This window comes from Muscardinus avellanarius, assembly GCF_963383645.1.
Source record: "Muscardinus avellanarius genome assembly, chromosome: 2".
Lineage (NCBI taxonomy): Eukaryota > Metazoa > Chordata > Mammalia > Rodentia > Gliridae > Muscardinus > Muscardinus avellanarius.
Genome location: NC_137787.1, coordinates 64,321,619 through 64,463,576, shown reverse-complemented (window position 1 = coordinate 64,463,576; position 141,958 = coordinate 64,321,619). Strand labels below are relative to the sequence as shown.

At 39.4% G+C, this 141,958-nt stretch overlaps 1 protein-coding gene across 1 annotated transcript; it reads left to right on the top strand.

Annotated features, from left to right (window-relative positions):
• Positions 1-76,001: 76,001 nt before the first annotated feature.
• Positions 76,002-141,162, top strand: DYNC1I2 (dynein cytoplasmic 1 intermediate chain 2; the record flags this gene model as incomplete). The annotated part of the gene is made up of 18 exons (XM_080690172.1): positions 76,002-76,101; positions 79,388-79,504; positions 83,522-83,639; positions 95,226-95,243; positions 95,933-96,023; positions 101,476-101,535; positions 103,842-103,957; positions 115,895-115,990; positions 116,413-116,575; positions 116,680-116,779; positions 117,287-117,412; positions 118,235-118,381; positions 118,755-118,868; positions 119,174-119,307; positions 120,138-120,282; positions 135,300-135,440; positions 139,207-139,332; positions 141,049-141,162. Exons 2-18 carry the CDS (start codon positions 79,397-79,399, stop codon positions 141,160-141,162), a joined length of 1,917 nt encoding a protein of 638 aa, XP_080546298.1. The 5' UTR covers positions 76,002-76,101; positions 79,388-79,396.
• Positions 141,163-141,958: the final 796 nt, after the last annotated feature.

Below are 141,958 nucleotides of genomic sequence, written 5' to 3'. Positions count from 1 at the left end.
CAACAGCAAGTGTCCTTTTAAGAAAAGAAGACAGAGCCAGACATGGTGACACATGCTTATAGCCCCAGAATTTGGAAGCTGAGACTGGAGGATTGGAGGTTGGAGGTCAGCCTCAGTAATTTAATGAGGCCCTCAGCAACTTAGTGAGACTATGTTTCAAAATAAAAAAAGGGGCTGGAGATGTAGATCAGAGGTAGAATGCCACTGGATTCAATCCTTCAATCCCTAGTGTATATCACATGTACACACACACACACACACACACACACACACACACACGAGATAAAAAGAATTTTAAAAATGGGAGGAAGGAAGACACAGCAGGTAGGATGACGGGTGAAGAAGGCATCAGCGATGGGAGCGACGTCACCCTGACCCAGGATATGTCTGGTGTGGTAAGGGGCTGGACCAGAGCCGGCTCTCCCAGAACCTGGAGGGGTGCACAGCTCCCCGGTCCCTTGACCTGGACTTCTGGCTCACTAGATTGGTAACAGGGTACATTTCATGTGTTTTCAGCCACCCACTTTGTGGTAATTTGTTACAGGCAGCCTCACCAGATGCATACGATGAAATCTCGTAATTATAACAAGGAATGAAAAAAAAAAGTCAAGTTACTGAAAACCAGATATCATTTAAATAAAGATTTGAAAACACAAAGCCGGTATTTACCCTGGGTGTAGATACATAAATATCAGTAAAAGTAAAAAGAAGCAACTGAGAGTGATAAATACCTATGTAGGCGAGTGGGCGGTGAAGAGCCAGGAAGGAGGGGTGGGGGAGGGATGGAGGCCTCACCGCGCAGGTCACGCTGTGTCCCCAACATCAGCAAAAGCGTGAGGTGCAGGGCTGCGGACACCATACTTTGATACCCATTACTCATGTGTTCAACTTGACTCTTTCATAATAATCAAGTTTAAAGTCACATTTAAAAGGAAAACTGAACGAGACAAGAAGGGAGGTAAAGCGCAGCTTGAAGGTGAGGGGTTTCCTCTCTTGGGTAATGTGACCTTTCAAATGTCACTCAGAATGGGATAATTTGGTGCCTATGTATCTCCTGGCACTTAACGCGCAGATGAAAATCACTTGGTTAACATTCAGCGTCCTGATGCCGTTTATAAATAATTCCAATAGTAACCTTTTTCATTGGCAAACACCTGTACAGTGCCGACTCTGATTACTCCCCGTGGGTGTTGCTTAGCTCAAAATTAATATATCATACTTTCTAGAATGACAGACTGTGGGCTGGAATAAGAGAAAACAGTAATTTATAAGATGGAGTAATTACTGGAGGATCCAGGTACTATTTACTGACTTTCATCTTTTTTCTCAAGCCAACCAAATTATCAAGTCCACATTCCCAGAGTCCTTTATTAACCTTAATCTTAGGTTGTCTATCAAAAACAATACCGTGGTGGATTAATAAACACCACAAACCCATAATAAACGGCACGGGCCCTTCGTCTTCCCAGGTAATAAGCAAGCTCAGCTGAAGCATTATCAAAGTGACTGACTAGAGGCTGCTCCACGCGGGCTCCCGCGGCGTGGCCGAAGCGGCCTCCCTGGCTGCACTTTCTGCAATATCCACCAGGTGGCAGCAACTCCACGGCTGCGGACCGGCGGCCTCCGAGGGCGCCCAGGCTGCCATCGCCTTCCTCAGCGCCTGCGGGAGGGTTCTGGCGTCAACCCCTTCAAAATCAGGCTTCTTTGAGAGCTGGGATTTGGAAAAGCATTGTGATTATTTCCATTAAGAATTACCCATGCTAATCACAACGAATATACAACAGTATTGGGATGGCTAGTAAAAGCAACCTTCTTTTTTTTTTTCTCTCTCTCTTTATATTGCGCGTCTGATGGTGAAATACTTTATTTTAAAAACATGCCCAGGCAAAATTAGGGAGCTTGTAAAAATATCAGTAGTTGCCAGGTTTGGAGGGTATGAGAGATGATGGGATGGCGCTCAGAAGATCTGTAGGGCGATGAAAAGACACTGTATGATACGTTAGGTGTTCAAACCCACAAAACCTATGCCCACAAGAGGAAACCCTACGCTGAGCTGTGGGCTTTGGGTGAGAACGGCATGTTCATGCAGGCTCGTCAATTGTTACAATGTACTCTGGTTCCACACGTGGACCTGGGGAGGCTGTGGAGGTGGGAGGCAGGCAGAGGCAATATGGGAGCTCTTGGTACCTTCCACCCTATTTTACTATTACCCTAGAGCCTATCTAAAAATAGAAAGTTTAAAGTAATACCCATTTCCAGCAGGGCATAATCCTAGTACTTGGGAAGCCGAGGCAGGAGGACGGCAGGTTCAAGACCAGCCTCAGTGACTCAGCGAGACTCTCGGCAACCTAAGGAGACTTTCAAAAGTTAAGAAAAGGACTGGGGCACAACTCAGAAGTAAAATGCCCCTGGGTTCAATAACCGACACACACACACACACACACACTTCAAAAATGTACTAGGCATGTGAACAATTAAGAATAATAAATGCAGACTGGGTGCGGTGGTGTGCAACTGTAATCCCAGTCAGTTCTCGAAAGGCTGAGGAAAGAGGATCAGAAGATCAATGCCCGCTCAGCAACTAAGCAAGAACCTGTTTTGTAATATATAAAAGAGGGGCTGCAGTGTACCTCCGTAGCTGAAGGCCCCTGGGTTTGATCTCAAGCCCCAAACAAAAAGCCCAAACAAATAAGCAAATGATACATTCTTAGATTTGATGGAGGATGTGTGGTGGGGTTGGGCTGGGCTGCGTGACGGGCTGAGGGCCACCCCGCAGGGCCTGCCTGCCCCGCTCCTCCCGGCCTCTCTGGGCTCTGGGTGGCATTCCTTGCTTGGGTTGCATTGCAGGACTCCTGGGTGGAGGGCCCTACAATGCTATCAGACAAGGTGGGGAAGAGAGTTTCTTGCTGGCCAGTGCTTACACAAGAGGGCAGGGGAATGTAAGGGCAACACTGCTGGGCTTATGGCTAGCTTTGGTGGAAGGAGGGGACATGGGAGAAAGAAGGGCAGGAAGAGGTCAGAAAGATCTGGCTTCTGAACCCTTCACTTCAGAGCATTCAACATGCCAAGGTTACAGCGCTTTGGGGTGTTGTGTTCTGGACTTCAACATAACCGAGTGAGACAGAGGGTAACTGGGAACCTGCGGCTTGGGCTTGTATTAGCATCTCTGAAGTGAGAGGGGCAGTTTTCATTCTGTGGGGTCTATGCTGATTATTTACTTCGGTACGGTGTTTGAACCCAGGGGTGTTCTACCTCTGAACTATACCCCCAGCCCTATTTTAATTTTTATTTTGAAACAGGGTCACACTAAGTTACCACACACCGGCCTGAAACCTGTGGTCTTCCTGTCTCAGCCTCTCAAGTACTGGAATTACAGGTGTGTGCCACCATGCCCAGCTCGTGTGAACTCTTTATAGTTAGTAACGGAATTGAATTAAATTATGGGACACTCAGTTGGTGCCGGAGAGTTGGGAAATGTAGTACTGTGAGGAAATCTCCCCTCCTCTTTGGTGTCAGGAGTTTTGTGAATAGAGAATTATTTTTATATTAGTAACTAAAGCAGATATTGTAGTCATGATTTCTAAAACTAAACTGCGAAGAGCCCTGGGTGTAGCTCAGTGGCAGACTTCTCGCCTAGCAGGCCTGTGGTCCTGGATTCAAATCTCAGTCCTGCAAAAGACAAAGCAACAACAAAAAAGTGATGATCTTTCCGTGCATACTGAGCTGTGGTTTTCAATTCCAGGAAGCTTTTAAAAAATTATTTATTTATTTATTTATTTATTTATTTATTTATTTATGGTGGTACTGGAGGTGGAACTCAGGGGCTTTTCTACCTCCGGGCTATACTCCCAGACCCATTTTATACTTTATTTGGAAACAGGGTCTCACTAAGTTGCTGAGAGCCTCACTAAGTAGCTGAGGCTGGCTTTGAACCTGTGCAATCCTCCTGTCTTAGCCTTCCAAGGGGGGGGAATTATAAGCGTGTGCCACTACTAAAAGGAAGCTTTTTAAACATCCCGGTGCCCAGGTGTTCTTGTGGGAGGCAGCCAGTGTTTGGGGCGTTTGGTTGGCTGAAGCTCCTCTGGTAACAGTGACACGCAGCCAGGACTGAGAGCCACCGCTAGAATGCAAAAGCGAGTGCCCTTATTGAATATTCCCTGTAATTGAATCCGAGCAAGTAGAGATGAATTCCTGGTCGAAAAAAACATGTCTCCCATTTAGAGCTAGAAATGCAGGACTATGTCTTGTTCACTTTTCTTTATTATGACTTCTCCTCTTCTTGTACAAAAGAAATACATGCTTAACGCAGAGATGTGAAAAGTACAATCAAAACAAAAATCACTTCACATCTTTAACCACAATTAATACGCTGTAGCACTTCCTTGCAGTTTCTTTTCCTTGCTCATATGTGTGTATTTTTAAATTAAAAATGAAATCAGCCATGTCTCACGGTCAGCTCTGTTCGCTTGGGAACACAGTAGGGACAGTTCTCCACGTGGACACTTTCTTCTGTGACATGGTTTAATAATTTCTTCAGTTCCTTATTGTTTAACATTAAGTTGTTTTTAATTTACTATATTTTATTATAAAAATACCACCCGTTCTTTAAACATAGTGTTTTCCGCACATGGCCCTCCTGATTTCTTTGAATAATTACCATACCTTTTCTGTTTCTCCTGCCCAGTTTGGACAGGCTTTCAGACGGATCAGGGGACGAATCAGGGAACGTGAAGTTGCGCCCTTGAAAGTGATCACCGGCTCCCCGTTCCTCCAGGACAGCTGCACCTCTTACCCATCTTGCCAGGTAGGATAGTTCCAAATTAGTCCAATATCTGCTAAATCAGGGTTCTCGAAGCCTGATGGACCTACAGATCACCAGGAGGTCTTATCAAATGCAGATTCATACAGCAGATGAGGGTGGGGCTGCACATTAACAAATTCCTGGGTGATGCTGAGATGCTACTCGCAGGCCACACCTGAGCAGCAGAGACCACTGTTGGACCCAGGAGTACACCTGTCTCATCTTTGGGCTTTCTGGCTGTATAAAACACTGAGACCACGAATAAAAGGGCGAGGTTGACTATCTCCTCTCAAGGATGCTTATTTCAAGCCACATCACTTGGACTATGCTTTTTTTTTTTTTTTTGTGGTGGTACTGGGGTTCCTGGAAACCCTTCTACATCTCCGGGCTACACTCCCAGACCTATTTTTTATATTCTTTTTATCTGAAAACAGGGTCTCTTAAACCAGCGAGGCTGGCTTCGAACCTGCGCGAGCCTCCTGTCTCCGCCTCCCAAGCGCGGGGATTACAAGCGTGCGCCGCCAGGCTCGGCGTTGGACTACGCTTTTGAAAGAAAAAATGTTTTCTCTTTATTTTTCATATACTCTCTAGTTTCCAGATGACCATAGGCAGCTTTTATTTCAATATTAGCATTTATATAAATGAGAAAATCCAAGGTTTTAGAGTCAAAACCAGTATTATATCACAAATCCCAAAGGTGGAAAAAAGCAGAAATACCCTTTCATCCACTCACCGTGGGAGGCTTAGCACTTTCATATGTGGCTTAACTCATATTTGAAAATTTTACATTAATAAATGAAAATTATATTTATCAAGTACAGTTTATTTTGAAATAGGTATTCATTGTAGGATGACAAAGTCAACAAATGCATTACTTCTCTATCTTTCCCTGTTGTGAGAGCGCTTGAGATCAACTGTCTTAGCAGTCTTCCAGGAATGCGCGCATTGGTTTGGCTGTGCCCACCATGCTGTGCAGCGGAGCTCTCGAGCTTAATCCTCTAACTGAAATTTTGAATCCTTTGACCAACGTCGCCCAAAGGCCCTCAGGGCCCCATCCGCCTCTGGGAATCCACCATCGGCTCTTCCCTACTGAGTTCAGCTCCTTTAGAGTCTATGTGGAAGTGAGGTCACGTGATGTTTGTCTTTCTGTGCCTGCCTTATGTCACTTAATGTGATGTCCTCCAGGTGATGGGATTTCAGTAGTGACAACATTCAAAGTCTATTCGTTATGGAAAATATGGACATTTTAGAAAGTAGAAAATAAAAATTACTTCTAAATCTTCTAAGAGAGTTCAGCAATGGCCATTGTTAACTAATCTATTGTAAACAACCCAGAGTATTCAGCAAATTAGGAAAATTCTCATTTCCTCTCTGATTCATAAAATCCTCTACCTTAATTTTAGACACAAACCTTGACCATCTTTTCTGCTCTCTTCCTAGGCAGGCGGCATGGTATTTTGGAGACATGCTTAACAGTTGTTTCTTCTTCACCTCTTTTTGTCAGTCATATTAAGTGTTACTTGGGAAGATTATTAAATTCTCTGAAATTCTGTATTTATTTTTATAGTGACCTGACACCACTTGTTCTACAAGTGGGAATTTAATTCTTAAATGGTTTCTAGGTCCCCTCCCAACATCAGTTTAACAGCCCTTCATTAGGGACCCTGTGGCCCAGGGTGCGACAAGCTAATTTGCTACATTAACCCCTGCAGGGCAACTCACAAACTGTGTTCAGTCAGTTAAAATACTATAGGGTACTCCAGAACAATTAACATACTATAGGGTACTCCAGAACAATTAACATACTATAGGGTACTCCAGAACAATTACCATACTATAGGGTACTCCAGAACAATTACCATACTATAGGGTACTCCAGAACAATTACCATACTATAGGGTACTCCAGAACAATTAACATACTATAGGGTACTCCAGAACAATTACTAGAGCGAAGATTTGCTCAGTGTTTCAGACTTCACCATGTGTCCATATGCGGACATCTAATGTGCACTTTATTATGCCATTACCATAGCAACTCTGTGAATATTAGTTTCATCTCTGTTTTATAAGTGGGAAAACCGAGGTTCAAAGATGTTAAGTGATTTGCTAAAAATCTCATGTGCAGAGAGTGGGAGAACAGATAAATTGGCCCATTTAAAGAATTTTCTACTATTGACCAATTTTTATTTCTGATTTCCTATTAAAATGTTCAGAATAAAAAGCCTCCACTTAAAAATAGAAGATATGTATGAGAACTTTCTGCTCTATCTTTCCAATTTTTCTCTAACTCTAATTTTTTCCAAAATAAAAAGTTTATTTAAATGTTATAAAAGAGATACTATCTTACAGAAGTATATACACGGTGTGTAAATATCTTTTACATAAATAGCTTTTTTTCTAAAGACCATTTCTGTCTTCACCACGTATGAGATCCTGTGATGTCTGAGCTGGGTGTGGTGGTGCATGCCTGTAATCCCACTATTTGGGAAATTGAGATAGAAGGATTGCAGGTTTGAGGCCGTTCTCAGCAATTTAGCAGAGCCTTCAGTAACTTATTGAAACCTTGTGTCAAAATAAAAAATAAAAAGGGCTGAGGGAGCTGGGCGTGGTGGCTCACACTTGTAATCCCAGTACATGAGAGGCTAAGACAGGAGGATCTGGGTTTGTGGACAGCCTAAGCTATTTCATGAGGCCCTCCTCAACTTACTGAGACCCTGTTTCAAAATAAAGAATAAAAAATCGGACTGGGAGTGTAGCTCGGAGGTAGAATACCCCTAGGTTCAATCTCCAGCACCACAAAAATAAAATAATATAAAAAATAAAATAAAATAAAATAAAATGGGCTAGGAGTATAGCTCAGAGATAGAACGTGCTTGGATTCAATCCCCAGGATAAAAAAAATTCAATGATATCTAGATCCTTCTGATATTAAAGACTAGATTGCTGAGTTCTTCTAGCCAAGAGACCACATCCCAAATAATGCAGAGTCCTTGGGTATGATGAACAGCTCTTCCATGGTGACCCAAGACATACTTTTCTGCTCAGTTTCTAATTTTGTCAGCTCCAGAAAAGTGGGGCCCCTAAATTGAGTTTCACCCATTAGAAGATGAGCATGCCTAGGGCCAATGGCCTTAGAGGGCTGGATTCTCCAGGGCCTACTTCAAGCACGTGCCTCTTACGAGCCAGGAGCCCCCAGTATTACTTCTGGAACTTCTGTGGAATTTCACAACGGTAACTAGCTGGCTACTCTGTGGGTAGATGTGGGGCCTCAGCATGAAAATTATGTCACTCTGCTCACCCGATGGCATTAAATTTCTTTTTGTTTTTTGGGGAAATTAAGTTTAAGCTGTGATGACTCTTTGCTGAAAGTGTCTCACTAAGTTGCTGAGGTTGGCCTCAAACCTGCATTCTTCCTAGCTCAGCCTCCCAAGTACTGCGATGACAGATGCATGCCACTGAGCCCAGCTCAGCTCTGGCTTTTACCAGAGCACATGACCTCCCAGAAGTTCCAGCTTCCTTTGCAAATAGGCGTGGTCATAGCACAGTCTTATGAGTAAGCTTTGGCCAATGGAATGTGAGCTAAAATAACGTGCAACTTCTGGGTTATGCTGCTCTGAGGAAAGGATGTGATTTTCGTCCCCCCTCTTTCTGCAAGCAGGAAAATGGAGGCAATGGGGAATAGGCCACCCAGGTCCTGAAGATGAAAGCAACACTCACCAGGTGACACAGCTACAAGAGGAAGAAACCCGAGCCCTTGGCAATGCTGTCAAAAAAAAAATCATCGTAGCCAGGCGCGGTGGCGCACACTTGTAATCCCAGCATTCCGAAGGCTGAGACTGGAGGATGTGGGTTCGCAGACAGCCTCAGATACTTAGTGAGACCCTTTGCAACTCTGTGAGACCCCTGTTTCCCAATAAAGAATAAAAAATAGGCTGGGGGTGTAGCTTGGAGGTAGATAAAATGCCCCTGGGTCCCATCCCCAGTATGGCAAAAAAAAAAGTCATCCTGCTTTCAAATCGGGGGGGGGGGGGAGAGAATGAATCTTCTAGCCTGTTAAACCATTGGGTACCACAACCTACCTGCCTGCGTGGATTTCTTCTCAATTTCAATATCTGCGTCAGTTCCCTGGAGAACCCTCCAGGCCCTAGCCCTCCCAGCATCCTGGAGGCCAGCTTCAAGGTACAATCTGTTCTGTACCTTCTTTCGCACCCCTCTCCCCCACTGTGGTTCTTAGGTGTGTTGTCTGTAAAAAGCATTACACAGTGTTCTTTCCCTTTTTCTGTTCTCTGCTCTGAGCTTTCAGGCAGTCAATCAGTCAACCCCTCTCTAAGCTGTTATTAGGCTCAGTACCTTCGTGCTGCTGGCATCTCTACAGGCTGCAATTGTGTGGTTCTGTGGCTTGTTTTTAGGCTTGTTGCACAGAAGAATGGGACAATTGATTCCCTTCAGAAAACTCTGCTTAACATAGGAAAAGGACAGGCTCTATTCCATAAAACCACTGGGAAAGTTGCTTCCTAAGGAAAGCAAACATTCTCACCATCCTATCTCATGACAAAAACATCCTTGGAAAAAGCTGGGTGGCAACAGGAGGGCTCCAAAGATGGACACCAGCCCCACTCCATCCCTGCATGAAAGTGAGGTACCAGGGCTGGAAGGTCAGTCACTTGGGCCTAAGTGCAAGACAAGACAATGCTCAGCCATGCAGAGAAGCCACTGGCAGCAGAAAGATGCTGGGATGATTACAGAAGCATCTTCCCAGGAGGCCAAAGTTTGGCGATGGAAACTCTAGGAGCGAGCTTTGGAAAGCTCGGCTTCAGGTGGCATTGAGGAGGTCTGTCAGTAGAGAGCAGGACTCCAGGTATCGGGCTGAAGTTGAAGGCAGGACTTCAGGCCCTAGCGTAGTGACTCTTCACTCTTAACTGGAGGTGATTTTGTCTCGCTAGGGGCTATGTGGCAATGCCTGGAGACATTTTCAGTTAGCATAATTGGGGAATGCTACTGGCATCTAATGAGTACAGGACAGAGATGCTGCTGCTACCTATCCTACAATGTGCAGGACAGTCCCTACACACAGATACAAACACACAATAAAAAGTATCATGGCCGGGCGTGGTGGCGCATGCTTGTAATACCCATGCTTGGGAGGCAGAGATAGGAGGATCACTCAGGTTCAAAGCCAGCCGCGCGCACTGGCTTAGGAGACCCTGTTTCCAAATAAAAATGTAAAAATAGGTCTGGGAGTGTAGCCCGGAGGTAGACGGGCTTCCAGGAACCCCAGTACCACCAAAAAATAAAAATAAAATAAAAATAAAAATAAATAAAAAGTATCGTCACAAAATGCCCATAATGTTCAGGCTGAAAAACCCTGCTTTAGGTAAATTAACATTAACAGGGCAGGGCCCTGATCCCAAAGGATGCCAAAGGTCCTGAGCAGCCTGCCCAAGGCAGAGGTTCAAGAACAGGTAAGTAAGAGCTAGCCCTGATGTCCAGAGCTGGGCCTTGGGTCAGAGGAGAGGTCTGAATCCCGTGGATTAGCACTGGGGACAAGGTCACAACCAGACCAAGAGCAAAAGAGAATTGCCCAAATCCCCAAGCTAGAACAGCTGAAACCCCTCTGGGAAACAAGGAGGATTATTCTGCAGCAAGATTCTAAGCTTTTTTGGTGAAGAGTCTACTTTTTTTGGTACTGGGGATTAAATTCAGGGTATTGTGCATGCAAGAAAAGTGCTTTACCACTGAGTTACAATCCAGCCCTACAGCAGGATGCTTAACCTGGTCATAAACCTTTTGAAAGCAGGGGAAAGACCCATGCACCAAGATAAAGGGAAATGTGGCCTTCCTAAAAATATCTACGAAGTTAGGTATTTTGGGATTTTCCCTGGGTTTCTTAATATATTTGGGCTGCTACAGAAAAAGACCATAGACTGGGCAGTTTGTGGACAATAAAAAACTCTTTTGCCAGGCGTGGTGGCGCACACTTATAATCCCCGCGCTTGGGAGGCGGAAACAGGAGTATCATGCAGGTTCGAAGCCAGCCGCGCTGGTTTAAGAGACACTGTTTCCAAATAAAAAATATAAAATAAGTCTGGGGTGGAAGGGCTTCCAGGAACCCCAGTACCACCAAAAGAAAAACAAAACAAAACAACCACTGCTGGTAACCCAGGAGCTTTACCCTGCAAGAGGGAGCTGCAAGGACCTAACTGAAGGGAGAGGAGGGCTGTGGAGATACAGGTAGCTGCTGATGGTCACTGAGCGCTTACTGTGCACCAGGTACTGTTCTAGCAGCCTTCCTTGTTCTAATTCATTTGATTTTCATAACAAGGCTCTGGAGCAGGTACTTTTTCAATCTCGTCTAATAGCTGAAGAAACTATGGCTAGACTTTCTCTAAAGCAATGCTTTCCAACTTTCTTCACACACCCTATGCACAAGAAAGCTATTGCAGAGGAAAAACGGTTCAAATTAGTAAGAGATAAATTTGCCACAAATGCGATCAATACACAATGTATAACTGGACATGGTGCTGCAGGCCTGTCATCTCAGTACTTAGGAGGCTGAGACAGAAGGATTGCAGGTCTGAGGACAACCTCAGCAGCGTAGCGAGACTCTCAGAAAACCTAGCAAGACCCTGTTTCAAAACAAAAAATAAAAATGGGCTGTGGGGGTTTGGAAATAAAATGTCCCTGGGTTAAATCACCACACACAAACGCAAACAAACAAAGCACAAAAACAAAAAAATTACATATCTGAACTTTAGCAACAAGTATTTAGAAAATACAATTTAAAGGAAGATGCCAAATACACTAACCAAAAAAAAAAAAAAAAACCCAAGTCATCTTGGAAAGAAATACAACAAAACATGCACAGGACTTTTATGAGAAATCATAAGATTTTAGTGAAATACATCAAAGGCACAGTGGGATAAAGAGATGAGAATGCTCCTGGGCAGCCCCATGCCCACGTCTCACCCATCTGCTTTGGCCAAATGGGCTGAGGGTTTGAAGCCTCTGGAGCCCATTTGTAAGTCACAGTGCGCTACACATGGTGCCCTAGAGAGCGAGCTCTGCCATTGCTACTGAGGACAGTTAGTAGTTAGAATTCTTGCTACAAAGCAGACATTAGACCTAGTTAGTCCTAATGATGAAACATTCAAAAGATGATTGCAACCATACCCAAAGTCTTGCAGAACCTAACAGAAAACGACTTAGTGTCCAGCTCAGATGCTAGTGCAACCTGGAAGCTAAAGCTACTGGGACTGGGGGGAGAATTTCAAATCAGTGTAATTTTTTTTTTTTTTTTTGGTGGTGGTACTGGGGTTCCTGGAAGCCCTTCTACCTCCGGGCTACACTCCCAGACCTATTTTTACATTTTTATTTGGAAACAGGGTCTCCTAAGCCAGCGCACGCAGCTGGCTCCGAACCTGCGCGATCCTCCTGTCTCTGCCTCCCAAGCGCGGGGATTACAAGCGTGCGCCACCATGCCCGGCTTAAACGAAATTTAACAAGCCAAATCAGCAATGTATTAAAAAGATAAATTTATCATGGTCAAGATACATTTATTTCTGTAATAAAAGACTAATTTGCCATTAAAAATGCATTGCAGTCATTTGCTACATTATCAGATTAAAAATATCTCAACAGATGCAAAAATAGAAATTGAATAAACCAAATCATCATTATTTATTTATTTATTTATTTATTTATTTATTTTGGTGGTACTGGGGGTGGAACCCAGGGGCTTTTCTACCCCCGGGCTACACTCCCAGACCTATTTTATATTTTATTTGGAAACAGGGTCTCATTAAGTAGCTGAGAGCCTCACTAAGTAGCTGAGGCTGGCTTTGAACCTGTGTGATCCTCCTGTCTCAGCCTCCCAAGCGCGGGGATTACAAGCGTGCGCCACCACGCCTGGCTATTTATTTATTTATATTTATTTATTTATGTGGTGCTGGGGATTGAACCCAGAAGCATCTTACCTCTGACCTGAACCCCAGCCCTCTTTTATTTTTATTTTTTTGTTTTATATTTCTTTTTTGGTTTGGTAATTGAACCCAGAAGCATTCTATCTTCGAGCTACACTCCCAGCCAAATTTTATTTCTTATTTGGAAACAGGGTCTTGCAAAGTTGAGAGACTCGCTGCTTGCTGAGGCTGCCCTCGAACCTGCGGTCCTCCTGACTCAGCCTCCCAAGTACTGGGATGACAGGCATGCGCCACCACTCCCAGCTTTATTTTTATTTTGAAACAGGGTCTCAGAAGGTTGCTGAGAGGCTCATCACTTGCTGAGGCTCTCCTCCAACCTGTGATCCTCCTGTCTCAGCCTCCCAAGTACTGGGATCACAAGTGTGTGCCATCACACTTGGCTTATCATCTATAAATTTAAAACTTCTTAGAAAATTAGGGCACAAAGGGAATATCTAACCTGATAAGAAAAAATCAAAAAAATCTAATGGCAAACATCATAGGCAATAGTGAGACCTTAAAACTATTTCCTTTAAAATTAGGAACAAGCCAGGTGTGGTGGTTCACATTTGTAATCCCAGTACTTGGGAGCCTGAGACAGGAGGATCGCAGGTTCATGGTCAGCCTCAGCCACTTAAAGAGGCCTCTGCAACTCAGTGAGACCCTGTTTCAAAATAAAGAATTGGGCAGGGGGTGTAGCTTGGAGGTCAAATGCCTCTGGGTTCCATTCCCAGGCCTGCAAAAAGAAAGAAAGAAAAAAAGAAGGAAGGAAGGAAGGAAGGAAGGAAGGAAGGAAGGAAGGAAGGAAGGAAGGAAGGAAATAGGGCTGGGGTGTAGCTTGGAGATAGAATGCCCCTGGGTTCCATCCCCAGTCTTGCAATAAATAAATAAATAACAAGAAAAGGATGCCTGCTCTCTCTACTTTCCCAACATGGTAGAGAGGATCCAGCCTGTTCTTAAAGTAGGAAAAAGGAATAAAAGGAGTGAGGCCTGGAAAGAAACAAACTTCTTACGTGTGAATGTGACTCTATGCAATTCCAAGGAATTTATTGAAAAGCAATTAAATTTAGCATGAGTTTAGCAGGTCTGTCATAGACAAGATCAATACACAAAATGCAAAAGTAAATCTATACTTCAGCACAAATATTTAGAAAGTATAAAAGAAAGATGCCAGTTACCATGGCAACAAGAACAACAAGAAAAAATAATGTACCTGAGAACAGATCTAACAAAAGATTCTTATGGAGAAAATAATAAAACATCAGTAAAAGATAATAAATATGATACAAATGTTTCTCTAAAGTGAGCTAGACATTTAATGATATTTTATTTCTAGAACTTGACGAGCTAATTCTAAAACTTAAATAGGAAGGTAATAGACCTAGAATAACTAAGCAAAAGAAGAAGAAAGAGAAGAATGAGAAGAGGAGGAGGAGGAAATTATACTATTACTAGATATTAAAATTTGTGGGGAAGTGTAGCGACACATGCCTGTAATCGCAGTACTTTAGATAAAAATTTTACTATTTCTCAAAAGATATCAAAAAATAATCAAAAAACACAAGTCAAACCCTGGAGGAAGATACTCACCAGTTATCAGGGTTGGATTTTAGACTGTGAGAGCGCCTTTGGGTCATAAGAAAAAAGATAACAATAACAGAAAAAAAATGGAAACGCAGTATTAACGGCATTTTGTAGACGAATGAATCTATATGGTCAACATTTGAAAATATGTTCAACCTCATTAGTTACTGGAGAAATACAATCATGTTTTCATCTTATACCCAACCCATGTTGGCAAAAATGAAGTCAGACTGAGAATTATAAGATTGGTGATAATTTGTAATAATGGTGTCTCTCATACTTTAGTAAATACTAATCTGGAACTGTAGTAGGTTGATCATGTGCATTAACCCAGCCACCAGCAATTTCTCTTCTGGTGTGGTGACCAGACTAAAAAAAAAAAAACTCCATGATCCCCACCCCCTGGTATCCACATAGCTCCCTCCTCTTAAGTGTGATAGTGCCTGGTGACTGGCTTCTAATGAATAATATGTAGCAGAAGCGGTGGCATCCAGTTTCTTCTCCTCCTCCTCCTCCTCTTCCTCTCCTCCTCTTTCTCTTATTTATTTATTTATTTATTTATTTATTTATTATTTTTTGTTCTGGGGATTGAACCCAGGGACATTCTACTTCAAGCCACACCTCTCGCCCTATTTAAGTTTTGTTTTTTTTTTTAAAGAGGGTCTTGCTAAATGGGGCACCCAGTCTCTGCAGACTGTCTTTCCCTAGCTCTTACTCTGTTCCTCCTTGATACTTTTGAGAAGCAAATTACTGAAGCCAGCTGTACTCTGGAGAGACCCACATCACAAAGAACTGAGGGTGGCCTCCCACCAGCCACTAGCAAGGAAATGAGACCTGAGCCCAAGAGCCAACACTTGCCCACAGCCGCGTGAGTGAGCTTGGAAGTGGATTCTTTTCCAGAAGAACATAGCTGCACCAGTGACATCCGACAGCAGCCATGCGAGAGGCCTAGTGACCTGGCCGAACCTGGATTCCTGACCCACAGAAACTGAGAATAACCAAAACTTATTTTTTTGTTTTGTTGTTGTTGTTTGTCTTTTGCAGTAATGGGGATGGAACCCAGGGGCATTCTACCTGAGCTACACCCCCAGCCTTAATTTTTTATTCTTTATTTAGAAACAGGGTCTCACTGAGTTTCAAAGGGCCTCACTAAGTAGCTGAGGCTGGCCGCAAACCTATGATCCTCCTGTCTCAGCCTCCCAAATGCTGGGATTACAAGTGTGCACCACCACACCTGGCTCAAAATGTGTTTTTTTTATTTTTGGTGGTGGTACTGGGGTTCCTGGAAGCCCTTCTACCTCCGGGCTACACTCCCAGACCTATGTTTACATTTTTATTTGGAAACAGGGTCTCCTAAGCCAGCGCGCGTGGCTGGCTTCGAACCTGCGCGATTCTCCTGTCTCTGCCTCCCAAGTGCGGGGATTACAAGCGTGCGCCACCACGCCGGCTCAAAATGTGTTTTTTTAATCTGCTAATTTTTAGTGTAGTTGTTTTTACTGCAATGGATAACTGAGTAGAAATCCTACCACAGAGCTCCCTAGCAGCTGAGCCGGGGACATTCAAACGTGGAGTACAGAAGACAGGTGATCCCAAGATACTGAGCCTACAACCATTGGGGGTGCCAAGGACAGATGCCTCGGGGTGGGCTTGGGGTCAAGGGCAGTTCCCTCAGCCAAGAGCAAGCAGCCCAGCGTGCAGCGGAGGACTGTTGCTTTTTATGGCCATAATGTGAAAGGGTAGAAAGCAAAGCACTTCTGTTTCCTCTGGAAATATGTATGTTTGATAATTCACGTTATCTGGGCAGCGGTTCTCAATGTTTCTTTACCTGGAACATCTTGCTAAAAATGAGAATTCTCAGGCTCTATCTCAGACCTAGGATCACATCCTTGAGGAGCAGGGTTGGAGCACCTGTTTTAAAATCTCTCCAGAAGGCCGGGTGTGGTGGCGCACACTTGTAATCTCCGCGCTTGGCGGAGACAGGAGGATCGTGCTGGTTCGGAGCCAGCCTCGCTCCGAATGAGACCCTGTTTCCAAATAGAAAATATATAAAATAAGTCTGGGAGTGTAGCCCGGAGATAGAAGGGCTACCAGGAACCCCAGTACCGCCAAAAATAATAAATAAATAAATAAACAAATAAATAAATAAAATTTCTCCAGAGCCAGCCTGGTGGCGCACACTTGTAATCCCATACCTGGGAGGCTGAAACAGGAGGATCGCAGGTTCGTGGCCTGCTTCAGCTACTTAGTGAGGGCCTCTGCAACTTAGTGAGACCCTGTTTCAAACTAAAAAGAATAAAAAAAAAATAGGGCTGGGGATGTTGCTCAACAGTAGAATGCTCCTGAGTTCAATCCCCAGTACCAGAAAAATAAAATAAACAAAACTTTTCCAGGTGATTCTGATTCACACTAAAGTTTAAGAAACATTCAGGAATCTGCATTCAATTTTCTGAGTCTATTGCCAAATTTACATGACTACGGATATGATTTCCAAAGCCCGTAAACACACGTGATAATAAAAGTATTTCCCCACTTTGACTATCATATCATAAACACTGATATTTTTAAATTCTTAAATTTAAGGTTTATTTGGGTTTTCTTATTTTAATATCGGGATTTAAGCCATAAGTTTCCCTCTTGATACCACTCTATGCCAAAATAATGACCCAGATGAATTTTGCTGAGTACTCAGCAAGACTAGGTACAAAGTGCACAATGCACTTACACACTGCTTCATTAATCATGACAAAATCTGAGTGTGTGTACTACTGTTATTATCCTTATTATTCTTATTACTATTATTCTTGTCACTATTATTCTTGTTATTCTTATTACTCTCATTCTTATTTTATCAATAAGGATATTGCAATGACGGAAAAGGAAGTGATTTCCTAGGACCACAGACAGGAGCACGCTGGGAAGTTGGAATCCCCAACTCAGGTCTGGTTGAGTTAAAAATGAGGTTCCGCTATTTTAAAATATACATTGTTAAATGACATGTATGTTTTTGTAACACTGAGTCTCCTATGATGTATAATTGCAGTGCACTAATAATTTAAAAATAAATAAGTTCTGTGATGCCAGTACTTAAAGGGGGCTGAGACAGGAGGATTGCAAGATTAAGGACAGCTTCAGCAACATAGTGAGACTTGTAGCAACCTAGCCAGACCCTGTTTCCAAATAAAAAATAAAAAGGGATGGGGCTAGAGCTCAGAGGTAGAATGTCCCTGGGCTCAATTACCAGTGACACCATGAATAAATAGATAAATAAAAAATAAGTGCTATACATACACACGTATACGTTGTTGTTAACTATATTCACCCTATTGTACAATAGAAAACCAGCGCTTGCTCCTCTTAGGTAACTGTAGTCTAGTACTCATTGACTGACCTCTCCCTTTCTCCTCCCTCCCTCCCCAGCTTCTGGTAACTACTATTCTCTTTTATTTGTTTTTAATTGACAGATGGTAATTGTTCCACATTCTACTTCAATGTATATGTGTATTGAAACAACACACTGTACCCTATAAATATGTATAACCATTATGTGTCAATTAAAAAATGAATTTCTTGAGCCTGGCATGGTGACCCATGCTTGCAATCCCAGTACTTGGGAGGCTGAGACAGGAGGATGTCTGGTTCCCTACCAGCCTCAGCAACGTTGGGAGACTCTCTGCACCTTAGTGAAACCCTGTTTAAAAAAAAAAATGGGCTGGGGGTATAGGTCAGAGGAAGTACAGCCCTGGGTTCAATCCTCAGTACCACAAAAGAGAGAGACAGAGACAGAGACAGAGACAGAGACAGAGACAGAATTTGTTTTAATATAAAGTCTTGTTACTATTTTTTTGTGTATTTTTTTGAGGTACCAGGGATGGAATCCAGGGGCATACTACCTCTGAGCTGCACTCTCAGCCCTATTTTTTATTCTTTATTTTTAAACAGGGTCTCACTGAGTTGCAGAGGGCCTCACTAAGTAGCTGAGGCTGTCCTTGAACCATGATCTTCCTGTCTCAGCCTCCCGAATGCTGGGATTACAAGAGTTCACCAACATACCCGGTCTGTTACAATTTTTATGAAAAGAAAAGATATTTCAGATTAGAATGAAAAGGAAAAAAAGCAACAGCATTTGTTTTAGGGTGTTAAAGTTACCTCATAAATTGAACTAAGAGAGAGAAAAGGATAGAGGCTACTAAGGGGTTAATAACGGTAGAGCCAAGGCCAGAGAGGCAGCAAAGCAGTGCCAGGTGCACTGACACCCTCAGTGCTCCTAGCAGAGACTCCTCTACTAACTTATGCCTTCCTGGAAATATCAATTTACAAAAAAAACACACAGTTTTAACCCATATGGCCATATTTTTGGTATCTAGAACCATCACTAACAAACACATTTTTTAGCTCTAAATAAAATATAGTCTTCAATCAATATCCATAGGAAACTGGTTCCAGGACCCCCCACAGATACTAAACTCTAGGGATGCTCACATCTCTTATAGCCTGCCTGCATCCCCCTGTATACGCTTCATCTCTAGATGACTTATAATACCTAATACAATGTAAGTGTTATATAAATAGCCATCACACGGTATTGTTTAGGGAGTGATTACCGTTACAGATGCAATTTTTTTTAACAGTTTTAATCTGTGATGGTTGAATCCGTGGATGCAGAACTCGCGGATACTAAGCGCCAACTAAAGTCTCTTCGTTAATCCCAGACCTTGGCTTGAGGCCAACTAGCTTCTCGCTTTTATTATTTGCAACAAAATTCAAGATTCAGAGTGAATAAAAGAGCTGAACAGGAATATAACTCCCGATAATACTGTCTCTGTGCCTTGTGCACTTATCCTTTCTGTCTCTCCCCAGGGGAAAAGCAGTCACTCTTACTTATGCTAAATCCAGTTGTTCCCCATGGTGGTCATGTAAATCCTGGCACCAATCACAGGGCAGAATAAAGTCGAGGCAGTGGGAGGCGTTCACAGGGGAGCAACAGGCGGCCCCAAAGCCTCAAACTGTTCCAGCCATTTTCTCCTAAAAATACAAGGTTCTATTCATCAAAAACTTTTCTATATTCTTGTGATTTTCCTTATAAAAAAAAAAAGCCAACATGATATGCAGGCAAAGAATAACAATCCTTGGTTCACAAACCATGCCATCTTTTTATTTTCCACAGTAAGCAAATAATCCAGGGAGAGGGCAAGCGGGAGAGGCTGGGCGATGACTGCATTCAGCAGACAAAGACCGTCTTCGGCAAAGAGGAGGCTGACCTCCCAGTAGACATCTGAATGGTTCCATTGGAGGGAAACCCTCCACTTCCTACAGGCCCGTGTAGCACAATGCATCACCCAAAGGCCAAAGGTGGGGGAATTCATAGCTTTGTTTTAATATGATTTCTAAATATCACATTTCTTGTCATTACTCCTCAGCAAAAGGGAACAATTTAGAACTGACCAAGATTCGAAGATTATTTACTCTGATCTTCCATTATCCCTCCTGTTTCTTCTCAGTCTTTAAAAACAATCTTTCAGCTGAGCTTGGTGGCTCACGCTTGTAATCCTCGCGCTTAGGAGGCAGAGACAGGAGGATCGCGCTGGTTCGGAGCCAGCCGCACACGCTGGCTTAAGAGACCCTGTTTCCAAATAAAAATGTAAAAATAGGTCTGGGAGCGTAGCCCGGAGGTAGATGGGCTTCCAGGAACCCCAGTACCACCAAAAAAAAAAAAAAAAAAAATCTTTCCATTATAAATATACACTATTATATCTTTAGAATGTTTGCTTATTAACACGATCAGATGAACTAAAATTTAAAGTTAAAAAAAATCACAATTTGTTCCCATGAAACATCAGCTGGTTACCGTTTCCAAGGCTCTCTTTCTGTTCTGAATTTACATGCAGTCATTCCACATACTTGTAATCCTCGTGTATACTGGGCTTTAAAAATCTCTCACGTTGCCGGGCGTGGTGGCTCAGGCTTGTAATCCCTGAGCTTTTGAGGCGGAGACAGGAGGATCCGGCAGGTTCAAAGCCAGCCTCGCTGGTTTAAGAGACCCTGTTTCTAAATAAAATATAAAATTGGTCTGGGAGTGTAGCCCGGAGGTAGAAGGGCTTCCAGGAACCCCAGTACCACCAAAGAAAAAAACAAAACAAAACTCTCTCACGTTTGCTGGGTCACACTGTTGTAATCCCAGTACTTGGAAGGCTGAGACAGGATAGCAGGTTTATGGCCAGCCTCAGCTACTTAGTGAGGCCCCCCTTAACTTAGTGAAACCCTGTTTCAAAATAAAGAATAAAAAAAAGAGCTGGGAATGTAGCTCAGAGATTGAACATCCCTGGGTTCAATCCCCAGTAACACACACACACACACACACACACACACACACACACACACCCTCCAACATTTGATCATGTCTAACATTTTATCTGTCTTCTACTTCTATCTTCTGAACCAGTGGTTTAAGTATTTTACTAGATAGAATTGTTCATGTCTTTGCTTGTGCTACTTAGCAAAATGCCTGAGACCAGGGAATTTATAAAGAGCAGACATTTCTTTCTCATAGTTCTGGAGAGTGTGAAGTTCTAAATCAAGGCACAGCAGCTTTGGTGTCTGGCAAGCTCCAGTCATCACAGATGGTGCTAAGTGTCCTCAGATGGCAGAAGAGACAGAAGACCAAAGGTGGCAAAGAGCTCCCGCACACCCCTTTAGAAGGTCATTCATTCCATTCCCGAGGGCTCCGCCTCCTGACTCAATCACCTCTTAAAGGCCCCAAGTCTTAATACTCTCACACTGGTGATTATATTTCAACATATGAATTCCAAAGGGGATATAAATATTCACACCATAGCAGTGACCATAAAACAAATATATTTGGACAGATGTTGAGGATGCTGGTAAAAATGAGGTGGTAGATGCTATGGTTTGAATACAGTTTCTCCTCTGGAACTCATGTAGGAGTGTAATTTCCAAAGTCATATGTTAATTGCAATAGGAGTTTGGAAACTTAATCCAACTATGGTGTTTAAAATTGGGACCTATGAGCCGAGCGTGGTGGCACATGCTTGTAATCCTGGAATTTGGGAGGCTGAGACAGGAGGATCATGGTTCGTGGCCAGTCTCAGCTACTAAGTGAAGCACTTTGCAACTCACTGAGACCCTGTTTCAAAATAAATAATAAGAAATAGTACTGGAGGTGTAGCTTGTAGGTAGAATGGCCCTGGGATTTTGAGTTAATATTTGTATATGGGATTAGGTAAGGGTTCAATTTTATTCTTTTTCACGTAATTATTATTTTTCAACAATATTTAGTTAAAAGATTAGTATTTCCCCCACCAAATGTTCGTGGAAACCTTGTCAAAAATAACTTGACAATATATAGAAGAATTTAGCTCTAGGCTTTTATTTAACTCCAATGGTTTATATATCTGCCTTTATAACAGTACTATACTGTTTCAATTATTGTAGCTTTATATGGTTTGAAATCAGAAAATATATATCTTCTAGCTTTGTTCTTTTTCGAGATCGTTTTGGGTATCTAGAGTCCATATTCCATATTAGGATAGATTTTTTTTCTGAAAAATAAATATATAAATATATGATAGTTTCACCTAAAAAAAAAAAGAAAAAAATATTCTCTGGTAAGAAAGAAAGCAAAAAGAAATATTGAAATGTTATCTTAAGTTATCAAAGCTTGGTATCAGACAAATGAAACTGTTATGTGAGATTGTCATTTTTTTTTTTTTTTTTTTTTTTGGTGGTACTGGGGTTCCTGGGAGCCCATCTACCTCCGGGCTACACTCCCAGACCTATTTTTTTTTTTTATATTTTGAAACAGGGTCTCGTAAGCCAGCGCGGCTGGCTTTGAACCAGCGCGATCCTCCTGTCTCTGCCTCCCAAGCGCGGGGATTACAAGCGTGCGCCACCACGCCTGGCTGTGAGATTGTCATTTTTGATTTTGGATAAATTGCTATAATACTAGATGTCAACCACTAAGCCAAGCATGGGAAGGAGGGATGGGGAGGGAATGGGATGGGGATCGGGTGGGGGCTGACTGGGCGATGTGTGCATGTATGTCTACAAAAGTTTTTTGTATCCCACTATGATGTATGAATACAGTGCACCAATAAAAAATTAAAAAAAAAGAATGGCCCTGGGTTCCATCCCCCCTCCAAAATATTGGGGCCTATGGGAAGTGGTTATCGTTAGATAATATCATTGGGGTAGAGCCCCCGATTCAGTCTTGATAGGGAGGGAGGAAAAGTGGACATACATATATGCACAAATGCTATCTCTTGCCAAGTGATTTTTTTTTTTTTTTTTGTAATACTGGAGATGAAACCCAGAGGCATACCATGTGATGTTCTGAATCACCTTAGGAATCTCGCAACAAGAAGGTCATCTCCCTAGGCCATGCCCTCCAGAAAAAATGAGCCAGAATGTACCTCGTTTCTTTATAAGTTAACCTGATCCAGGTATTTCATGATAGTAACAAAAAGTTGACTAGCCCGATAGGTTATCAGTGAATTTCACTTAATCTTACATGTTAAAAGGCAAGAAATGGCTATGTAGAGAAATCTAAGCCAGGTTTGCTGGTGTACCCTTGTGATCCCAGCATTCTAAAGGCTGAGACAGGAGGATTGTGGTTTGTGGCCATCCTGAGCTACTTAGTGAGGTCCTTTGAGACTCAGTGAGACCCTGTTTCAAAATAAAGAATAAAAAAATAGGACTGGGGGTGTAGCTCGGAGGGAGAATGCCCCTGGGTTCCATCCCCAGACCAAAAAAGGAAAGAAATAAAAATCTAGTAATAGAACTGTTTCCAGGGGTAATGGCACTGTGAAGTGGATCGTGTTTCTAGGCACTGTGATGTCATGCACCTCTTTTATTTTTTTTGTGGGTCTGGAACCCAGGGACATTCGACTTCCGAGCTACACCCCCTGGCCTATTTTTTATTCTTTATTTTGAAATCGGGTCTCACTAAGTTGCAGAGGGCCTCACTAAGTAGCTGAGGCTGTCCGCAAACCATGATCCTCTGGTTTCAGCCTCCCAAATGCTGGGATTACAAGCATGCGCCACCACGCCCGGCCCCAGCCCTCTTTTTCCTTCTTTCTTTCTTTCTTTCTTTCTTTCTTTCTTTCTTTTCTTTCTTTCTTTCTTTCTTTCTTTGTTTATTGGTGGTACTGGGGTTCCTGGAAACCCTTCTACCTCCGGGATACACTCCCAGACCTATTTTATATTTTATTTGGAAACAGGGTCTCTTAAGCCAGCGCGGCTGGCTTTGAACCTGCACGATCCTCCTGTCTCCGCCTCCCAAGCATGGGGATTACACGCGTGTGCCACCATGCCCGGCTTATTCTTTATTTTGAAACAGGGTCTCACTGAGTTGCAAAGAGTCTCACTAAGAAGCTGAGGCTGTTTGTGAACCACGATCCCCCAGTCTCAGCCTCCCAAAAGTGAAACTACACTTCTTTTGGGTCAGTCTTACCTCCACTACATGATTACAACCCCCACCAAACCCCACACAGAGAGAGGGAGAGAGGGAGAGTGAGAACCAGCTCAAACCGAGAGAGCAAACCTGGGGAATGGCATTCCCAATTTGTGCTGTTGAATACGGAAGAAAATATCCATTGTACAAGTCACTGGAACCCCGACTTTCCTGTCCGTGGATATGAGCTTGAGTGGGGTAGTGTGTGGGAGTGCTTCATGAGAGCTCAGCATCAGCTGGCATCACCAACAGTCCTGTCACAACACATGGCCTCGTTATTGTGTGTGTGTGTGTGTGTGTGTGTGTGTGTGTGTGTATGGTACTGGGGGTGGAACCCAGAGGCTTTTCTACCTCTGGGCTATACTCCCAGACCTATTTTTATATTTTATTTGGAAACAGAGTCTCACTAAGTTGCTGAGAGCCTCACTAAGTAGCTGAGGCTGGCTTCGAACCTGTGCGATCCTCCCATCTCAGTCTCCCAAGCGTGGGGATTACAAGCGTGCACCACCACGCCCGGCTCCACGTAGCCTTGTTTTTGTTTTTTGGTTTTTTTTTTTGGTTCGGTTTTGGTGGTGGTGGTTCAGGGGAATCCAGGAACATTCTGCCTCTGAGCTCCAGCTCCAGCCCTTATTTTTGATTTTCAAACAGGATCTCAGTAAATTAGAGCACGCTGGCCTCGAAACTCAGACTGTCCTGTCTCAGCCCCCCAGGATTACAGTTGTGTGCCACCACACTCCTCTCTGCTTTTCTTTTCTTTATTTCTTTATATTTATTGAGTTTGGGGTACTGGGGGTTGAACTCAGGGGCATTCTACTTCTGAGCTATACCGACAGCCCTTTTTATTTTGTTTTTTTATGATCTTGCCGAGTTGTTGAGGCTGGCTTTTTTTTTTTTAAGTCTTCCTCAAGATTTCTCTCATCATTCTCTATAATTATTCTATCCACGTAAATCCACCTCTCTAACAAGACCAGAGAATTCTTTAGTGGTTTTCCCTATTTTTCTTTTTCCAGACTCGGGGACTGTTAACCACATAGAAAACTTTTAAATGACAGAATGTTTTCAGTTATTCATCTGTTTTGTTAGGCATTATTAAATTGGATTGGAAGTGATAGATATGGTGGCACACGACTGTAATCCCAATGACTTGAGAAGGCGGAGGCAAAAAGATGGCAAGCTCAAGGCCAGCTTGGGCGATTTAGCCAGATTCTGCTTCAAAATAAAAAAATAAAAGGGCCAGGGGTGCAGTGCAGTTGTAGGGTGCCCTGGGTTTAATCCCTGGTGCCTGGCTTCAATACGTCTCAGTCCACTGCAGCCAGTACTCATCTTAGTGCTTGAATTGTTCCGTAGTTGGCTGTGGGAGCCTCTTCAAATAGGTTTCTCTGAATCCTTTTGCTGTGACCCTACTGACTTTCACAGCTTCCTTGCTTTCTAATATGACAAGGTATTCTAGGCTTGGCATAATCATTTCCTGTCCAAGTTAATTAGCCATTTCCCCAAGAATCTCTGGTTTCTTGTGGTGGATAATTTATTTGTAAAGACCACATTTTGGGTGCTGGGATAGATTACTGATCCTGGACTCATCATCATTCCTAGACTCTCCGATAGCTACAGCTAAGGAATGCTTCTCAATAGAATAGGCATCATGATTTTATGTTCCAAATTCAAATTTAGTATTACATATTTTATACTTCTGATTTTATATTTGTAATTTTTGTTGAAAGTCATGGCATCTAATGAATTTGTTATTTGTTTTATCAAATTACACTCATACTAGTTTAGAATAACTATACTAATGTTTTTGCTAACAATAAAACTGCTGGAAAAAATGAGAGTTTGTTTGTTTGTTGTTTTTATAGTTCTTTATATCTTTGGTTAGACCCCAATCAAATTATGATGTTTTGAAATGCCTCAAAGTAGCTTTTTTCTGTGTGGTTAAGCCACCCATTCAGTCCACAACTGGTCCATTCATGTCACTTTTATTTTCATAGTTATTTTATTTTAATCATATGAGACTCTTTTTTTATTATGAAGTCAAATCTCTAAATAAGGTAATTTCAGGGATTTGGATCTCTTCTCACGATTCCCTCTGCCTTTTGTCTCTCACACCTCTCTGAAAAGATTTGTAAGGCTTAGGCTTTGATCTTTCTGCCATTTAAACCAGTAAACCTGGAACTTTAAAAAAATGAGAAAGCATCTTGAGCCACACACATCCCTCTCTGCCTTCAGGACTTGTCTTGTCCCTCCCTCTCTTCATCTGATTTGTCCAAAGTGAGGATAATGTCAGTGGTAGTCCCAGTAACCATTTTGTATAAGTGTAGCTCTGGTGGGCAGGTGAAAGTACCAAGTGGTTTCACAGTCCTTTTTATGCTTGTTAGGGTCACACAGTAGACACGACGCCATTTCACATTTTTTGCTGATGTGTCCTTTGCTCTTGAAGAATCAAAGTGGTCTCAGCAATGAAATTGCAGCATCAAAACTTATGCATCCTCAGGGAGAAATTTGGGACCATGCACTTACAGAATCCTAGAAAAAGAAATCTTTGCGAGAAATAATATAGTCCATTACCCTGCTCAGGCCTGCGATGAATGATTTTAGGGAACTATTATCATGATCAACATAAAAAACATGCCTGTAATAAAGCTTCATGTGTGGTGGCCACAAAAATGTGCCTTGCGGGCCTGCAACTACAGGGAGTGAGGCTGTAGGGGCCGAGGGATTGAGGCACTCTGAAATCAACTGTGATATTTAAAAACTCTTAATGAGATATAATTTACATATCATAAAATTCAACTTTTAAAAATGTACAAGCCAGTGGTTTTTAGTACATACACAAAGTCGTGTAACCATCACTACTATCCTATTACAGAACATTTTAATCATCCAAAGAGAAACTCTACCTATCAGCTGTCACTCCTCATTGCCCACTCCCTACTTCCTCCTGCTGTGGCAACCACTAACCTACTGTTGTCTCTATGGATTTGCTTATTCGTGACATTTTTTGTGAATGGAATTGTTCATTATGTGTTCTTTTGCTTACAGTGTCTTTAGGGTTCATCCCCATTGTAATATATATATATATATATATATATATATATATATATATGTGTGTGTGTGTGTGTGTGTGTGTGTGTGTGTGTGTGTGCACGTGTTGATATATATGTATATATGTGTGTGTGTATATATATACATATATATGTCATATATATACATATATATATATATATATGGTCAGTACCTTGTTCCTTTTCTTCTCTTTAACCATTTATTGAATTGTGACGATGAATATAACAAAACTTGCCACCTCACTCTTCCTAAGTGTGCACTGCAGTACACAGCTCACCCCCCCACAGGAATATTTCTTTAGAATTTGCTGGTGTTGTTGAAAATACAGATTCTATACCCATTCCAGGTATAGCCTGAGTTCCTGGGTTTATGGCTATGAATCTGCTTATTCAACAGGCTCATAAATATTACTCATCCTAAAGCTTAGAACCCTTGATATTTTCCAGTGGTTTTATTTTTAAAATAAGAGAAGACTGAAGTCTTCTGATCCTCACTATGTCTTCCAAAGTGTTTTTGAAATTGTGGAATATTAGAAGTCACCCCAAAGTGTATGTCTGGCATTTTTCCAGATATCTCTTTAGACTGTCTCTGAAATGCTGTCCTTTTGTGGGGGAGATTTGTTTCTGTAGAGGAAATCTAAATTAGTGTAGTAAACATCAAATACACACATCTGAGATCCTCTTGTGTACCCTACCTGGAAATATGAAAGATCTCTCTCCCTCCTTCCCTCCCTCCCTCCCCACCCCTCTCACCCTCAGAGAGTGCCACAGGATGCCATATTTTCTTTTGTGGGCTATTAATTTGTCTGTACAATGAGAGATCAAACCTTTGTTGCTCAGAATTTTCTCCTCTCACCCTTCCACAACCTGTTGCCACCTTCCCCCACCCCAAACTCTAAGCCTCTTTTTCTTTCTGTGGTTCAGAATGCTACTTAAACACCAACCATCTGGCCCTTCTTGGAGAGTCTTATTTGTACCCACACATGTAATTCCCTTATATGCCTTTTCTTCTAGTAATCTGCTCAAATATCAAACCTTCAGGGAGAAAGTATGGACTTAGCCACAAAGTCCTAACTCCTGGTACCTGTGAATGTGACCTTATTTAAAAACAGTCTTTGCAGAAGTAATTTAGTTAAAATGGTGTTTTATTGGATTAGAGCGGGTTCTAAATTAAATGACTGGTGTCCTTATAAGTAGAGAGATATGAAGACAGACACACAAAACGGAAAGACCATATAAAGAAGTAGGGAGAGATTGGAGTCCATGTTGTCACAAGCCAAAGAAGACCAAGGACTGCCAGAGACCAGCAGGAACCACAAGAGGCCAGACACGATCATCCCTGGAGCCTCGTAAGGGAGCCTGTCCCTGTTGACACCTCGATTTCAAACTTCTAGCCTCCAGAACTGTGGGAGAGCGAGTTTCCATTATTTAAGCCACCTTCATATTTTATAGCTGTCCTAAGAGACTAATTCCCCTCATGTCTCACTTTAAGAAACACTGCTATTAATAGCAAACACAAATATGCGAAGTGAGCGCCTGGCGTGGTGGTGCACACTTGTAATCCGCACGCTTGTAATCCCCGCGCTTGGGAGGCGGAGACAGGAGGGTCGCGCAGGTTCGAAGCCAGCCTTGCTGGCTTACGAGACCCTGTTTCCAAATAAAAGTATAAAATAGGTCTGGAAGTGTAGCCCGGAGGTAGAAGGGTTTCCAAAAACCCCAGTACCACCACCATTAATAATAATAATAATATGCAAAGTGAATATTAGTACCATGTGCTTGCTGGAATGTGGGTAGAAATGCCCTGATGTGCACCACACCAGGCCTGGCTGCCCCACAGCGACGTCTCCACGCCGGCTCTTCTTCTGCCAGCTGGAGGCAGAGGACTCCGAAGGCCTAGAGAGGGGTTGGAAACCTTCTGTAAAGGGCCAGACAGGGGCTGCTTTAGGCCTTGTGCTACCCAGCCCTCACCGAAGCCCAAGTGCACTGCCACAGGGCGATGGGCATGGCTGCGGGCAGTCACATTTCATTTCCTCAAGCAGGCAATGGGGGCCTGGGCTGGGTTCACCGGAGGCCAGCCTTCTAGTGCTGCCCCTGTGGCATGGCCTCAGCCACAGAATGGAACCTGTCTGAGTCTCAGTTTCTTCCTCTGTGAAATGAAGTTGGACTTGATCTCCACAACTGCAGGCCATTACTATAATTTCCACACAACTATTGCATGTGTGTTTGAGTGTGTGCATTTTAAAATGTAACCTTCTTACTTGAAAACATCTTATAAAAATTGGTTCTAAAATACAAAACAACCTTGCCGGGCGTGGTGGTGCACGCTTGTAATCCCCGTGCTTGGGAGGCGGAGACAGGAGGATCGTGCTGGTTCGGAGCCAGCCTCGCTGGCTTAAGAGACCCTGTTTCCACATAAAAAAAAAAAGTTAAAAAAAAATAGGTCTGGGAGTGTAGCCCATGGGAGTGTAGCCCGGAGGTAGAAGGGCTTCCAGGAACCCCAGTACCACCAAAAAATAAAATAAAATACAAAACAACCTTTTTTCCAAGTTTGAAGAACAGTAGAGGAGAAAAATATCAAGGGAAGAAGAAAAGCATCAGGTATTTGTACAGTTTAAGGGACTTAACAGATTAAATACTGAAGGCATGTGAGTGGATGAGTCCAAGCGCACATTTCATTGAATCAGACCACAGGGCGTTGGCGCGTGATCACAGCAATTGCAGCGGAGGAAAATTGGAAGTCTTTCTTTGGGAACTTCACAGCATCATTATTAAATAAGCACCCTGGGAGCTAAAGAATTGTTTAGCTCAACAGTAGCAAGACGCATTGAGAAGAGGAATGACAACATGAGTCCTTCCACAACTGGGCGCTTTGCTCAGCAGAAGGAGGTTGATGTGTTAAAGAGAAATATCAGCGGCTGTGGTCATAACAATAGCTGAGATCTATATTTGTGTTTAGGTAGCAACCTACCTTCGAGGAGCCCTAAGCACACAAATCTTCTCCAGCTCACATTGCTGAGATGCTTGCTAGCAAATACCATACTGTTCTCCATTAAACAGAAGAAAATCCTATAAAGGCATTTATTCATGTCCTATTATGTCTGTCCAAATTTCAATATACCCAGTGTTAACTTCAGGGGCCAACAATTTATGAACATTGTGGAGAAGATATTCTATGCTGAAAACAGTAGTAGCAACCATTTCTCCAGGACTAATAATATAGGAACAATAAAACCCATATTTCAAACATAAGATTTAGCCTCTCCCAGTGAAGCCTCTGGCCTAGGACTCCCAGTAACAAGATTAATACTCAATAATCCAATGAAGTCTAGAAGTTTATGTGCCTTTCTTGTTGGAGAGAAAGAAAGAGGGTCTGTAGGCAATTGCAGAGGAAGAAAAGCAGAGTTTTAGGGAAAATCACTGGACCTGAAGCTGGGGACAAAGTTCACGTGGGTTCTGAGTGGGCTGTTTGGTGGCAGTCCTCTTTTCTATGAACTGATCTTCCCTGACTAAGGAGGATTCAGGGAAGAGGCCCACAGCAATGACATTCTGTCTTGTGGAACTTCCTTGTACTTCAGAAGAAAAAGCCTGGGGGTAACTTTGCATCCTTTGACCTACATCTCTTCATCCCTCTGCCCTCTGGTAATCTTCTATCCCCCCTTGTATGTGGTACTGGGGACTGAACCCAAGGCCATTCTACTTCTAACACATACCCCAGCCCTTGTTATTTTTTGTTTTGAAACAGAGTTTTACTAGGTTGCTGAGTCTCTCTAAGTTGCTGAGGCTGTCCTCAAACCAGAAATCCCTATGTCTCAGCCTCCTAAATACTGGGATTACAGGTGTGCATACTACCACATCCAGTTAATGGCCCTATATTTATAAAAACATATCCATGGGGGAAAAAGTTAAAGTAATATATTGATAGTGTGCTAGTATTATGGGCATGGCTTTCTCTCCTCCTCCTTCCCTGTCTCTTTCTTTCTCATATGCTAACATCTGTATTCTCTTATTTTACCATGATGAAAATATTTTATCTGGATAACATGACCATTATTTTAAAATCTAAGGCTATTAATCACTGATATGCAATGAAATAAATGAGAACACCCCTGACTTATGTCAAAGATAAACAAAATTAGACATTAGTTAAAGCAGTGAGAATAGATTTTGTTAAGCAACGACAATAGCGGGGGCAGAGCTGAGCTGCCTTATGCTGCATGTGATCCTTGACATTGGAGCAACTTGTGTTTCCAAAGGGAAGATGAGAGAGCAGGGAGGAGGAGCAAAGTCAGGGAGTGAATACAATCAAGAGTGGGTCCATGTAAATATGATTAGGCCGTATGTGTCTGCTAATGGGTCTATGAAAACTAGGTCCCTGCCCTCCTGCAGATTGGGAGATTGGGAGACAGAGGCCCCATCCTTCCTAATAATTATGTTTCAAAGGAAAGCCTTCAGGTCCCTGAGAAAGACACTCCCAGGTTGTAGGAGCTACAACACTTCTCAGAGGAATAGGAAGGATTTTTTTACAACTATAATTGTAATTTTAATTGTAAAAAAATGTAATTATAATTGTAAAAAGCCTAGTACATGCTATAAGAAAGGGAGGCAGGACCTAGACCAGGAGCTGGCTGAAACAAGTGGTCAATTTTTTTTTTTTTTTTAGCATCCCTGAGCTCCCTGACAGGAGCTCAAGGGGTGGGATGGGAGGAGGGGGTGCTATGTGGTTCCAGGGACTTGGCTTTAGGCTGCCGGAAGCCCTATTACAGCATGGTCAAGTTTGTACAGTTACCACAGGGCCAATGCCACTGCGCAGCTTCCTACGCTTCCCCCTGGACTGGAAACACACATCTGTTGCTTGTGCTCTGACTGAGCTCTTTCAGTCTTTCGGTGGACTTTGGCTGCTAGACTTTGGAGTCTCTCCATGAACTCTTGAGGCTGCTCTCTGTCCCCAGCACTCATCTCTGCTCTGGATATCACAGGTCAAACCTTTCTCCAGACTGCGAGTGACTCAAGGTCTCGCTCACCTAGGGCCTGGTTCATTGTCCATCCCAACATCATTGGGAGAGTGACAGAGAATGAAATAAAATCTGAAACCAAAGGTTCGTTTTCTAGAGAAGCAATAGTGTTTCAGAAAGTGTCGGTTACAAAGTAAGGCCTGACATCAATCTTTGTCTCCAGGTTGATCCTTAAATAACCTGGGACTCAACTCTCCCTTCAAATAACTGTAGAGAATGGTAATCCTGTCCCCAGAGAATTTCCATTTGAATGTAATTTCTAACATTTTCATTTAAATGTAGTTTCTAACATTTCTCTCTCAGAAAAGAGAATGATGTTATGTTTCTTTTCTTTTCTTTCTTTTTTTTTTTTTTTTTGGTGGTACTTTTATTTGGAAACAGGGTCTCACTAAGTTGCTGAGAGCCTCACTAAGTAGTTGAGGCTGGCTTTGAACCTGTGCGATCCTCTTATCTCAGCCTCCCAAGCGCGGGGATTACAAGCGTGCGCCACCATGCCCGGCTGTTATGTTCTTTTTTAAATTATGCTTGTGAGCCCAGCACCATGGTGGCACACTCCTATAATCCCAGAGATTTAGGAGGTTGAAGCAAGAGGATGGCAAGTTCAAGGCCAGCCTGGGCAACTTAGCAAGACCTCATCTCAAAATAAAAAGGCCTTAGGATATAACTCAGTGATAGGCACTCTTGAGGTCAATCCCAAGTTCAAAAAACAAAGGCTTTTGAAATTGCATCTTTTGATCCTGTCTCTGGGTAGAGTTTACTGACTAAAATGATCTATTACCAATTACAGCAATGATGAATTAAAAATCTGAAGGGAGCAGAGGATATAATAATTTCTCTGCTATTGCAATGCAGTGTCTCTTTGTTATGAATATCCTTATTTTTAACATTAGTTGCCAGGGTACTAAACCAATTAAATTGAGGCTACCCTTAAATGTTACCTTAAGGCCTATTTTATTTTATTTTATTTTGGTGTTACTGGGGTTGGAACCCAGAGGCTTTCTACCTCTGAACTATATGCCCAGATGTATTTTATATTTTATTTGGAAACAGGGTCTCACTAAGTTGCCGAGAGACTCACTAAGTAGCTGAGGCTGGCTTCGAACCTGTGCGATCCTCCTGCTTCAGCCTCCTAAGCACGGGGATTACAAGTGTGTACCACCACGCCTGGCAAGGCCTATTTTAAAACATAAAGTGAGCTGGGCATGGTGGCGCACGCTTGTAATCCCCGCGCTTGGGAGGCAGAGACAGGAGGATCGCACAGGTTTGAAGCCAGCCGCGCTGGCTTAGGAGACTGTGTTTCCAAATAAAAAAGTATAAAAATAGGTCTGGGAGTGTAGCCCGGAGGTACAAGGGCTTCCAGGAATCCCAGTACCACCAATAAATAAATAAATAAATAAAACATAAAGTGAAGCTTGACTTAAAATTAACCTTTCTAAAATACATAGTTTTGATATTTTGCTGGGTAATACAACAGCTAGATATTGTCAAACAAATGCATTTCTCACAAAATGAGTAACTTTAATTCTTTAAAATCTGAATAGAGAAGAAGATAAAGAAAATTTGGTTTTAAAACAATACTCTTGATATTTAAGGTGGCTTCGGATTGTATTTCTAAGGGAAATTTGATATTTTCATCATCTGCACCTTGGATGTCTTTATTTCTTCTATGTCAAATCTTTGTTGACTTTCTGTACGTAAATTTAAAATTGAACTACATGAGCCCAGGTGTGACCAGATCTTCAAAGCCTGCCTGACCTAGTTTGTACATTTTAAAACCATTGAACTTGCTTTTACCATTTAAAAATGACTTTACTAACCACCAAAAAAAAAAAGCCTTTACTAATTATATAACACCATGAATGAAAATAATATATCCTTTAAAATGATATTGCAAGACAGAGACACACGAGGGCACTATAACCAACCCCAGTAATCTGAGAGTTATTTGAATAACAACCTTTTCTGGGGGAGATAAAAGGGGGGGTGGGCAGAGGGTGAAGAGGGTGGGCCTTTCAATGAATGGTATAGATAAATTCTGACTTCAAACCTCATCCAGGCCTTGTATTAATGACAATTTAATGTTGTCGATTTTTAAAAAAATACTGCTTAGTGCTAGTTCCTCTCTTAAATGTAGCCATATCCTTTGAGAAAGTAAAAGGAAATAGTGATTATCTATAATACAAAGCAGATAACTGTGATTGTGAATAGTTATGTTATGTAAATATGCTATTTTTACATATTTGGGAAATAATTATTTGGAACAAAAGTGAACACTTGATATACCAGAGGGGACCTGAAGAACCAATAAGAATCTCCTCTCACCTGAATTCGTAGTTCTGTGAGGTGTCTGCATTGGTGCTAGAAAACTCGTGTGGGGGTTGAGGGGGGAGTAGAAACAGAAAATAGAGCCCTGGCCCAGGTGGTCCTTGGCTCATTATGGGCTGTGCTGGTGGTGGCACTGGATCAGCAGGCCCTTCAGAGCACGCCTACTGTCCTGATTATAGACCTTCGTGTTGGAGAGCTTCCAGGCTGCCCGGGGATTTGCCTGCTCCAGTGCAGTCCCCTTCTTTATGTCTTGTTCTTCATTTCCCTCCTGTTCGCTCCAGCTATTGTGGCCAATGCCACAGGAAATGATGTTGGCTACCACCACGGAGGGCCCTGTCACTGACCCATACTTTGTGATAACTGCACAAGTTATTCAAAAGTGGCCCAAGAGCGGGGCATGATGGCACATGCCTATAATTACAGTACTTAGGAGGCTAAGACAGGAGGAGCACAGGTTTAAGACCAGCCTCAGAAACTTAGTGAGATCCGTAGCAACTTAGCAAGAACTTGCTTCAAAATAAAAAATAAATAGGGCTGGGCTTGTAGCTCAGAGGAAGACTGTCTCTGGGTTCAATCCCCAGTATTTAAAAAGAAGAAGTGGCCCAGGCTTCTGCTAATTGGACAGACATGTCTTTTACCTTTAGGGTTAGTCATTGGAATAGGACATTACTAAAACGACAGTTTCACAGAATTCTTTTTCCTTTAAGTTATTGGTGCGTAGTAACCACACATCATGTTGAAGGTCAGGGTGATGGAGGCACATGTGCACTCAGTACCCAGTGAGCCGCCCTGCCCCTCCTTCCCAGGCTCAATCAAAGCGTGATTGGCTTTGATGAGTTGTGTGTGTGCATCATGACCGTTGAGATGTTTCCCTCTTCCCTCCTCCTAGCTCTTCCAGTTCGGTCGCATTCTTTACTCATCTAAGGTTTCTTCTCCTTTGTCAGGAGTTCTCCTATGTCCCAATTTCTCCCTAGCTTCTGCATATGAGGGAGAACATCTGACCTTTCACCTTTTGTGACTGACTAACCTCACTTAGCATAATGTTCTCCAGTTCCACTCATTTCCCTACAAATGACATCATCTTTGTCCTTCTTTATGCTTTAGTAGAATTCCATTGTGTATCTATCCCATAGTTTTGTAATTCATTCATTTGTTGATGGACATCCTGGCTGGTTCTAAAGTTTGGCAATTGTGAACTGTGCAGCTGTAAACAGAGATATGCATGCATTACTATGGTAGTCTGGTTTCAGTTCTTTTGGGTAGATACCCAGGACTGGTATAGCTGGATCACATGGTAGGTTCCTTCCCATTCTTCTGAGGATCCTCCACACTATTTTCCAAAGTGGTTGCACTAATTCGCAATCCCACCAACAGTGTATCAGAGTTCCTACGTCTCCATAACCTTGTTAGCCCTTGTTATTGTTTGCGTTTATAATGACTGCCACTCTAATTGGAGTTAGATGAAATCTCAAGGTAGTTTTGATTTGCATCTCTGATTGCTAATGATATTGAACATTTTTTCATACATTTATTGGCCATTTGTATTTCTTCTCTTATGAAGTGTTTCTTTAATTCACTTGCCCATTTTTCTTATTGGGTTACTTGGGGGTTTTTGGCAATAGATTTTTTGAGTTCTCTATAGATTCTAAACATTAGATCTTCATCAGAAGAGTGGCTGGCAAAAATCTGTTTTGTTGGTTCTCTCTTGAGGTTCTTGATAGTTTCCTTTGCTGCACAGAAGCTCTTCAGTTTGATGCAATCCCAAATATTGATCTTTCTTTTAATTTCTTGTGCCTTTGGGGTCTTGTTTTGGGTAAATATTTATCTTTGCTAAAGTGTACATAAGCTTTTTAAATTCTTATTTTAAAAGTGTGGGAGTAGGGTACTGGAATTGAACCTAAAGGTGCTCTACCTCTGACCTACATCCCTAGCCCTTATTTATTTATTTATTTATTTATTTATTTATTTATTTATTGTGGTACTGGGGTAGAATCCAGGGACACTCTACCTCCAAGCTACATCCCCAGCTCTATTTTTTATTCTTTATTTTGAAACAGGGTCTCACTAAGTTGCAGGGAGCCTCACTAAGTAGCTGAGGCTGGGAGTGAACTGCGATCCTCTTGTCTCAGCCTCCCAAATGCTGGGATTACAAGTTTGTGCCACTATGCCCAGCTTATTTTTTTATTTTGAAACAGAGTTTCACTAAATTGCTGAGGCTGTCCTTGAACCTATGATATTCCTGTCTCAGCTGCCCAAGTACTGGGATTACAAGTATGTGCCACCAGGTCCAGCACATTTAACCTTTAGATAATTTTATTGGACCTGGTTTATTTATTTATTTATTTTTGGTGGTACTAGGGGTGAAACCCAGAGGCTTTCTACATCCGGGCTATACTCCCAGACCTTTTTTTTTTATATTTTATTTGGAAACATGGTCTTGCTAAGTTGCCGAAAGCCTCACTAAGTAGCCGAGGCTGGCTTCGAACCCATGCGATCCTCCTGTCTCAGCCTCCCAAGCGTGGGGATTATAAGCGTGCCTCACCACACCCGGCTGGACCTGGTTTAAAAAAAAAAAAAAAAACTTGCAGCTGGGCATGGTTCTATACACACACACACACACACACACACACACACACACACAGACTTGCACGAATTATCCTTTTATATTTTTTGCATTAATTATTTATATCTGATTTTCCAAGCTTTTATTTCTGTGCTCAAACCCAGGGCCTTCTGTATGCCAGGCAAGCATTCTACCACTTAGCTACACCTTCAGCCCAGATTTTTTTTTTTTTTTTTTTTCAGTACTGGGCATGGAACCCAGGGGCATTCTACTTCCAAGCTACACCCCCAGTCCTTTTTTTTTTTTTTTTTTTTTTTCTTTGGTGGTACTGGGGTTTCTGGAAGCCCTTCTACCTCAGGGCTACACTCCCAGACCTATTTTTACATTTTCATTTTGGAAACAGGGTCTCCTAAGCCAGCGCGCGGCTGGCTTCGAACCTGCGCAATCCTCCTGTCTCCGCCTCCCAAGCGCGGGGATTACAAGCGTGCGCCACCACGCCCAGCGAATTTTTTTATTCTTTATTTTGAAACAGGGTCTCACTGCGTTGCAAAGGGCCTCACTAAGTAGTAGCTGAGGCTCTTTTCAAACTGCAATTCTCCTGTCTCAGCCTCCCAAATGCTGGGATTACAAGCGTGCACCACCATGCCTGGCTCAGTCCCAGAATTTATTTTTACCTCCTCTGAGGGCCAGAGTTCCTGGAAAAATTAGAAAAACAGCCCAAAGTGATTTTATAAAATTTATTCTAAGAGAACTCATTGAAAAACAATTTCTTTTCTCTTGTAGTATTTTAAATGATGTGTATGGCTGAGCATGGTGACACACACCTATATAATCTCAGTACTTGGGAGGCTGAGACAGGAGAATCACAGGTTTAAAGCTAGCCTCAGAAATTTAGTGAGACGCTTAACCCCTGGGTTCAATCCCCACTATCATACATGTGGTATGTGTATGAATGTCATGTAGCCACATGGAAACCCAGATGCCACTTTCTCCCCCATATCCAAGTAGATTTTTATGCTTTGCCTATATAAAATAAAGAATATTTTCTCTATTGTTGTTTTGTGGCTGGGTCAGTTGCTGGTAATTTAATGAAGTGGTTCAGAAAGAAAACACTCCAGACCACTTTAGGACTGGTCCATACGGTATAGTATAGATGTTCAAACTGGTCGGTTTGCAGAAAGTTGGATTCCCATTGCAAGCCAGAGCCACACAGACAATTGTCAATACCTTTTGGTATGAAATGACATAACAATACTGCCGATGTTCATTGTTTTACAGATAGGTCAGGTCAGTCCGAATTTAAAATTCTTAGATTCCAAGCCTACCTTTGATATCCACTGAGTTAGAATCTCTAACTGCATTTTCAAAACAGTTTTCAGGGGCTACAGCTGTAGCTCAGGGGTAGAGCACTTGTCTAACACCAAGTGCAAGGCTCTGGGCTCAATCCTCAGCACTGCAAAAACAAAACAAGAGAACACCCTTCTGGTAATTCTTATGCGCAGTAAATTCTTAGGAGCACTATTCTAGGAACTATATCATCAGTTAATCTCGATTAATTATAGCAACCATATATCTACTTTACAAATCCATCATGGTTTCAAACATTCTACTTTCTAAGTTAACTGAAAGTTTCTAAATCATGAGCCCAATATTAGGTTCAGAAAATATACAGGTAATCAGTTGGAATAATGAAATTTTTCTAAGCCTATACTCCCTAATTAATATCCTATGACTGAATACGTTTTTGGTTTCTACATTTGTTTTGTTCCCTTTATAAAGCATTGCTTTTGGTATCATGCCGATTAGTAATGTACCTTACAGACGCGTGTGATTGCTTATGTCCCTCCAAATCCATGTACTGAAGCCTGATCTGCAGTGTGATAGTATCAACAGGTAGGGCCTTTGAGGCGACTGAGTCTGCAGGGCAGTGCCTTGATGAATGAAATTAGTTCTCTTATAAAAGAGGCAGAGAGCTCACTGGGCCTTTCTACCATGTGAGGAAGCCTCTAGAAGGTGCCATCCCCAGAAGCCAAGGCGGCTGGTGGCTTGAGCTTGGACTTCCCAGCCTCTGGAACCGGGAGAAATGCATTTCGGTTGCATACAAGCCACCAGTCAGAGGTGTTTTGTTACAGCATTCCAAATGGACAAGTAGGTAAGTTCCTTAGATCATAAAGCGTGAAAACCAGCATGGACTGGCTTAAGTAACAGAATGAATCTCATAGGTATTCTCCAAAGAAATTTCTGGATTTCAAGGAAGAGCTAATGAAACCTGGGAAAGGTGGGCTGCAGGGGAACTCCAGGGATTTCCAGAGAAACGGCTTGTAGACATTGTCTTCAGAGTGCTGGCGGCAAAGCACTTCTGCCCTGACAGCTCTCAGAAGGAGGTTCTCCCAATTCCAGATTCTGTGGTGTGGCAGACACTGTCTCCTAACCACGCCTCCCTCCCAATACAATGGCAGACACTTGTTTTGTTTGGCTGTTCCCTACCCCCAGCCTGGCTCAAGAGCAAGTCTCGATTAGTGCACAACACACTGGTTGTGAGAATGCCGTATCCTTTGACAATGGCTGGTTTGGAGTAGGAATATGACAGAGCAGAAGAAACAATGGTTTATTTTCTTATGCTAGTTTGGATGTCAGGTCCGCATGTGATGCCTAGAGTTCTATCAGCCATTTGGTGCAAAATGAAGAAAGCTATCCGGGGTCAAAATTAACATGATCATGTATGAGCTAAAAAATGGGAAGGTAGCTCAGTTCTTGATCTCATTATGGGATATCTCTGTTGCCTTAGTGTAATTGAGCAGCTACTCTACCTTTGAATATCTTGTTACATAAGACAACAATCTGTGTGTGTGTGTGTGTGTGTGTGTGTGTGTGTGTGTGTATGTGTGTGTGTGTATGTGGTATCTGGGGTAGAATTCAGGGATGTTCTACCACTGAGCTATACCCCCAGCCCTATTTTTTTTGAGGGTCTGGGAATGGAACCCAGAGGCATTTGACCTCCGAGCTACACACCCTGCCCAATTTTTTATTCTTTATTTTGAAACAGGGTCTCACTGAATTACAGAGGGCCTAAGTAGCTGAAGCTGTCCATGAACTGCGATCCTCCGGTCTCAGCCTCCCAAATGCTGGGATTACAAGCATGAGCCACCACGCCCAGCTCCCAGCCCTATTTTTTTATTCTTTATTTTGAAATAGGGTCTCACTGAGTTACAAACGGCTTCACTAAGTAGTAGCTGAGACTGTCCATGAACTGTGATCTTCCTGTCTCAGCCTCCCAAATATTGGGATTACAAGCGTGTGCCACCATGCCCAGGTCCCTTTGTATTTTTTTTTTGTTGTTGTTGTTTGGTTTGGTTTGATTTGGTGGTACTGGGGGTGGAACTCAGAGGCTTTCTACCTCCGGGCTATATTCCCAGACCTTTTTTTTTTTTTTTTTTTGTGGTACTGGAGGTGGAACCCAGAGGCTTTCTACCTCTGGGCTACACTCCCAGACCTATTTTATATTTTATTTGGAAACAGGGTCTCACTAAGTTGCTGAGAGCCTCACTAAGTAGCTGAGGCTGGCTTTGAACCTGTGCAATCCTCCTGTCTCAGCCTCCCAAGTGCAGGGATTACAAGCGTGTGCCACCACGCCTGGCTACCCTTTGTGTTTTAAATAGTAGAGTTTTCATTTTCTGTTACTTGTATCCCAAAGCTTCTTAATTAATACTCAAGTAGAGAGAGCTTGATTAACCCAGCTGGGTTTAATTTTCACCACTGACTACATCTATTATCAAGATAAAGGAGAGTTGTGGAGTACAATCAAAACCCTTATGGCCTTCTACATATTAGACCTATTAGAAAAGAAGGAATTTGGAAGAGTTGAGCAACCTTCAAAGAAGAGACAACTACATTCATAATAGAAATTCAGTGGTGACAGAATCAACGATGGAGAACCTAAATATTCCCAGACATATCTAATATATGACAGTGTTAATACTTTGTGCATATTCCTCCATAATTCTTTGTTACATGGAGACAAAAATATACAAAGTTATTTCGCAAAATCCAACAGACTGTCGGGAATCCGGCCCGACAGCTGGCGGGGCTTGGCGAGATGATGAGTACCGGACGACTCGAACACAAACCCACGAGCCGGGAGTCAAGTCAAGCAGGATCTCCCTTATTTCTCTCCAAGCAGTTCTTTATATAGTACCAAGCCACGAGGGGAATTTCCATGAGGAATAGCCTAGCCTATCCGGGATAAAGATCACTAGCACGTAGTTTACAGCCAATCCCAGGCCAGTACATGAGCCATTCATGTGTACGGAAAGCTCCTTTAAAGGTAGAAAGGGAAAAACCGCTCAGTCTCCCCACCCATAGTGAATGGGGAAACCACGCCTTCCTAGCTTCCTCCAGGCGCCATCTTGACCGTTTTTTGCTGCATCACTTTACTTAAAGTTTTGCCTTAGGCCGTAGGCCGCTCAGGCCGAATCTTCTTAGGCGCTGTATAGACACACCCCATCAACAGACCACATAGATCATTGATCAGGAAGTCTTATGTTCATGAGAATAAGGCAGCAGCACACTATGGCACATGACTGTGTCCAGGTCCTCTTGACGAGCCCTGTGGGGCCTGGCCCTGGATATCTTGACTATGGTTCCTTCCTGATGCCATAGTCTTGCTATCACATGGGACTTCTCCTCCAGAAGTTACCCTGCATTTTAAAACGATCACTTTCTTTTCCATCCCCCACAAACAATTCTCATTTCCTCTGTACCCTGTTCATGTCTGTACTTAAAGCAAAAAAGAATCTGAACAACTCATCCTCACCAAAATGTCAATTGCAGGTTTTTCTCTTACCATGCTAATCTTTAGCAGATAAAACAGTGACAGAAATAAAAGATGGAGAACTTGAAAATTCCTCGGATATAAACAATGTATGACAATGTTAGTGCCTTATGCATATTCCTCCATAATTCATTACTACTATGCACATTATGCCAAAAAAAAAAAAACCACAAAATTTGCTGGAAAGGGCAAGGCCTTAATCCAACCAATTACAGACATGCTTGGCTTAATAACAAGGATATATTCTGAGACATGCACCATTAGGTGATTTTGTCATTGTGCAAACATCATAAAGTATACTTACACAAATTAAGATGGCTACTGCCTCAGTAGGGAGATAATCTTATGGAACCACCCTCATATATATGGTCTGTCTTTTGTGGACTTGAATGTCTTTTTACAACAAATGATAGTAAATATCTAGTAGGTTTTGTCTGCCAAAGGACCAGAGCGGGGCAGACCAGGAACGACAGTGGTGAAGTGTTGGCAAGGAGCTAGATGGTTTCCACTTGGGGGTTGATATTTGTGCTAGTTTCTCCTTGGAGGAGAATCAGCGTAAGTTGCCACTGTGTCCCTGTCATTAAGCTTGATGCCATTTTTTTTTTTTTTTTTTTTTTTTACTTATCCTCTCAAATTCTGTGTCAAAGCCAGATTTGGGCTGCCAATATTTTATCCATCTTCACAAGAAAAACTGCCCTGTACATTTCCTTCCTTATTGTTCTTGTTTGTTTTGGTACCAAGATTATACTAGCTTCATAAAAATTAGTTAAGTAGTGTTTCCTTTCTTTGTAAAAGTTTAAGAATGGCTGGACTCTGTTTAAATAGAAGAGTCTCTGTTTCTCAATTGTCTGTCTATTGGTGTTTTTTATTTTGATTCCCCTCTGCTCATCTCCCCAGTCTTCCATTTCTACATCTTTTCTTCCTTCCTCTAGTCATCCCTTCATCCCTTCTCTATTCATTTTCTTTTTCCTTTTCTATACCATGAAGTGTAAGAGTAAGAGTTCTTTTTGAGTTAAAAGCATACGAAAAAGAGTTGGGCTAAAACCTAGGTATCAGGATATTTATATTAATATTTTTTTCCAACATTCCCAAATATAATATTCCTTTGTGTTTGATATGACCAATTAGTACTGCCTAAATGTGAGGGAGTGGGTGATCATGCAGTCATTTAAAATAATACTGATTGTTAAACGAGGATTTCAATCCTCTGTTCCTAACTACCTATTTTGAAATATTTTTGAAACCAATTCAGTCACATTCATAACATGGTAATTCTAGACCTCTCTGCCTGTGACACTCGACAATGAAGAGAAACAATTTAAATCTGTAAAGAACACATCAAAATTTCATGGGAGCAAGAGCCTTTTCACAAATAATCTATGATGATTTTCCAAGATCTTCTATAAACCTTTAGTTCCAAGCTTTATATTTCATAGATATCCTCTCTTCTCCTTTCAAATAGCACAAATGTAATTTTCTTGATGGAGCATTATTTCTGAATAGTAAAGATTACTTTAATTCTCTGTAAGAAACACCTAAAACCTTTTTTCCTTTATTTTAGCTAAAATGTAAATATTTTTAAATCCTCCATATCAATACGGTTTCTTTTCTTGTACTGACTAAATACCTCATGGTTTACAAAATGCAAATCTTTTATTCAAAATATAATTAAATTATAGCATACACAGTTTATAAGCAATTATAGCCACATAATGTGTATAATTTGGAACTTATTTTTTTAAAATCAGTAGATAAACAGCTACTACATTAGAACTATGAAATGGTTCTTTTTCAAAATATGGTATACTACAACAAAAATACCATTTTTAGGCAAAACGTATAGTAAGTAGGGTAAGTCTCTCTGAAAGAACACCAATTAAGCCTGCCTCGATGGGAATTCTGTATGGGTCCTGTCAGCTAAGTAGGTCATTTTACAATGATAATAGATACCAGCCACAGAGTCCACACTAACACCCTGATTAAGATTACTAGTGTCCATTTGTGTCACTTCTTGTGACTTGGGGCTGGAGTGTAGCTCAGTGGTTTAGTGCTTGACTAGCCTGTGACAACTCCTCGGTTCAGTCCCTATTGTTTATTTCATAATTCAGGAGGCCGGAAGTCTGAATTTAAATTGTCCTTCAGTATATTCGAGAAGTTGGTTCTAGGACCACCTTCCTCCCTGGGATACCAGCTGCTCAAGTGCCTTCTGTAAAAGGGCACAGTATTTGCATATAACCTATGCACATCCTTCTATATATTTTAAATAATCTCTAGATTACTAATAATATCTAGTACAATACTAATACAATCCTCAGGCCCCCCCCTTTTTTTATTTTGAGACAGGGTCTTGCTAAGTTGCCAAGATTGGCCTCGAACTTGTGATTATCTTGTCTGAGCCTCCTGAGTACTGAGGATTATAGGTGTGCATCACCCAGCCTGCCCTTCTTTTATCTCTTGTAAAGACACTTGTCAATGGGTTTGAAGGCCATTTGGAGAATCCAAGATGTTCTCACCTCAAGATCATTAAGTTAATATATCTGCCAAGATCACGTTTCCAAATTAGAACATATTCACCGATCACTTGAATAAGAATATATTTCAATATATTAAAAAAATAATGATCTGGGAATGGTGGCACACACTTGTAATCCCGGTATTTGGGAGGCTGAGACAGGAGGATCGTAGCCTCACTACTTAGTGAGGTCCTTTGCAACTCAGTGAGACCCTGTCTCAAAATAAAGAATAAAAAAATAGGGCTGGGGGTGTAGCTCATAGGTAGAATGCTGAATGCCCCTGGGACCCATTTCCAGTATCGGGAAAAAAAAAAAAAAAGAAAGAAAAGAAAAGAAAGAAAGAAAAAAAAGCTCCCCAAGTGCTAGGTGCATGTAGGTCACTACCACTATGAATTGAATTATTATGTGAGACTATTATGCACCAATAAAAGTATTTAAAAAATAATCTGGGTGTGGTGGTGCATACCTATAATCCTAGTACTTAGGAGACTAAGAGGAAGATTGCAGGTTCACAGCCAGCCTCAGCAACTTAGTGAGGCCTTCCAGAACTTAGTGAGAGTCTGTTTCAGCTTAAGAATAAAATAAGGCTGGAGGTGTAACTCAGAGGTAGAATGCCCCTGGGTCCAAACCCCCCTCTGTACCCTCCCCCCCACACAGAAGTCATGGTGGTGCATGTCTATAATCCCAGTAACTGGGAGACTGAAACTGGAGGATTGTAGGTTCTAGGCAAGCCTCATCAATTTAGTGAGGCTGTCAGCAACTTAGTGAGACTCTGTTTCAAAATAAAAATTAAAAAAAAAAAAGAGCAGGGGGTGGAGCTCAGAGGTAGAATGTCCCTGGGTTCAATTCCCAGTAAAACACACACACACACACACACACACACACACACACACACACACCAGGTCTGGAAAAAAAATGTAGAAAATATAATAAATTTCAGGGTAATAGGGCAAGTCCAAATATATTTTTAGTGGTAGGCCTGAAATTTGACTTCAAGTATTATAATTAATTAACAATAATCATTTTTATATAAGGCAACAGACTGATACAAATTCCCTAGTCATTCCAATGTATTTCACCCCAGATTATTTATCTAAGCCAATCACAGCAATCCTACTTCTGTCAGTAAATGGTTTAATAATGTGTATATGACTAAATTCTGGTAATTCAGTTCTGAATTCCTCCTATAGACATAGAAGAAAGTTCATGAGTTTCCAGAAAGGGCTCTTCACTCTTAAAAGACAGACAAGACAAAGAATTGTCTTTTTTTTTTTTTTGCCTAGATGCTGTTGTGTGTGAATATCATTCTTGGAACTGATGAGCGGTCTTGCTATCCTTCAGAGTGAAGAGGAGGAATGAAAGCTGGGTGTAGTGGCGCACACTTGTAGTCCCAGTACTTGGAAGGCTGAGACAGAAGGATCATGGGTTCAAAGCTAGCATCAGCTATGCAGTGAGACTCTGTTTCAAAATAAAGAATAAAAAATAGGAGCCAGGTGTGGTGGTGCACATTTATAATCCCAGTACTTGGGCGGCTTAGACAGGAGGACTGTACAGGTTCAAAGCCAGCCTCAGTTATTTAGTGAGGCTCTCAGCAACTTAGTGAGACCATTTCCAAATAAAATATAAAATTGGTCTGGGAGTGTAGCCCAGAGGTAGAAGGCCCCTAGGTTCCATCCCCAGGACCACAAAAAATAAATAAATAAAATAGGGCTGGGGGTGTAGCTCGGAGGTAGAATGCCCTGGGTTCAATCAATCCCCAGTTCAAAAAAAAAAAAAAAAAAAAAAAAAGGAGGAAGAGGCAGAGCCAATGGAATTTTTACAGAAAGGAGCACATAACCTCTATAGCATGAGTTATGCCATTTTCCTTGTTCAAGGCAATTTGAATTGGGATTTTCTGTTACTTGCATCCAAAAGCATCTAAATGATTTACTGGCAGCATTTAAGAATGGAGCTTTGAAATAAACAGACCTGGTTCTATCATTTTTCTATGTAAAATTGAGAAAGAATTAAAATCTTTAAACATTAATTATTTCATCTAAAAATTGGGGTAGGTAATGCCTACTCTAAAAATTTAGAGGAGAAAAAAAGTATGTAAAATGTCTGGCACAGAACCTGATGCACAGTAACTAATAAAGAGAAGATTTTTAACACTGAGGAGAATTCATACACAGTTGACTGGCACTTTGAAATGGCTGATTGAACTTTCTTGGGTTATAATTCAAGCTCTCAACCTGTCTGTAAGTGGGTGGAAGACAACTACTTCCAACATGTAAAAGACTATTTTACATGTAAAATAGTCATTATTGGGACTTTGGTACCAAAGGCCCCTGGCATCAGGAGCATACACCTGACCTCAAACAGAGCACATCTGCAGAGAAAAGGGGAGAGGAGCGCAGGAGGACACGGGAAAGACCATCCTGGTGACTGTGCAACTTGGACACTATGGTGACCCTTGAGCCATTATTAGGGTCTCATTTGTTAATCTCAACTCTAGTAAATATCTAAAACCAAAACTATAAAATAATCAAACTTTGTTCAATTGATTTGTTCTTGGATTGCTTCAGTGGAAGGGACACAGCACGATGTGGACAGGGCTCAAGGGTCACCATAAAGTGTCCAAGTGAACAGTCACCAGGATGGTCTTTTCCCATGTCCTCCTGTGCTCCTCTCCCCTTCTCTCTGCAGATGTGCTCTGTTTGAGGTCAGGTGTATGCTCCTGATGCCAGTGGCCTTTGGTACCAAAGTCCCTATTTCCTTTATATAACCAAACCCTTTAGAGCCAATCCCTGAAGAAACTAGGAATCTTGGTTTGTCACTAGACCATCTCCATCTAGCCCAGTGATCTCCCAGCATTAGGCCTGGACCAGTCAGCCAGAATAGAGACTCAATCAAGGGCTGAAGGTCAGGCATCAAGGTGAGGTGGTCTGGCTGTGGAGGAGGTAGGACTGCAGGGAAATGGGGCTGGCTGTTCCGAACAAGTCTCTCTTTATGGACTTGCTTTTTACCTTTCTACAGGAAGCAGCAAAAAAAAAAAAAAAAAAAAAAAAAAAAAAAAAAAAGCCAATTTAGTTATGTTTCTTGGAAACAGGATTGTGTCTCCTTTGGTACTACTCACTGCCTAAAACTATTGAGAATAGTTAGTTGTTCTTGTTCTTCTAAATTTAAAATAAAACCTAAATGTCAGTATCATTATTTTTATTTATTTATTTATTTATTTATTTATTTATTTTGCGGGTCTGGGGATGGAACCCAGGGGCATTAGACCTCCAAGCTACAGCCCCTGCCCTATTTTTTATTCTTTATTTTGAAACCGGGTCTCACTGAGTTGCAGAGGGCCTCACTAAGTAGTTGAGGCTGTCTGCGAACCACGATCCTCTGGTCTCAGCCTCCTGAATGCTGGGATCACAAGCATGCGCCACCACACCCGGCTTTAAATGTCAATATCTTTACATTAAGTATATACTGCGTATACCATTGTTTAAACTGAGCTGGTGTGTGTGTGTGTGTGTGTGTGTGTGTGTGTGTGTGTGTGTGTGTGTATTAGGGATTGAACTCAGAGCCTCACACATATTAGACATGCACTCTACCACTAGGCTATATACCCAACCCTCTTTGTGTGAGTGAGTATGTATGTATATGTGTGTATGTGGTACTGGGCATTGAACCCAGTCCTCTTAACTATACCACCCAGCCCTACTTTATTATTTTTATTTTGAAACAAGGTCTCCTTAAGTTAAGGCATGCTGGCTTCAACCCTATGATCCTCCTGTCTCAGCCTCCCAAGTACTGGGATTACAGGTATGTACCACCAACACTATTTTTAAAAATCTTTATTTTCACACAGGTTCTCACTAAATTGCCCAGGCTGGCCTTGAACTTGTTATTCACCTGTCTCAGTTTTCTGAGTAGCTGAGATCACCAGCATATACCGATATACCGACTTTGGGCTTTTTTTTTTTACACAGTATAACATTCCAAATATATTTTCATATCTCGATAAATAATTCCTTCAATTGTACATCTATAGCATCATTTTAGTAGCTACATAATATTCTACTATATAAATCTATTATGGTTTATATTATAAGTAATGTGCACAACCAAATCAGTAGTATTGAATTCTTAGATTTTTCCAGTATTTTTGTTGTCATAATTAAAAGTGCTATGAAAATTGAAACTAAATTCCTTTAAATTCCTAATTTCTTTAGTTGAATTGTGGTTCAAAGTAGTTATTTGATTTTATGTTTTAAATATATATTGCCAATTTAGTAAGCACAGTGAAATATTTCTATAAATTATATATTTTCTACTTAGAGAAAATTCTATTGATATTTTAAATAATCATATCAAAACCTTTTCTCGCCGGGCGTGGTGGCGCACGCTTGTAATCCCCGCACTTGGGAGGCAGAGACAGGAGGATCACGCAGGTTCAAAGCCAGCCATGTGCGCTGGCTTAGGAGACCCTGTTTCCAAATAAAAATGTAAAAATAGGTCTGGGAGTGTAGCCCGGAGGTAGAAGGGCTTCCAGGAACCCCAGTACCAAAAAAAAAAAAAAAAAAAAAAAAAAAAAGAAAAACCTTTCCTTTTCTTTCTATATGTTTTGGTTTATAAATAAGTCCCATTATAGTGATAGTGACTACTCTAAAATGGTAATGGGTTATATTTTTACTCAGAGTTAAAATTCTTTCATCATTTACTAGCTGAGCACTTTCTTGAATTTCTTCCACACTTAGAATCATAATTATTGGGTTTATAGCTCAATTTTTTGGTCTATTAATATAGGTAAATCTCTCTAGTAGATTTACTCATTTTTTAATTCTATTCATTTTTTATTAAATCGACCATATTGCATAGAACGGTAAGCTGCTACTATTTAAGTGAATTCAAAGTAGACTCTGCTAGGTCTTTTTGATTTGCAAATTTACATGTAAAAGCTACATCCATATAGCAGTTAATGCTCAGTCTTTTGATATTGGCACAGCATGAAAAGCAACAGTTTTTTATATTTGGTAGCATGCATTTACTTTAAAAACATGCATATATGTATATATATATGCATATATATACACATATATTTCCTACTATGATATGCTTTATTGCTTGCAGATATAAAATAAACTGTTGAACTAGCAGGCCAATATTTGCAAATGTGTTTGGTTATTGTTTCTTATCTGTTCGAGATCAATGGCCAGATGCTCTCTTTTTTGCCATCTTAACCTTAGCAAATGGGTATATGACTTAACACTTTGGTGATTAGCTATGTTCAAAGGCTCAGAAAAAGCTGATGGCTAAGCAAGGAAGAAAACAGTTTCAATTTTAGCCTAAGTTTACAGCATGGACGACTTCACACAAAACTCAGAAGGTTGTACCTATCGATCTTTTTATAGACAACTGAAATAAACTTATGACATGCAGGAGTCTCCTTAAAATCATCATATGAGTATGCAAGGTGTATTAAGAGTCAATAGATCAACTCAATATACTGGGGAGGCACTGTAGACATGGGAATTGGCAGAGTTTCTCCTTACATAGAAAAATCTTATATTTAGAAACACAACCAACTGGACCGTGGTCGGTCTTATGACTTCAGTCATCTGCATGAAACAGTGAGCTAATTATCTGTAATGATTCGCTGCTCTACTTTTTCAACACCTTTGGGGATCAATTCCTCTCAAAAGTGAAGGAAGCCAGTACCACATGTTCTGCTCTCAAGCAGTGACCTCTGATTCAAATGCAAAACGCTATTTCAGATGAAATTCGCTGGGACAAAATGTTCAATAGGAAGATTACATTTCCAGTGGGGCAGAAAGATATTTGCCAGCATCTCATTAAGGCTTCCATACAAAGTCTTGGATTTCAATCAGCACTGAGATAGAATGGCAATAATCCAGTGGCAAGAATGTAGCTGGGGCTTTGTTTCCCATAGCATTATGCATTTTTTCCATCTACAATGAAATCTTGAAAAAATACCCAAGAGAATGGATATGGAAAGAAATAACCTTGGAGTGATTTTAATGTCAGCCACACAACGCGTTCCGCGGAGCCTCTGCGGCCTGATGACTTCGCCTCTCACTCGGGGAGGAGAAGGAGACATCATTTACATTTAGCCCAACATGGGAAAAAGGCTGAAATTCTTTGCACCGTAAATGTAGCATCAATTCTTCCACCTCTGCAGTCCCACCTCCCATCATTAATACAGTCCAGCCATTTTACCGCCAGCATTTTATCCTCTTCCCCTAGAAGTAATTTACTGACTTAATGGAAATGTGAGAGATTTGCTTTAACAGATTTTATGAATTTAAGCAAAAGGTCCTGCTGAACATTTCCCTCTGGAGAGAGGTTATTCTTCGGCCAGAAGGCATTTGTAATAGTTCAGTAATCAAAAAAGATTTGCTTCGGACTTGCTAATTTGCTCAGTCTCTTAAGTAACAAAAGGGTCTAAACTCTGCCTCTCCATTTAAAGTGAGCCCCATAAAAGCTTCCAGCTTAGCAAGAAATCCAAGAATCCACCGCCTGAGCTTTTAACCCCATTTCAATTTGTGCAAGCGTAATATCATTAGGGACTGATTTCTACCACAGGGTAGTTGTGGCTTTTCATGGAATTTAGTTCTTTTTCTGAGAGGTGGCTGATGGGAGAACATGGAGACAGGGCAAACTGCCGCAGGAGAAAAAAGCTTGTTTCTCCTGAAGGATCAGAATATCTGAGCACAGTGCAAATTTCATCAGAAAGGGTCTTTCCTATGAAACTTTTGGTCAAATGCTACCAAATAAGATCTCTGGATTGGATTTTGATTAGGGGGTGGAAAATTCAACTGTACTCTTCTGCGTTTGCATGGTTGCATCTTTAGTTAGGCAGATCTGTGTCGCTGTATCCACAGCTGTGTTCCCAGCATCTAGAACGGTGCCGGGCACTAGGATGCCCAATAAACATTGGCTGAATGAATAAACTGCAGCCGAACAGAGCCGTTGTCATTGTCCAGTCATGGAGAAAAACTGTCGCTTTGCCTCAGGTTGTGCTGACAGCCGGCCATCGTTTGGGCTGGCTGTGCCTGCTCCTCCTGCTTCCAGACACCTTTCCCTGGAACCAGCAAATCAAACTGTGCAACTTCATGGGGAACTGAATAAATGAGCACCAGGATCTTGTAACCCAGAAAACAAGTAGAAGAAAAAGTAACCTGAAAATCTATAACCTTGTCCAACAACCTTGACACTTTAAGAGAGATCTTAAATATTTTCTGGAATCCCTGGAACTGTTCTGATTTCAAATATCTTATCTCGCTGCCTCTTATGTCATTGCCTAACTGTGCGTTCATTGTAGTCAGATTGGAGAGATAGGGAGGGAGCAAGAAGAAGGGAAGAGGCTCTGCCCAAGCTTAATAGAACCAAATTGTCTTCTCTGGATATACCATTAAAAAAACCACTGTGCACAATCAGCCTCCCTCAAACAAGGTAAAAAAGTAATACCAGAAGTGGTAGGGATAATTATAGCTGTTTTATAAAGTATACAAAGAACAAAAACTAAGAAAGAAAAACACTTTTGGGGGACTGGGAATGCACCAGACTGATATAAATATAAGCGAGATTGTTTCTTACTCGATATTATCTTCATTTCTGTTAATATTCTTCCTGAAACGCCTTGCCACTCCTAGTACAGTTTTTCATGATCCCCATGTACAGACATCATCCAAGGGCCTCTACCTGAATGTCTCATTGCAGATGGATATGTTATTAATAGGTTAAAAACACTGAAGTCTTTCAGTTTTTAGGACCAAACAACAACAACAACAAAATTTTAAATCACTTTGGTTAGAATAAAGGTTTCTGTAAACTACTACATGTCGGGGGGGGGGGATAGAGAAAGAAAAAGAAAAAAGAAAGAACACTTATAAAGATATATTTATTTTCAAAATGAATGTAGGTGAATTTTTTTTCTTAACTGTTATTTTTGCCTAAATAATGTGCATTCATAGCTTAAACAAAGAATAATACAAGAACCCTATTCCTAACTTCCCCACCAGCAATACCTGTACTTTTAACTGTATCTTCTATTACTGGTCTCCTTACTTCTAAATAATACTCTTAGGCTACTATTGATTATTTTACAGTTTAAGATTTTTCCTAACTTCTTGTTATAGCACATGAGAATTTTATTCTTACCCATGTATACATTTTTTCATTCTCCTATGTAATTGAAGAATGATTTCATCCAACCAATTTTCAATATTTATACGGTCATCATTTTGTTAACATTACTCATAGCTCGGCTATATCATATACTAGACACACTTTTTTTGTGTTTGGTACAACGTCCTCCTCCTGACCCAGAAATTATTGTCTTGTGTTTTTATTTGCATAATTGTGATTCACCACCAAAGTCTCTGAAAGAAGTGCAAATATCTTTCCAATACATGCAGACACACAAGTGACCTAGCAGTTTCATTTGGTCTCAGCTGCATCCCTACTGCTTTCTCGGGCTCCCATCTAGCTTGGTTGCATCGGGGCTCCTGTATGCTAAGAATTCCCTCCTTTTTTGGCCTGTGCTATCTTCTCAGACCCCATGTCTTCTTTCTTAGCTTACTCTCTTTTAATTGTTCAATGCCATTAAAATTTATCTTATTTTTTTATCTTATTTTCTTTCTTGCTGTGTGTGTGTGTGTGGGGGGGGTAACTGGGAATTGAGTCCAGGAGTACTCTATCTCTGAACTGCACCCCTAACCTTTTTTTTTTTTTTTGGTGGTACTGGGGTTCCTGGAAGCCCTTCTACGTCCGGGCTACACTCCCAGACCTATTTTTTTTTATTTGGAAACAGGGTCTCTTAAGCCAGCACCTGGCTCCGAACCAGCGCGATCCTCCTGTCTCAGCCTCCCAAGCGCGGGGATTACAAGCCTGCGCCACCACGCCTGGCAAAACATTAAATTTAAAAGGCTAGGGGTGCAGCCGGGCGTGGTGGCGCACGCTTGTAATCCCCGCGCTTGGGAGGCGGAGACAGGAGGATCACGCAGGTTCGAAGCCGGAGACAGGAGGATCACGCAGGTTCGAAGCCAGCCGTGCGCTGGCTTAGGAGACCCTGTTTCCAAAATGAAAATGTAAAAATAGGTCTGGGAGTGTAGCCCCGAGGTAGAAGGGCTTCCAGGAACCCCAGTACCACCAAAAAAAAAATAAATAAATAAATAAAATAAAATTTAATGTTTTGTTTTGTTTGTTTGTTTGTTTGAGACAGGGTCTTACTAAATAGCCCCAGCTTGCCTTAAACTTGGGATCCTCCTACTTCAACCTTCTGAGTAGCTGGGATTACAGATGTTAACCACTGCACCTGGCCACTAACTTGACCTGCTGACTGGGGATTGAACCCAGAGGCGTTCTACCTCAGAGCTATACCCTTAGCCCTTTTTAAGTTTGAACTGGATCTTGCTAGGTTGCTGGGAGTCTCTCTAAATTGCTGAAGCTGGCTTCAAACCTAGAGTCCTCCTTCCCTCCTCCCAAGTACTGAAATTACAGCTGGGCATCACCATACTCAGCACTGATTTGATTGTGTGTGTGTGTGTGTGTGTGTGTGTGTGTGTGTGTGTGTGTTACTGGGGATTGAACTCAGAAGCATTCTACTTCCAAACTATACCCCCAGACCGATTTTATTTTATTTTTTAATTTAGAAACACATTCTCACTAAGTTGTAGAGAGCCTTGCTAAATTGTTGAGGCTGGTTTTCAAATCTGCAATTCTCCTGTCTCTGCCTCCCAAGTACTGGAATTACAGGCATGCTCCACTGTGCTCACCTCTAACTTAAATTTTAAAGCAACTTGAATGAAACCTGAAAGTCAAAGACTACCAGAACATCTCAGGCTATCCTTTAAGGACTTTTATTTTGTTGCTCAAGAATCAACACATAGTTTAATCTACTCTTGTTGCTCTGAGGAATACGGAGAAAAATAGAAGACATACATGGAGTTTACAGTATGTAAGATTGTTATTGCTGTTTTTTGGTAATAGAGAATGATCCCAGACGGAGGATCAACCTCTGAGCTACACCCCAGCTCTGTTTTACTTTTTATTTCAAAACAGGGTCTCACTAAGTTGTGGAGGTTGGCTGTGAACCTGTGATCCTCCTGTCTCAGCCTCCCAAGTACTGGGATTACAGATGTGCACCACCACACCTGGCTGTATGTAAGAGCCTGATGATAATGATGATGACAATGATAAAGGTGGGCTCAATGAAATCCCAGGGTTCTGAAATGTGGAAGAGGGGGCTGAAGTCAGAGTGTCAGAGCAGTACCTTGTAAAAAAGACTTACTTTGAGGTTGGAAGGTGGTCATGAACCAGGAATGGAGGCAGTTTCTAGAATCTGAGAAAAGCAAGAAAACAAATTCTCCCCTACAGCCTTCAGAGGGGAGCACAGCCCTGACAACACCTTGATTTTAACATGGCGAGACTCATTTCAAAAATCTGAACTGTCAAACTGTAAGATAATATCTGTAGTGCTGTAAGCCACCAACTGTGTGGCATTTGGTTACCATATCAATAAGAAACTACTTTAAGGAGAAAAGGTAAACACATACACATAATTAGCAATTTCATCTAACAAAATGATATAATTATTATATGCTGAAAACTGTAATTTAGATCAAAAAGGAAATCCAGAAAATTTAAAAGACTAACGGAAGCCAGGCCCTATTACAAAAAATAAAATGAAATTGGTCTGGGGGTGGAGCTCAGAAGTAGAATGCCACTGGGTTCAATCCCCAGCACCACCCCACCCCCACACCTCACACAAGCTAAAAGAAATCCAGAGAAAGGAAAAGATAGTAACTACCATTTATTGGACATGTACAACAGACCAGGCACCATGCAAGATGCCTTAAATTTGACATGTCATTGAGTTAATGACAATGCTCTGATAATTGAATAGGGAAAGTGGAAAATAGAGACATTTGCCTCTTCATAAGAGGTTTACATACTTATTAGGTGTGAACTTAAAACAGCAATCATTTTTAAAAGCATGGCATATATATATATTTTTTTGCAATCAACCTCCACCTTTTTTTTTTGTACTGAGGATTGAATTGAAGTACATTCCAAATATTATTCCAAACTATATCCCCAGTTCTTTTTAATTTTTTATTATGAAACAAAGTCTCACTAAGCTGTTGAGTCTGGCCTCAAATCTGAGATCCTCCTGTCTAAGTTTCATAGACATGAGCCACTGCACCCAGGGGACCTTCAACTTTTGAATTGAAGCAAATGACTTAGTTTTATCAATTTCTCTTAATCACTAAACACACAGAGACACAAGACAAACACAGAGAAACACAGGCCTGCACTGAACTAGCCAACCTACCTTCTAGGGAGAAGTTTGTGTTCTGAATCTAGCACAATCAACACATATTACCCTGATGGAGTTTTAAGTATGTGAACAAATATGTTGAACACTCTCAATGCTGACATGTCTTCTTAGCAACTGATGCATTCCACCTAAAACCTGTAGTTAAAAAAGGACAGAAGCCGGGAATGGTGGCGCACGCTTGTAATCCCGGCACTTGGGAGGCGGAGACAGGAGGATCACGCAGGTTCGAAGCCAGCCGTGCTGGCTTAAGAGACCCTGTTTCCAATTTAAATATTTAAAAAATGGGTCTGGGAGTGTAGCCTGGAGGTAGAAGGGTTTCCAGGAACCCCAGTACCACCAAAAAAGAAAAGAAAAGAAAAAAAAGAAAAAGGACTGGGAGTGCAGCTTAGAGGTAGAATAACCCTGAGTTCAATCCCTAGGACCACACACACACACACACACACACACACACACACAATATCATTAAAACTTAAGTAAACTAAGATGTTCCTTGTTTGGACCCTCACTGATCATAAACTCTGTGGTATGTAGAAAGTAATTAGAGGAAGAAAGAAAACCGAGTCTTTCTTCTTGTCTTCTTTGTCTCCTTTAACAGTTGAAGTGGAACATCATTGTTTACACTGCAAGCATTATTTCTTTGCACATCCTTGGACATGAAAAAAATAATTACAACCAAGTCCAAAAAACAGAGCATCATGGTAAGGAGGAGAGAAAAGAGTTCCAGAAGACACTTAGTTCATTAGACTAGATTAAGTTGCTCAAGCAAGGAGCCTGGGAGGATCTAGGACTTCCGTCACAGTATGTTTTAGAATGTTTAACTTCTCAGTAGCCGACTTACCTATTTGGCTGGTTAATGACACTTGTAGAGGGCATATGGGATTTCATGATCTTAAGGTGGAAGACACTGAAGTTACTGCGTAGGGAAACATCTGGGTTAAGACAGTTGGAACTTGAGTCATTCTCAAGGTAATAAAATCTACTTTCTATTTTTAAACCTGATATTTTAATTATACCCTAGATTATTTCTCTGGGGATGTTTGAAGTAAAATATGTTGACTTTTTATTGGTAACTTTTCTGGAATGAATTAAGTGGCAACACCTGACTTTTGTTCTTGTTTTTGTGCCTGTGTGTATGTGGTCCTAGGAATTGAACCCAGGGATATTTTGGCATTCTACCTACAACTACACCCCCAGTTCTATTTATTTTTTTGTTTGGAAACAAGGTCTTGCTAGGTTGCTGAGAGTCTTCCTACATTGCTGAGGTTGTCCTCAAATCTGCGACCTTTCTGTATTAGCCTCCCAGTTCCTGGGAGTATAGGTGTGTGCCACCATATCCAGCTAGCAAAAGCACTTTTGGGGATTTTTTTTTTTAAGAAGAAGGAAATTCTCATGATCAAACTCTGAACTAAGAAAGCCATGAAAACTATATTATTTTAAATTAACACTTTACAATAAAGTAAACACAAAAGCAAGAAAATTTATATTGTTTTCCTAGCAGAAGGTTCTATTCAATTCAGTTAAATACTACAAAAGACGTAACTAACACTCACAGCGTGCCTGCCATATTGTGGACACTAAATTATAATTTACAGTGTATACAATCCTCAATATAGCTATGAAACATAGATACCATTATACTCATTTTCAAGTGAGGGAAATGAGGTTTAGGGAGATAAAGCAATTTGTCTGAGATCACAAAATTTGTAATTGACAGGCTAACTCCCCATAAATAGATCATTTTACCACCGGGCGTGGTGGCGCACGCTTGTAATCCCCGCGCTTGGGAGGCAGAGACAGGAGGATCGCGCAGGCTCGAAGCCAGCCGCGCGTGCTGGCTGGCTTAAGAGACCCTGTTTCCAAATAAAAATGTAAAAATAGGTCTGGGAGTGTAGCCCGGAGGTAGAAGGGCTTCCAGGAACCCTAGTACCACCAAAATAAATAAATAAATAAATAAATAAATAAATAAACAAAAATAGATCATATTACCTTGGTACTCTGCTCTCAGAACATTAGCTATCTAGTGAGGGATGTGACTACTTGAAAAGTGTCATGTTATTAATGTCTCTAGAAATATATAGACTATACCTTTTGCTTCAAAGGAGAGCTCTCTCATTGGGCTAGAAATGACAAGCTCAAGATTTGGCCTCTGAGTTAATATTTGTTGAACAACTAAATAAATACATAAGCAGCCAGAAGGCAGAGAATCTCTCTGCTTTAAATTTTTTTAGATCAAATGTAGCTTTCCCCTAAAAATGGATTTTCCACAAATTATACTTGGAATGAATTGGGTTACTTTATACCATTAGCCAGTCTTATTAATCACATATGATCATGCGTAGTTTTGAAATTTTCATTTTTTTTTTAAGTTTAGTGGGAAGCCAGGCATGATGGTGCATTCTTGTAATCTCAGTACTTGGGAGGCTGACACAGAGGGTTTCAGGTTTGAGGCCAGTCTCAGCTACTTAGTGAGGCCCTTTGCAACTTAGTGAGACCCTGTTTCGAAATAAATAATAAAAACTAGGGTAGGGGGTGTAGCTCAGAGGTAGAATGCACTTGTGTTCAATCTCCAGTACCTCAAAAATAAATGGATAACTAACTAACTAAATAAAATTTAACAGATAATACTTCTCTAATTGGCATTCAATCAGCTATGGTTTTCACTCAGCATTTTTATTTTATTTATTTATTTATTTATTTTAGGTGGTACTGGGGTTCCTGGAAGCCCTTCTACCTCCGGGCTATACTCCCAGATCTATTTTTATACTTTTTTATTTGGAAACAGGGTCCCTTAAGCCAGCACGACTGGCTTTGAACCTGCGTGATCCTCCTGTCTCCGCCTCCCAAGCACAGGGATTACAAGCGTGTGCCACCACGCCTGGATATTTTATGTTTTATTTTTATGGCACTGGGGATTAAACCTGGGGGCATTCTACTTCCAAGCTACACCCCCAGCCCTATTTTATTTTTTTATTTTGAAACAGTCTCACGAGATTGCTGAGAGTCTTACTACTTGCTGAGACTGTCCTTGAACCTGCTCTCCTCTTGTCTCCGCCTCCCAGGTACTGAGATTACACGCATGTGCCACCACGCCTGGCTTCACTCAGCTTTTTCTCTCATAATTGGCCACTCGTTTTCCCTGAAAGCGTAAAGGGGGGAAAAAAGAAGAAATAAAAATAAACGCCTTTCAAAAGGTTCATGTTGCTCATTGTTACAAACCAGATATTATAATCCTTTTTGTAATTGTGGTCCAGAAGTGGCATTCGTGACTGGTTTTCCACTCTGTGTCAGAATCTGAGATAATGACGTTGTTAGTGAACGTCTTCCCACCACCACCCTCAGCCCTTTAATGTCGCCTGACTGGCACATCCGTCACTTGCAGCACTTCAGCAAATATGGTTTTAATTTGCCATCAAGTTCATCGTAAAGTTGCATCTGGCCAGTCTCTATTCTCAGCCAACTGGCTCCCCCCACTGCACTTCTGGATTTTTAATATAACTCTGATCTAGTACTTTTGTACCACAAAAGTCTAAGACTCTGACATCTAGACCTCTATCTTATATCTCTTTGAATTTTCCATAATATTCGATATAGGCCTGGATATGCTACTTTAAAGTCTCTTTTAAACATGTATGTGTCCTATTTCCACAATTAGCACAGCACTCTTATTAGACAGTAGCTGCAGCTGAATGGCTGACTGATTGGTGTCACTCACTATCTCGCCCTATCTGACCACCCTAGAAAGTCTAAAACTTATACTAAAAAGAGGCTCAAAGGACCCTTAACCTACTTTCAAAATTGTGTGCAATATTTTGTGTATAGGTGCATTTTTTCCAAAAAGAAATCATAATCTATTATATATTATTACATATATTTCTCAAAAAGAAATAACAATTTATTATATAAAATGTATTATATGTATTATTATATAGCCAATTTATTGTTAGAAAAGTTTAAAAATCACTGTTCCAAAGTCTTCTGAATCCGTTGTCTATTAAAAGTATAGGTGGAGAACTTCTGCCTCTGTCCACATTTCCTTTATCTTGGTATTCCCTAGAGAAGTAAAGTAGTAACAGTCATAATAATGAACACTAATTGGAAATTTACTGTGTGCTAGTCATGATTATAAATGTATTACATGGGTTTTCTTTCCTTCTTTTGTTTTTTCTTATTTAATACTAAAACTCTCTGGGATAAATAAGTCAATCAAAGAATAATTTTGTGATACACACATGGAGATGTATTTTGGCATGGATTCTTCCTGTTTTAGGTCTTGGTTTCAGGTTTTTGTATGGTGATGATGATCTATTTATTCTTTTTTTCTTTTCTTTTTTTTCTTATTTGTGTGTGTGTGTGTGTGTGTGTGTGTGTGTGTGTGTTTGGTGTTACTAGGGATTGAATCCAGAGGCATTCTACCTACAAACTATGCCCCCAGCCCTATTTTATTTTTTTTATTTTGAAACAGGGTCTTGATAAATTGCTGAAAGCCTCACTAAGTAGCTGAGGCTGACTTTGAACCTGTGGTTTTCTTGTCTCAGCCTCCCAAGTACTAGGATTACAAACATGTGCCATCACGATGCCTGACTTGTTTATTCTTTATATATATTTTTATTTGATTTTTCCTCTTTAAAATAAACCCAATGAATTGTCACGTTATGATTTGAAACAAATGTACCTTACTAAATCAGTCTGGTTAAGATATTGGATGTTCTAAATAACTTATCTTTTCAATTAATTGATGGTTTACCAAATAGTGAGTTAAACTTACCTAAATAAAAAAATAGACACAAGTAAGATGTAGAGACATTGACCTTTGGATCTTTTCTGAAGATCACAGTTACCAATGCCCGAGCCACAAATCTGAGCGACTTCCTGCCGCCCACTAGCCTACTCAAAGACTGCTGGAGGCTCTAGACTCTAGGAAGGGCTAGAAAATTAATGCAAAACATCTTTCCAACTTTGGGCTAAATCCCAGGTCCTTCTAAGTTCCATATTCAGACTTTATAAACATGTATAGTAAAGATGTAAGCCAGGTGCTGTGCTGCACACCTGTGATCCCAGGACTTTGTATTCTGAGACGGGAGGATCACAGGTTTGAGGCCACCTGCAGTGACTTAACAAGACCCTCCTTCAAAATAAAAAATAAAATAAAATAGGCTGGGGTTGTAACTCAGAAGTAGAAGCCCTCGGGGTTCAATTATTCATAACACACACACACACACACACACACACACACACACACACCCCTACTGATTTTAATTGTGCTAAGAAACTTTCTTACCCAAATGCCTTTACCAGCGTTAGCGAATCCCAAGAGTCCTTGCAGCCCTCTTAAAACTAAGGTAGTCTTGGTTAAGTTACAACAAAGCAGTCTAAAACTAAGTCTCCACTTTTCTTCTATTTACCTTTTTCCATTATCTTTACAAACACCTATTTGTTTGTTTGTTTGGTTTTTGGTTTTTGTGCGGTGCTGGGGTTGGAACCCAGGACCATTCTACTTCTGAGCTATACCCCCAGACATTTTTTTTTTTTAATTTTTAATTTTGAAACAGGATCTTACTGAGTTGCTAAGTAGCTGAGGCTGATCATGAACCACGATCTTCCTGTCTCAGCCTCCCAAATGCTGAGATTAAGCCCAGCTTCTGCTTGTTCTCCAATGCTGGTGTTCCCCTGTTCCCCAGTGCTCCATGCTCTCTCTCTCTCTCTCTCTCTCTCTCTCTCTCTCTCTCTCTCTCTCTCTCTCTCTCTCTCTCTCTCTCGGCGGGTTTGGGGATGGAACCCAGAGGCATTTGACCTCTGAGCTACTCCCCGGGCCCAATTTTTTATTCTTTATTTTGAAACAGGGCCTCACTAAGTAGCTGAGGCTGTCTACGGACCATGATCCTCCTCCAGTCTCAGCCCCTTTTTTTCTCTTTTTATGTAAATCAAACCCAAAGCACTGCTATGTATATCAGTCTTCCACTATCATTTGTCGGTATGCATATGATTCTCAAATCTACATCTCCAGTCCAACATTCCTCCTGATCTGCAGATCCTATATGCACTTGCCTATTGTGTAGCCCTCAAGTCAAACATTTCCCAAATGAACTCTCCATCTCCCAGCCCCTCTCTATTCCCTAGTAACAATTCTGGTTAGCCAAGACAGTCTTCTATTGGAGGAGCTCTTTCTTTTTTCTCACCTGTTTCCCTGTGGTGAGATCTCTTCCAGTGTAACACCCCGCCTCTTCACTCCACCCCCCACTCCTCCCTCCAGGATTAGGGAAGATTTTTCTGTCAGTAAATTGGGGACAGGGTGGAAGGATCTAGGTTTATGCAGATTCCTCCTTCCTCTCTACGTTTTTCTTTTCTCTGTGCCTGAAGAGAGCACACATTCCTGTGTTCCCCTTTCTAGAAGCAGAAACTCTAAGGAAACCTATCTGACTTCTCTCTCTCTGATAATTTAAATTTAGATGGAGAAAAAGCAGTGCTATGTATCTATCCCATAAAGACAGTTTATTTAAAGAGTTTTCCAGTCCTTCATCTCTACCTCATTCCCCTTTATTCAAGCAGTTCATAAGAAAAGGTGGTGTTAGGCCGTTGCTTAGGATGCCCAGTAAGGAAGCCCAATATTATTACAGTTAATGAGAATCATGGTACCAGTTAACTCAGGCTTTCATAGGCAACATCTTATACAAGTGGCAACATGTACATTGGTCTCATTTCTTTTCTTTTTCTTTCTTTTTTTTTTTTTTTTTTTTTTTGGTGGTACTGGGGTTCCTGGAAGCCCTTCTACCTCCGGGGTCCACTCCCAGACCTATTTTATATTTTTGAAACAGGGTCTTTTACACCAGCGCGGCTGGCTTCGAACCTGCATGATCCTCCTGTCTCTGCCTCCCAAGCGCGGGGATTACAAGCGCGCGCCACCACGCCCGGCCATCGGTCTCATTTCTGAAGAGAATTGCTCTTGAATAGTAAAACAAAAATAAACACCCACCCCCCTCTCTATCTCTCTCTTTGCAGGCATTGCTCTAATCTCTGTTGAATGTTTTATGGCATGCAGCGAACCTGAGATATTATTTACTCGAAGCCAGTAGTGTAGTCAGCTGAAATCCAAATTGTAGTAACGCCTGATTGTCTACCAGAAACAAGCCCTTTATTCTAGTCTCAGAATCAAACCCCTTTAGCGTGTTATCTGATCCCTTCTCTTCACCTCTCAGATGTACTCCCACCCTGCACACCTGCTTTCTGCTTCCAGTGCTCTCTGGCTTCTGGTTGAGTTTGGTAAGGGAGAGTGGCAGCACGGTACTTTCCCTCCCTTTGCAGCCTGAGTTCCTGGGCAGAAGGTCACTGCCCCTCTCAAGGCAGCGCATGGCTTCAGGGTTCAGTGCACGTGAGGCTGGGGACCAGGGATCTCGGGGCATGGAGGTAGAAAGTGGAGAGAGGAAGAGCACAAGGCTTTGCTCCTCACATCATGGAGGCCGGAAGCAAGAGAGTTAGTGAGCAGAGGAGGAGCCATAAGCAATCTCAAGGCTGCGGCCCTGGAATCACCTTCTCCAGCCACCACCCAGATAAATCCATTACAATGATTACAACCCTCATGACTCAAGTACATCAACACCAAACACCAATTTATGACCTCCTCAAGGAGCAGTTCTATATCTAACTATAACACCATTATAACAAAGCATTTTTTCTCATATCCAAACTCTTCAGAAAGATAATTTTTAGTAGGGAATAAGTTTCTATCATATTGTTGGTAGCTGACTCCAGTATCTGCTATAGTCAGACATCCACATTGCTTCTAATTGTTCACAATAATAAGTAATACCAGAATAAATCTTTAAAAATATTCTATAATAACTTCTTAGAATGGACTCTCAATTGTTGAACAAAATACTAGTGATGAATATTTTTCAAGCACTGCCAATTATTTTCCTGAAGACTGCCAATAATGTGTATACTCACTAACAGCATCTAAGAGTGTGTCTCTCTACCCATTAAAGCCTAGAAATTTAAAATAGTTTAGAAACCTCAATTATTCAGAGAAACACATTTGTGGGGTGTGTGTGTGTGTGTGTGTGTGTGTGTGTGTGTGTGTGTGCTGGAAGGTAGTAATGGGGATTGAACCCAGAAGTGCTTTACCACTGAGCTACATCCCCAGCCCCTTACTTTTTATTTTTATTTATTTAATTTTCTTTTAGACAGGATCTCACTAAATTGCTAAGGCTGACCTCAAACTTGCCACTCTCCTGCCTCAGCCTCCCAAGTTGCTGGGATGACAGGTGTGTGTGAAGCACCTTGCCCAACAAGAAAAACACTTTAAGTAATAAGTAAGAATGAAGCTGGGGATGATGGCACACACCTATAATCCCAGTACTTGGTAGGCTGAGACAGGAAGATCGCAGGTTTGAGAACAGTCACAGCAAGTAGTGAGATTCTCATCAACCTAGCAAGACCCTATTTAAAAATAAAAATTAAAAAATGGCTGGGGGCATAACTTGAAGGTAGAATGCCTCTGAGTTCAAGCCCCAGTACCACAAGGGGAAAAAATGATGAGAAGGCTGTTGACCAACTTAGATGTGGCTCCCAATGACAGTAAGGCGATGACCTCTTTGGTCCCAGTGTCTGTGCTCGAAGCTGGCATCTGGGCCCCACCTGCTCCTGCAGTTCTCTTCCAGCCTCTGAGGTTAGTGTGGCTCCATGGCCAGGGAAATGTAAGGACTGCATGAGACAGGGCTCTGTGGCTCTATACTAGTAAAAGTGTTTGCTGCTGGTCCATTTCTGACCTGTATCTAACTTCTAGCAACTGATGCTGTTTAGGCCATGTATGATCAGGTCCCTGCTGCCATCCGATTCCAGGAACACATTCCCCTCTTAGGCCTCCATCTTCGCCATCCCTGTACTGCTGCCCCATTCTCTCCTAATCTATTAGTCCTCTGAGTCTGGAGCCTGTCTTAATTAAATCGTAGGACCTGCAGTCCGTGGGTTCACACACCCTGCAGCCACACTTCTCCCAGGATGAGGTTCTGCCTAGATCTGATGCTCCATTCAAGCTTACTGCCATCTGCCCACAGCCTCACAGATGGCAGGCAGGAATTGCCTCCAGAATAGATTTAGGAGATGGAATCGACACTGACAGATGTGGGGACATAGCATGTAAAATAGGATAATTTTGTAGTACTGCGATTTGGATGACTGAAAGAATGGTGATTTTCTTTAGTGAAAAATGGGAACAGGGGAGGAGCAGGTTTGCTGCGAAAAAATGCCAGCTCTGTTTCAGACATGTTGAATCTGAGGTGCCTGGAGGATCTCCATGAGCTATCTAATGGAGAGTTGGATGTGTGGCTCAGGAGCTTAGGAGATAGTGTTACATTTATGTAAATATTTCTCAGTAAGTATGTGTGTGTATACATATATACTTATATATACATGTATTCAGGCATATACACAGACATTTTAAGAGCTAAATATCTGCCAGTGATCAAGATTTCCATATTTATATATAGCTGAAAAGATCACTGCACAAACCACAGTTCTTTTCCCATTATGCAAATCTGGGCATGTTGTTAATCAACAGTTCTGTACAATTAGAAGCTCATTTCCATGTTAATGTAAAAAATCTTAACCATCCTGAAATTTTCCTAAAGTCAGTAAGGCCAAAATGTTGAATAAATACTTATTCAAAGATGAATATTACAGCTTAATGCCTCTATCCTGAAAATTAATCAGCCTGGGTCTATTTAGGCTTTACATAGGGTTCATGGTTAACTATGTTTCACCTGCAAATTAGTAATTATTGTTTTATACCCTCACATTCAAAAGACAATGTACTGAACACTCAGAAGTAACTTTTGAAAAAAATACAAAATTTTATTCTACCACAAGAAACCAAATCAATATAAGAAACTCTGAGGAGAGAACGACTATCCCTCTACCGCATTTAGGGAGTATATGCTCTTTTAATGGGACACTCATAATTCTCATTACAGCTAATAGGAGCTGCGTGTGTGTACCAAGAGGAGCATAGGCTCACTGTCTCTATCAGAAAATGATTCCTTTTGTGTTGATCTCCTAGCTGTGTTTTCATTCTACCTTTTAAGACCATTACACCTAACAGAGTTTTGAGTGCATTATAGGTAACTTTAGGAAGCCACCATTATCTCCTCTCTCTTAACCACATAATAGGGGGTAGAAAAGTGAGAGTACAGTATATATACCACACTGAGGAGAAGAAACTTGCCTGGAATTTTTGAACCCCTCGGCCTATTTTCTGTAATGCTCAGTGGTGAATCACTCTTAAGTGCTCCATCATTTACTAGGATATGTACTTCATGCCAAAGGTTACCAGATTACAAAAGTATTCTCCGCTCAGAAGGGACTCCTAATTCACCAACACCTTATTTTGACACTAAGAGAGAAAATATGTGCATCAAGACAAGTAGAGGAAATAATGGGGGGAAAAAACCTATATTAAGTTAACAATGCAGCAAACACTCCAAAGGAAAAAATACAGACTAGAACAATAATAAGGATAATAGAAAAGTAATGCTGTTAAATTATGAGAGACTCGCTGGTCAGCTCATGAACACTTCCCTGAGTGGAGATAGTTTCTTAAAGAGCTCCCCGTAGACAAGAGAGGAAATGGGAAAGTTAAGAAGTTCCCAAAGTTGGAAGAAATATTTCCTTCTGCCACTGTTTCTAAAAGGGTCAAGCACTCTTGAAGATGAAAAGGATGTGTTTAGAAAAACTTGAAGAAAAAAAAAAAACCCAGTGGCTCATAAAGAGACATTAATACGCAAAAGACGAGCAATCTCAAAATCCCAGAGGCAAAGTGGTAGAAACCTCATGAATTTGGATAATCAAAGTGAAATCCGAAGAGTACTCCTGATTAACATGCAGAAAAAAATAGAAGCCCAATATTTAGAGGTCCTGGGAAATTGTTCTTTGCCTGGTGAGAAACTCACAAGAACATATATCTTAAATGTTTATATATTTCATTTTACCAAAGCTATAGCTCATCAAGTGATATCACAGACAAATACTAACAGTTTAATTTCTAGAAAGCTTGATACACTGCTATGGGCCACCTTTCTTTTCCAAAACATGATTCATTTAAAGCTTTGCATGGCAAGGATACTATCACAAGACTGTCAAAAAATGTTTATAAATGCCACAATTGACTACCTAGGGAAGACTTAATGGAGTCCCTTGACTGTTTTGAGATTCCTGAATCACAGGGTAACAGAAAATATTTCTTTTTCTTTTTCTTTTTCTTTTTTTTTTTTTTTTGGTGGTACTGGGGTTCCTGGAAACCCTTCTACCTAAGGGGCTACACTCCCAGATACCTATTTTTTTTATATTTTTATTTGGAAACAGGGTCTCTTAAGCCAGCGAGGCTGGCTTCAAACCTGTGTGATCCTCCTGTTTCCGCCTCCCAAGCGCGGGGATTACAAGCGTGCGCCACCATGCCTGGCAACAGAATATATTTCTAACCCTTTCAAATTATTTCTGATGATTTGTGTATTTGTTTAAGTATCGTTAAGTTTTGTTTTGTTTTGTTTTCTGGGTTTTTTAGTACTGAGAGTTGAGCCCAGAAGCATTCTACCTCTGAGATACACTCCTAGCCCTTTTATTTTGAAAAAGGGTCTTGCTAAATTGCTAAGAGTGACCTCTAAACTGTGTTCCTACTGTCTCAGCCTCCCACATACTAGGATTGCAGAAGTGTGCTCCAACACTTAGTTTAATAGCTACTTTTTTTTTTTTGGTGGTGGTGGTACTGGGGTTCCTAGAAACCCTTCTACCTCCGGGCTACACTCCCAGACCTATTTTTATACTTTTTTATTTGGAAACAGGGTCTCTTATGCCAGCGCGGCTGGCTTCGAACCTGCGCAATCCTCCTGTCTCTGCCTCCCAAAAGCGGGGATTACAAGCGTGCGCCACCACACCCGGCTAATAGCTACTTTTTTTTTTTTTTTTTAAACACAGCAGAGGCTCAAATTAGCAGACAGCCCCCAAAACCAATCAGGCAAATAGGCCTACAGTTCCCAGGGCGCAGAACCCTAGAAGGGCCTCTAGAGATCACCACAGACTACTTAATCATGGTGACTGGGGAGAAGTCAGACCAACCCAGCCCTATCTGTGGAGAACATGGACTTCTACATACACAGTGGGTCTGGTCCCAGCAGCACTCACTGCCTACATAGAAGAGATGCAAGCTCAGGGTCTCTAGAAAGCATGGAGACCCACTCTTACACTCGATCTGGTCCCAGTGATACCTGCCACCTGTATAGACAGACAGAAACTCAGGGATAGCCCTGTGGAGAGCTCAGAGATCCAGGCTTGCAGCAGGAGAGGCATCAATGGCACTCAGTGTCTGCACAGACAGGGAGAGAGACACCAAGCCAGGGTCCCAACCACTGAAGGAGACCAAAAAATGGGGTCTACAAACTGACATCATTGCTATAGGTTACAGAGCAAATGATAGTGCTTGGAACATACTCAAGAACCTAATATAGAATGTGAACTTTAAACAGCTGAAAGTATTCATGCAGACCCAGGAGGACTGCAGAGGCCAAGTCTGCTCAGTATTCATATATTTGTAGAGTTTTTTTTTTTTTTTTTTGCAGTACTGGGGATTGAACCCAGGGTCTTTGTATCTCCAAGCTGCACCCCCAGCCCTATTTTTTTAGTCTTTTTATTTTTGAGACAGGGTCTCACTGAGTTGCAAAGGGCCTCACCAAGTAGCTGAGGTTGTCCACAAACTGCTATCCTCCAGTCTCAGCCTTCCAAATGCTGGGATTACAAGCATGTGCCACCACACCTGGCTCTGTTGTTGTTTTGTTGGGTTTTTTGGGGGGAGGTTGTTGTTTTGTTCTCTTCCTTATCCCTTTTACAAGCTTCTTCACTCTTTCATATTAACTTTCTTTTCTCCATCTCCTTTTTTATTTTATTTTCTTTGTCTTGTATTAAATACACTTCATATAGCCGGGCATGGTGGCACACGCTTGTAATCCCAGCATTCAGGAGGATGAGACCGGAGGATTGTGGTTTGCAAACAGCCTCAGCTACTTAGTGAGGCCCTCTGCAACTCAGTGAGACCCGGTTTCAAAATAAAAGAATAAAAAATAGGGCAGGGGCTGTAGCTCGGAGGTTGAATGGCCCTGGGTTCCATCCCCAGACCCGCAAAATAAATAAATAAATAAATAAATAAATAAACTTCATATCACTATACTTAAATACTCTACACTGGTTACTAGAATCCTTCTATATATTTGCTATCTCCAATGTCTACTATATATTACCTTACTATGCTCAAATTCTCATTATACTCAATCCTGCTACCTTACCCTATATTCTTCCATTTACTACTTCACCACCCTCCTTTTCACTCAACCTTCTTCACTGAATACAACATAATTTTCCCTTGTATATACCAGCTGACACCTGCAGAGTGAGAGAAAGCTATCAAAAGCAACAAAAAAACAAACTTAAGAAACCTGAAATCATGAGAAGGAAGAATGGCAAGGAAGCAATAAGCTCGCACAACCCCATAAAAACAGAATTTGCCAACACAGAATTACAGAGATCACCAGAAGGACAAATCAGGACTTTAAAAATAGAAATGATAGCCGAGCATGGTGGTGCATGCTTGTAATCCCTGCGCTTGGGAGGCGGAGACAGGAGGATCACACAGGTTCGAAGCCAGCTGTGCTGGCTTAGGAGACCCTATTTCCAAATAAAAATATAAAAATAGGTCTATGAGTGTTGCCTGGAGTTAGAAGGGTTTCCAGGAACTCCAGTACCACCAAAAATAAATAAATAAATAAATAAATAAATAAATAAATAAATAATTAAATTAAAATTAAAAATTAAAAACTTAAAAAAAGAAAAGAAAAAAATTAGAAATGATACCAGATTTCCGAAAAGAACTTAGAGAGAGCCTGAAAGAAATAAAGAAACAAAGAAACAAAGAATCTGACAACCTGAACAGGAATCAGAAAGAAGCTCTAAAAGAAGTGAAGGATACAATCATTGAAGTGAAGGCACCAATACAGACTATAAACAGTAGACTAGACCTCATGGAAAATAGAATATCATTCTTAGAAGATGGCCATTCCAACAATGAACATATATTATACAATTTAGAAAAAGCAATTTGGCAGCATGAATTGAACATTGAAGAGGTATGGGCCAAATTTAAAAGAGCTAACCTAAGAATAACGGGCATAGAAGAGGGAATAGAAGCTGAAACCAAAGGGATTGATAATCTTTTCAAAGAAGTAGTATCAGAAAAACTTCCAAACATAGAAAAAGAGATTGATTTCCAGGTACAGGAAACATTTAGAAACCCCCTTAGACAAGACTAGAGAAAAAGTTCACCATGCCACATAATAGTCAAACTGACTAACATAGAGGCCAAGGAAAGAATCTTAAAGGTGACAAGAGACCAAGTGATGTTCAGAGGCAAACCAATTAGAATCACTCCAGACTTCCAAACCACATCTAGAAAACCAGGAGGGCCTGGAGCAACATATTTCAAACTCTGAAAGAAAATAATTTGCAGCCTAAATTTTCCTACACAGAAAAAAAAAATCTCAAATTTAATAGCGAAATAAAATTCTTCTATAAGAAACAGAAGCTGAAAGAATTTATGTCTTCAAAACCAGAACTAGAGATTAATTATAAAATTAACTCAGGGATTAATTACAAAAAAGAAATGATTAATTAATGCCCAAACCAGAGAAACAATAATTTATTTTTGTGGTGCTGGGGATGAAATCCAGGGGCCTACTACCTCTGGGCTACTCTCCCAGACCTATATTAATGATTAATTAATGCCCAAACCAGAGAAACAATAATTTATTTTTGTGGTGCTGGGGATGAAATCCAGGGGCCTACTACCTCTGGGCTACTCTCCCAGACCTATATTTTATATTTTATTTGGAAACAGGGTCTCACTAAGTTGCTGCGAGCCTCACTAAGTAGCTGGGAATGGATTTGTTTTTGTTATTTATTTATTTATTTATTTATTTATTTATTTATTTATTTTTGGTGGTACTGGGGTGTTGGGAGCCATTAAGGCCTTACCCTAGATTGGTATCTCTGACTCAGCTGACTGTCCTTCCCCCAGAGTCAACAGGGTTTGGGGTTATGGAAAGTTCAACGAGGACTGAGAGAGGATCAGGTGGTAATGACACGAGGGTACTGATAGGCCTATCTGTAATGTGTGTGTTTTGTATTGGTCTGCATTGTATTCCAGTGGTGGTAGCACGAGAATGTTGATTGACTTGTAGCTTTGTATAAATACCTCTGGAAAACAGGGTCGGCGCAATAAAGATGAGATTGACCCAGAAGTTGTTTTGGCCAGGAGCGTCCATGCAATAGAGAATACTGACCCAGGCATAGTCATCGACCCATAGGAAATATTGACCCATGAACAGGGGTCCACCAGTAGAGATAGTAGGCTGGTGGCTCCCCCGCGTTAGAATTTAAAATTCTCCATCCTCATGCCTCACTTCAGAACCCGTACTCTTGCTGGCTGGCTCTGGCACTGGGGGGTGGAACTCAGAGGCTTTCTACCTCCAGGCTATACTCCCAGACCTATTTTCTATTTTATTTGGAAACAGGGTCTCACTAAGTTGCTGAGAGCCTCACTAAGTAGCTGAGGCTGGCTTCGAACCTGTGCGATCCTCCTGTCTCAGCCTCCGAAGTGCGGGGATCACAAGCGTACACCACCACGCCCGGCTGGGACTGGATTTGAACCTGTGCGATCCTTCTGTCTCAGCCTCCCAAGTACTGGGATTATAAGCATGTGCCACCATGCCCAGCTAGAAACAATAATTTCTATCAAACAAACAACTAAGCAAAGAAGTACAAACACTACCTCAAACAGAAGTTAAAACTCAAAATGTTATAAATTAAAAATCATTTCTCAATGGAAGCCAGGCGTGGTGGTGCATGCTTGAAATTCCAGTACTTGGGAGGCTGAGACAGGAGGATTTCAGGTTCGTGACAAGCCTCAGCACTTGCAAGACTGTCCAAAACTTAGTGAGACTTTGTTTCAAAATAAAGAATTAAAAAATGGGGCTGGAGGTGTAGCTCAGAAGTAGACTGCCCCCAATATCTCCCCACACACATTATCATCATTTCTCAATAATCATGCTGAATATAAATGGCTTCAACTCCCCAATAAAAAGACATAAAGTGGCAAAGTGAATTAAAAACAAGAATCTATCTAAATATTATCTGCAAGAAACACACCTTACAAGTAAAGATAGTCACAAACTAAAGGTGAAGGGCTGAATAGAGCAAGGTAATCCATGCCAATGGAACTTGAAGACAAGCAGGAGTAGCAACTATGATGTCAGACAAATTAGATTTTAAGCATAAGCTTATTAGAAGAGACAAAGCAGGTCATTTCTTCTTGGTAATAGGAAAAATTCATCAAAACAAAATAATGATAGTCAACATTTATAACCCAAACAGAAGGTGTAGCTACTTATATAGAACAAACTCTTTCTGACATTAGCCACACATAGATCCCAATACAATAATACTGGGAAACTTCAACACTCCTCTCACATGGCTAGACTGATCTTCTAGACAAAAGGTAAAGATGCCTCAGGCCTGAAGAACACCATAAATCAAATGGACCTATTAGACACATACAGAATATTCCACCCAACTACAGCAGAGTTCACATTTTCTTCAGCTGTTCATGGAACCCTTTCCAAAATATACCACATCCTGGGCCACTAAGTGAGCACTAGCAAACTTAAAAAAATATGACATATCCCCCTGCCATCTTTTCAGACTACAGTGAGGTGAAACTAGAAATTAATTATAAAGAAAACTCAGAGAAATCACATAAACACGTGGAGACTGAACACCACACTGCTGAATGGGTCATAGAAGTAAAGTGTAAAATTAAGAAATTCCTAGAAACAAACAAAAATAGAGACACAATATATCAAAACCTCTGGAACACCTTGAAGGCAGTATTAAAAGGAAAATTCATAGCAGTGAGTGCCTACAAAGAATAACAAAAAAATTACCCAATAAATAACCTTTATAACAGAAATAGTCTAACCCCAAAGTCATTAGAAAATAGGAAATTATTAAAATCAGAGCATAAATCAGTGAATTAGAGAATTAAAAATACAGAAAATAAACAAAACCAAAAGCTGGTTTCTAAAAAAAGAAAAGATAGATAAACTCCAGCCAACCTAATCAAAAGAAAGAGAGAATCAATCCAATTTACTAAAATAAGGGAAGAAAAAAAGATATTATCACTGATAGCATGAAAATCTAGAGGATTATAAAAAAAAAACTACTTTGAAAAACTATACTAACAAAATGGAAAATCTTAGCTGGGCGTGATGGCACATGCTTGTAATCCTAGCATAATAATGATAACCATCATCGTCTAACCTTGTATCACCAAGGTCATCCCCCAGAAGCATACAGCTTGGCTAAAAGGGCAGGAAAAGAATCTATGGGACAAAGAGAAAATAAGCAGCACATCAGCCTTTCTCCAGACCACTTCAAAAGAATGAAAATGTAAACCTTATCATACCATCCTCTTACTTAAAATCTGTCAGTGGCTCCATATCTTCTGTAGGGTCGTACGTAAACTGAGATGTGTGACTTTGCCCTTGCTTGAGATGTGTGACTTTGCCCTTGCTTAATGCTTAACTCCCCAGCTCCTGCCTCAGCTTACAGGCCCTTCTGAATTACTGCCCTATGGGCTCTCACATCTCTGTACTTTGGCCATATTCTTCTTTCTTCCGAAGGTAATTTTCTGTATCTTCTTTGTTTGATTAACTTCTATTTAATGTTCTAGAATCAAAGGTGTCTCTGTAGAAGTCCCCCCTCTTAAATGATTTTCTGTCTAGAGAGTTTCATAACTTCCTTACTTAATCCCATCGTAATACTTAGTTTTACAGAGAGAGAGCCCTTTCTCCCTTGAAGAGAGAGGTATGTGTTTTAGTTCTTATATACAACACAGCATCATTCCTGGCAGGTGGTGGGCAATTAATAACATTTTAAGTGAATAAGTAAGAACTAAATATTAAGAAAAATAAGAAAACAAAGTTTGTATAGTTATAAAGCTCTTTGAAATTTTAGGTTATGAAAAAATCTTCAAATTTGATCAGTTTGGTTTCTCAAATTCATTTCTGAGATACTCATTTTGTACACAAGCAGAGGAAGATAAAAGATCACAAGCCAAGGACTTGGAATTTTTATCTTAAAGGATCATCCTAAACTTCGATTATCTGCTTCTTGTCAGGTTTTTAGGACACAGGTGTTAACTTTGATTCTTGCCAAATAAGGCTGTAAATTATTTAAAGAAACTTTTGAAAAACTTGTATCAACACATAAATTTCTAGTAAATTAACATTTCAATAACTAGCTCTCTTAATATATTAAAAAATCTAATAACCATGGAAATCATTCTTGCTTGGTTTATAGTCCAACAGCATAAAATACTTTCTTACTAAAGACTCTAAGAGAAAACGAAAATACTACCAACATGCAACAAATACTAAAAAATCATTTGGTATGCATATATATGTATATAGTACATGTACATATATAATACTATGTATGTATATGTAGCTAGTATATATAGTACTAAATATGTGTATTATAAATACATATATATACACATATACCATATGTATATATATATATATATATATATATATATATATATATATATACACACACACACACATTGTGTGTGTGTGTGTGTGTGTGTGTGTGTGTGTGTGTGTGTGTATTGCTGAGGATTGGACCTAGGGGGATCCTATTTCCAAACTTTTTTTTTTTTTTTGGTGTTACTGGGGTTTCTGGAAACCCTTCTACCTCCGGGTTACACTCTCAGACCTATTTTTATATTTTTTTATTTGGAAACAGGGGATTACAAGCGTGCGCCACCACGCCCGGCCCAATCTATAATCTTTTTTTTTTTTTTTTTTTTTTGGTGGTACTGGTGTTCCTGGAAGCCCTTCTACCTCTGGGCTACACTCCCAGACCTATTTTTTTTTTATTTGGAAATAGGGTCTCTTAAGCCAGCGCGGCTGGCTCCAAACCAGCGTGATCCTCCTGTCTCAGCCTCCCAAGCGCGGGGATTACAAGCGTGCGCCACCACGCCCTGCCCAATCTACAATCTTTAAAAAAAAAAAAAAAAACAGGGTCAGCTGGGTGTGGTGGCCCACGCTTGTAATCTCAGCCCTTGGGAGGCTGAGACAGGAGAATCGCACAGATTTGAAGCCAGCCTCAGCTACTTAGTAAGGCTCTCAGCAATTTAGTGAAACCCTGTTTCCAAATTAAGTATAAAACAGATCTGGGAGTATAGCCCGGAGGTAGAAAAGCCCCTGGGTTCCACCCCAAGTACCACAAAAAACCAAAACAAAACAAAAACAGGGTCTGGTTAAGTTGCTGAGGCTAGCCTCAAATCTGTAATTCTATCTCAGCCTCCCACAGCTAGCTTAATAGATTTTTAAAAAATACTTTTACTGGCGCATTGTAATTATACATCACAGTGAGTTTCAGAGTTATGTAAACATATATGCACAAAGTACTTGTGCATATATGTGCAAAGTCCCCTGCGTCCCCCCACTCCGTCTCTCTTCTACATTGGTGAAATTGGTAGTGCTCCCTTCATATATGGATATAACATTATTTGAAATGTTTCCTTCTTCAATCCTCCTTTTATCCTTTCCACCTCCACTCCTAAGCTCCTTCCACTATTCTTTTGTCTCCCTTTGCACTTATTTGCATAATATAATTTTTTTTTAGATTTTGCCTTGGATGCCATATGAAACCTCAATAAGACTTTTCTTCTAAAATTGTACCTATAAATGTATATCCAACTATAGCTATAGGTATATACTTTTAAGTATATAGCTATAAATCACTCCTAAAAAATGTTCTTTACCTAGTTTTCTGGTTCATCATGGAACATAGCCCTCCTTAAAAATCTGCCAATGTTGGGTCAAAGGTTTTTGTTTTTGTTTGTTTTTGTTTTTGCAGTGCTGGGAATCAAACCTAGGTCCTCGCACACGGTAGGCAAAAAATATCTTACAATATTACACATATTACATTGTGAGTACTGTCCAGGGATGAGCTGGAAGCTTTTTCAAGAATTTCCAAGGAAGAAGGCCACGAAATGGGCAACTGGAAGTGTGACACACTACGTATCCCAGCATACCTCACGGCCGCCGGTGACTACAACTCCCAGAATGCATTGCTCGCCGTTCGCCGGTGTCCCCTCGTTGCTGGGGCTGGTAGTTCTCCCGCGTGATGTCAATTTGATGGGTGGGGCGGTGTTTGCGTGCCTAGTCCCGGGATATTACAAGTAGTTTTCCGACATTTTGCAAAGCGGAAGCGCTTTGGGGTCCTTGGGCCGGTTGCATCCTCCGTTTTGTAAAGGTAAATCGTGGAGGGACTACAGCTCCCCACCCCATCCTTTATCTCAGAGCGCGACCTCGTTCTGGTGAGGCCATTTGTCCCCAGGCTCTCGCCGTAGCAGCCGCCGCCCAGCCCTCTTTGTGTGCACGGGAAGCGGCCGAGCTGGTGGTGGCCACCGACGGCTTCGGGGCTTAGGCGAGGGACGTTCCCGGGAAGCCGCAGGCGGAGGACCCTTCCTCGCTCGACACTTGACAGGTGCGTTGGCCGAGCTCGCCGAGCCCTGCGGCCTGCGGCGCCGGGGGCGGAGCGCGGGCGGGCGGGCGGGCGGGCGCCTCGGCTGACAGCGCGGCGGGCGGGGGCCGGGGCGGCCGGGGAGGGCGGGCCGGGGCGCCGGGGTCGCGGGGTCGCTCCCCGGCCTGTGGGCGCGGGTGAGGCCCGAGCCCAGCCTGGCCCCGCGCCCCGACCGCGCCCTCTTGGCTCCACGCCCAGGGGAGAAAGCAATTCCTTTTCGCCTTGCTCGATTTTCCCATGGAGGTCGTGACGGCTGGGGTCCCCGCGTCCCCCGGGCCGCGGCTCTGTCGGAGGGCGCCGGGCGCAAAGGCGTCTCCTCCCTGCAGTTTTATGAAAACGTCGGTGTCAGCGGTGGAGCCAGGCTCGGCCTCTGGGAGGATGAGAAGGCTGGTCAGCCGCCGTTCCGCCCGGCACCCCTTCGGTGGTGTTTGACTAAAAGTATACTTTAATCTAGACGCCGGTTAATATTGGTTTGTTTGACCGTCCATGCCGAACCAAAGTAATGTGCCTAGCATAGCATACAAAATTATATATGAAGTTCTTCTAGAAGGAAGCTTTTTAGAGGTGTTGGAAAGTCAAAGTTAGAAACACCATCTCCCTCTCTCTCTCTCTCTCTCTCTCTCTCTCTCTCTCTCTCTCTCTCCTCTCTCTCCTCTCTCCTCTCTCTTTTTAGTTTAAGTGAATTTTGGCGGGCATGATATGTATAAGGGTCCGCTATGTCAGCTTCTCTCCGTTTTTGTTAATTCGAAAACTCAACTCGCATGCCAGTCTTTATGGGAGTGAAACTTCCTGAATGCATGTACTAGGTAGATTTTGCCTCTTAACGAGCTTAACCCAAAGGTTAATTAAGAGTTCATGGTTGCGCTTTTTAGAAGGTTCCTTCCAGAGACAGTTTTCCAGAGGTTATTTCACCAGGTGTCTTGATTTAATTTTTCCAATATTGACAGAAATCGATCATTGTATGTTAAGTCAACAACATAGAGAAAGTAACAAGTTCCTGGCTCCTACCTTATGCTCGGACCCCTAGGTTACATTTTCAATTCAGAAAGCTCCCAATTCATTACTACTTATTAAAACTGATACTGGGAACAAGATAGATTACAGTCTAATATAAACATATCAAGTGTGTTCACAAATAATCGTACTTAAAATGTCCTAAGAGGTATAGATAAGTTGGTATTGTGGAAAAATAAATCATCATAAGAATCATTTGATCTTTAATGATGGTAGCTTGTGTTTTGCTTGACTTTAATATTACTACTTTTGTAGCACTTTTAGTTAGAATTTATAGGAATTTTCCTTTTGGCCTCTTATTGTTTCTAGGAATTAATGCAAACTGTTGGTAGTTGCCATCTGTGTTGTATAGCTTGCTAGCCTCTTGATGCTTCTTCTTTTTTTTTTTTTTTTTTTTTTTTTTGCGGGTCTGGGGATGGAACCCAGAGGCATTTGACCTCAAAGCTACACCCCCTACACCACCTGCCCCATTTTTTTTTTTATTATTCTTTATTTTAAAACAGGGTCTCACTGAGTTGCGAAGGGCCTCACTAAGTAGCTGAGGCTGTCCAGGAACCGCGACCCTCTGTTCTCAGCCTCCCAAATGCTGGGATTACAAGTGTGTGCCACCATGACCGGCTTCTCCTCATGCCTCTTGATGCTAGCCCATGTTCTCTGTTTTCAGCACTAGTTTTGACTGTCTCCAATGTCCTCATATATTGTCACCAAAAAACATTGAGACATTGTGTTAGATTTGGACATGAGAACATTAAAGCATTTACTGTGTGCTAGCTACTGTGTTCAAATCTGGGTGTATTTTTTATATTTGTTTATAACTTTTCTCAAGTCTTAGTCATATATCGTACATATAATGAGGTTTATATGTATATATGTCATCTTTATTTTATTTTTTCTGTGTGTGGTACTGGGATGGAACCCAGAGACTTTCTACCTCCAGGCTACACTTCCAGACCTATTTTATATTTTATTTGGAAACAGAGTCTCATTAAATTACTGAGAGCTTCACTAAGCTGCTGAGGCTGGCTTCGGACCTGCGTGATCCTCCTGTCTCAGCCTCCCAAGTATTGGGATTACAAGTGTGTGCCACCACGCCCAGCTGTCATCAATATTTTAAAAGTAGAATTTAAGCTGTGTGAAGTGGCAACAGTAATCCCAGTACTTGGGAGGCTGAGACAGGATCCCAGGTTCAAGGCCAGCTTTAGCAAGTTAGTAAGAAGACCCTGTCTCAAAAAATATGCCAAACATGGTGGCATATATCTGTACTCCCAGTACTTGGGATGCTGAGACAGGAGGAGCTCAGGTTTGCAGCCAGCCTCAGCAACTTAGGCAGTCAGCAAGTTAGTGAGACCCTGTTACAAAGTTAAAAATTAAAAAAGAGGGAGCAGTGGGTTCAGGAGGATCACAGTTGGTGGACAGCCTCAGCTACAGTGTGAAGCCCTCCACAACTCACTGAGACCTTTTCAAAATAAAGATTAAAAAAAAAAAAATAGGGCAGGGGGTGTAGTTGGGTTGAATGCCCCTGAATTCCATTCCCAGACCCGCAAATAAAATAAAATAAAAAAAAAATAGGGCTGAGGGTATAGATTGGAGGTTGAATACTGTGGGTTTAATCCCAATACCACAAAAATTAAAAAAAATTTAAAAGGGCTAAAGAGCTGGGTGTGATGGTGCATACTTATAATCCCAACATTCAGGAGGCTGAGAAAGGAGGATTGTGGTTCACTAAGTAGCCTCAGCTACTTAGTGAGGCCCTTTTCAACTCAGTGAGACCCTGTTTCGAAATAAAGAATAAAAAAAAAAAGGGCAGGGGGTGTAGCTTGGAGGTTGAATGCCCCTAGGTTCCATCCCCAGACCCACAAGTAAGTAAGTAAATAAATAAATAGGGCTAAAGATGTAGTTCAATAGGTTCAATACTCTTCTCCCTCCCTCCCTCTCTACCTCCTCCTCCCTCCCCCCTCATATTCTACATATACATGGAATGTATATGGTATTTTTTTTAAGATTTAAAGAAGTTTATTAAAAAGGTAGAAATATAGAAGACAGTTACAGCCTCATGTCACCCAGGGGTGACATGAGGGGGTGCTCCGAATGAAATCACCTGTATATGGTATTTTAGATAGCACTGAAATACATGGTCTCTTGAGACTGTTCTTTTCTTGAAGCACACATTTTGTTTGTTTAAAGTGTGTCACTTTTACCAATGTAATGATTATTGTAAACGATTATTTTTTTTAAGGTCACAAACATGTCGGACAAAAATGAATTAAAGGCTGAGTTGGAACGTAAGAAGCAGCGATTGGCCCAAATCAGAGAGGAAAAGAAGAGAAAAGAAGAAGAAAGGAAAAAAAAAGAAGTATGTTTGATTTTTGGAAAAATTCCAGTTACTTCTATTGAGGTTACTTGAAGTACTCCTTTATATAATTTTAAAATAGTTAAAAATCTAGTAATTTTGATTACATATGGAATGCTGTAAATGACTCTTAAGCCAGATGTATGAAGCCAGGCGTGGTGGCACATGCCTGTAATCCCAGTACTTGGAAGGCTAAGACAGGAGGATTACAGGTTTATGGCTAGGCTCAGCAATTTAGCAAGGTCCTCTGCAATTTAGTGAGACCATGTTTCAAATTAAAAAGTGCTGGGGGTGTAGCTCAGAGGTAGAATGCCCCTGGGTCCAATCCCCAGTACTACAAAAAAAAAAAAAAAGAAGAAGAAGCAGGAGCAGCCAGATATATGAAAATGGAAAAACTGGTAAATTAAAATATGATCTTTAAGCTGGGCATGGTGGTGCACGCTTGTAATCTCAGCATTTGGGAGCCTTAAACAGGAGGATCTCAGGTTCACGGCCAGCCTCACCTACTTGTGAGGACCTCCACAACTTAGTGAGACCTGGTTTCAATTAAAGAATAAAAAATAGGACTGGGGGTGTAGCTGAGAGGTAGAATGCCCCTGAGTTCAATCCCCAGTACCACCAAAAAAAAAAAAAAAAAAAAAAAAAAAAATATATATATATATATGTATGTATGTATATAATTTTTTTACTAAAATATTTCAATAGATTGATACATTTCTAATATTTAATTTATATATGTAGTCTTCAGGTAATATATTATACAAAGTAAGAGGCATCTCCATTGTAATAGCTAGAAGATGGAGCATATATTAGTTTAAACTGAACATATCTGAATGTTTTGCTAGTCTGCTCTGTCAATAATTTTGTCAAAATGTGTAATACTAGACTTAGTTGATTTGAGGACTTGTTCTTATCTCTTTTATGACATAGTTATTGAGACACATTTACTGAATAGCAGGTTTGATAGTACCATAAAGGTAAGCCAGGTGCCTTGTGTGTTTTGATTTTTTTGTATTACCTGGTTCGTCATATATAGTATGTATACTGACCCTGAGCTAGAGAGATTCTACCTGTTCCTGCATTGAAAAACGCACATAACTCTGGAAACTCTTCAGACACAGTCATATACTTTTACTTTTTTTTTTTTTTTTTTTTTTTTTTTGTGGTACTGGGGGTGGAACCCAGGGGCATTCTACCTCCGAGCTACACCCCCCAGCCCTATTTTTTATTCTTTATTTTGAAACAGGGTCTCAAAAAATATATTATAAAAATAAAAATAAATTAAAAAAAGAAACATGGTCTCACTGAGTTGCAAAGGGCCTCACTAAGTAGCTGAGGCTGTCCATGAACTACAATCCTCCTGTCTCAGCCTCCCAAATGCTGGGATTACAAGCGTGCGCTACCACGCCCGGCTTACCACATATGTTTTAAATGGCCAGTATAAGAGTTTGTTCTAAGCATGCCTAAATAATAGCTAAGACTTCTAGAAATCTCCTAGGGACTAAGAAAATTTAATAGGAGGAAAATTGACAGTACAATTTATGTCCAGCATTGCTTCCATGCCATAAAGCCCTTCAGTAGAAGAATTTGCTAGTTTATTTGGAACCTTTCTGTAATACATCACTGTTAGAGGGTTGGAGCTTTACATTAGGCATCTGATTAAAAGGTAACTAATAGAAGCATGATTCAGACTGGCAGAGCTGTTCCAAGTACTATCCAAAGCCTTACATTTTTGAATGCTGTGAGCAAATTTGATTTTTGTTCTCTAAGGATGACCATAAGCAGCCTCTAACAGATCTCTATTACGTGATATCTAATTTAAAGTTTATAAATGTAAGAAGCCAGGCATGGTGGTACACACTTAGAATCCTAGTACTTGGGAGGCTGAGACAGGAGGACCACAGGTTCAGGAACAGCCTCAGCAAGTAGTGAGACTCTCATCACCCCAGCAAGACCCTGTTTCAAAATAAAAATAGGTGTGGGGGTGTAGCACGAAGGTAGAATGTCCCTAAAATCAGTCCCCACTAACATACGCACACACACACATGCACATATACACAGAGTTGTAGGAGCTAATTCTCAGGTAATAAACACTGAGTCTACTATGTATATGCAGTGAAACATCAGCTTGATAACATACTCTGTTTAGCTATTTTCATTAAATTGTTTATGACTTTACATTAAAATATCATAGTGTGTGTGTGTGTGTGTGTGTGTGTGTGTGTGTATATTTTTTTTTTTTTGGTGGTACCAGGGATGGGACCCAGAGGCTTTCTACCTCTAGGCTACACTCCCAGACCTATTTTATATTTTATTTGGAAACAGGGTCTCACTAAGCTGCTGAGAGCCTCACTAAGTAGCTGAGGCTGGCTTTGAACCTGTGCTATCCTCCTGTCTCAGCCTCTTAAGAACTGGGATTACAAGCGTGCGCCACCATGCCCAGCAAAATATTATAGTATATTATAACTAACAAAATTCATTCAGTGTGGGAGTAATGGTTGTCTAGTTGACACCATTTGAAGCATGTATATAAAGCTTTTCCTTAAAAGCTTACATTATATTTAAAATGTTTTGAGTGATCTTAGTGTTGAGGTTTATTCAGTTTAAGTAGAAGATTTTGATAAAATTATAAGTGGCTGAAATAAAAGTTAGCAAAATTTTTAACAGAAATTTTTTTGTGCTATACAAAAGTAAATTTTAATTTTACCCAATCCCAGTCATGTGTTTTTACTACTAAAATAAGGCCTGAAAGCTGGGAAGGGTGGCATGTGCCTATCCCTCCCAGCTACTTGGAAGGCTGAGGCAGGATGATTGCTTGAGGCCAAAAGTTCAAGGCCAGTCTGGGCAACATAGTGAGATATCCCATTTCTTAAAGTAAAACATAAGCCAGTCGTGGTGGTGCACACTTGTAATCCCAGTATTTGGGAGGATCACACAGGTTCAAAGCCAGCCTCAGCTACTTATGAGGCTCTCAGCAACTTAGTGAGACCCTATTTCTAAATAAAATAGAAAATAGGTCTGGGAGTGTAGCCTGAAGGTAGAAAGCCTCTGGGTTCCATCCCCAGCACTGCCAAAAAAAAAAAAAAAAAAGTAAAACATAAACCTGTACTTAAAAAAAAAAAGTGGCTAGGGCTGGGCATGGTGGCACATGCTTGTAATCCCAGCATTTGGGAGGCTGAGACAGGAGGATTGCGGTTCCAGGACAGCTTCTCTACTACTTAGTGAGGCCCTTTGCAACTCAGTGAGACCCTGTTTCAAAAAAACAAAGAATAAAAAATAGGGCTGGGGTGTAGCTCGGAGGTAGAATGCCCCTGGGTTCGAACCCCAGTGCCACAAAAAAAAAAAAAAAAATGACTAGATGAATTTTTAATAAACCTTCTCTATACAAAGTCACATAAATGCAATAAAGAGTGTATATAGAAGCTTGAAAATACTCAAAGTTTTTCACCAAATTGTCTATTTACTTAAAATTAGTTACTTTTTTTTTTTTTGGTGGTACTGGGGATCCTGGAAGCCCTTCTACCTCTGGGCTACACTCCCAGACCTATTTTATATTTTTTGAAACAGGGTCTCTTAAGCCAGCGGGATCCTCCTGTCTCCGCCTCCCAAGCATGGGGATTACAAGCATGCGCCACCGCCCGGCTTTAGTTACTTCTTAACCACCACGCCCGGCTTTAGTTACTTCTTAAATAAGACAAATTTCACCTTTAAAAAAAAAAGATGCTGTAAAATTTGTGTGTCTGGGTGAGCGGGTTCCAGTTCCTATCCATGTTTACCAGTTTCATAGAATTTGAAGTTGACTATAATTTTTAATTCTATTTTTAAAAATTTTGTGGAAACTTCTTGATTATAAACATAGATCAATTTAGTACATATATTTGGAGATTATTTGCTAGAACTCTATTGAGAATAACTGCCTCCTAAAACTACGGTGTTCGCACTTTATTTAAATATATATATCCCTGCTCTGCAAATAGAAATGTTTCATACCATATGTAACTTTTTAAATTAAAAATCTAGACTGATCAGAAGAAGGAAGCTATTGCTCCTGTGCAAGAAGAATCAGATCTTGAAAAAAAAAGAAGAGAAGCTGAAGCATTGCTTCAAAGCATGGGACTAACTCCGGAATCCCCTATTGGTAAGGATAAGAATATGTCCATTTATGAGTGATAGGCATATGTTCTGCTCAGCTCAGTCATAGTGGGGGTGAGTGAGTTCAGTAGTTTGCATTTTCCTCATTTGAGTCTCAAAATCAGTAATCTTATTTATTTGAAATTGTCTTTTTTCAGATGTGTTAGTACATAGTTTTTTTTTTTCCAAAAGAGTTGCAAGAATAATTTATTTACATAAATCAAACCACCAACTAATTTTTATTATTAAATCAATAATTTCTTTCAAAATATATTTGTTTAGCAGATTTTGGTGTTAAGCTTAAATGTGACGATGCTTCCTAATCTTAACTCTGTATCCTTTTTGTATGTTAGAGAGAGAAAATGAATCAAAGGTTATATTATTAGTATTCAAAGGTATAAGAGAGGGAAGAGAAGCTTACAGTGTTTTGCTCTCAAAACTAACAAGGGAGATAATAATGGTAGCTTATTTTGGCAGTCATTTGATTTATTCTTTTTCTGAGTTATTCATTTCAACAGCTGTACTAGTTCAAGATGCTGAAGTAATGCAGGTACAGTCTAGTTACATATCAGAAGGCATTTAATGTTTGCTTAAAAGAAATCTGGGTATTGTTACGTAGTATGTATTTTAGTTGGACATATCCTTTGTCCTGTAGGGACCTAAAATTTCAGGGTCAGTTTATTTTCATCTAGTGCAGAGGAAGAATACCAGAGACAGTCCTTACAGCTGATATTTCTAAAAGGTTCCAAGATGAAAAAGCTGGTTATGATCGTGGTCAGCTTCACTCTTCCTCCTTCCAGCTCATGTGCCTTTTCCTTATTGGTAGAATTTGAAGAATGGGGTACATTAATTTCTGTCTTTTTTTTTTTTTTTTTTTTTGCAGTACTGGGAATGGAACCCAGGGGTATTCTACCTCTGAATGACACCCCTTGTCCTACTTTTTATTCTTAATTTTGAAACAGGGTCTCACTGAGTTGCAGAGGACCTCACTCAGTAGCTGAGGCTGTCCTTGAACTGCAATCCTCTTGTCTCAGCCTCCCAAATGCTAGGATTACAAGTGCACGCCACCATCTTCAGCTAATTTCTATCTTTGAGAAGCTTATGTTGCAGATTTCCAGCTTTTTGGGTGGTGGTGCTCCTGCTGGGGATCTAACCCAGGGTCTCATGGATGCTAAGCAAGTGCTCTACTACTGAGCTGCGTTCCAGCCTAACATACTGCAATATTAAAGCAGATAGACAAAATACTTTCACTGAGATACCCAGGCTGGCTTGGAACTTGTGATCATCCTGCCTCATCCTTCCAAATAGATGGAATAACGTGGCATGGTTGGCTTTTATTTTTCTTTCATAGGATGTTTTTCTTATCTGTTCTCTTTAGGACTTCAGTTTCACTGAATTTTGCTTGCTCACGTTTCTTGTTCTTGACCCACATCCATCATTGATTCTTGTAAGATCATTCTTTAGGAGTATGTGTGTTTTATCCACTTTCACCGTCTCCACTTCCATTCTCCTTCCTACCTGTGCATTAAGTTGGCATGGTGGAGCACACCTGTAATCCCAGTACTTGGGAGGCTTAGATAGGAGGATCACTGGTTTGGGGCCAGCCCCAGCAACTCAGACCCTGTTTGAAAATCAGAAATCAAAGTTGGGGGTTTGGGGGCATAGCTTGGAGGTAGAACACCCAAGGTTCAATTCCCAGTAACACAAACACATGTGCACAAATACCCACTTTTGCATTTTAAGATACATATGTCCTTTTCAGTTCTCCATGTGTTTATATTTGTCAAGTTTTACTTATCTGTGTGTGCATGCATTTAATACACCTAAGTGGCATTGCACTGTAATATCTCAATGTGTTCATTCCATGTTGATACATACATATCTAATTGGCATATTTTACTTAAATGCTCTCCCAGAACTGTGCACTTAGACTGCTTTTTTTTTTTTCTGTTATCAAGGAGTTTCTTTGGGAAGTATGGCCAAAAATTGACTCACTTTGTTACACTGTGTAGGCTTACTTAGGTTTTGCCTACCACTCCCAAGAATGGCTGCAAAAGCCTACAGGAAAAAGTAACTTTCACAACATCCACATCATCACTGGATATCATCCAGCTTTCTAACTTTTGCCAGTTTGATGGTTATAAACTGATATACTGAAAATGTTTTAATATTAATTTTATCTGATTACAGTGAAGTTGGTCATATTCGGATAGCTCTTAATATTGAGGTTTTTTCCTTTGGCGAATTTCATATTTCTATGCTTTTGCTTATTTATTCTTGAGATTCTTTCAATTTGTCGGCTTTCTCTGTTTATTATAGGGGGACTTTTGCCTATTTGAGTCTTTAAAAAAACAAACCCTCATAATCTAGTACCTATGAACTCTGATTTTAATATCCTTTGAACAGAATCCTCCATTTTGATATGGTCAAATCTACTAACTGTAACCCTTTTTCTGTCTTTTAAAAAAGAAATCTTGTCAGGCATGGTGGTACATGCCTGTAATCTCAGTACTTAGGAGGTTGAAATAGGAGGCTTACAGGTTCAAGGCCAGCTTCAGCAACTTAGCAAGACTCTGTTTCAAAATAAAAAAAAAAAAATAGAGCTGAGGTATAGCTTGGCGGTAGAATGCCCCTGGGTTCAAATCCTCAGTATAAATAATAATAATAGTAATAATAATAAAATAGGGTTAGAAGTCTAGCTCAGAGGTAAAAGGCACCTGATTTCACTTCCCAGTACCAAAAGAAAGTAAGAAATATTTTCCTACATTGAAGACATATTCTTCATTTTTTCACTATTACTTCCTATATTTTCCCCTTTATGTTTAGATATTTGGGTTATACTCTTAAAAATAGTGTGAGGTAGGAATCCAACCTAATTTTTCTCTACAGTTAGCTAAATTTCTCAGTACCACTTATTAAATATTCTGTCTTTTCCACACTGATATCTGATGCCAACTTTGTCATACAGTAAGTTCCTATATATTCACAGATGTTTCTATGCTCTATGTTCACTCTGGATCTGTTTGTCTGATTCTACGTAATTAGCCTAGCAGTAGCTACTCCGGGTACTGGAGGTTGAACCCAGGGACATTCTACCTCTGAGCTACACCCCCAGCCCTATGTTTTCTGTTTTGTTTTGTTTTGTTGGTGGTACTGGGGTTCCTGGAAACCCTTCTACCTCCTGGCTACACTCCCAGACCTATTTTTTATTTTTATTTGGAAACAGGGTCTCTTAAGCCAGCATGGCTGACTTCGAACCTGCGCGATCCTCCTGTTTCCGCCTCCCAAGTGCGGGGATTAAGAACGTGCGCCACCACGCCGGGCTTATCCTTTATTTTTGAAACAGGGTCTTACTAAGTTTCAGAGGGCCTCACTAAGTAGCTGAGGCTGGCTGGGAACCTGTGATCCTCCTGTCTCAGCTTCCCAAGTACTGGATTACAGGTGTGCACCACCACGCCCGGCTATATCATATCCTAATCTCTAATATTGAAAATCATCTCCCTCCTTTATTCCTCTTTGTCACAATAGCTATGGTTTCACATTTTCTTCTCAAAAATTTTTGTTTTCCCCAGAAACCTTGCTATCTGTTCATTACGTTTAGTTATGTTTTTAATCTTTCTAAGTCCAAAACATTTTCTGTACATATCTACTTTTTATCCCTCAGTTCCTTGGTCTATACCAGTTGGTCTGTAGAGTGCTCTCCCTCTGAATTTTCTGATAGCTTTCTCACATCTACCTTTTTTTCCTTTATCCCTGTATTTCCTATAAACTGGAAATTATATCAGTAGTTTGATTCAATAAAGACTGAATGTCTTTGGCAAGAATCTCTCATAGGTGATGCTGTGTAGTTTATGGTATATGTGGGGTGCTATTAACGTTTTTAGAGTACATGCTGGTAGTATTTGCAGTAAAAGGTTTTTTTTTTTTTTTTTCCCCCTGAGAGAGAATAGTATCTGGATTGAATACCAGTTTATCTATTGTAAACTATTTGGCCATACATGGTAGCACATACCTATAATCTTAGTTAGTACTTGGGAAGCTAAGATGGGAGGATCACAGGTTCGAGGCCTGGCTCAGCAACTTAGTTAGACCTTGTTTCCAAACTAAAAAATAAAATAAATAGGGCTGGGGGTATAGCTCAGAGGTAGAAGGCCCTTGGATTCAATCCCAAATACCCCCTCAACACACAAATACACATAAATAAATAAATAAATAAATAAATAAATAAATAAATAAATAAGCAAGCTAGCTATTTGACTCGAGAGGCTTTAGCTGTCTCGGTAATTAAGAGATTCAGTTCTAGTGAGGCTAGAAGAGTTTAGGGGAGCAATAATCAAATATACTTTTAAAAAGAAGCCTAATATTATTGCTTTATTTTAGCTTATGGTAGTTATTTGAAAACCTTAAATAATGTAAAGATCTGTGAGATTATGTATACCAAATTAGGGCATGCTGATTAAGACTGGATTAAAGAGTTCAAATACCTAGGGAAATGAGCAGGGGGTCTGCTGTTCCTTCTTAGATAATATTACACTGTGTTTAGGAATTTATCATTTAAGTTTCCTAGTCAGAACTCTTGATCTCTTTTCCTTTCTTTGAGTTTTTTATTTCGAATCCATCTTCATCTCTTACTAGTAGAATTACCACTATTATGGAACCTTTATCTTTGGAAAATAAGGCTAAATGCATTTCATAATCCTTGAAACATATGCCTGAAGTGCCAGTATTAGTATCTAGTGTTTACTTATAGTTTGCCATGAAGAAAACAAGATACAGATAAAGACCCTGCTGTGGCTATCAAGCTTTGTGTATTTATTTATTTATTTATTTATTTATTTATTTATTTATTTATTTTGGTGGTACTGGGGTTCCTGGAAACCCTTCTACCTCTGGGCTACACTCCTAGACACCTATTTCTTTTTTATATTTTTATTTGGAAACAGGGTCTCTTAAGCCAGCGAGGCTGGCTTCGAAATGCGCGATCTTCCTGTCTCCGCCTCCCAAGCGCGGGGATTAAATTTGTGTTTTAATACAAGAACCCAAAGTAAACTGAGCCTGGTGGCTCACACTTGTAATCCCAGTACTTGGGAAGCTGAGACAGGAGGATTGAAGGTTCCAAGCCAGCCTCAACAACTTAGGCCCTTCGCAACTTAGTGAGACCCTGTTTCCAAGTAAGAAATAAAATTGGGGTAGGGGTGTAGCTGAGAGGTAGAATGTTCCTGGGTTAAATCCCCAGTGCCATATATACACACAAAGAACCCACAGTAAAAAATTGATTTTATATCACAACCCAGAAAAAATATTTTTCTTTTTACTATGAAATACTCCTTGAGTATTTATTTAAAATGTTCTTTAATTATAGAAATATAAAAGCTCTCCTAGAATTCTTGGTGTCTATTAAAAAAGTAATGTATGTTTTTCTCAAAACAAAAATTTTCTTTTTGTAGTCTATTAAAAAGAATTTTTAAAAAAGATACCACTAATAAAACCTCTCCTAATTTCTGTTTGCTGGTAGATGTGTGTGTGTGTGTGGGGGGGGTACTGGGGGTAGAACTCAGGGGCTTTCTGCCTTTGGGCTATACTCCCAGACCTACTTTATACTTTATTTGGAAACAGGGTCTCACTAAGTTGCTGAGAGCCTAAATAGCTGAGGCTCACTTCAAACCTGTGAGATCCTCCTCTCTCAGCCTCCCAAACTCTGGGATTACAAATTATCCCAGCATGCGTCACCACCCCCACCTCTGTTTACTGGTAGATTATAACCACTAGTTTTTGTCCAAGAATTTTTAGAGCAGAATCTCTCATATCTTTATCCCTGGAGTCATCACAGGCTAGATACTTAGATGTTTATTTATTTGTGTTTCCACTTGAAAAACTGGATAAAAGCCATCCTTTAAAACAGTAACAATGCGGGGCGTGGTGGTGCAGGCTTGTAATCCCCATAATCCCCGTGCTTGGGAGGCAGAGACAAGAGGATCATGCAGGTTCAAAGCCAGCTGCACTGGCTTAAGAGACCCTGTTTCCAAATTAAAAAAATATATATATAAAACAGTAACAACAACTAAATCTTACCATTTAAATTTTGAGAAAATACACGATGGAAATTGAAATTTAACAACTCATAAAATGTGTGCTTAACTTTTTTTTTTTTTTACAAAATGTAAATGACCAATATTAAAACCCTAATTTTATTTTATTTTATTTTATTTTATTTTTGAAGATTTAAAGAAGTTTATTAGAAAGATAGAAATACAGCCCCATGCCAAGATGGCATGAGGGGATGACTCGAATGAGTACACCCAAAACCCTAATTTTAAATACAGCTTTCAAAATATTTCATGTCAAATAAGGAATTCTTTTACTTAGATAATCTAAGAAAATAACTTTGTGTGTGTGTGTGTGTGTGTGTGTGTGTTGTGTAGTGTAACTACTGTTTTAACCATTTAACTACTGTTTTAACCATAATACCTGTTTAGGTATTATCAGTTATTCATTTTCCTTAGTCTCTATTAATAGGATAAGATACTTTGATTGTTGTGATAATTTATTATCTGAATTTTCTTTGACTAAGTACCAAAATAAGTTTGCTACTCAATATAAGTATTGATTTTGTTTTATTCCCTTTCATTTTCTTAAAACTTTTGGGTTTGGTTTTTTGGTTTGTATGTTTTTTTGTTTTTGTTTTTGTTTTTGTACTGGGAATTGAACCCAGAGGCATTCTACTTCCAAAATACATGCCCAGCCCTTTTTACTTTTTATTTTGAAAAATATTTTGAAAGAGAATCTTTCACCTGGCTAACTTTGAATGTTTTAAATCTGAAATTTAAGCTGGGCATGGTGGTACATGTTTGTAATCCCAGCATTCTGGAGGCTGAAACAGGAGGATGGTGGTTCATGGCCAGCCTCAGCTACTTAGTAAGGTCCTTTGCAACTCAGTGAGACCGTTTCAAAATAAAAAGAGTAAAAAATAGGGCCGGGGGTGTAGCTCGGAGGTAGAATGCACCCTGAGTTCCATTCCCATTACCGGGGGGAAAAAAAAATCTGAAATTTAGATTAAATATTTTCCATTTGTTGCCAGGTCATTTTCTTCCCCCTACAAGATAGCTTAATTTTTACAAAATTGCTCCAGAAAAAAGAACACTGGTTTCTTATGTTAATACTATGATGTTTTTATTTATTAATTTCATTTTAAAATATAATGCTCTTAATTTTATGGAAGAAAATATTTAAAATTCATTATCAGGAGAAAGCATAGGAAAGAAAGAAGTTATATTTAAGAGATTTAATATTTAAAGCAACGTCTTACAGAAGGACAAAAATATTATTTAATGTTAATATTCTAGGCTAGGAGCATTTCTATCCACAAGAGGGCACAGCTGTAATGTGGGATGTGTTGAGTACGCACCATTGCTGAGCAAAAGAGAACTCACAATTGTGGGTTACCCTAGAAGCCCTACATCCACTCCACTGTCTTCCACCAACACTGCTGCTCCCTTCATTCACTCTCCTCAGCCATCTACCTGTCCAGATCCTTCTTCGTGGCAATAGTCCCCTCTTGCCAGAGGCTTTCTTCTACTTGAAAAATAATTGGGCTGTGCCATACTCTGTCCTTGAGACTGTTAATCTTCAGTGGTTGACCCAGACTTAATGGTAGTTCTAAATCTGAGTGTATTCTTAAGGCCTTACAGTTTGAAAATGTCCTAGTTGTTTTTTCATAAGTCTAAAGGCAGCAATGTATTCATATCCTTGGAAGGCCATGGTCTTAGCTGGCAGGAAAGGTCTTCTTGATTGACTTTTGTCTTTTTTCCTAGAGAATTAAAGTCACAAACTCATTTTTACTTACATGATTAGTGAATGCCATGGTGTGAGTGTTTTTTTTATAGTTCATATTTTCCCCTTAGTTCTCAAAAAAGGAATATGTAGTATTTTTTGCTCTAAACTTCTAAAAGACTTAAATTCATTAACATACATATGTTTATGTGAATTCCTTTATTTTGTACTACTTAAACCTGTTTTAGGCTATTTCAGAGCTGTGGGTAAAGGTAATCTGATTGAATCAGTGTTCTTGCTAAATAAATTATATTTTAAATACTTGGCAAAGGTTACTTATTAATGGATTATGTTATTTTCAAATTCAATTTTGAAGTCATAATCCAGAAGTGAATGTTTTCTTAGATTTGAGAGTCTATGAGTTCAGTTTGGGTTTGGGTTTTTGTTTCCTGTTTTTACCTCCTAAAATGCATGGGTGTGTGTGTGTGTGTGTGTGTGTGTGTGTGTGTGTGTGTGTTGCTGGGGATGGAACCCAGAGGCTTTCTACCTTTAGGCTATACTCCCAGACCTATTTTCTGTTTTATTTGGAAACAGGGTCTCACTAAATTGCTTAGAATCTCACTAAGTAGCTGAGGCTGGCTTCGAACCTGTGTGATCCTCCTGTCTCAGCCTCCCAAGTGCGGGGATTACAAGTGTGCGCCACAATGCCTGGCCTTTTCTTAGGTGTTTTTTAGTATGAGAATAAAGTAGCATTGCCTTACTGAGTAATTACTACATTCTTTGATTTTTTTTTTTAGACTAATTGGGCTAAAATGTGGTAGTCACCAAATAATACTAGAATTCCCTTTTTTTTCTATTAACATTCCTCCGTTTGTAATGATAGTAATTTTCCTTTTCTAAGTCCCTTCTGTGCTGTACATTATTTACTATTGCAAGATAAGGTTGGTGGGCTAGATAATCGCTTAGAGTCTTGAGTCCTCTTCTCATCTCACTTTAAGCTATCTTTCACTGCAAAGAATATGGTTCAGAAATAGAGATTTTTGGCCGGGTGTGGTGTCGCACGCTTGTAATCCCCGAGCTTGGGAGGCGGAGACAGGAGGATCGCGCAGGTTCGAAGCCAGCTGCCCTGGCTTAAGAGACCTTGTTTCCAAATAAAAATATAAAATAGGTCTGGGAGTGTAGCCCAGAGGTAGAAGGGTTTCTAGGAACCCCAGTACCACCAAAAAATATAAATAAATAAATAAATAAATATAAAAATAAAGATGAGTATACAATTATCTATATCTTAAAAAAAGAAATGGAGATTTTTTAATTAACAAATTTAAAGTCATAATGATTTGTTTTGCCTCTGGCTAGGAAACCTTGATAATTTGGTAGCACCAACCTCTTTGTTATTTTTTTTTAACTTTATTTCAGAACTGGCTGGGTTAATGTATCTGTTTATGTATGTATAATTATTGTTTAGCCAGTTTCTGTAAAATATTTTTGGTTAACGTTTATTTTTGTGTGTTTGTGGTACTGGGGATTGAACCCAGGGGCATCAACTTCCAGGTTACATCCCTATCCCTTCTTGGAGGGGGGCAGGAGGGTCGCAGGGTCTGAGTATAGAACCCAGGGACATTCTACCTCCAAGCTATACCCCCAGCCCTAGTTTATTTATTTATTTTGAAACATGGTCTCAGTAGATTGCTGAGGCTGGCAGCAAACCTCTCGGCCTCCCAAGTACCAGGATTACAAGAGTGTGTCACCACACCCGGCTGACCCCATCCCTTTTTTTTTTTTTTTTCCGGTACTAGGAATGGAACCCAGGGGCATTCTACCGCCAAGCTATACCCGCAACCCTATTTTTCAATCAGTCTTTCTTTCTTTCTTTCTTTCTTTCTTTCTTTCTTTCTTTCTTTCTTTCTTTCTCTTTCTCTCTCTCTCTCTCTCTCTCTCTCTCTCTCTCTCTCTCTCTCTCTCTCTCATTTATGTGGTAGTAGAGATGGAACCCAGGGGCATTCTACCTCTGAGCTATACCCCCAGCCCTATTTTTTATTCTTTATTTTGCAACAGGGTCTCACTGAGTTGCAAAGGACCTCACTAATTAGCTGAGGCTGTCCATGAACTGCGATCCCCTGGTCTCAGCCTCCTGAATGCTGGGATTACAAGCATGTGCTATCATGCGCGGCTTGTCTTTTATTTTGAAATTGTGTCTTGCTAAGTTGTTGAGGCTGGCCTCGAAGCTGTGATCCTCATGCCTCAGCCTCCCAAGAACTAGGATTATAGAAATTTACCACCTGCATCATGGCTGGCTTGGCTAACATTTTTTTTTTTTTTATGTTACTGGGGATTGGACCCAGGAACGTTCTATCTCTGAACGACACCCCCAGCTGTATTTTTTTTATTATTTATATTAAAACAGGGTCTCACTAAGTTGTGGAGGGCTTGGCTGAGTTGCTGAGGCTGGCCTCAAACTTACAATCCTTCTGTCTCAGTCTCCCAAGTACAGGGACTATAAATGTGCACCACCAAGCCTGGCTTTGATTAATATTTTTTTGAACACAGCTTTAACCAAGTAAGGTTATTGAACTGGTTGAGTAGAATCATTAGTACTTGAAATCACCAGAAAGGGGGGAAAACATATTAAACTGGCAAAGGATTCTATAGTTCATCACAAGTAAGTAGGTTTATGGGAATTTTACAATTTTCCTCTCAGTCTCTCTAATATGTTTACGTGGAGAATTATTTTCCCAGGTATGAAATTAAGTATGTAATTCAAAGAATGCAGTTTCTTCTTTGAAAATCTTTAATAGGAAATCATTATGGTGCCTTCTGTATAAACATGTATTCGTGTTTATAGCACGAAAGGCGAGCAACAGTTACATGTTACTCTTTATTCCTGTATCAGCTGGAAGTCACACTGGGGAAACCTCACAATGAGAGTTGGACAAAAAAGTGAAGAAATGTAACCTAAGAGAAGCTAGGTGGAATTAGTATTCTTTTATTAGACACAAGACATTTTAGCTACTTCGAATTATACATACAGCACCCAGCACAATACCATCCACATGCGAACGAGGCTAGCTGTAGTTGATATTGTAATTGTTTGCGATAGGTTTAATCACAGCATTAGAAACGCTGATTAGATTTTTCTTGTCCTTTGAAGTTTAAGCAAAAATTAACCTTGTATCTCAGGAAATAAGCATTCTAGCTCTTTTTTTTCCCTTCTAATCCTATTGGTTATCAATAAAATTTGTTGTTGAGGACAAAAAGGATCATTAGTTTTGAGTCTCTGATTAAGATACAGTTCATCATACTATTTTTGTACATTTTGTTAGATTTCCAAACCCATTGTTTTTATTGCAGCATATACAAATATTTACCCTTAAATAATTTTAGGGGTCCAATGAATGTAACTATTCCCAAAACACAGGCTGTTAAATACTATTTATTTAATAGTTCCTATATAGCTAGGAACTTACTTTTACTTCATTTGACTGCTAAAAGAAGGGCTTTTAGCTCAGTATAAAATTTACTAGTTACGTAATATTGTACATTAAAGAATTGTTTTGAGATATTTGGGACTGGGGAAATTTATGGTAAAATTTAGCCAGAAGATGGCAGTGATGATCCTCCTATACTCCCTGCAATGGTAATCCAAAAGTTTTACAATGTCATAGCATGAGATGTGCATGTTCAGCTGCTGATATATAATATTAAAAGTTGAAAACTTAGGGAAAAGCATTTGCTATTTATTTTATATACTATGAAAAATGTGTATTTTTTATAAGAAGGGATTAAGAATATTTTGGGTGTCTGTATCTTTGTCTGTACACTTCAGTTTTTTCTGAATACTGGGGTAAGGAAGTTATCATAAGTCTTGCCTTATTTAACTTGCATGCATCACTTTATGTTATGCATCATGTATACAGAAGGCATGCTGTTTTATGGCCTGCTTGCATTTTTTCACCCAAATTGCTGGAAACTAATGGACATTTTAAAGGAGCCATTCCTTTAGCTATAGTCATTTCTCTGATTCGAGGGGAAATGAAATTATTTTAAATGTTAATTTTGAAAAAAACTTAGAAATTAGCATTTTAAAATCTTAAAAAACATTAAATAACTTAAGCATATTTTTTTAGAGTTTTGATTTTGGCAGCAATTGTAAATAATATTTATAATCTGGTGGTCTTGAATTGAGAAGTTAGAAAGGGGAGAAGGAATGTTCTCCTTTGAAAATTAGTGGCCACATTTGGTGATGGATGAGATGAAGATGCATCCTTCCATAATTTTGCCCCCTTTTTTAAAATATAAAATCAAAATGCATTTTGCCAAAGCAAGTGCATGAATCTTCAGCATGTGTTGTTAACGTTGTCTTTTCCCCTTTCTTTCTACTGTTCATTTTCATTCATGTATTTTGTTTTTTTGGTTTACCATTATTTTTTTCTTTTTTGTTAATTACTTCATGTTAAATTATTTTTGAAACGTCATAAGCTGAGCACCCTCTCCGTGTAGTAACAGCGGATACCTGTCTATTTCACTATTTAGTCCCTCCTCCTATGTCTCCATCTTCCAAATCTGTGAGCACACCAAGTGAAGCTGGAAGCCAAGACTCCGGAGATGGCGCCGTGGGATCTAGGTACAGTGATTTTCTTTTAATATTTTAATGATAGAATGCATTCAGTATCCAAATACCACCAGTGACTTAAAGGGATTCTAAATAATTCTGTTGGATTAATCTTAACATTTAAAAATCTAAATGGCATAGAAGTTATCTGTAAATTGAAGGATATTTGTAACAATATTTTAACGGTCACACTTTAGTACTAAATAATTAATTGATTTTATAATAATTAGTTTATATTAAAAATAGAATTGATGCGTTTAAATTGCTTCTTAAATATATTGTCTACTATGAATGTTTTGGTTATAAATAGGGTAAAACCTCTTTGTTGTGCTTAATTCTTCATTCAGCAATTGAAAATCTAAATAATTCTGTTAAGCAGCACAGTTTTGTTCTTTTAAGAGGCTAATTCTGCTAAGTAAGATAGAAAGTAATAATGCATAAAATATCAAGAGTAAGGAATAACAGCCAAGGAAATACTGAAAGTGTTTTTTCCAAGTTCTGGTGAATTTGCATCTTAATTGTAAAACTGTATTTTATGTTTGTTTTAGAATTCTGCATACATGTTGGGACTTGCTTTTCAAAAGTTCAGTATGATTTCAGTTTTCTCTCAAAGATCATATTGGGAAAAGTATTCTCTTTCTCTCTCTCTCTCTCTCTCTCTCTCTCTCTCTCTCTCTCTGTCATGCACATACCTGATAATTGCAAGTCTTTAACAGTATCAAGCTGACTTCTTATGGCAGCCAAAATGAGAAAACACAAGTAATAAAAGTCTGCTGCTGATTCTGAATCTCTTTTTTGGCTAGGAAGTTAAATATCCTCTTCAGAAAAATCACGTAACACACTGTGTGTGTGTGTGTGTGTGTGTGTGTGTGTGTGTGTGTGTGTGTGTGTGTTACAGGGGGTGGAACCCAGGGGCATTCTACCTCCAAGATGCCCCCACCCCTATTTTTTATTCTTTATTTTGAAACCAGGTCTCACTAGGTTGCAGAGGGCCTCACTAAGTGGCTGGGGCTATCTATGAACCCGTGACCCTCCTGTCTCAGCCTCCCAAGTACGGGGATTACGAGCTATGTACCACCACGCTCAGCTAACACACCTTTTTAATAAAATAAAACTTAGAAGTTTTACATTTTTTTGTGTCGAAACCCCTATGATTTAAATAGTGAATATATAAAAGAGAGGGAAAGAAAAATAAGCACGGGGACTAGGTGGTTCATGAAGTCAATACATTACCCAGTTCTTGAATTATTAGCATCTCATTAACCATTGAAAGGCACACACAGCTTGCTAGTTTGAATTTGAGATGTGCCTTCCAAAAATTGCAAGTCTAGCAATACTGATTTGGAGGTAAATAACATAACTCTTTGATTTATGAAAAATCAAACTTTATTTCTAGAAATAATTACCTTATAAATATTGTATATTATGAAGATAATTTAACCTAAATTCATTTTAGAACTAAATTTATTTTTCACACAAATACGTCAATATTCAGAGGCTGGGGATTTAGTTCAGCGCTAGAGTGCCTGCCTAGCACATACAAGTTCAGTCTTGAGCACTATGCAACAAGCAAGTATGCTACTTGTTACTTTAAATACCTAGTAAGCAACTGATACTTTCAAGTTAGGTGCTTTTTCTTTTCTTCCAGAACAAATATTACCATAGAAAAAATGGTTCCCAAAATTAAAAATTATTGAAATTAGACATTATTTTATGTGGTTATTATATGTACATTATAAGCTCATTGTTGCAGATTTTGAATAGAAGTAGATTGTTTCAACGTATTGTCAGCACATTTGCTTTTAAAAGTAATATGTAATTTTTTTTTAATTAATGTGAATTAAGCCATGTCCTCTTTAGTTTTATGGACAACCTAGAGTTTACTAGAGACCCTTTGGAATATTATAAATTGGTACAGAGAGTAAACACTGGTAAGAAAAATATTTGTGTGTAGAATAGATATGCATCAAATTGCTAATATTGCATCAAATAGTGTAGATTACCACAGAAAGTAAAATATTCCTGCCTTTGCTTTTGTAGAATGTACATTCTCATGATTTTTATTTCCAGTACTGGGAGTTGAACTCAAGGGCATTCTGCCTCCAAGCTACACCCCCACCCCTATTTTTTATTCTTTATTTTTGAAACAGGGTCTCACTAAGTTGCGGAGAGCCTCACAAAGTAACTGAGGCTAGCCATGAACCTGTGGCCTTCCTGCCTCAGCCTCCCAAGTACTGGGAATATTCTCATGATTATACCATTAAAGATACCATTCACTTTATTGCAGAGCTATAAGGATAGTATCTAACTTATGTTTAATGTAAAGAGATTTTTATGATAAATTGTAAAACGAGACATGTTATCTCTAGAGGTTTTTGTTATTTTTAGAGAATGAATACAAATTAGTTTTCTCTAAGTGTAATAGGAAAAATATTTTTTAAATAAGGTGATTTATATCTTTTAAATCTTAATACATATAGTCCTCCTTTGAGAGCATTAACTTTGAGACATTAATTCTCAAGAGGGCTGAGTATATTCATTTACATATATGCAACAGAAAAAAAACAACTATGGAGTTGGCCAGGTGTGGTGGCACACGCTTGTAATCCCCGCACTTGGGAGGCTAAAACAAGGAGGATCACACAGGTTCAAAGACAACAAGCCGGGCGTGGTGGCGCACGCTTGTAATCCCTGCGCTTGGGAGGCAGAGACAGGAGGATCACGCTGGTTCAGAGCCAGCCTCGCTGGCTTAAGAGACCCTGTTTCCACATAAAGTTAAAAAATAGGTCTGGGAGTGTAGCCCATGGGAGTGTAGCCCGGAGGTAGAAGGGCTTCCAGGAACCCCAGTACCAACAAAAAACAAAAAAACAAAAAAGACAACCTTAACTACTTAGTGAAGCTCTTAGCAACTTGGTGAGACCCTGTTCCCAAATAAAATCTAAAATAGATTTGGGAGTATAGCCCAGAGGTAGAAAGCCTCTGGGTTTCACCCCCAGTACCACCAAAAAAAAAAAAAAAAAATATCCAAAAAAACCCCACAAAAAAATCCCCTAAAACTATGGAGTCTACTAAATTATGTTCAGATTCCATAATGGAGAGATGATTAATATTGTAGGTAGTGAACGAATGTATTTCTAAATACTTGGCATTTAAAAAACAATACTCAGGCCAGGCGTGGTGGCACACGTTTGTAATCCCAGTACTTGGGAGGCTGAGATAGGATCACAAAAGTTCAAAGCCAGCCTCAACTACTTAGTGAGGCTCTCAGCAATTTAATGAGACCCTGTTCCCAAATAAAGTATAAAATAGGTCTGGGAGTATAGCCCCGAGGTAGAGAGCCCCAGGGTTCCACCCCCAGTGCTGCAAAAAAAAAAAAAAAAAAACAACAACAACCAAAAAAAAACTTCATGTCTGAAAATGAAACAATGAATTCATATTGAACAAGAATGATGATACTATAAGGATAAAGACAGTGAGAGGAAATATCACAGGGAAATGCATGAAGATGTGTAACACATAGGCATCTGTACACTCAACTTGACTAGTTGTCCAAGATGCTCTCAGATTAGCATACTCAAAGAGCAGATAAATTAGACATTACAAAATATGATATCTAAGCATGTCTAAACATTTCTAAATGTCAAGAATTTCTGTTGGGCCTGGTGGCAATTTGCAAACACAAGTATAAAGGCCGAGAGATTCCCACTAGACAAGGTATTGTACACCTGTAATCCCAGTACTTGGGAGGCTGAGACAAGATAACACTGCGGGTTCACAGCCAGCCTTAGCAGTTTAATGAGGCTCTCTGCAACTTAGTGAGATCCTGTTTCAAAATAAAATATAAAATAAGTTATAGCTCAGAGGTAGGATGCCCCTTGGCTCAATCCCCAATACAAAAAGAAAAAAAAAAAAGATTTCTCTAACTTTGCAGATTAGGAAATTGCATTTTATTAAGTTTCTCATTCACTTTCTCAGTCACTTCTGTTAGCTCTGAAATTTAGGCAGCAGTCATTCAAATGGGTAATCTGTGCTTGTTTCTTTCTTCATTTTTGATGTTTATTTCTAAGACTAATTTTATTGAATTTATACTTTAGTTGTCTAAAAATTCATTAAATAAGTATATCCTGTGTGTTATGCAATGCATTTTTAGTACTAGCTTTATTGTGAGTAAAGTTTTACTTTATTTTAGACTGAAATGACACCCTCAACAGGAGCTTTATGTTCCTCATACCAGCTAGAGCTCTTGTATAATGTAAAGGCTGTTGACAGAACATTCCTTAGAGAGCATCTCACAGCATCCCTTTGGGTTTAACAAAGCCCAAGTTTGTTGCTGTTCATTGCACAGTACAAAGTAGGTCTTCACTGTAGCTTCTTTTTTTCATTGCATACACACAACCCTGTTAAAAATCTAAGGTCTTTATATTTTTTAAATGAACGATTTCTCTACTTCATTTATTTCATCTGTTTGTTTTTTATTGATAAGTTATACAGGCAGATAAAGTAGGAAAATCATTTGATGTATTAACATTATAGCAACTAAAACTAGTTCTGCATTATAACTTACATAAGCAAGAAACAAATATATTTGACAAGAATGGTAGTACTAAATGTAGTGCTGTCCTTAACTTTCTTTTTTAGGAGCTCTGAGCATCGTATAGCTTGCTAACCTACAAGAATGCCAATATGATAAAGTACCTTTTGTTCTAATAATGACTAGATTTAGCTTAAGTGAAAATGACTCTGGATAAGATACCCAGTAAGCTTTCCTAAAACATCACAAATATTTAATTAGGATTGATACTCTCCAAGAGTTAGGACATTAAATATTTCTTCAGGGAAAAATCTATTTTTTTTCCCTAGAGACAGAAGTCTTTAGTTGTTTTCTAAAGCAGATGACATGTAAGCCCAAGGCAGTGCTTAACCCATAAATTACAGCAGGGTCACATTTTGGAAACTCTAGCTATTTTATATCCCAGTGGGATAGTCTTTGGTTTTCTTACCGAAAGGGTTATGTGTTGACTCATTTCCTTTACCAATATGACAATTTCCTGCACACATTTAATGCTTTGGGCAAGATTAGAATATGTTAAGTAAGATGCTTTCACTATTGTTTCCATTAGGAATCTCAATGTTTTAACTATTTTATAGCCTAGCTTGTTATCATCCATAAATAATTTGAGTTGTCTTCTTCAGCTGTTCTTGTCCATTGTTATGCAATCTAGTTTCCCATAATCTGAAAATACTTGTAGCTATTCTAGGTTATATACTTTCATCTTTACCCATATTGTGCTTATTGCATGCTCTCGAGTGTTGAGTGATACCTAACATTTTTTTTGTACTAACCAGAACATGTGGTTTTTAATTGTGAACAGTACTTTAGCTTTAGCTATTCATAGAATGTACTTGCTTGACTAACTTATGGCCTTTTTTACTAATGCTTCATGGTTGTCCTACAACCATTTAGGACGCTGCATTGGGATACAGATCCATCAGTTCTTCAACTTCACTCAGATTCCGATTTGGGGTATTGAATAGATTTATTACCTTCCCTATTTTATAATTAATTTGATTCTTTGTGAAACTGTCCTGATTTTATTTTGCTTAATATTGTAGTATATAGTAAAAATAAGAGTTTTTTTTGCTTTGTGTGACACCTCATTTATCCTGTATGGTTAATATAAGAAATATCCTGTGTAGGTGATTTTATTTAAGTCTACCTGTTTATGTGTAGATTCCTTGTATTATTTCTATATTTTATGTAAATTTTTCTAAGATGTACTAAAAAAAACTTCACATACTTTTTCTGATACATATTCTATATATACTTGAACCTTTTCTGGGTTACATAATATGAGTATTGACTAATTTTTCCTATGTTAAAATTCACTGATAAAATCTAAAGTTTTGAGATAAACATAAATGTTGGTTTTTACACTATAGCCTCAGGTTGCTGTTATTTATTGAGTCACTCATTTATTTATCCTAGGCTCCATACAAATTATGTTTTGTGCTGCTATTATTTTGTCCCTGACTTGGATAGCTCTTTTTTCCTGATAACTTTCAGTTTCTAAAACTTGTGACCATACATTTGGGACTGTATCTACAGCAAAAGTAAATAAATCTGGAATTAGGCATATTAAAAAAAAAAAGAAGAACATGTGAGCTTCTTTCACATTAACCAGAAGCCTTTCTATTGGGTGCCCTCAGGCTTCTCCTCCTCCCCCTCCCATTACTTCTTTATTTTCAGTAAAAGTGGCTTTTGGATAAGTGAGGTATTACCTTCTTGCCCTCCTCTTTCTATAAAATTCTAGAACACTTTGTTTAATGTTATGGCTTTTGACTATTAGACTGTATATACATTTCAGTTAGTAACTTGCTCTTAATACTGTTGGCTTGACTTTATTCCCAGATATATGAGTGATTTTCTATTTGTGAAGTTTGCATGTTAAAAATCAGAATATAAAGTTCTTATTAAAAATTTTGTTCTTAGAATATTCTTGATTACTTCAAATATACTTTAATTTTCTTGTTTAATTCTTTAAATATGTTTTTTTTTTAAAAAAGGAGGCTAAGATATTTCTAAAGTAGAAAACACATTAAAAACTTCTTATGGCCCATATGTTGTAGACTTTAGAACAAATTAATTTTTTAAATGTACTAATTTTATTTTATTCTTTAATACATAATTTTTGTTTATTTATTAAATAAAATTGAAAAATGTTTATATTTTGCAACATTATATTGCCAGTGACATATATATTTCAAGTACTCTACTTAATATTTTGGAAGTTGTAGCAGTGTCTTTGCTGTATATCTATTTACGATAGCTTCATAATTGAGAACTTCTTTGGCAGCTTTAAATACCTAGTTAAAATCCCCATATAGCTAATAAGAGAGTTTTCTTTGGTCCATTTTATTCTGTTGCAATTCACTCTATGTGAAAAAAAATGGCGTATTTCCTCCACTTACCAAAAATATATTACTTTAGTAGTTTTGTTATATTCAAAAAATATGTTTCTTTAGTCTAAGTGTAAAATGTCTAGATTTTAGTTTGTCCGCTATGAATCAAGGGCAGTATTGACCAGGTAGGGATTAGAGATTTAAAATTTTTAAGAAGTATAAAAAGGCCTTCAATAGAAACCCATTTTATAGTCTCAAAGCCAAAATTTCCAAATGGTGTGTGAAACTAAAGTGGTCTAAAGTGAGATCTGTGTTTCTGACTCTTCAAAAAAAAAAGTCCAGAATCATATTCCTTCTATAAGCAGTTCTTAAAATTAAGCTTATTCAGCAGTCTACTCTGAAATTCCTGTCCTCTTACTCTTATTACCCACACAGTTGATCTACAAAATAATATTATTTGCCTTTTTAGAGTGAAAAAAAATCAAATGAGTCAGATATATCTATTTTTGTTATCTACTAATGCTTTTGTTAAAGCCAATTGATTATTCATCTTACATTTCTTGAATAAAACTGGTTTAAGCTGGGCATGGTGGCGCATGCTTGTAATCCCAGCATTTGGGAGGCTGAGACAAGAGGATCGCAGTTTGTGGACAGCCTCAGCTACTTAGTGAGGCCTTTTGCAACTCAGTGAGACCTGGTTTCAAATAAAGAATAAAAAATAAGGCTGGGGGTGTAGCTTGGAGGTAGCATGGCCCTGGGTTCCATCCCTAGTACTGTAAAAACTGTAAACAAACAAAACTGGTTTAAATTAAAATGCTACATACATGAATGTTTAATGTTTAATTCTTCATTTTCAAAAATAACATGGTTTTGATTTAGGTAAAGTTATTACTTGTTTTATTTAAGAACATTTGTATTCACTTAATTTAGAAGAGGACCTATTAAACTTGGAATGGCCAAAATTACGCAAGTTGACTTTCCTCCTCGAGAAATCGTCACATATACCAAGGAAACTCAGACTCCAGTTATGGCTCAACCCAAAGAAGGTGACTATCCTTAATATGATTGCATTAAGACTCAATATGATTGTCATTAAGTAGATTATTTGGGATTTTTTCTTTCTTGTTTGTTTAATTTTGGGCATATTTTGTTCAGGAAACAAAATTAATGCTATATGGTTTTTGTATTTATACTTTATTTTTTAGAATTTTAAAACTTTTTCATGTAGAAGCTAACAATATAAGCTGTATATATAGTTTCTGTTTGACATTAATTTAAGTAAGTCTTCATTTGGTTTTGTATGTACTTAACAGCAGAAAAGCTTAAGAATGCTCTATTACTGTTGCTGAATATACTTCTTCACCAGAAGACATTGTGTCTCAAGTAAAGGGAGTCATGTAAATTATTTTCTGTATAGCATAATGTATTCTGATAGGCTCTCTTCATTATTCATACTAATTAACAAATCTAGACTGCATTCTTAAGCTTCCTCTTTTGTGATCTAAGGACTCTGCTGTATTGGTTATTTAGTAGACTTGAATCTGTGTGTAATTCAAAGAACTATGCACATTGTGTTGAATATGGAGTTCTTTGGTTCATAAGCCAGAAAGAGCCATTTTTAAGTTGAGAACTAATATTTTAAGTGTCATTAAATAATAATTCCAGCATGAAGTAATTTGATAGGGTTTTTTTTGGTTTTGGTGTTTACCAATGAGGTTAATTCACTCATGTCTTACATAAAAGAGGTTTATATGAAATCTCTAATATAAGTCTACAATCTTTTATCTGAAACCTTTGGGACCATCTATGTGTTAGAAAAGCAGTAAAGTATATGTACTGTATATTAACACTCTAGCAAGCATCTTGGGCGTTAATATTTTGGTAGCAAAAAGATATGAACATAACACTGGGCACATGGCCCATGCCTGTAATACCAGTACTTGAGAGGCTGAGACAGGAAGATTGCAAGTTTCAGGCCAGCATGTGATAATGTTTCATAATAAAAAAAAGGGCTGGGGATGTAGCTCAGTGATAGAATGCCCCTGGGTTCAATACCCAGTATCTCTCACACACACACACACACACACACACACACACACACACACACACACACAAAATATGCACAAACACACACTATATTGATATTAATAAGATAAATAATGATTAGAAATAGATTTACCTCTCATCATCTCAGAAAGTTTACCACCAAATGACTTACAGATTTTAGAGTTGGTGACAGTTTTGAAATTGTGGATACATAATAACTTATTCTTTCAATTTCAGAGAAAATTTGGTTTTTTTGTGTGTGTGGTGTTGGGTGTTGAAGTCTGGGACATTCTACCTCTGAACTACATCCCAGCCTTACTTTATTTTTTCATTTGAAACAAGATCTCACTAAGTTGTTGAGAGCCTCGCTAAATTGCTGAGGCTGATTTTGAACTTGTGCTTCTTCTGTTTGAGCCTCCCAAGTACTGGGATTACAGGCATGTGCCACCATGTCTGGGACTTTTTCTATTTGATTATAAGAAATCAAGTCCAGAAGCTTTATATAATCTTTCAATTTATCTTTGTTTGTTTGTGGTACTGGGGATTGAGCCCAGGGTCATTCTACCTCTGTGCTCTACCCTCAGGCCTTTTTTATTTTTTGTTTTGAAACAGGGTCTCACTAGGTTGCTGAAGCTGGCCTTGAACCTGCTGTGATCCTCTTCTCTTAGCCTCCTAAGTACTTGTGTCACCATGCCCAGCTAAATTTGTCTTTAGAATGTTAGATAAATTAATATTCATTGCAGAAACCAAGAAAATACAGGTAAGCAAAAGGTGTGTGTGGGTGGGGGCATCTTTGAAATCTCTAACTATTGCCAGTGAAGACTTTTCTAATTGTACTTGGGAGGATAAGACAGGAGAATTGCAGGACTAGCATTTTTTTTCTTCATCTGAAAATTTGGAAATTGTAGTTTTAGTTATGCCATTGTACTTAGGAAATTCATATTGAATGATTGAAATGTTAAACATTCTAAGGATATTTTCTATAATACCTGTTATAGCTATAATTATATTCAGTTTAAGGAAAACTTTTTTTTTTCTAATTACTATAGTAGTACATCAGAGAATTTAGAAAGTACAGATAGCACATAAAGAGAAAATACACATTATTAATATTTTTGTCCAATAAATATATTCCATTTTTATAAATAAGTCTGAGTGTGTACATATACATGAAACTTTATGTCCTACTTGAAATTTGCATTTTAATTGCTAATTTTGAGATGCTTAAATTTTAAAATACAAACATGTAATTTATTGCCCTTGAATTAATTTGAACTTATTGCTGTCATAATATAGAACTGATATCTTTCTTTTCTTTTTTTTTTTTTTTTTTTTTTTTTTTTTTTTATTTTGGTGGTACTGGGGTTCCTGGAAGCCCTTCTACCTCCGGGCAACACTCCCAGACCTATTTTATATTTTTATTTGGAAACAGGGTCTCTTAAGCCAGCACGGCTGGCTTTGAACCTGCGCGATCCTCCTGTCTCCGCCCCCCAAGCGTGGGATTACAAGCGCGCACCACCACGCCTGGCTGATATCTTTCTTTTCTTAATAGAAATATAAAAATTTATTTTTAAGCCAAAGAAAGATAGAAGACAAAAATATCTCCCCCACACACAAGGAGGGAGGGGGTCCCCAAAAGAGAGTATTCCAAGACTATAATTTTTCAAAAATTATTTTTTTTCATTTTAATTTGCAAATAAGTAAAAAAAGATCATAATTTGTCAGATAATGATGGACCATAAGCATAAGATAAACTGTATTCTTTTCAGTTTGAAATTATCAAAGCAAAGCTTTTTAGCACCATCATACCTCAGCTCCTTGCCAAATTCCCCAGGAGCATAGTTGCTTCTGTAATGTCTGGCTTCAGCCGTGTCTGGGATGTAGTAAGTACTCAGTAAATATTTGGCAAAAGAATTAATTGCTATTACCTGCTCAAGAGAAAGATTTTGCCTACTTGGGATATTAATTTTCATGTTTTTACTTTGGAAGCAGCTACTAGAAAAATAGGTTGTTTTCAAGTGTCAGTGCTATAATTATTGATGACATTTGGATAAGAAAATATAATTAGTCTCAGTTCTTGGGTTTACTATGACTATCCTAATCATCAGTTGCTCTTAGGTCCAGAAATGAAGTCATTATATAGTCTCTTTTTTTTATTTTTTATTTTTTCAGATCTGGGGACAGAACCCAGGGGCATTCAACCTCCGAGCTACACCCCCTACCCTATTTTTTATAGTCTCCTTTTTATTTATTTATTTTTTGTGGTACTGAGCGTGGAACCCAGGGGCCTTCTATCTCTGGGTTACCCTCCCAGACCTGTTTTCTATTTTATTTGGAAACAGGGTCTCACTAAGTTGCTGAGAGCCTCACTCAGTAGCTGAGGCTGGCTTTGAGCCTGTGCGATCCTCCTGTCTCACCTCCCAAGTACTGGGATTGCAAGTGTGCGCCGCCATGTCCAGCATATTCTCCTTTATAGCTTTCTTGAATTCCATGCATATATCATTACATAGATAGTAACAGGCACTGTTATTTGGTGTTCTCTTTCCCTCTGAATATGAAGAACAAAGCTGAATTTATCAGCATTCCTTAAATATATTATTTGAGCTATTTGTAACTGTATTCCTAACTTCATGTTTAAAATGAAAATTTTTATCAGCAGAGTACTCACTTCATATCAGACATAGTGTGAAACATCTTATCCCTAATTCTCTCACCAAAATCTGAAAGTTAAGTTGGATACCTAACACACAAAGAAGCTGAAATGGAAAGAGGTAATTTATCAGTGCTCACTTACTGGTGGCTGTGATTCTAAACCAAGTCTCACTGATTCTAAGCTGTTCTTTCTCTTCATGCTGCCATGAAACACTGACTTTCATACCTTTATGATAATAAACTACAATAAGGAGTTCAAGTTATATTATAATCCAGTACGTACAGCTACATACAGATGTATAACTGAAGCAAAAGTTTTACGAAACAATACCCTCCCTTCCCTTCTTTATTTCATTTTTTTAAAATGTTTGCACTGGGCTTGGTGGTGTATACCTGTAATCCCAGTCCTTGGAAGGCTAAGACAGGAAGATTGCCAAGTTTGAGACTAGCCTCAATAAACTTAGACTCTTAGCAACTTAGTGAGATCTTGCTTCAAAATAGAAAATAATTTTTAAAAGGGCTGGAAGTGTAGTCCAGAGGTAGAATGGCCTTAGGTTCAATCCCCAGTGTCCCCCTACCTCCAAAAAATGTTGACCAGGACACACTAAATTTGGTTAGCTAATTTATTAGTGTATCTATGGCAAGAAAATATTTTTAGTGATAGTCTCGGAATAATGATTAGGCAGTTTTGATCTTCACTAGTGCTAACTAGACTTATTTTATAGAAAAGATGGGTGGGACTGAACCCCCTTTCTTTTCATGAAGTGCTGAGTTTGGTCCCCAGTGCCTCAACATTTTTTTTAAATTAATTCTGTAATAAATTGAGAAAGGTTTAAGACATCACAATTGAAATATAACAGATAGTGAATTTAGGTAGGCAGGATAATCAGTGCAGAAGTAGTGAGTTACCAAATTGAAAGTGGAAATTGGTCTTAGCTCTTACCTATCTTCTTAAATGGCCAAACCTATTCTTTTAAGTCAGTTTTCATTCTGCCTTGTTATTCTTTTTCCCCCTTCTAGCCATCTTCTTGCTTTCAAGTTTACTCTAAAGTTGGTAGTACAGTTTCTGAACTGAGGTGCTTTGCTGTCTTAAAGCACCTACTGTGAATGAAATTGGCTAGGACCATGTGACCTCAGTCAATTTCCTTCTCCACAGGTAAACAGCTTCTGGCAAGAGTGGTGCCCACAAATATACTCCTGGAAGTTACTTTCTTCCCTTTAGGAAGTTTTAACTCTTTAGAAAATGGCTGTTTTTTTCTTTTCTTATCTACTTCAGTATGGATTTTTGTTGTTATTTTTAGGAAAAAATGATTTTTTTCCAGTACTGGGGATTGAGCCCAAGGGTATTCTACCTCCAGGTTATACCCCAAGTCTTTCACTTTTTACTTTCAAGCAGGGTCTTGCTAAGTTTCTGAGGATCTTGCTAAATTGCTGAGGCTATCCTCCAACCTTCAATCCTCCTGTATCAGCCTCCCAAGTACTGGGATTACTGGTGTGTGCCACCATAGCTAATTGGGGGGGGGGGGTTTAAAGGTGAAAGAAATCCTAAAGGTTAATCTTGTTCAGTTTATTTACTCCTGTGGAAACCGAAGCCCTGGGAAGTTAATTGATGAACCTAAGTCCAAAGTGAGAGAAAATATCAGGGCTACAACCAGAACCCGAGGCTTCATTTTCAGCAAAGTGCCATTTTCCTTATTCCATCCTACTCTCTGATCTGTAAGGTGGTTTATAATTATTGTTCATTGTGGTTTGGTGACCAGATATTTTTCCTCATTATCTGCTAGTTAGCATTTATAATATATAAAAAATACTATATAAATAACTCTTGATCTTTTATTAGATGATCTTAACACCTGGAATCTACACTTTCCAAGCATACCAGATTTTTAGGCCTTGTGGTTAATAATAGTATTGCTCTTACCTAAAAGGAATTTTAATTTTTTAAAAATAAATAATATACTTAACATATTTAACCCTCAACCTGTGATAATATAAAGACAGCAAAATTTAGCATCTATTCATAGTCTTGGATCAAAAGACCTTATTAAGGATTTCTGAAACTATGGTGTCAGAAAAATGATATTTGATGAGATCACAAATAATAGAATCTATGTCAGTGATGCCGATACTGCCAAAATAAAGCCTAAATTTTTATCTTAAAAGGCTATATAGGCCGAGCGTGGTGGCGCATGCTTGTAATCCCCGCGCTTGGGAGGCTGAGACAAGAGGATCGCACAGGTTCAAAGCCAGCCTCAGCTACTGAGTGAGGCTCTCAGCAACTTAGTGAGACCCTATTTCCAAATAAAGTATAAAATAGGTCTGCGAGTATAGCCTGGAGATAGAAAATCCCCTGGGTTCCATCCCAGTACCACAAAAATAAAATAAAATAAAAGGCTATATATGCCAGGAGTGGTGGTGCACACTTGTAATCCCAGCATTCAGGAGACTGAGACTGGAGAATTGCGGTTTATGGACAGCCTCAGCTACTTAGTGAGGCCCTCTGCAACTTAGTGAGACCCTGTTTCAAAATTAAGAATAAAAAATAGGGCAGGGGTGTAGCTTAGAGGTTGAATGCCCCTCGATTCCATCCCCAGACCTGAAAAAAAAGTAAATAAATAATAATAAAAGCTATAAAAAGAGACATATATGTTTAAATAATGGTATAAACTATTATTCCTTTCTAATTTTTTAAATTAGCATTATATCTATATTCAAAATACTTTCTGAGTAAAAACTTAGCTATATATTTTCCCTTGTAAAGATTCCCCCCCTCCACGCTGGTGATTGAACACAGGGGCATTCTATTTTTTTTTTTAAACAGGGTCTCACTAAGTTGTGAAAGGCCTCACTACATAGGTGAGGCTGGCTACAAACCTATAATCCTCTTGTTTCAGCCTCTAGGATTACAAGTGTGCACCACACCCAGCCAGAATTATTAAGGAAATTAAACATTACCTTATTTCTTACTCTAGATATAAGATATATTTTATTTTATTTTTTAGTGGTACTGGGGTTCCTGGAAGCCCTTCCACCTCAGGGCTATACTCCCAGACCTATTTTATATTTTTATTTGGAAACAGGGTCTCTTAAACCAGCGCAGCTGGCTTCGAATCTGGGCAATCCTCCTGTCTCCGCCTCCCAAGCACGGGGATTACAAGCGGGCACCACCATGTCCAGCACATAAGATATGTTTTAAAAAAACATTTCAGCCAGGCGTGGTGGCGCACGCTTGTAATCCCCGCGCTTGGGAGGCGGAGACAGGAGGATCGCGCTGGCTTAGGAGACCCTGTTTCCAAAATGAAAATGTAAAAATAGGTCTGGGAGTGTAGCCCAGAGGTAGAAGGGCTTCCAGGAACCCCAGTACCACCAAAAAAAAAAAAAAAAAAAAAAATTTCATAGATGGATTAAAGCTGTGTTTCAATGAAGTGTATTAATTATGCAAAATATACATTTGATTGTATTGTATAAGAAAACGAAATTATGGACAAATGGATTGATATGGAATGATTGAAAATTATGTTCATTCAGAAGAAAGATTATTTTGAAAATATTAAAGGAAAATCATTCCTCTTACCGATATTTTTAATAATGATTGATTTTCCTCATGTTCTTAGATGTTTGTGAAGTTATTTATAAGTTGAATTTTTCAAGTTGAGGTTTTTAATCATTTTTATAAGCAAAAAAGTTCCTGATTTGTAGAACTCATTAGCAAATTCCTTTGTGCCATGAATAATCAAATAATCAGACTATTTTGTAAGTTAATTATTGTTCATAGGATATTATCTTGTGTTGGAGGGGGATTCTGGGGATTGAACTCAAAGATATTCTACCCAAACTATACCCCCAATCCTATTATAGTCTTTTTTTTTATTTACTTATTTGTTTGTTTTTGTGGTACTTGGGATGGAACCCTTCTACTTCAGGGCTACACTTTTAGACCTATTTTATATTTCATTTGGAAACAGGGTCTCTTAAGCCAGTGAGGCTGGCGGCATCATGCCTGGCAACCCTGTATTCTTATTTTGAAACAATGTCTCACTAGGTCAATGAGAGTCTCACCACTTGCTGAGGCTGTCCTAGAACCTGCAATCCTCCTGTCTCAGCCTCCCAAGTACTGAGATTACAAGCATGCACCACCAAGCGTGGCTATAGGATATTATTTTAAAAGCATATGTCACTATAGTAAGGCTACATAATGAATTGATAGCTAGCAAATATATTTCCTAAACAACAATGCCCTGATGATGGAATTTGTTTTTCACTTCATACCAAGATTCAGAAGTGATAGATTCATTTGTAAGAATTTAATATCTTGCATATTAACTTTTATTTATTTACTTTGTGTATGTATGGAACTGGAGATGAAACCCAGGGCCATTCTACCTCCAAACCATATCCCCAGCCCTATTTGTTATTCTTAATTTTGAAACAGGTTCTCACCAAGTTGCAGAGGAACTCACTAAGCAGCCAAGGCTGGCTGTGAAGCTGTGATCCTCCTGTCTCAGCCTCCCAAGTACTGGGATTTTACAAGCATGTACCATCATGCTTGGCTGCATATTTAACTTTTAAATGTGTTATATTTTAAAATATCTCAAATTATACTTTTTGGCTTATTCTTACCTTAAGCATAGTATTTAGGTGAGAAAACTTGTCCTGAAGATTCCTTCTTTCAGTTTAACAAAAGACACCCATTTCACAGATTATTTAACTTTGATTAATTTACCACATTGTAACAGATTATTCCAACAACTGGAATTTCACTTGGTATTATTTCTAGGTTCAGCTTAATTTATAGAACAACTTTCTTTCCATCTCACCAAAATACATCACAATTTTGATGTTAACTCAGAGTAAAAATCCAGTGGTTCATTAAGCCTAGTTTTAGCATTCACTGACAAGAGATTTGTCATTTCAAAAGTAACTGCTACTTTTCTGCGATCTTTACTGCTCAGTTTGTAACCTTAGATTTCCTGTCAGAGAAAGCATGGAGTTAACCACTTAGCATATCATAATGAATATTCATCAGTAAATTGATGTGGCATGGCAGTCCCATTTTTCAGTCTTCCTGCTCTGTTACAGTCTTTTCCAGTTTAAAATATATTATAGCTTATCATGTAATAGGGTATAGCTTAGGAAATCTTTGGAATTATAATATATTTTAGGCCATATCAATTGTCCTTTAGTAGCTTTTGTATTCAATTATAGTAAGAAAAATATACTTGGTTCAGAGGAATATTTCTTATGTTAAACCTTTGTTAAATATTTGATATATATATATATATAACTAATTGCTTAAGATAACTTTATGACAGATATTAACATTTTGCAGTCTTAAAAGCATTATATAATTTGTTTTTATGTTTATGGAAAATTATATAACTTAATCATTTTATGAAACTTAGGTTTAGGTACCAATTTTAGTTTTAAATCTATATAGAAAGGGAAGTATATGTATATTGGTTCTAAAGAAAAATTCTGAGAACATGTATTTAAGTAGTTGACATTCAGCTGGGCGTGGTGGCGCACGCTTGTAATCCCAGCATTTGGGAGGCTGAGACCAGAGGATCGCAGTTCATGGACAGCCTCAGCTACTTAGTAAGGTCCTCTGCAACTCAGTGAAACCCAGTTTCAAAATAAAGAATAAAAAATAGGACAGGGGGTGTAGCTTGGATGTCAAATGCCCCTGGGTTCCATCCCCAGACCCGCAAAAAATAAATAAATAAGTAGTTGACATTCAACTACAGCTAAAATAATTTATATGGACACATACACATGGCAGATACAGATCACTGACTGACATACTTCATCTACATTTTAAATTTTAAAAGAGTATAAGTGAGATTTTCTCTGTTAAATATGTAGATTATGAGGTCACTTAGCAGTAAAGTAGTGACCATATGCCTTACGACAGCAGTTTGACACCTGTCATTGGAAATGGTACTTAGAAGCCGTATAATACAACAAAGTTAAGGGAGGAGAATAAGATGTGGGTAAGAGGCTGTAATTTATAATTCACGGTGCTCAAGAATGACCTGTCCAGGGCAACTGGAAGTCTCCAGCCTTTATTTTAAGAGTCATATGTAGTTCATCCTACTGGTTAACAAAATTGATTAGGAAAGTTGATGGTATTAGGAAAAAATGTATATAGAATGTATATTTTTTTCAAACTAAATTTTTAATTTAAGCAAATGGCCTTTTATTCTAAAAGTCAGCTTTTTATGTAATTAAATTACTCTATTACATTATACCTACAGATGACATTATGGCAGAATTTTATCCTGTTTGAGCAGTATAGAATTGCCACCAGTTATACTGCTTTCAGATTAATAATCCATCATATATAAGAATTCATCTAAAAAGGAGTAGTGTCTTTCTGTTTCTCTATGTGATTATTTTGCCCAAAAAAGCTTTCATTTTTTTAAGTAGCACAAAAGCTGTAATTGGCATGCTTTGTAAGGAAGTGTCAATGTGCAAGAGAGTGGCGATCACGAAGAATTCTTTTACGTGTTCTTTCCCCTTTGCACCACCGCCTCCTCAGCAGGGTCACTGAGATCACTAGCTTTTCTTGAAATGGCCATTTTCACTGGCAGGTGCATTATACCCTGTATTTTCAGATTGTTTTTCCATTCTGAATGTTTGGCAGGTTGATTGCTCTGGCTGCATTGACGGAGAAAGGGCTGACAAATGCGGTTGGGCTGGCTGAAAAGACAGTGATTACTGTTTTCCTTTGTGGCTGATTGAGGCCCTTGAAAGGAAAAATTTTAACCTTCACCATTTGGTTCAAAAGTATGAGCATATATTGAAATCACTCGTGCCATTTATCCTAGTTCTGTAAACTTGTCAGAACGTAAAAATCGCTCAATTTCAAGTAATGCAGGATTGGCACACGTCATTATCATTTTGATTAAGTTGGAGGTTGTATCATCGTGCATTATACGGTGTCGTTTGAAGCTTTCTTTCCACAGGTACAGTTATATTTTTGTTGCTTATACTATAGCGTTAGGAAGATTTTCATAGCTCTAAACCCAACACTATGTGTGTGGTTTGGCAGCTGGTGTGGCCTACAAGCTGCATTTGTTTGCAGGGCAGAGGCTTGTCTGTAGGCCCCCTGGAGTGCGGGTAATTGCACAGGCTCACCATTGGGGAGAGACACAGGATTGGAAGCAGTGGAGCGGAAGAGTGCTATGCCATCCCATTGCCACCTTGCAGCAGAAAGACACAATCCCAGCAGTGCCATCTGGTTGTTGCTATCTAGTCAGCTGGCCTAGCTGCTGGGACCATGGCTTAGCAGCTGGTTCTCATCCTTGACCATTCTTTTGTGTATATCCTATGTATGTGTGTTTTAGATAATTTTGTACATGGGTCAAGAAAAAGACTATAACAAGTAAAGTCCCCTAGTGAATAGGCTCTCGTTACTTGAGAGACTTTTTGCTGCAGATGCCTGCTGCCATTACCTTATAGACAAATAACACGTGCTTACGCAATAAAAATAATCATTTTCCTCATAAAAACCTGAGTTTATAGCAAAAGACAAGCTAGGCAAGGTTATATGTCCTATAACATTTTTAAGTAAATGATTTTTTAAGTTACTTCTTGGTTTGAGAGTATAAGAGATTTGGTAATTTGAAGTCTTATAAACATTGCATATCAATATATTTTTATTAAAATTAAAGCAAACATTATTTTAAGTGCTTATTGCCACATCATACGACGACAGATAATGAGACTTGCATTTAAAATGACAGAATAGAAAATGTGGTCTCATAGCTATTATCTTAAAATCTGCCTCTCAAATAGCAACCTGAGAGTTAATGTAAGCCGTCTTTATGCCATACGAAGACCCATTAGACACTGATGGTTTCAGATCACAAGTAAGCAGTCGGCTCTGTGGGCTATTTGAGACATTTGATTTTCTTCATTCTACAGCATTAATGTGTCAGCATGCTATATAAAACTATGCAGGAGTTGCATGTTGTTCTGTCTGGAATGATAAATGCTTGCAAGCTTTTAGAGACTTCTTGAGGAATTCATCCTACTTGCTTATGTCTTATTTCCGCTTACATAGCTACAGAATTTAGCATGACTGTTGATGAGGTGCCACATAGGTATTTATGAAAACTAAGATGCTCCACCTAATTTTTTCTTTAATATTGTGTTGATAAATTCATTTATCCTTGTTCTTTTCCAGCATAGTGGTTTACTTTTTCTAGGGAATTGTAATACCTTCTGAAATATACCTCATAAGTTGTCAGCTATTTTCATAAAAATAATTTTTGTTTTTTCAGATGAAGAGGAAGAAGATGATGTAGTGACTCCTAAGCCACCTATTGAACCTGAAGAAGAGAAAACTTTAAAAAAAGATGAAGAAAATGATAATAAAGGTATTGTAAAGACTAATTTTAAAATTTTGTGTTGATTCCTCTTATGATTTTTTTTTTCCAGTACTGGGGATGGAACTCAGGGGCATTCTACCTCTGAGCAATACCCCCAGCCCTGTTTTTTATTCTTTATTTTGAAACGGGTCTTGCTAACTTGTAGAGAACCTCGCTAAATAACTGAGGCTGGCTGAGAACCGCGATCCTCCTATCTTGGCCTTCCAAATGTTGGGATTACAAGCATGCACCACCATGCCTGACATAATTTATTATTTATGTATTAAAATAGAAAAAATGTTCTAAGTCAAAGAGATGAATATGGATTAACAAAAAGAAAAGAAGAATGTGTGGCATTCTATATGCCTATGATAGTGAGTTGACATGATTTGACTGGCAGGTCATACTTCGAAAAATAATTTGTTTTCCAGCTCCACCTCATGAACTGACTGAAGAAGAAAAGCAACAAATCTTGCATTCAGAGGAATTTTTAAGTTTCTTTGACCATTCCACAAGAATTGTAGAAAGAGCTCTCTCTGAGCAGATTAACATCTTCTTTGACTACAGTGGGAGAGATTTGGAAGACAAAGAAGGGTAATGCTTAATTGCTAACATTACAACTTCAGCAACGCTAATTTTTTTTAGATTACAAGTAATATAAATTATAACACAGCCTTTGTTTGAATTTTTTTCTGTAGAGAGATTCAAGCAGGTGCTAAATTGTCATTAAATCGACAATTTTTTGATGAACGTTGGTCAAAGCATCGAGTTGTTAGTTGTTTGGATTGGTCATCTCAGGTAAAAGCGAACACAATTGGTTTCTATGAACTCATTTTTAAATTATAATTAGTATGTAGTTTTGTTTTCATTACATGAGCCTTGTGTAATCAAATTATTATATATCGTTTAAAATTAATGGATGATGGCTTTCATGTTGCCATATTCATTTTGTCTTAGTACTTTGGAAGAAAGAATTGAAAACATTATTTATATTTGAAATTCAGGGCTTTATTTAAGCCAATTGTGTTTTATTAATTTTATGTACTCCAAAATACTCTGTATAAAATGTGAAGACATATTTTAATTAGATGTTTTATCATCAAAACATTTTAAATAATTAACTGGATGAATTTGGTATTATACTGATAACCCAGTGAGCATAACTCTAGAGATCTCAGCTTTCTTAATGAAGTGTTAAGTACTTGTATTTTCAGAATAATCTGGTAAAGACAGTTACATAATAGAAACATAAAAATAGTTCTTATTATGCATAAGCTTTCTTTTCCACTTGGTTCTTACGAACAGTATCCAGAACTACTCGTGGCTTCCTATAATAACAATGAAGATGCTCCTCATGAACCTGATGGTGTGGCCCTTGTTTGGAATATGAAATACAAAAAAACTACCCCAGAGTATGTGTTCCACTGCCAGGTAAGAAGGTTTTTTAAAAGTCTTCCCCAAATTTAAGATTTGTTAAATTAATGTAAACAAATGCCATTTTTCTTTTCTTGTCAACTTAATTATTTCATTGGATTAGCATTTACTAAATCACTCTATATTTGTGAACAGATGTTAACAGCAAACTGAAGACTTCTCAGTTTAACATAATCTGCCCTTTATAACTTTTCTGATGTCGCTTAATTTTAATGTTTAATTACACCAAAAGTCCTTTGCAATTGTGATTTTCTGTTACTGTGGTTGATCATATATAAGCAATCTTTTTTAAAATGCCTTCTCTACATGGAGTTTCTCAGAAACTTATCTACTGAATATACAATTAGATGGTTGGCCCACTGAATTACTTATGCATAGCCTGAGGAGTTGGAACTAGATAGTTTTAAGTAGAAACATATGACTAAATTAGAAAACAGAGGCAGATTTTAAAAGTTGGTTTAGTAGTTAGAATTTACAAGTTTTTTTCTGGTTGCATTAGTTAAAATATTTTAATAACATCATAATCCTAAATTAACACTTAGATCAAAACTATATATACTCTGTCAGATTGTGGTCAGAAGTCTAATCCTGTAATCAAAGGAAATAATTTTTTGTGTTCTTTGATAAATTACTTAAGAACATTTGTGTTAACACTCATTATATTTGACTTTTAAATAAAAATATTCTAAAAGTTTTATTAAATTTGTTTTTATAACCTCTAGTATTTTATAAAGAGGGAAATGTTTTGAATAATTTATTGACAACTTGTCAGACTTTTTTCATTTAATTGTGAACTATAAAAATTCCACTTATTTGCAGTCAGCTGTGATGTCTGCTACATTTGCAAAATTTCATCCAAATCTCGTTGTTGGAGGCACGTACTCCGGCCAGATTGTGCTTTGGGATAACCGTAGCAATAAAAGAACTCCAGTGCAAAGAACTCCACTGTCAGCTGCCGCACACACAGTAAGTAAGGTTATTTCCATTAGACTTCTGTGCTCCTTCACCATTAACTACTTAGTAGTATCTATCAGTGTCAGAGTGGTCTCAAAATGTGCTTCCTTTGATGTATGAATGCTTTACCATTTAGCAACCAAGAATAAAGGCCTTTTTTCTGTGTTTTGGAGGATCCATTTATCACAAACTCTTCTTCCAAGACAGCCTTTTGTTAATCAGTAGAATAGCAGCAAACTTCACCTTAAAAATAGCCTCAAGTTATAGATTGTTTTGATATGAAACAGAATACCTGTGATTAAGCTACAATTTTTGTTTCTTTAACAAAAAACGAATAATTTATTTAGTAAAAATAATCCCTGAAACTTTTATTCAATGTCTCTAGCATCCCGTCTATTGTGTAAATGTTGTTGGAACACAAAATGCTCACAACCTTATCAGCATCTCTACTGATGGAAAAATCTGTTCATGGAGTCTGGACATGCTTTCCCATCCACAGGTAGGTTCAACTTGGGCAACTGGAAACTTGAGGTAAAGATTGTTATTGTGTAAGCGTGTATAAACCCCAGCATGTGTTTTTCATAAACTGTATTCTAATATTAAAAAGCTTTAATATGTGTTAAATATAGTGTATTATATATGTAGTTTATTTTGAAACATACTTGATTTAACTGAGGTTTATGTAAGTAATAAAAAGAATGACTTACAAACCAGTAAAAACGAGAAATTTCTCTAGGAAAATTTAAAACTGAAAGGTTACAAAATACTTTCTTTGAATTGTTTTTGTTTTTGTTTTTCTTGTAGGATAGCATGGAGCTGGTTCATAAACAGTCAAAAGCAGTAGCTGTAACATCTATGTCCTTCCCTGTGGGCGATGTCAACAACTTTGTTGTTGGGAGTGAAGAAGGTTCTGTATATACAGCATGCCGCCATGGCAGGTAAACCTTGCCAAGAATTTGCAATTATTTAAAATTACCCCTTAACTAATCTCAGGGAAACAAATTGGCCCTTATTTAAGTAGAAAGCTGTCCTATAGATACTCATTACTTGTGACAGATTGAGGTCAATCATATAAAATGTAAAGAGTTAAGGTTTTTTTTAAAGTATTTTGGGTTTATGATATAGTCTGAATTTTGTGGGTTGTGGTGCATGTGGTTTTTGTGTTTATATACTCACAGAAGTGAGTAGTAGGGAAAAACATTCAGCAATTACAAATACAATATGTGCATACCACATACTGGCCTTCAGATTTGTAAATAAAATTCCAAGTTGTTTTCCATTTCAGTTTATTTGGACTTTCAGCTTTAGTTCAGTCCTCCTGATAATTGTACAGTAATGTCACGTACACATTTTAAATTGACTAGTATTTCTCCTGCTGTTCAATCTGTTTTGAAATTGTCTAGCTGTACCTTATCAGTTGCTTCCTTAAAAAAAAAATTGGATGTCGGGTTTCATCTCAAATACATATCACCTTTACTTCAAAGCTTGTGATATGAAAGTAGCCCAGATTGTCTCTTACATGTAGCATCCCTTTGTCTCAGTTTTACCATCTCACCCTTGTGCCTTTGCATTCTGTTGTCAACAACATGGTGTTAGTGTTACCAGGTCTGGATGGAATAAAACGATAAATTATTCTGATGTGTTATGAACGTAGAGTTAAGTTTGTTGAAATTAAATTGAGGTTAGATACATAAACCCAAAGTAAAATGTGTTTATAAGTAGTCTGCTTATAAGAGATTTTCCTAACGTTTCTACTTTTATGAAATAGCAAAGCTGGAATCAGTGAGATGTTTGAGGGACATCAAGGACCAATCACTGGCATCCATTGTCATGCAGCTGTTGGAGCAGTAGATTTCTCACATCTTTTTGTCACTTCTTCATTTGACTGGACAGTGAAACTTTGGACAACTAAGGTATCTAAGACACAGATGTGTGCTCATTTGTTCAGATTTCTGACACAAGGTGGTGCTCTAATACTACTCAGGAAACAGAAGGCTTTTAAATACCTTCAAATTGTTTATTAAACTGGATAAGAAGTTACACAGAAGCCAGTGTGGTGGCACATGCTTGTAATTCCAGTACTTGGGAGGCTGAGACAAGGAGGATCATAAGTTTGAGACCAACCTCTGCAAATTAGTGAGACCCTGTTTCAAAATAAAAAATAAAATTGGGCTGGGAGTGTAGCTCGGAGTAGAATGACCCTGAGTTCAATTCCCAGTACCACACACAAAAAAGTTACACTGAGCTTGAGTGATTTTATGGTTTTCACAAAAGTGTCTGGCAAATGTAGTAGCCGCACACATAATCAAAGACCAATCTTACTACCACTTCCAGCTTTTTATGCACAGACCTGTTTACCCTTAACTGAATTGGAGAAAAGCCCCTGGGTATCTCACATGGTACCTCATCTAGTTGTCATTGAGTCCAGCATAAAAGCCATGCATTTGTTCTTTGCCTTATTCAGAACTACAGTAGCTCACAGAGCTGATGGGAAGTAGAGAAAAGACAGAAACTGATATATATTAAGTCCTATAAGGCTGTTGATTATAAATTTGAGTCATTAAGAAAACACTCTAAGAAAGGTATGAGTACATATTTTGTTGTTATTCTACAATAAGTAATTTAAAGTTTACTTTGGTCTTAGTAAACAAGTTATTTCTAACATCTATTTATGTGATAAAGTACTTCCTGATGCTCCACTAAGTCCAGTAAATGTAATTTTGTCTTGCCCAGTTGAAAGTCTCAAGAGAAATGCAAGTAGGAAACATTATCTCCGATGATAGGCTTTGTTGTTTCATTTGGCCCCATTTTATAATTAAAGCACATTAGTTTTGTTACCTAGTTTTTCTGCAGTATCATACTGGAAGTAAAACTGCATACTCCATATTTTAAATTCCAGTTAAAACTTAAGCTTTATAGCCTGGTGTGGTGACGAACGCTTGTAATCCCAGCATTCAGGAGGCTGCGACTGAAGGATCGCAGTTCGCAGACAGCCTCAGCTACTTAGTGAGGCCCTCCGCAACTTAGTGAAACCCTGTTTCAAAATAAAGAATAAAAAATAGGGCAGGAGGTGTAGCTCGGAGGTCGAATGCCTCTGGGTTCCATCCCCAGACCCGCAAAAAAAAAAAAAGAAAGAAAAAAAAATTTTAAGCTTTATTTTTTCTCTCCAATTATCTTATCCTAAATGTTGACTTTCTGAATAATTCACCATGAGACAAAGCTTAGAGCCCTTCTTTCCTTCAGTTTATTTTAGAAAAGCTAGTGGTCTTAAAAGTTGTCCCTCACTACTATAATGAACTACTTCTTTATTGAGTGCTGGCCTCAGAAATCTGGAATGAAGTTACTGTTTACTGTTATCTTCTCATAGCACTTTTTTCAGTCTAATAGGAAATGAGTTAGAAAACTCTGCCTCTCAATGCTTTCCTTTTAAAATTGAATTTCAGGTTTGACATTAGCAGGCATAAAAATAGCACTTACCTTAAGCCTAATGAAGAAAACATCTAAAAACGTGCTTAATGTGGTATAGAGAATGTTAACAGGCACTGACCAACATTCAGTTACTCATTTTCTTCTTTAGGGGGATCAGAACCTAAATGTATTTAATAAGCCATTTGTTTCTTATTTTTGAATTTTTATTCTTTTAATGAAATTTACACAGTGGAAAAGTAGAAGGTCCTTACAACCATAAGCAAAGAACATAGCTAGCTATTAAAAACAAAACAAGATACAAAAGTAGAAATATGAAGCCGGTTATTTCTCTGTGAGCGTCAAGCAGACATCTAAGCTGCTGGATTTCTAGATGTACTTTCTTGAAACTTAGCAGTTCTGTATATAGTCACAGAAGACATTATATCTTTGTCTGGTTATTGACCAGCTTCCTTTTTTGGTAATTGAAGATAAATTTATCTGTTTGTAGATCGGTTGATTTTTAAATCTCAGGGCTTCAGGTGGCAGCCTCTTTCTGGATCTAAGTTTGAGGCTTCTATCTTTCTATAAAAAACAGGATTTCAAAGTGAAAAGTTCATCTTGCCTAATCAGGAACAGAACTTTCTATGATGGCAGACTGATTGATATTTGCTTTTGGGTACTACATAGCCAGTTGATAGGTGGTCAATATTGTTTTGTATTCTTGTGTTTTGTTGTATTTCATCATAGGAGGTTTTTTTTTTTTTAATAAAAATTCCCATTGGGCATGTGTCTTTCCTAACTAAACAATGCATTGTTTCTTCCTTGATTCATTCAACTATGCTACATGACTCTCCCTCCCCTCAACATCCCTTTAACTTCCATGGCCAGAGGATGGGCTAGCACAGAATAGGATGTTTTTATACATTCCCAAGGACCCCTAAAACCTTGTCAGAATAATTACCCTTTTTCTAACTTCTGATTAACAAAGACTACATTTCATGAAGAGTTGGTGCATCAACTATCTGCTGAGTGGATGTTCTCTTGCCATACCATGGCTCCACAAGTTGTCGTTCTGATCTTGAATTTATAATTCCTAAGTTAATTGTTTCTGGTATTTATTTCTGCTCTATTGAAATACTCAGAGGAGTGCCTAAGCTGTAATAATGAGTAATAGACAATGTTAATGAATAATGAAAGATAATAATGGGCATTGTTTTTAAGTCTTTTTTCAAAAACATTTTTCCAGCTGGACATGATGGCACATACCTGTAATTCAGCTACTGAATAAGTTGAGGCAGGAAGATCACAAGTTCAAGGCCAGCCTGGGAAATTTAGTGAGACTTTGTCTCAAAATATAAAAATAAGCTGGACATGGTGGCGCACACTTGTAATCCCAGTACTTGAGAGGCTGAGGCAGAAGATCACAGGTTCAGAGCCAGGCTCAGCAACTTAGTGAGGCCTTCCACAACTTAATGAGACCCCGTTTCCAAATAAAAGATAAAATAGAGCTGGAAGTATATCTCAGAGGTAGAATGCTCCTGGGTTCAATCCCTAGTACCGCAGTGAATGAACCAATGAACAAACGAATGAGGAGCTAGGATGATCTCAGTGATAGATCACCCCTGAGTCCAATCTCCAGTACACCCAAAAAAATTAATTTTAAGCTTTTTAAACCAGTTCTTTATAAATTTAACAGACTTTAAACGTTTTCATTGTCTCTCCTTTTTAAGTGCTCTTACTCTGGGATCGTTGAGCCCTCATAAACAGGAAGAATGAATCAATCATCTGCTCCTTTAGCAAAATAAGATTTCTTCTCTTTTCTAGAAATCCTCTAGAAATCCCTGGAAATCTTAGTTTGTCACTCTCTGAATTTTAGTTTAATGTACTTCTATGCCAGTCTCTAAGCTTTCCTTGCTCAGGAAATTTTAACTCAGTGACATAGTTCTGGTTCATCAAATTTTATTTGTTTGTTTGGTGATACTGGGGATTGAACCCAGTAGCAGCTGCACTGCCAGCCTTGTTTTATATTTTATTTTGAAACAGGGTCTCCCTAAGTTTCTGAGGCTGGCCAGGAACCTGCTTTCCTCCAGTCTCAGCCTTCCAAGTACAGGTGTGAGTCAATACACATTGCTCATCAAATTGTTTTTACTACTTTATCAAACTCAGCTATTTTTAGTATAGAAGACACACAAAAATAGATTATCTCCCATTATTTGTGACATTTAAACCAACTGAAAACATTGTGACAGTCCCAAAATGCTAAATTTGAAAATTCACGACAGAAGCACTGGGCAGCTCTGGAGAATAAAGAAGCAGTGGAAGCTCCTTCAGGGTAATCTGAGGATGATTGTAGGAGGCTTAATGAGTTGTGGAACTGGTAAATTAGCTCCCTGTTCTACCGCATTTAACCATACTTGCTACAGATTGCTCTTAAAGCATAAGAATGACTGATTTTCAGGACAAGATATTTTAGGGTTTTTTTTTTTTTTTTTTTTTTTTTTTTTTTGCAGTACTAGGAATGGAACCCAGGCGCATTCTACCTCTGAGCTACACTCCTGGGCCTATTTTTTAGTCTTTTTTATTTTTTGAAACAGGGTCTCACTGAGTTGCGAAGGGCCTTGCTATGTAGCTGAGGCTGTCCACTAACTGCAATCCTCCAGTCTCCACCTCCCGAATGCTGGGATTACAAGTGTACATCCTCACACTCAGCCAGGACAAGATATTTTAACGAATGCACAGCATGTTGCTGATAAACATTTAGCAGACCCATATTTGCCATAAGCCAACCAAGTTGAGATTGTTATGTGGTAATAATTTCTTAGGTAGTTTTGAGACTTTGAGGTCCCAACCCTCATCCCTTTCTTTTGACAGCTTATCTGTTTTTCAGAGGATACTAGCATGAAAACAGGGTTAAAAGATTCTACTAATACTTAGAAAAGCAACTATACACATATTAGATAAGTTTTAAAACTTTAAATGTTTTGCGGCTGGGGAAGTGCTTTATTTCTCAGGGAAGGCTGACCAATGATGCACATCCAGTCCTACCTAGAGCATTTCCCTCAGTAACTTGCTTCTGGCCAGTGCTGAGCCTTAACTTTGCATACTTAGAAACTCAGTTTTGTCAGCCTTCTAGAGTTGATTAGACAGGGAATGCTGCATGAAACCAACAGGCTCCTAAGACATTGATACATTAAAGAATGTCAATTTATTAATTTACAATGAGAAACCAAACTGCCAGAAGGCCCAGATACTCCTGCTGGCTTGACCGCTCATTGTTTCCCTGTAGACAAGCCACGTGGGAAGCCAAATTATAATCAGGAGATTGCTTGGTGAGCAAGGAATTAGAACAAAGGAAGTTTTACAATTTGAATATTCAGTGGTATCAAGCTAAGATAGCTTGATTCATTCATCTTCCCTTGCCATGGGTGGTAATTCTCACAGTCTGTTGGCTGAGACTCTCTCTTCTGGACAAGGCTAATATGGGTATTGTCGTCATTTTCCTTGTAAGACTCTGCTTCTTTATGTTTTCAGTGTTTTAGTAGATATGCTTCTAATGTCCTCAGGCAGGTTAAATGAGCTATTTCTGAATTTAGAATCATATTTAAGGGAAGCTTTTTCTCTTCTGATCCAAGTTGAGAGCATATTCTTTTCCACTTCTCTATAGGGAGAGCCTGTTACTGTCACGTATTTTAATATAGGGATTCTCCAGGTTATTAATATGGAACTCCCCAGATTTTAGCTTTGAAAGATCATCTATTAATTTCCTGTTGCTGCTATAACAAATTATCACATGGGTGGCTTTAGTAACAAATTTATTTGCTCATGATTCAGTCACCTATAATTTCCAAAACCAGAGTATTTGGCAGGCGGGTTACTTTCAGAGGTTCTGAGAGAGAATCTGTTCCATGCTTCTCTGCTAGCTTCTGGTGATTGCCAGCAGTCCTTGGTATTCCTTGCCTTGCAGCCACATTAGTCTCTGCCTCTGTCATCAAATGGCATTCTACCTATTTGACTCATCATGCATTTGTGTCCAAATTTCCTTCTCTCTATTTTTAGTGGTACTAGGGATTGAACCCAGGGGCGTTCTACCACTTAGCTATACCCCCAGCCCTATTTTTTACTTATGCATTGTAATTATACATCATAATGAGGTTCAGAGTAAAAATTACATAATGCATGCAGTGTGTGTGTTGGGGTGGGGGTACTGGCCTAGAACCTGCAATCCTCCTGTTTCAGCCTTCCAAGTACTGGGATCAGAGACATGTGAACATGCCCAGCTCCAAATTTTCTTGTTTAAAGACTCCAGTCATGCTAGATTTAGGACCCACCCTAATCTTAACTCTGTTGCATCTTCAAAGACCCTATTTCCTAATTAAGGTCACATTTACAGGTACCAGAAGCCATAAATTTTAAGGAATTAAAATTTTATTCATGGGAGGCTGAAACAAGAGGATCACTGGTTCATAGCCAGCCTCTGCAACTTATAAGACCCTGTTTCAAAATAAAAAATAAAATAGGGCTGGAGTCTACCTCAGAAATAGATTGCCCCTGGATTCAACCCCCAGCATACCCCCCCAAAAAAATTATTCAATCCAGTCTATTAATTGAGCCTGGGAAAAAAATATGGCATGTCCCTCACCCCTGGACCAGACTGAAGTATTTTTGCTTATTCACGTGCTATTACTCAAGCCCTTTGTTTTGATTTATTCTTTTGACAAGTAATGTTTTGTAGACCTTTTATATATAAAAATTTTAGCGCTTAAGAGTCCTATAGACATCAAGACTGGTTCTCAGTGTTGGTTGTACACATTCTACACCTAAGCAAATTTTAAACTTTCAGTGCTCATCTGGTACCCCAGCCCAGTTAAATCAGAATATCTAAGGGGCTACCCAGGCAAGAGTTGTTTTTCAAAACTCTACACAGCTGGGTGTGGCAGGTCATGCCTTTGATCCCAGTACTAAAAAACAAACAAACAAACAAAAAAAAACCTCTGTAACTGGTTATAATTACATTCAAGCTTCAGAACAACTAATAGAAAGCCTTTATTTTTATAAATGAGGATATAGGGGCTTAAATTGTATAGTGGTTTTTCCAAAGCCTTGAAGCTAGTTACTGGCAGGCCTGAGACTAGTACTAGTTGACTTTTGATGGATGTAGTCATTTCTTTTGAGCATAAATACCTAGAAGTATGGAATTACTTGGTCATAGGATACGTATCTGTTCAGCCTTAGTAGATACTACCATGCAGTTTCCAAAGTGTTCTTGCCTGTTTATAATTTACCAGTAACATATACAAGTCTTTTACTGCTCTGTATTCTCATCTATATTTGGAATTTTCTTTTTTCATTTCAACTGTTCTAATGGGTGTAGTTGCATTGTACAGTGGTTTTAATTTCTGTTATCTGCAGGCTAATGCAGTTAGGCACCCTCCCAAGAGCTTATTGGTTATTTTCTGAGGATCTTGTTTTTTGGTTTTTTTTAGTGGGGTAGGGGTGGTGACATAGGGGATTGAACCCAGGGTTTCAAGCATGCTAGGCAGGTGCTCTTCCACCCACAGTTCCCAGTATGCATATTTCAGGAGTTAAGCATGTGAGCATGATTGTGAACACTATTTAAGTTTTTGATGGAAGGGCATAAAACTGCTTGAAAATGAAATGTTCTTGAAGAAATAAACCATCACCTCAGGAGTCAGAATCCTTAGCATGGTGGGTTTTTGTTTTGTTTTGGGTTGTTTTTTTTTTGTTTGTTTTGGGTTGTTTTTTTTTTGTTTGTTTTGTTTTGTTGTTTTTTTTTTTTTTGTGTGTGTGTGTGTGTGTGTGTGTGTGTGTTTTGGTACTAGGGATTGAACCCAGGGGCTTTCTACCTGAACCAGAGGTAAAACCACCCCATCCCTATTTTACTCTTTATTTTGAAACAGGGTCTCACTAAGTTGCCGAGAGACTCTCTCAGTTGCTGAGGCTCACTGCAAACCTGCAATCCTCCTGTTTTAGCCTCCCAAGTACTGGGATTACAGGCATGTTGCCACCTTGCCTGGCTTTAATTTTTTTTTCCAGGTCTGGGGATGGAACCCAGGGGCATTCAACCTCTGAGCGACATCCTCTTCCCTATTTTTTATTCTTTATTTTGAAACAGGGTCTCACTAAGTATCTGAGGCTGTCTGCGAACTGCGATCCTCCAGTCTCAGCCTCCTGAATGCTGGATTACAAGCGTGCACCACCACTCTTGGCTTGGGTTTAATTTTTTTTCTTTTTAATTGTTTTTTATTGGTGCATTGTAATCATACATGACATTGGAATACAAGATTTGAGAGGATATACAAGCACACATAATCCAATTAGCCCTCATCCAATCCCCATCCCATCCCATTTCCTCCCCCTCCCTCGATCCCATGCTTGATTGGTGATTATCTTTGATACCTTTGTTTACGTACCTCATGAGTTTTAAAGAGGTTCCATCCTCCCCCAATCCATCCCCTCTGATTGGTCACCTTAATTGCTTCTCTATAGGCCCCTTTCTACAACTCAACCTCTTCCTGTTACCCCTTTCCTCCTGGATTTTGCTAGTTAGGGGAAGCATCTGGTTTTTACTTTCTGTGATATTTCTTTGTGCATGCCACATTGCAAGTTCTGATCCCACTCTTGATGTCCCCAGTAGAGGCCTGGCCACCCAGAGGACTCTAATCTCGACCTTGCTGGCTCCAGCACCGGCCTTGCCTCATGGGAGGCCCCAATCCTGGCCTCGCTGGTCCCCGCACCAGCTTAACCCCTTGGCTGACTCCGATCCTGGCCTCGGAGGCCCCAGCACTGGCCTTGCCTCACGGCAGGCTCCGATCCCAGCCTTACTGACCCCAGCACCGGCCTAACCCCTCAGCAGGCTCCAATCCAGGCCTCGGAGGCCCCATACCAGCCTTGCCTCATGGCAGGCTCCGATCCTGTCCTCGCTGGCCATGGCACTGGACTTACTCCTCGGCAGGCTCCGATCCCCCAGAACCAGCCTTGCCTCATGGCAGGCTCCGATCCCGGCCTCGCTGGCCTGGCACCAGCCTAACCCCTCGGCAGGATCCGATCCTGGCCTTGGAGGCCCCAGCACCGGCCTTGCCTCACGGCTGGCTCCGGCACCAGCCTTGCTGACCCCGGCACCGGCCTAACCCCTTGGCAGGCTCCGATCCAGGCCTTGGAGGACCTAGCACCAGCCTTACCTCATGGAGGACTCTGATCCTGGCCTTGCTGACCCCGGCACCGGCCCAACCCCTCGGCAGGCTCTGATCCCAGCCTCGGAGGCCTCAGTAGCGGCCTTGCCTCACAGCAGGCTCTGATCCCAGCCTCACTGGCCCCGACACCGGCCTTACCCCTCGGCAGGCTCTGATCCAGACCTCAAAGGCCCCAGCACTGGCCTAGCTTCATGGCAGGCTCCAATCCCAGCCTCGCTGGCCCCGGCACTGGTCTAACCCCTCGGCAGGCTCCGATCCTGGCCTCGGAGGCCTCAGTAGTAGCCTTGCCTCATGTCAGGCTCCAATCCCGGTTGGGTTTAATTTTTAATTTCATATTTATTTCACTAGGTCACTGAGAGTCTTGCTAAGTTCCTGAGGCTGTCCTGCAACCTGCAATCTGCCTGTCTCAGCCTCCCAAGTATTGGGATCACATGCATGCTCTACTGTGCCTAACTGGCATAGTGGTTCCTAATCATTGGTGGTCTGCAGAATTACTAGTGGAACTATATCAGGAATATCAGTGAAATGCATCTGGATGGAATCTCTATCTGTATAAATATATTTAAACAGCTCCAAGGATAATTGTGGTGCATATCCCAAGTTGAAACCCATTACTACAGGGGGAGACTTCATTTGGCATTGTCATCAGGAAGTATAGCAGGTAAACAGTGGGCCTTTCCCCTCCCCCTTTATTGAGGACCAAGCCCAGGGGCACTGTACCACTGAGCTATATTTCCAGCCAATTTTTAATGTTTTATTTTGAGACAGGGTTTCTCTAAGTTGCCCAGTCTAACCTCAAACTTGTGATCCTCTTGCCTAAGCCTCCCAGGTAGCTGAGATTATAGGCATTCAATTTTTTCAAGCCCCTCTCTTGAAATGGGTTTCCTTCTGTCCTGTCTTTTTTTCCCCTTGGTGTTTTATTCTTGTTTGTTTGTTTGTTTGTTTGTTTGTTTTAAGGGGTACTAGATATTGAATCCAGAGACGTTCTGCCTCTGAGCTATACCCCCAGCCTAGCCCTTTTTACTTTTTGTTTCTGAAACTAAGTCTTGCTAGGTTGCTAAGAGTCACTAAATTGCTGAGGCTGGTCTTGAACCTGCTATCTTCCTGTCTCAGCCTCTCAAATACTGGGCTTACAGTTGTGCATCACCACGCCTGGCTGCTGCTTTGTTCTTGAAAAAGAAAACAAGTTGAAGAAGAAACTACTATAGAGTTTCTCATGGTCTAGATTTTGCACACCTAAGGTATCATTTGTTTTTTTGTTTTGTTTTGTTTTTGTTTCTTGTTTTTTGTTTTGCGGGTCTAGGGATGGAACACAGGAACATTCAACCTCTGAGCTATGCCCTCTGCCCTGTTTGTTTGTTTTTTTTTTATTCTTTATTTTTAAACAGGGTCTCACTGAGTTGCAGAGGGCCTCACTAAGTAGCTGAGGCTGTCCTCAAACCATGATCCTCAAGTCTCAGCCTCCCAAATGCTATCATTATAAGAGTGTACCAACACGCCCAGCTCATTTGTATTATTGTCTATAGTTATAGATTGTTTGACAATAAGGAAAGCTTATACTCATGTGTCGGCCGGGCGTGGTGGCGCACGCTTGTAATCCCCAAGCTTGGGAGGCAGTGACAGGAGGATCTCGCAGGTTCGAAGCCAGCCATGCACGCTGGCTTAGGAGACCCTGTTTCCAAATAAAAATGTAAAAATAGGTCTGGGAGTGTAGCCCGGAGGTAGAAGGGCTTCCAGGAACCCCAGCACCACCAAAAAAAAAAAAAAAAAAATACTCATGTGTCACTTGATTACCCACCAGTCCTTATGTAGATATCTATTCAGTCTTTTTGGTCATGTGATGCTCATTCTACAGTAGATTCCTCAGAAGGTGCTTAGCAGTATAGTATTATCATATTCATAAAAATATCATATGGTTAGGAAGGTTGATTTTTGTAATACATAAAATTATTTATAGTTTCTTTGAGTACCATAAGTATGTTAGTTAGTATGTTAGTTTCTCTGTCTTCTGTCAAAAAACATTTTTTTTTCAAAGTCTAGTGACATTTTAATTTCCTTACCTGTCACTTGATCTTTTTTTTTTTTTTTTTTTGTACTGGGATTGAACCCAGGGGCATTCTACCTCCAAGCTACACCCCGATCCCTATTTTATTTTTTATTTTTTAAAACAGGGTTTCCTTGAGTTGATGAGAGTCTCACTACTTGCTGAGGCTGTCCTCAAACCTGCAATCCTCCTGTCTCCGCTTCTCAAGTACTAGGATTACAGTGTGTGCCATCATGCCCAGCCTGTGACTTGATCTTTAAAAAAAAAAACTAGACTTCTGGGCATAGTGGCACATGCCTGTAATCCTAGATTTTGGGAGGCTGAGATAGAAGGATCACAGGTTTGAGGCCACCTCAATAACTTTAGCAGAACCTTCAGTGACTTAGAAAGACTCTGATTAAAAATAAAAGATTAAAAGGGTGAGAGTGTAGGTTAGGTGTAGAATGCCTCTTGCTTCAGTCCCCAGTACAAGAAAAAAAAAAGTTTATCCTCCTTTTTGAAATACCAGTTTTATTGAAATGTAATTTATATACTATAAATTCACCCTTTTAAAATGTATGATTCAGTGGGTCTTAGTATATCCATAGAAGTGTGCACTATCACTGGTATCTAGTTCTAGAACATTTTCGAATTTCAGAAAGAAACTCTTTACCCCTTATCAGTTACTCTTTTCCTTTTTCACAGCTCCTAGGAACACCTACTCAACTTTCTGTCTCTACAGATTTGCCTATTTTATGGACAGTTAAGGGCATCTCATGGTCTCATAAGTGCACTGGCTTTGACCTCTTTCCATAATGTTCTTGAGGGCCATCCATGTTGTAGCACGTGTCCACATTTCATTTCTTTTTTTTTTTTTTTTTTTTTTTTTTGTTGCTGGTACTGGGGTTCCTGGAAACCCTTCTACCTCCGGGATACACTCCCAGACCTATTTTATTTTTGGAAACAGGGTCTCAAGCCAGCGCTGGCTTTGAACCTGCACAATCCTCCTGTCTCTGCCTCCCAAGCACGGGGATTACAAGCGTGCGTCACCACGCCCGGCATGATCACATTTCATTTCTTATGGCTGAATAATATCCCATTGTAAAATATTCCTACCTTTTTTGTATCCATTCATCAGTTGATGACTTTTGCTTGTTTCTACTCTTTGGCTCTATGAATAAGGTTGCTGTGAACACTTATGCATAAGTTTTCTGTGATTCCATGTTTTCATTTATGTCAGATATATTCCTAGAAGTAGGATTGTTGTTAGCATTTAGATGAACAACCAAACTGTCTTTGAACTGGCTGGTGGGATATAAGGGTTCTAATTTCTTGGTGTTTATGATATTTCTCCTGCCAGGTCAGTAAAAGGATTGCGATTTTTTTCATATCTCACCCAAGCTTTCTGTGTGTGTGGTACCAGGGGTGGAACCCAGGGACATTCTACCTCCATGCTACACTCTAGTCCTATTCTTTATTCTTTATTTTGAAGCAGGGTCTCATGAGTTGCAAAGGGCCTCACTAAGTAGATGAGGCGGTCCGGCGGTCCGGAAATCGCGATCCTCCTGTCTCAGCCTCTCATCCATCCATGATTTTTATTGTCTGTCTTTTTTGTTATAGCCATCCTGGTGGTGTAAAGGGATATTTCATTGTGATGTTAATTTGCATTCCTCTTATGACTGATCATGTTGAGCATCTTTTCATGTCCTTTATAGACTATTGTTAGAGTTCTGGATAAGTCACTTACCGGATTCATGATTTGCAAATTTTTTTCCATTGTGTAGGTTGTCTTTTTACTTTCTTGATAGTGTCATTTGAAACACAAAATATTTAATTTTGATATAGACTAGTTCATCTAATTTTTCTTTTGTCACCTGAGCCTTTGATTTTATACCTAAAAAAGGTCATTACTGCTGGGCATGGTGGTGCGCGCTTGTAATCCCCGCGCTTGGGAGGCTAAGACAGGAGGATCGTGCAGGCTCAGAACCAGCCTCAGTTACTTAGTGAGGCTCTCTGCAACTTAGTGAGACCCTGTTTCCAAATAAAATATAAAATAGGTCTGGGAGTATAGCCCAGAGGTAGAAGGCCCCTGGGTTCCATCCCTAGTACCACCAAAAAAAAAAAAAAAAAAAAAAAAAAAGGTCATTGCTATGTTCAAGATCATGAAGATTTATTTCTCTACTTTATTCTAAGAATTTTATAGTTTTAGCTCTTCCACTTAGATCTGTGATGCATTTGAGTTAAATTTTGGTTTATTTATGTGAGGAAGGAGGGGTCCAACTTTATCTTTTTGCATGTCTGAATCCAGTTGTCCCAGCGTCATTTTCTGAAAGGACTTATACTTTCCTCGTTAAATTATCTCAACACCACAATAACTTGTATGGGTTTGACCAAGATTCTTTTCTGTCGCTTATTATCTACTAGTGAAATGAGTTTTTCTCTAGCTTTAGAAAGGAGAAAATGGGCAGGAATAGCTTTCCGAGCTTCATAGTCTAGGTTGAAGCTTTCTCTTCTGTGGTTTTTGAAAAGCAGAGAGATATATATATCTTGAACTTTCTGAGATGTGCCTCTCTGTTCCTCTCCAGCACTTTTGCCTGAACTTGCTCTTTCCCTTTGTCCCTTCTGCCTTGTATTTCACAACCTGAATTCTACTCCCAGCCATTTCTCTTCGGTGAGACTTTGTCGTGGAAGGAAGCTTTGGTTTGTGAGAGTTTATAGGGCACAAGTTTGTGGCTCATACCTTATCACCGTGCAGTCTGCTGGCAGTGTACTTATAAGGGGGATGATGCTGAACTCCATCCTTGCTTCTGCTCTGTTGTCATTCTGGCCCACTGTGCTCTCCCCTGAACTTCTGCTGTTGACTGAGGGTCTTCTGTGCTCTAGAAGGTCTCACGCCCACCCCACGTCTTCCAGCAGGATGCAGACACTGCCGTCTCATGGTTGTCAGGATCTTTACCCTACTTAGACTTGGAGATGTGTCTTCTGGTCCTGCTGTACACATTGTGAATCTTCTGGTTTGTCATCCTTAATGCTTCATCTGTTTTTTTTTTCTTTTTTTGGAGGGGGGATTTTTTTAAATATTTTATTGGTACATTATATTCATACATTATATTGGGGTAAAGAACTTGTGTGTACATACATGTACACATCACCGATTTAACCCCTACCCAATTCCTACCCCATTCCCTCCCCATCCTTCCTTCCCTTGCTTGGCTTAGTGGTTGACTTCGATATGTTTAAGTACATTGTGTGTTTTAGAGAATTTCCTTCTTCCCCCCTCCCATCCCCTCATTTAGGTTGTCTTGTTTCCTTCTCTATAGGATTTCCTTTTTCACTAGTGTTCCTCCTATGACCCATTTCTCCCTAACTCTCACATATTAGGGAAAGCATCTGCTTTCTTAATTTTTGTGACTGACTAATCTCACTTAGCATAATGTCCTCCAGTTCCATCCATTTCCCTGAAAATGATGTAATTGAGATTTTTTTTAATGACTGAGTAAAATTCCATTGTGTACATATCCCACAGTTTTGTAATCCATTCATCTGTTGATGGACATCTTGGCTGGTTCCATAGTTTGGCTATGGTGAATTGTGCAGCTATGAACATAGATACACATGCATTAGTTTGGTAGTTTGGCTTCCTATCTTTTGGGTAGATACCCAGAAGCGATATTGCTGGATCAAATGGTAGATTTGTGCCCATTCTTCTGAGGATTCTCCATACTGTTTTCCAAAGTGGTTGCACTAATTTGCAATCTGGAGGAGGGAATTTAGAAAGTAAACTGCCAGCTGGGCATGGTGGCACATGCTTGTAAACCCAGCATTCGGGAGGCTGAGACAGGAGGATCTCGATTCATGAGACAAGTTTCAGCTACTTAGTGAGGCCCTCTTTCAATATAAGAATAAAAAAATAGGGCAGGGGGTATGGCTGAGGTTGAATGCCCCTGGGTCCCATCCCCAGACCTGCAAAATAAAACAATAATAATAAAATAAAAAGTAAACTGCCATTGGTATTGTGTTTCCAGGATCCTCTTACCAACCAAGATTTGAAGCATATTCAAGTTCCTTTTTAAAACTGTATGACATCTCTAAGTTTAAAATAAAATGAAAGAAGACAAAGCAATTCAGTAGTCCAATTCTTAGAGTATAAGAACTTTTTCTAATCTGAGTTAAATATCACAAAATGATATACCTTTGAATATATGGTTTTTTTTCAGTAATAATTTGTTTAGTTATTTTTGGGTTTGTCATATTTTGACTGTGCTAAGAATCAACTTTTTCCTTTCAGAATAACAAACCTTTGTACTCATTTGAAGACAATTCAGACTACGTTTATGATGTGATGTGGTCACCCACGCACCCTGCCCTGTTTGCCTGTGTAGATGGCATGGGGAGACTGGATTTATGGAATCTCAATAATGATACAGAGGTGAGCAGGAAAATAACAAAAATTGCACTGAAAAATAGAAAATTGGAGATTTATTGAATAATTTGTGAAATTCTTTTTATCCCAAGGAATTTTGTAAAAAGACTGATTGCAGTTTCATCACAAAGAAACCAAAGCTTTGTACCCTAAGTAACAAACAGCATGCTGTGCAGAACTGAAGGGAGAAATGATGTTGCCACGAGCACCAGGGCATTTCCTTTTACTTATGAAAAGCAGTAGTGTCTCTAGTGTCCTGGCAAAGTCTTGCTCATAAGGCAACTGGGATATTTTCATTCATAGGCTAGAAAACTGATAGTTTCAAACTATTGAAGTATGTTAACCTTAATTCTGAGTTTCTGAATTACCTCTTAGCCTCAATAGAATTGTGTATCTTTTATAAATATTAGTCCTAGCCTGACTTGTTTGAATGAAGGAAAAGGAATTTTGATGACTTTTTCCATGAAGGACTGAAATCAGGGTTACTGGTACTATTCAGCGAATATAGAAATCATCAAGTTTGGCCAGGCGTGGTGGCGCACGCTTGTAATCCCCGCGCCTGGGAGGCAGAGACAGGAGGATCGCGCAGGTTCGAAGTCAGCCTCGCTGGCTTAAGAGACCCTGTTTCCAAATAAAATATAAAAAAAATATGTCTGAGAGTGTAGCCCGGAGGTAGATGGGTTCCATCCCCAGTACCACACCAAAAAAAAAAAAAAAAAAATCAAGTTTTCTAACTACTATACTAAAATCATTTATTAGCAATGAAATCTAACCTCAGTTATCATTATATTTAGCCATGTGTTTTGCCAGCCTAGAAGGGCTCTTAGTGCTAGGTACTGTGGTGCATGCCTATAATCCCAGTACTTAGGAGGCTAAGCCAGGAGAATCACAAGTTCCAGGCCACTGCTCTCTAACTTAGCAAGAACCTGTTTCAAAATTAAAAAAGGGCTAGGGTATAGCTCATTAGTAGAGCACTCCTAGGTTAAATAACCCAGTGCCACTAAATAAGTAAGTAGATAAATTGATAAATAAAAATAAAGCATTCTTAGATTTCTAAGTTGTTTAATAGAAATAATGTAATAATGTTAGCAGGAGCCAGGCATTGAAGCACTTGCTTTTACTTCCAGTATTTGGGAGGCTGAGACAGGAGAATCACAGGTTCACAGCCAGCCTTAGCAACTTAGTGAGGCCCTCAGCAACTTAGTGAGACTCTGTTTCAAAATAAAAAATAGGGCTGAGGTATAGCTCTGAGGGAGAAAGCCCCTGGGCTCAATCCCCAATGCAGAGAAGGAGTGCTAGTGGTTCTAGTAAAGGATATTGAGGAGAAAGTCACCTGGTGCCTTTTCTCACATCTCTTCATATTTTTGGTGGCATCTTGCCAAATTCCCTGAAGTGAAATGATTTGTTGGTTTTACTGGGCAAGGAAGTTATACATTGGACATGCAAGAATTTTAACACTATTACCTACTAATGTCTTAGTTTATGAAGGAACGAACATTCAAATACTGCTAGAAAAAGTGTTAAGCCCTAGCTAGATGATTGGACTTGATTATACTTTTTTTAGTTACCTAGAGTGGTACCAATTTTATTTTCTTAATTTGGGTTTTTGTATTGGAGCTTTGTGGTTATAATTAAATATATATGGATTTAAGTTGGGCGTTGGTGGCGCACACTTGTAATCCCAGCATTCGGGAGGCTGAGACCGGACGATCCCAGTTCGCAAACAGCCTCAGCTATTTAGTGAGGCCTTCTGCAACTTAGTGAGACCCTGTTTCAAAATAAAAGAAGAAAAAATAGGGCAGGGGGTGTAGCTTGGAAGTCAAATGCCCCTGGGTTCCATCCCCAAACCTGCAATAAATAAATAAATAAATAAATAAATAAATAAATAAATAAATAAATATGGATTTAAAGACTATTTATAAAGACTATAATATTTAAAGACTATATCAAAAAAGATCTTGGGCGTCAGGCATGGTGGCGCACTCTTGTAATCCCAGAATTTAGGAGGCTGATACAGGAGGATCGTGGTTTGTGGACAGCCTCATCTACTTAGTGAAGCCCTTTGCAACTCAGTGAGACCCTGTTTCAAAAATAAAAGAACAAAAAATAAGGCAGGGTGTAGCTTGGAGGTAGAATGACCCTGGTTTCTATCCCCAGTACCACACACACACAAAAAAAAAATAAATAAATAGATAGATAAATAAATAAATAAATAAATATTAGAAAGACCTTGGGCTGGAGATGTAACTCAGTGAATGAGTATTTGCCAAGTATGTGCCCTGGGTTTGGTTTTCAGTACCCCCCCAAAAAAATTTCTTAATTACAATGTTAAGCTAATTATTGGGGAAGGACCAATATCAATTACAAGGATTATTTTGGTCAGATTTTAGAACCTTATTGTGCTTTTTAGTCTAAGTCAGTGAACATTTGCTCCATGTGTGACAAATTTCTTCTTCATTAGCATAGAACAGGCACAGTGCGATTCTATGGCTGGTGCTGCTGTGTTAATGCCATCTCTGCCTCCCGCAGCCTGTTCAGTGGGATAAAGGGCTTGGAAAGCCTGATAGTACACCTTCAGTTTTAACTGTTTATAGGAACTATAGGTGAAATATAGGTTTTGACTGTCAGAGACTTGAGCTATAGAAGTAATTCCTCGCCTCTAAAATTGAACCCTGATCTGTTCATGAAGTCTTTTGAATACTTTCTCCCTAAATGGATTCTAGTTATATGTTTTAAGCAGCTTAACTACCTGATGGGTTCTTTGTTAGTTTAACTCCTTTATTAAAGAGATGATCTTCCAAAATGATATGTCTAGTCATGTGAGAAATTTTTATATAAGGACTTGTTATTTTCTCTTTCTTTTTTTTCTTTTTTCTTTCTTTTTTTTTTTTTCAGTATGGGCAATGAAACTCAGGGCATTCTACCTCTGAGCTACACCCCCAGCCCTATTTTTTTATTCATTATTTTGAAACAGGGTCACTGAGTTGCAAAGGGCCTCACTAAGTAGCTGAGGCTGGCTTCAAATCTGCACAATCTTCCTGTCTCAGCTTCTCAAATGCTGGGATTACAAGCATGGGCCACTACACCTGGCTCAAACCATTTTCTTTTTTTATTGAACTCATGATTCCCAAACCATTTTCAAGGATTGACTATGTCATTTATAATATATTGTTGAATAGGAAGAGAGTTGGAAAAATTTCCTTATTTCATCTGTTTTTAAAAAGCAGAGTCAAGCTGGGCATGGTGGCACACGATTGTAATCCCAGTACTTGGGAGGCTGAGACAGGAAAATTGCAGATTTGAGGCCAGCCTCAGCTACTTACTGAGGCCCTCTGCAACTTAGTGAGACCATGTTTCAAAATAAGGAATAAAATTGCCAGGCATGGTGGCACATGCTTGTAATCCCTGTGCTTGGAAGGCTGAGACAGGAGGATCGCACAAGTTCGAAGCCAGCCTTAGTACTTAGTGAGGCTCTCAGCAACTTTGTAAGACCCTGTTTCCAAATAAAATGTAAAATAGGGCTGGGAGTATAGCCCAGAGATTAAAAAGTCTCTGGGTCCCACCCCCAGTACCACACACACACAAAAAGGAATTAAAATAAAGGTTGGGGGTGTAGCTCGGAGGTAGAAGGCCTCTGGGTTCAATCTCCAGTACCACAAAAAAAAAAGAAAGAAAGAAATAGAGCCAGATTGGGAAAAGAATTACTGTTTTACATGTTTCTAGAAATCTTGGTGAAACTTTTAACACTGCGCTGTATTTTAAATGGCTTTAGGTACCAACTGCCAGCATTTCTGTGGAGGGTAATCCAGCTCTTAACCGTGTGAGATGGACCCATTCTGGAAGAGAGATCGCCGTGGGGGATTCTGAAGGACAGATTGTTATATATGATGTGGGAGAGGTATGGAGCTTGTTGCCTATAATTTTTTCACATTTATTTAGTGGCATTGTAGTGAAGGTGTCTTTGTGACTAATTCCAGTCTTTGTGGTTTGTGAATTGTATGAACCATATGATTGTAACTCCACCACAGAAGCAGCTCTTGAGATTAATTTTCTTAATAAACTGATGTCCTCTGTCCCCGTACAGCAGATTTTGAGACTAATTTAACATGTTTGAAGTATCTCGTTTGATGCATACAGTACTGGAAATTAGCAGTTCTTCAAATTAGCAAGTTAATTAAAATATTAGCAAGTTAATTAAAAAATTAGCAAAAAGAAAAAAAGAAATGTAGAGTTATAAGTAGACTTTGGGGTCTACAGAATGGATACTGAGATAAGATTTTATTTTTCTGTCTTCATAGATTTGTTTGGGCCAGTTAGTAGAAACCAAAAGTAGTATCTTTTGAGAGTTATGACTTTGAACCTTGGTGCAGAGCCATTGTAATTGAATTCAGCAGGAGAGTTGCAGCTCTCTCCTCCTCCATCATTGCTTGGTAGTGCTCAGCGCCAGGACTGACTTCCTCCCTCTAGCCCTAGCTGATACCTTAGGCACTTTTTTCTCCTGCTGTGTGTCTTGATTCCCCATTCTGTCTGAGTATCCCATGGTTGCAGCAGTTGGATCTGGAGAGGGGTCAGTGGAATCATTAGAACACACAGTTGATCTGCATAGATGGAGTGCTTGGTGCCTGCACTGTCTTATATGGCTACTAGCCACATGTGTCCAACACAACTGAAGAACTGACCTTTAAATTGTATTAAGTTTCATTAATTTAAATCTAAATAGTTACATGTGTCACATGTTGCTAGTAGCTATCATGAATGGTGCAGATTTAGAAGCATGTACATCCATTTGCCACACTGAGTGCCTTGTGGCCTGTGATGACAGTGTCAGACTCTGTAATCATGTATTGGCAAAAATGGTTATTGTTGAGCCAGACGTGATGGTGCACACTTGTAATCCCTGTACCTGGGAGGCTGAGACAGGAGGATCTCAGGTTCATGGCCAGCCTCAGCTACTTAGTAAGGCCCTCTGGAACTTAGTGAGACCCTGTTTCAAAAATAAAAAATGAAAAATAGGGCTATAGGTGTAGTTCAGAGGTAGAATGCCCTGGATTCCATCTCTAGTACTGCCAAATATATATATATCATTGGACTGCCTCTGTGGTGCAAAAGTACCACAAGCCTCTCTTCCCTTTTGCTCCTGGTATGAAACTAAATGTTAAATACCAGCGTAGCTCCTGATGAAGGGTCTAGGGTATCACAACAGGTTATCTTTGGTCCCACACAGAAATACATACTTCTAAGAAAACAGCCATTAGAAGCCATGTTTCAAAATCTGCTTCTTATTAGGCATAGAGCAAGATCAATGTAAAAAAATATTAAAGGAATCCTCCCCACCAGCACAGTCCCTGAGATGGAGCTCAGGAGCTCCATTGTTGTTCTCTTTGCAGTGAAGGTGATAATGGCAAAGGCATTTCTGAGGCTGTCACAACATGCTTCACAAACACCATCTTTTGTTTTGAAATGTTGTAAATCATTGTTATAGTCCCTATAATTATGGAAAGGCCATTTAGGTCAATTATTACTTTTTAATGGAAAATTATTTGAAAACAAGCTGAATAATAGTAGGTAAGATGATCTTTTATTTCAGTACATAAAACATTCTTTCTTTTAACAGCAGATCGCAGTTCCCCGCAATGATGAATGGGCACGATTTGGCCGAACACTTGCAGAAATTAATGCAAACCGCGCTGATGCAGAGGAGGAAGCAGCCACCCGGATACCTGCTTAGTTCCTGGGAAGCAGAGTATAGCCTTAGTGGATTGGGGAAGACTCTTAAGTAGATCCTAAGATTATTTGCATGCTCCTGTCTAAATGATAATTAAAGGGGAATTTCATGGATTAAACTGTGGACTTGATGCAGCAAGCAAATCTTACAATGTCCCTTTTTATATAATCTGCATTCTGTTTTGGATTTGTGTCATTTTTTAAAACAGCTGACTGACTTTACAGAACATAGCTTTTTCTGAATACTAATACACAAGTATATATTTAATATTGTTTTCAATTCTTTTCAACTTATAACACTATATACAGTTATTTCTAAAGCACAGATTAAATAAGTTCTGCATATTTTTAAATAATCACAATTTCCTGCTATACTGATAATGTTCTCATTAACCATGATATGTAGGAACATTGTTCATAGTCACAAACTGCATACACCTATCCAAATTCCATTCTAACACTCTCTTCTGTATTGTTCATGTGGTAGTATCTATAAATAAAACCAAATATGTGTTAACTTTTCAAATTTTCATTTTTACTCCTTGAATTTGAATTTTACCATCTCTTTATAAGTGTCTTTATAAGTGTCTGTTATCATATCCGTCATGCCCCTGTTTGTGAGCAGGCCCCTCAGATCCTTCAGGCTTTGTGCCTTAAATATGCCATACAGGGAATACTTTAGTCTCCCTATACGTTATGAACTATCGTCTGGGTAATCTGTCAGTGAAACTTTTCCCACAAGTTAACTTCCACTATGTTACCTTTTCTCCATCTATATTTACTCTGTGTGTGTGTGTGTG